Source organism: Amblyomma maculatum, chromosome 4 (genome assembly GCF_055883805.1).
Source record: "Amblyomma maculatum isolate TAMU_Amacu chromosome 4, ASM5588380v1, whole genome shotgun sequence".
In the NCBI taxonomy this organism is placed as follows: domain Eukaryota; kingdom Metazoa; phylum Arthropoda; class Arachnida; order Ixodida; family Ixodidae; genus Amblyomma; species Amblyomma maculatum.
Genome location: NC_139347.1, coordinates 144,703,578 through 144,837,248, shown reverse-complemented (window position 1 = coordinate 144,837,248; position 133,671 = coordinate 144,703,578). Strand labels below are relative to the sequence as shown.

At 47.0% G+C, this 133,671-nt stretch overlaps 1 protein-coding gene across 2 annotated transcripts; it reads right to left on the bottom strand.

Annotated features, from left to right (window-relative positions):
* Positions 1 to 48,527: 48,527 nt before the first annotated feature.
* Positions 48,528 to 133,053, bottom strand: LOC146193250 (uncharacterized). 2 transcript variants are annotated; one of them, XM_084602625.1, is made up of 9 exons: positions 132,877 to 133,053; positions 129,411 to 129,805; positions 120,322 to 120,618; positions 110,019 to 110,396; positions 97,637 to 97,887; positions 88,024 to 88,361; positions 60,737 to 60,948; positions 54,653 to 54,850; positions 48,528 to 49,972 (listed from the first exon to the last, which is right to left on the bottom strand). In XM_084602625.1, exons 2-9 carry the CDS (start codon positions 129,795 to 129,797, stop codon positions 49,706 to 49,708), a joined length of 2,328 nt encoding a protein of 775 aa, XP_084458751.1. In that variant the 5' UTR covers positions 129,798 to 129,805; positions 132,877 to 133,053; the 3' UTR covers positions 48,528 to 49,705. The 2 variants fall into 2 exon arrangements, with proteins under 2 accessions (XP_084458751.1, XP_084458752.1); XM_084602626.1 differs by having other exon boundaries at positions 129,411 to 129,800.
* Positions 133,054 to 133,671: the final 618 nt, after the last annotated feature.

Here is a 133,671-nt window from a genome sequence, read left to right as displayed (position 1 = left end):
ATAAACTACGGCCGTCACTCGAAGGTCCGCGTTGCAGCGGCAGGCTGACATGTTGGCGGTGGTTAGAACGTGCTCGCCCGCCACTACCGAGATCTTGACACAGCCTGCGCACCCCCACCCAAGCAGCTACGTCGCGACAGACGGATGGAGATAAAGTACCAGCAAATGAAGGTGCGAGCCCGAATCTGAGTCGAGTCATATGATGTAGTCTCTCCCCTTTACCTAAGCCTGTACGCTCAGGTTCAGTGGCTGATCCTTTATCGCTCATCGGCTTGTCGTGACGTTCGCTGATGGGAAAGAAGGTGATGCAAAGGCCTTGTTAAAATCTCGGTGGCGACGGCTCGCCGCGTTCGCTGCTCCTTGCACCGTCACCTGCGTTGGCTGTCTGACGCTGGCGAAGAAACTACCGCAACCATATCGTCCTGCCCCTGCAACGATTCCGAAAAGAGAGGGCCGCAGCTGACTTCGTTCAATCAAACCCCCACTGAGAGCACTACAGCCGCTGCATGCGAATGCGCTAGTCACGTGATTTTTTTTTGTATTTCGCGGGCTTTCTTTGGAGCTTGCACGCTTTTTTTATCACAGTTAATGGAATGGGGGTTTCTGAAGGTGCTCTTCAACTTTCCAATTCCCGTTTATGGCCTTAAGTCATTTATTATTGAATTAGAAAAATTAACATAATTACGTAATTAAGTAATTTCACAAGAAAATGCCCCGCCGGGGGGGGGCGCAGTGGTTGCGGCGCTCAACTACTGTTTCCAAGTACGCGCGAGGCCGGGATTCGATCCCGCGTCCTTGGGAACAGTAGTCGAGCGCCGTAACCACTGCGCCACCCCGAGGGGTGACTACCAGTTGTATGCAAATGGTTTGCCTGGCCCACCTCAAGTGTTTTATTTTTTAACCCTTAGTGAAAGTTAGCTGGGACACCTGGTGTGTGTGTGTGTGTGTGTGTGTGTGTGTGTGTGTGTGTGTGTGTGTGTGTGTGTGTGTGTGTGTGTGTGTGTGTGTGTGTGTGTGTGTGTGTGTGTGTGTGTGTGTGTGTGTGTGTGTGTGTGTGTGTGTGTGTGTGTGTGTGTGTGTGTGTGTGTGTGTGTGTGTGTGTGTGTGTGTGTGTGTGTGTGTGTGTGTGTGTGTGTGTGTGTGTGTGTGTGTGTGTGTGTGTGTGTGTGTGTGTGTGTGTGTGTGTGTGTGTGTGTGTGTGTGTGTGTGTGTGTGTGTGTGTGTGTGTGTGTGTGTGTGTGTGTGTGTGTGTGTGTGTGTGTGTGTGTGTGTGTGTGTGTGTGTGTGTGTGTGTGTGTGTGTGTGTGTGTGTGTGTGTGTGTGTGTGTGTGTGTGTGTGTGTGTGTGTGTGTGTGTGTGTGTGTGTGTGTGTGTGTGTGTGTGTGTGTGTGTGTGTGTGTGTGTGTGTGTGTGTGTGTGTGTGTGTGTGTGTGTGTGTGTGTGTGTGTGTGTGTTATATCATTCTTGCTGCGAAGGCCTTCGTTCTTCAGTGAGCGCTCGAGCTTCGTCAATGTTCACAGCCTTCCCAACTTCATCGTCTTCGACAACGTCTCCATTTTGCCCTTCTTGCAGGTTTTTCACTAGTAATGTATCTGTCTTTCAATACCCTCGCGTGCTAAAACGCCCTGCTGAAGCCACGATGCCGGGGTTATAGTATGGTTTCAGGCGGTCAGTGTGGAAAATTTCACGTCCTCGGCGACGGTTGTCCGTCGAAGGCGAGAGGGGCTCGATAAGATAATTAACCGAGTACGTTTGCTGAAGGACACCATAGAGGCCCTGGCATCGGCTCGGGACCTTGGTTGATTGGGCTGAGGAAGGACAGGGCATCCATAGCCACGTCATCAAGTCCAGATGATAAGCAGGCGGCAGACATGTGGAACCGGAGCGGTTGGTTTATTTTTTTATTTGTTTGTTTTTGGGTCTGCTGGTTTCGAGTTGTGACCTAACGTGCGATAGAAAGCACTCTTCAGTATAGGGAGTGGCTTCAGAAATAGGTGTCAATTGGGAGGCGTTGGGCTGTAGGGTAGGATTGTGTCCAATCTGCAAGAAGGTTCGCGGTCTTGCAGAAAGAAATAAGGGGAGACACCAATAGCCGCTCTCATGGTAGAATTATAGGCGCAGGTTATGAATCGGAACACACGGTCCCATTTGGAGTGGGTGGATAAGTGGTAGAAACATATATCATGTCTCCTATGGTTCGTTTAAATGGCTAGACGATTCCATTTCTCTGGTAATGGTAGGAATACGTCATATGGTGAACAGCATTCCACTCCTAAAGAAGGGCTACCCCGACATCTGACAAACACGCGACCACGAGCACAAAGCAAATCCTGGCGGACACCGTGAGCAGGATGAGGTTCCCAAAGATGAAACCAGCCACGACACGGGAAGTGGCAGCTGGTAAAGCAGCAGTGTCAGCATATCTGGTAAAGTGGCCGATGGCAACAGTTATCCACATATAGCGAGCGGAAAAGCAAGGAAGAGGCCCGTAAGCATCAATTCTAACTCGTGCGAATGGCCGAATGACACGGTAGAGGCTGCAGAGGATCTTGAGGGTATGGTGGGTTCTTGCGACGGTGGCAGTCGATGCAAGAGCAGACGTACTGGCGTAAAAAGCGATACATGCACGGTCAATAGTAGCCATGACGCAGGCAAGTAAATGTTTTCAAGAATCTGGCATGGGCGCACTGTGGATCATCGCGATAGCTAGCGCCAATGATGGAGCGGAGATGTGGGGAAATTACGAGCAACCATTTTCGGTAATCAGAGAGGTAGCTTCGGCGGTAAGGGACGTTATCACAGACAGCAAAGTGATGGACTTACCGTCGGAGAGCTCGAGAAGGGAGGCATGTTGATTAGTTGGCCAGAACGTTTATAATTGAACCAATCAAAAGATCATTGCGCTTCTCAAATGCTATAGCTATGGTTTCAAAGAAGGTAGAATTGATGCCGGCGACAGAGTGTGGTTCAGTATCAGAGATCACTGGGGAGAGGGAAAAAGCTTCTGTGTCGGATTGCTTACCATCAGAGCTCATAAAGGACTCGAATGTCATAATCTTGTAAACGAAGAGCCTAGCGGACGAGGCGGCTGAAAGAATATTTGAGGGATAAACGCTAGCACAGAGCATGAGGATCGGTGATAACATCGGGTGGGCATCCATATATGCAAGGGTGAAATTCAGCGATTGTGATTCTTTTCTGCTTCGCTCAGGACACGACTCGCGTAAGCAACGACACACTCAAGGAAATCAGGTTTGCGCTGAGCGGGATTGGCACATATACCGACGCCACGGACTCTGTAGTGCAAACGGGTAGAAATGACGCACTATCGTTGGCGACTTCAGACGTTGGCGGAGCATAGCGAAAGCTCCATCACATGCAGGTGACCAGTTAGACAAGTTGGGGCTCCCAACAAGAAGCTGGATCAGGGGGGCAATAATTTCGACAAACTTTCTGACGAAGTGGCGGAAATAGGAGCAATGCCTTATAAAGGTGTGCAGTTCTTTTTTTAGCTGGTCTGGGAAATTCTGCCACGGCAGAGAGCAGTAGTGATAGGAGATGGGAAGTATGTTTCCTGGGTAACTGTGCTGGACGTACAGTGCGGCAAAATGCGAGAAGATGCAGGTGCCTCCTCGACCAGCTAAGCTCTAGCAATGGCAGCATGCCTGCACACACTTCGCTTCAGCGAGGTGTGACCGCACACTTCCCAAGCCAGATGTATCTACCTATGTAGGAAGCTCGCATTGAAGACTGGCCGTGAACCACTGGTTTTACTCTTCAAGGAAAACTGGACAATGCCGAGTACTGCAGCATCATGCATTCAGAGATGGGCGATTACCCTTGGTGCGGACAAGTGCACCATAAATTGTAAGCCCAGGTCCAGACACCGAAATGCAGAGGCTATGAGTCGACTACCTGTGCCAGTCAGTGAGACAGAACTGCAGATGCAAGATCCTGACCAACAACAATGCACTAGAAGGCAGCATCTTGGACACAGCACCAGTGTCAAAGAAGCAGTTGGCAGATGTGGTCGGAAAGGATAAACTCATGCAGTGCATCCGTGAATATATGCAGCAGGGATGTCCCAAGGAACTTCCAATGTCCAACTATGATCAAGTACTGTCATTCTGGAGACAGACATTTTCTCACTACAGATGGACAGATCATCTTCATTAGAGGCCGGCTAGTTTTTCCTGAGGTAGCAACAGCATACCTGCTGGAATTGCATAACCGCATTATGGAATCAGTATCACAAATGTTTTGGCAAGGAAACGTGCGGTGTCCAGTAATTCATCAAGATATTGAACAGCTCCTGCTCAAATGCTGTCTGCCAACAGGCAGCACCAATTCCACCTTCCGAGAAGCCAGCTGCACAGCCAGCAACAACCCAACCCTGGACTCACGTTCACATAGACTATGCCGGTCCAATTGAAAAAATAAATGGTGTTGGTTGCTGTAGACAACTATTCAGGCTCGATTGATGCAGTTGCAATCAATAGTGCAACCAGTGCAGCAAACCATTGAGATCCTGATGTTTGCATGATCTGTTCTGCCCAATTGTCTGGTGTCTGGTAATGGTAATGCTTTCTTCACTGCAGAATTCAAAGAATGCATCACGAAGAATGCCATACGGCACATCCGTAAAGCACCCTTTCACCCCCAATCTAATGAGCTAGCCTAAAAAACGGGTAGGGCAGTCCACGAAGGTTTAAAAGGTTCTCAAGTGGAACAGTCAACTCGATTAAGCCTTCCATCTATGGTTGCACGATCACAGGCGCACACTATCCGGAGGTAGGGGCAGATCCTTTGCTGAAATTCTCCAGAGCTATCGGCCCAAAGGACGCCTGGACCTGCTTCTGCAGAAACCGCAAGAATAGAACATTGGAAGACACATGCTAACAAAAGGGGAATTCCTCCATGGACAGACAATCCTTTTCCGCAATTTTGACCTAGGTCAACATTGAATGAAGGGAACTTTTAAACAGGTCTTGGGAAACAGAATGCTCAAGATCACTATAGCCATAGGATCTGTCACCCAACACTTCGACCACGTTCGTCGTTAGAAAAATTATTGTCCCACTGAGGAGAGTACATGGTGGGACGCATATCAACTACAGTAAAGCTCAGCACCAACCCCTGAAGCGGTTGCTCAGTCTGGACGGCCCACTAGCACCTGGAGATCACCAAACCGACTGAACTTGTGATGTGCACAGTAGTGGCGTACTCAAACAAGTATGGGGAGTATTGGCCGCCGTAAGCAACGTGTGTTGCAACTGTGGTGGGTCCTGGGGGGAATAATGAAGCTATAATGGTGTCTTAATAAACATTTTCACTGTTGCTCATGTCAGGTGTACTGTTTACCATTTGTTGGGTGACTCTGGTACACCCCAAGTGGATTTTTATTATGAATAGAATATTGCGTTTGTTTGTTTTTTGTGTGAAAATGCGAATGTTTTCATGTATGTGCTCAATGCAGTTGAACAGACCAGTTGGATTAATTTTTAAGACCCATTATGCAATGGGTTTGACCAATGGGGCTAACCAGTTGACAGATTCGTCCAACTGAGTATTCATTTGGATTATGAAATGGTTAATACTATAGTTGTGTACAAATGGCACTATATAGAATTTGCACAAGTAGGTGCTGGATCTAGTTGACCTATCCAATTGGTACTCACTGGAATGAGAATTCCAAGTGGAACCAATGGGCTATCAATTTGGAACGTGACTTCCAAATGGAATTTCCATTGAGGTGTGCAATTGGACCGCCTATTGGGAAAGATAATTCAAACATGGAACCCAGTGAGTCCACTCGGTGCAGGTTGTGATTCCGTTTATTCAAATATTTTTGTGTTTTTTTAACGTAGATGTGATGGGACACAGTTGATGTCTGACCCAAAGATGGATGCTAGATATCAAAAGAAGCACGGATTCGATTCGGCAAGTCTAAAAGCATGGTGCGTTGGTCAGAGGAGAGGGCACTATTGACGGCTTTGTCGAAGGCAGCTGGAATCGATTATGGGGACAACGTATATGCTGCGTGGATTGACGCTGTTTGTATCGGCCCAGTCGGACAGAGGCGGTGGGACGGAAACAAAACGTTCGAAATGAAGAAGTTTGACATGCCCAATGCACTCGGCACATTACAGAGTGAGTGGGCAGAGAGAATCGTTACTAATGCCTTGTTCAGTGCGACCGCTTCGTACACTAAGGATTGGCGCAGGGCAGCGGAAGGCGCCTCCCAGTCGGAAAAAACTACAGAAAATTTTCTGATGTTACGACAGAATTTCTGTGCGGTTTTTGATGGGAAACCTGTTGGGAGTACAGAACATTCTGTAGTAACATCAGAAATTTCTGTAGTTACAACAGAAAAGTGCTACAGAAATACAGACAACAGAAATATACTACAGAAAAACTACAGAACTAATGAAAAGTACTACAGAACTACAGAAAAATCTGATGGTTACAACAGAACTACAGGATATTTTGTCGTATTTTTGACACAGTTCTGTAGTTTTTTTCGACTGGGCTTCGCTAGATGAAAAGGGAAGATGGGGTGAAGAGCACAGTACGGTCATTAAAAGAGGCGCACTTTGTTAGCTCAATCGCAGAAGATGGAGGAATATATCGATAGCATACGCAAGGTGACATCTGGCTTTCTCGAGAACGTTAGCGGCGGTCGGTTCCGTGCACAGCGGAGGGAGCTCGCCTTCGGCACGAGCGCAATGAATTATGTTACGCTTGCGGCACAAGAGATCCCACCCTAAAATAATGTCGTGAGAGCAGTCACGCAGGACAATAAAAAAATGACGTAGAGAACGTCCTGAATCATGACTCGGGCCATGCAAGTACCGAGCGGCTTGACTACTGTGAGTGTCGGTGCGCAGTGAAACCCCAGAAGGCGGCAGGACAGCTTTTTGTTGCAAGCGGCACAATCTAGCATCAATAACGGACACAGAAGTACCAGTACTTACAAGCGCAAGGGTGCAAACATTTTTGACAGTAAGTTCGATTAAATTGTTCGCTGACGAAGCAGGACTTTCAGTGGTCGACGGAAGCGCAGTTCTTGCTTGCGGAGCTGCGTCTAGTGACTTTCCGGCGATGGTGAGGTAGGACGGTGACGCATCGGCGACGGTGAGCGACAACACCGAGTGGTTTAGCTGTGCGCAAGCAAGAACTGCATGGTTATCAGATGTAGTGGCTCAAGGGCTGAGGTGGCGTATGGGGAGGAGACGGCGGCTGAGTATAAGTGGCCGGCTTTGATCGGAGCCATAGGTGGCCGAGCGACGGCGACACAGGCATGCAACAAAGCCAGGGAGGTGCTAAGCAAATAGGCCGGCGCGGAGTGAAAAAACTTTGACAGTGGCTTAGCTCAGCTATGCCAGGATATATGTAGTGGGCGGTACAGGTTTCACTCTGTCTAATCACATGATCGGTTACACGGCGGGCCTTCACGTCGTCCTCCATTGGCACGCTGCTCTGCGTCCCGATGCCGTATCTTGGCCAGGCGCTCCTCTCTGCTCCGGCGTCCCAGCCTTTCGTTTGGCCTTGCGCCGTTTGTTCTTCCAACTCTATGGTTCTTCCTGTGCTCTGCTGCCAGCCGCCAGGCCGAAACTTCGGGGTCGAACGAGTTGACATTCTACAGTCTCCGCGCCGCTCGACAGCGGACCGACTCTCCTCCATTGCAAGTGGCTATACTCCGCGGTATGGTGCTCCGTACCCGCCGCTGTTGCGACTGTAGGAAGAGGGAAAAAAATGCACGGGCCTGCTACTGGCTCCGTAGTTGAGCCGCCGCCGCTGCTTCGTGCGGACAAAAAAGAAAAAGAAGCGACGTACGTCGCAACAGCTAGTGCCCTACCAAAGCGGTGGAGGTGCACTGAGAGCCTACAACAGGTACAACCTCCGGTGCCAGGCTAGTCCCCGCCGCAAACGGCGATGACCTGCCTGAGGGCCAGGAGCAGCCAATCGCTTTAGAGCTGTACCTAAAGAGCCAATATGTGAAGATTGCCGTCCGCATCCTCTCCTTGTGGCAAATGAGGGCATGACAAACGGTTTTTACAATGCCATCAGCGAATCGAGGTGCGGTGCGGAGGAAGGTTTCGCGGCACCCAATCGGCCGGGCGGACTCTCAAAGCAGTGGTCGCGGCTCAGTGAGTTTAGTGAGCAATTACTCATCTGTAATCTAATATACAGCCAAAAACTATGTACGGATTCTTTCAGTTTTTCGCCTTGCCAAGTGCCGCATGCCCATACGTCATATTGTTTTACACTTTTTGCGTTAGACATCGAAGTAGAAAATAAAATCCTTGATTTTTAGCTACTCAGCCATGCTTTCTGAGGCGTTGACTTTTTTTTTATCGATATTTATTGCCTCAGGGCATCAGTAAGGTTTGAGACGAAGGATGAATAAATGATTAAACGAGAAAGGTTGGTTGATTTTATAAAGTCCAGAAGTGAGTGATGATCAGGACTCTGCTTCCAAGCGATATATTCGGCAGGATTGGTCGCTGAAAAGCCAGCTATCGTCAGGTGCGGATTCGTGTCGGTTTCAATGCTGGACAGTAACACAACAAGTGGTGAATGTCGGCTTCAATATTTTCATTTGTACATATCGAGCACCCTGGGCGGGGACATAACTGTCGGAAGTGAGACCACGTCCTAATGACAGCTGGTGTTGCTGTTTAGTACTTTGATGTATTCTTGGGGAGGGGATACCGGATGCGGGTTATGCCGGCTTAAGTCGTGGCTGCACTCTTGGCGTCCGGGGTATGGGGAGATGGGACGTGGGGAGGGGTGGCGGGGTAGTTTATATGGCCAGCACCAAGCGAACAGCTCGGAGAACACTGGCAGGGCGGGGAGTCCGGCGTGGTGGCACCGGTTCAGCAGCGCTCCAGGCCTGGTACTGCACCTCTGCGAGGTACAGCGAGGACTGCAGTTGTCAGCAGGACGCCACTACGGTTGATACAACCACGGCAGCAGGGAAGGACCGCAATTGACTGCTGCCAAGGCAACAGCGCGGCGGGGGGCGCTGAGAAGACCGCCCGTGCACGGCGCACCGAGGACCGCGAGCAGGGAGTCCACGGGATGCTGTCTCGCCGGAGAATCCGGGCGGCAGCATGAGGGACCGCTGAGATACCTCTGCCGTGGCAGAGGGGCTGTGGGTGACGGTAGAGGAGCCGCCGGAACGGCGGCGCGTCGAAGACTGCGAACGCAAGGCCCACTAGAGTGCTGGCGAAGTAGCGGGGGGTACTGCAGGAGCGGCAGGGGACGCGGGTGCATCAGTGCCCAAGAACAATGAAGTCCGCGGGAGACTGGAAGAGGCCACTAGGACTGCGCCTACAAAGGAGCTGCAGTAGGCCGCCGCAGTAGCCACGAGCCCGGTCCAACACTGGGGCGCGCCGCAAACGTGGAGGCGACGAGGGGTGTACCGCAGGAAGAACCAGGTCACCGGCAAAACACTGGATCAACGCCTCGAGTGCGGCTGGGGCGTACTGTGAGGGTCCGGAGATGCTGGTGTCCGTTTCAGCACTGGGGCGCACCTCGCACGCTGCAGCTACGAATGGCGAGAAGAAAGGCAGGGGTCCGGGCCCCGCAGTGGCAGGAGAGCTGGCAGAAGCCAGTGAGATGGGGCCGATGGCCCGGGGACTACGCACCAGGAGACTGGAGCACGAAGGACTGTGCCCTCGTAAGGGAGCAAGCAAGACGAGCGAACGTAGGATGGAGGAACCAGGCCGACAAGGGCTCGGTGAGAGCGGGAGTGCACGAGCTCGCCGGAGCGAGCGCTGCACACACCCGCTCCCGCCAAGTGCTGAGAGGCGACTGAAGCAGCACAACCTCCTCTGCGCGGGTGAGACCGCGGGGAAGGGAAACCGCACACAGAGGGATAAGTGCACGTGTGCGGCGCCCAAGGTGTTCCTTTCTTGATAAAAGGAGGATAGCGTTGCCTATTTCAAGGAGCAGTAATATCGATGCGTCTTGATTAACGAGGCGGGCCGCTAAATCTACTTGACTTTGGGAAGGCAGCAGGTCCCGTGGGACCCACTCAATGAGTACTGACTGCGGGATGCGCGCCCCAAGCTGGTGAATGTCTTGGCATATTTTAGGGAAACGGCTGACACGTCGGAGCAAACGTACTGCCTGAAGTGCGTCAGTGCGGATGACAACGTGGACTGCAGGGAGCATGGTTATGGAAGCCACTGAGCCGAGTGCCTTCTGAACTGCCACGAGCTGAGCGCAGAAAGATGTAAGTGGTTCCGAAAGCTGAAACGTAGATGTCTGATTTAGGCTAGGTCTCAATGGACAGTAGATTGCTGTTTTGGCTTCACAGCCTTGCATCCGCGTACACTACAATGGACCCTTGAGGCAGGTGAGTATCTTGCTCCTCAAATCTCTGGCGAAGCGACGATGCCGAGTTGGCAGACATTGGTCTGCGGGTATCAGTTGGCTTGTTGTCTCCTAACTGTACAAATTTCCAGGGAGGGGAACTGGCGTAAGTGGCTGAGCAATAATGTGTGACCTTGCATACGCCCTTAGTGCTTGCGTGAAATGTGACAAAGTGGCCTTGAATCTGCGAGCATCACGGCGGTGCTGCACCAGCCCATCGATAGTGTTGAGCTGCGCATTCTCTTGAAACGCTACGGCCGGTGTGAGTCGTGGAAGGCATGTTATGGTCCTCATAGCTTCTCGGTTTACGGCTTCAAGGCGATCCTATTAGGCTGTTTTAAGATGCTGGAACTAGGCTTGATACACGACACGTGGCTGAAGGACCGTCCTCACTCACTAGCGTGCGACAGACGAGCCAGCGCCACCCGTTTTAAGCGCAATTTTTTTTTATCAAACTCATAGTCTGAAGTGCTTGCTTTTTTGCCTGAGAAAGCCAAGTGGTCGCTGATCCTGATTGGTAAATCGTTAAGCCTATAATTTTCAAGCTAGGACTTGCTTGTAGTGGGGTGCCTGATAGAAAGACATGAATTGATTTTGAAGTAAGTTTACGCCGTCCCCAGCGATTGGCGACGGACGTGTATGTAGTCCTACACACAGAAAGTTGAAGGCCAATAGAGGCTGCGTAATCAGAGGTGATTGTCTAATGCTGATTCAAGGGCGGCCTCCAGAGTGAGCAGATCATGGTGAGTGCTCCATACGTGATATTATCTGTGTATTGCAAAAACTTCATTTCAGGGATATCATGTAAGTGCCATGCCAATGGGATGAAAGTAATATCAAACAACGTCGCAGACAATACTGATCCCTGGGGCACGCCATGTAGTGAAACGAATGAACCAACTGTGTCACCACTGAGGCGTATTGCAAATTTTCTTCCGTCCAAAAATGATGCGACAAAAGTGTGTACTCTCGGAGGGAGATGAAGCATATCAATGGCATTCAGGATTGCAGCATGACTAATGTTGTCATATGCGTTTTCAACGTGCATTGCTAATATGGTAGGTACATTGCGGCTGCGGGTAGATGATAGAACTGTTGATGCCAACACAGCCAACCCGTCCTCTGTACCTATGTATGGACGAAAACCAATTTGAGCAGGGTGATAAAAACCGTGCTGTTCAAGCCACCAAGAAAGCCGTGTGGCTAGCATTTTTTCTGCAAGCTTGCAAAGCGTTGATGTTAAGGAGATTGGTCGTAAGTTGGCGAGGTCTGTTGGAGGCTTTCCAGGTTTGGGAAGAGGGATCACGGCAGCGGTTTTGCAGCTCTAGAGTACGACACGATCCAACCATACTTCGTTTATGGTGTCTACTATTTGAGGGAGCGCATGAGTACTGAGGTTCTTGTAAACCTCATACTGAATTTTGTCCAGGCTGTGCGCTGTTTTTCGTATCGCATCGTCAATTGCAGCCAGCAGCTCAGGCATCGAAAAGGGACTCGCAATTCCATCAGCGTCGGCAGCAGATGGTAGTTTCCATGCGTCTGCAGGAATACCTGCCAAATTGAAATTTGCTGCTGAAAGAGGCATTATGCATCGTATTTTGGCGAAAATGTTCATGCAGCTTCTTTGGCAAAATCGCCCGGCGACAAATTAGCCTCAAAGCATGCTGTTGTTGCTGCGTCGGTAGAACGACGACCGTGTTCCATTACAAGACGCGTTCGCTAAAGTTCGAGGATTGAGCAGAAAATCGTTCATCATGCATTACAATGGCGTCGCGAGAGATCGCGTTGGTATCTCCGAGCATTCGCAGTAAGATAATGCAGTCGTGTACGAGCCTGCGCCGAAGTAGGGTCTCGCGCATAGCAGCCAGCTCAGCTTGACGGCAGAATTCTGGCTCCATGTGGCATGATGAGTTCCCGCACCCAACCACCACGTCAGGTCTGGAGCTTAGGCAGCACTGCGTATGTGACGCACAGGCCGTGTTGTTGTCCCAGGGTGATTAAGCAAAACAAACAGGGCATCAGTGAAGGCGTTCCGCACACGCCTACCACGAAGGCTTGCAGTGGGATACCCCCCATCCGGGTGAGGGGCGTTGCAGTCGCCTCCGACTAAAATTGGACACCCGGGGTATTGCCGACGGACACTTAATAACCAGCCAAGATTATTACGGGAAGGGGCGCCTCCAGCTGGTCTAACGTAATATGAAACAAGCACAACGGTTCCTTTCAGAAATTGGTCGTGAATATAAGCTAATCTGCATGTTTTGAGTGCGTCACCGCATTTAACAAACAGTGACAGCTCTTAGGCGACCGAATAGAGCCACATTTCGTGCTTTGCTTTCGTTTGGTGTGCAAGCTCTCGATTTCACACGTCACACATGCAAGCGTTGATAGATATGTAGCTGAAGTTGAAAACACATTGAAGACAACTGCTGCCACGCTTCTCAATTTACCGGCAGCTCGCAAGCCAGTCAAAACTGCAAAGAAATCCTACAAGACTGTTGCTAAATTGTTCCCGACTGCCGCCTAGTTACAATTTTTTTAAAGCATACCACTCAGTTTGCCCATGACGAACGACGCACGCACGGAGGTGAAGGCGAGTTGAACCGACGCGGAAATCGCGTACGTGTTGTGTAAGACACCGACAGCTAAAACCTTTTTGGCGGAAAATCCCTGTCAATAGTCTGTATTGATATTTCAGCAGCGACTAATATTTTAACGTGAACCCATTGCGACAAAATGCAAGCTGGAATGCTCTGGTGAGACCCGACGCCAGCGCCTTTGCGCCTGCTCCGGAGAGCGCGCACTAGCCGTACACCGCCTAGGTGAATGAAGCCATGGTCAAAACGCGAGAGGAGGAGCGGCGGCGCTGGAGGAGCGCGAAGCTGTACACGCTTAATACGTGCAGTAGCACGCGCCGTGCTGACGTCGCTCGGCTCCTCGCGTATGTGAACAGCTGGCGAAGCGAGGAGGTCGGAGCGGCGGCGAGGCTAGGCCCATCAGAGCGCTGTAACGTCACTCGGCTCCTCACGCATACGCAGAACTGCACCTGTTGGAGGTGCGTGAAACGGCGAAATTGACCAATGTAGCTGTCGCTACAAAATACCCGCTGGGGCAAACCGTACGATGGTTGTTGTGTCTGTAGAAACCAGGAAAAGAAAATGCATGGGCCTGCTACTGGCTCTGTAGCCTAGCCACCTCCGCTGCCTTGATGGCGAAACCTAGTTCAATGATAGCTGTATGACAGGGGAACTGCCGGTGTTCGGACCAAAAACGCAAAGTACTTCAACAACTTCTTCCTTGCACAACCGGCCCTGACGTCCTGGCTCTGTAGGAACCCATCAATCCTATAACCCTCCCAGGTTATGCCCCGTTACTTCCTCAATCAGCCATGCTATCCAAAGTTGCTGTTATAATTAGACGCTCACTCCCAACTATAACTAATACGTCAGCCATACTAGACCTCGACCATCTCCTCCTGGAATTGGTCCCTCAGCATACACAGGCCAAGAACCTTTTCATTCTCAATGCATATAGTCACCCAAAACATTTACATACCAACTTTGACCGTCTCTTCCCATTGGCCAAAAGAACTGCCAACAAGTGTCCTCATGTGACTGTGGGTGATTTTAACGCCTCGCATACAGCATGGGGATACTCACGTGATTTCCCAAAAGGCCGCAGAGTATGGCTCGCTTCGCAACAGGCACGGCTCTCTCTCATCACTGACCCCACTTACCCCTCACGTATCGGCAATAGCGTGTGTAAAGACACCACACCACATCTTACCTTCACTTACCGGCTCCCAGCAGCTACTTGGTGCAACACCAAAGAGTACTTAGGCAGTGATTACTGCATCCTTGAAATCCTTCTCAACACTTACCTTCCTCACCGTCCACCTAGGGGATCCACTCTTACCAAGTGGGATTCATTTTGGAAATGCACATCTACCAGGACAGCTACTCCAATAATCGACATCACTGCTTGGACTACACAATTACAGAAGGATGTCCAGGCAATCACACGAGTACTTCCGATTGACTGCCCCAGTCACACTGTTGATGCTCGCCTCCTACATCTCTGGGAAGCTAAAGCCAATCTTGAAAGACGCTGGCAATGTCAAAGATGGAACAGGACCCTCCGCCGCAGGCTCGGCCGACTAAATAAAGACATAGAAACACACGCAGCTACGCTTTCTAGGCAAAACTGGAATCCCTATGCAATCGTCTTGATGGTAACATGAGCCTGCCTCAAACATGGAACCTCTTCCGACATCTCATAGACCCCTCTCAGTCTATGAAACCCCAGAGACATAACCTCACAAAATTTATTCACACTTCCCCCACACCGCCATCACAGATACTTGGGGACCTGAAGGATGCATACTTTAGACCTTACCAACCAATGTTCCATCCGGAATATGAAAGGCTCCCTAATGACTTTCTAACTCTGCCTATCACTGAAGCATAAGTAATAGCAGAACATCAGAACCTAAATACCTCCTCAGCTCCCGGGTTAGATGGTATAACCAATAAAGGTCTGCGCAACTTAGACACCCCCTCCATAACCGCCTTAACCAATTACTTTAATGAATGCTGGCAACAAGGCACTTTGCCGGCCCAGTGGAAGGAGGCAAAAGTGGTATTTATACCAAAACCAGGCAAACTGCTTCTCCCCGCCAATCTTTGACCTATTTCCGCCACTTCTTGTGTCGGAACTTTATTGGAGCATGTCATTCATACACGGATAACAAGCTTTCTGGAGGAACGGGAGCTCCTACCTAACTACATGTTTGGTTTCTGTCCGGGTCTGGCCACTCAAGATGTTTTCCTTCAGCTGAAGCACCAAATCCTTGATTCAAAAACTCGCGATACACGTACTATTCTTGGAGTCGATTTCACTAAAGCATTTAATAGTGTAACACACTGTGCCTTTCTTAACATTCTGCAAATGCTACAAGTAGGCAGTCACATGTATAACTACATAAGGGCCTCCCTCAGTAACCAAACAGCAATTCTCACACTGGGCCCTCATACGCTTGCAAACATCAAACTCGGTGCTCGGGGAACACCTCAAGGAGCGGTTCTTTCATCGACACTCTTTAACATTGCCCTTATTCATCTCCCAAAACAACTTTCTCAGATTTTAGCCATACATTTCGCCCTTTATGCGGGTGACATTACTGTCTGGGCATGTCGAGGCAGTGACGCCACCATAGAGACACCTCCAAACAGCCCTCAACACTATTGACAACTATGTGAAGGAGAGAGGCCTATCATGCTCACCGTCTAAATCTCAACTTTTTCTTTACCGACCCAAACCACACATCTTGATAGCCCACCTATCACTCTGACACTCGGTACACAACCAATTCCCGTAGTAACTCAAATCAGAGTACTAAGAATGACTCTACTTCCCATGGAGCACATGGAGATGTAATCAAAGCAGTCCAGATTCATGCTCATCAAATTACTCTGCTCATCCCTCTTGTAGCACCTCGGAAAACAGGCCTTCATAGAAATACACTTCACCTCACACAAGCATACGTTACCAGCAGAGTCGCATACGCTCTTCCATACGTACCCCTCACTAGCAAGGAACGCGATCGAATGAACGCTTTACTCCGCAGTTGTACAAAAACAGCCCTGCGCCCTCCTGCCAGCACCTTAACACTCTGCTTACTCAAACTTGGGGCCCATAATATGTATGAAGAACTCCGTGAAGCCACGCTGACAGCCCAGCGTACACCAGCAGGTCGCGCACTGCTCTCTTCTCTACACATATTCCTAATAGGACTCCCATCTAAAGGCACCCCATTACCTCCAGCAATTTGCTCCAAAATTTTGATACCCCCCTTCCTAAAAACATGAACCCAGAGCGCGGGACGGGAAACGTAGAACAGCCAGAGCGCAAGCCTTACACAGACAATATGGAGAAGACCCCAGTGTAGCATATGTAAATGCGGCCACTTATGCCAACACCTATCGTAAGATACTAGCAGTTACTAACAATCATGCAAAACTTCTCTCTGCTTGCTCAATTCTCATCGATTCTGCCCCTAAGGCGGAGGAAGCAGCCATGGCGCTAGCTGTGATATCCACGCCCGCTGCGAAAATAATTTCGGATTCTAAAACAGCTAACCTAAACATTGCTAATGGTTTAGTGTCCCCCAACACCCACCGCCTTTTGCGTTTTTGGCAACCCCGACAATCTGTCACCCTTATTTGGACACGCGCGCATGCGGGCCTTCCCGGTAATAAGGAGGCTCACTCCATGGCCCGAGGTCTCACTTTCTAGGCTGAGGAGGAACAGTCTTCCCCAGATACCGGGGAGTGTCTGCTGTCCTTTCGTGACGTCCTTACCTACCACCGCGAAAATAGGACTTACGCACACCCTGCTCCGAATCTTACAATAACACAAGCTGCCCATTGGCGCAAGCTACAAACGCGCACCGCCCCATACCCCATCCTACTTCACGCCCGCTTTCCTGGCCAGTTTTCTTCTTCCTGCAAACTTTGTGGCAAACCTGGTGACTTTCTACACACACTACTCACCTGCTCCTCATTTCCTCATCCTCCTTCACCAGAGGTGGCCCTAGATTACAAGAAGCTACTCACCATGTACCTCCTATAAGGACCAGCGCAAGATCATTACATGCTCTTTCGCTCGGATAGCCCTTCGAGGGCTTCTTTTGCTGTGTAAGAGGGCCCTCCGTATATGGAGGAGGCTCTCAAGTGCCTTGTATGGGGCAACCCCTCCACCCTCTGTAGCATTGGCAGTAAATGTTCCTAACACCACCACCTCCGCTGCCTCGTGCGGAGAAAAGAGAAAATGTAAGGTGTGGTAGTTTGTCACGTGAGAAAAAGGGGGCGGAAGTGGTGAAGGGTGGCTGTTCCTGGCCCTACGGTGCTGGGACTGATAGGTCAACGCCGCTTGCGGCGGGGGCTAGCCTGCCACCTAATTTTTATGTTGTAGGCGTGCACCCGCCTCCGCTTAGGTGGTGGACGACGGCTGTTGCGGCGCGCGTCTTTCTCTCCCCCTTCGTTTTCTTTCTTCTCTACTTTCTCTCTTCTGTCCGCACGTGGCAGCGGAGGGCCCCGCCGGGGTGGTGCAGTGGTAAGACGCCCGACTACTGTGCCGGAGTTCCCGGGTTCGAACGCGACCTCGGCGGCTGCGTTTCGATGGAGGCGAAACGAAGAGCCGTCGTGTGCTGTGCGATGTCAGCGCACGTTAAAGATCCCCAGGTGGTCGAAATTACTCCGTAGCCCTCCAACTACGGCTCCTCTTTCTCTCTTTCCACTTTCACTCCCACCTTCCTCCCTTCCCTTACAGCGCAGTTGCGGTGTCCACAGAAAACAAGTGAGACAGTTACTGCGCCTTTCCCTTCCTACAATTAAATCAGTTTAAGTTTTTAAATCAGTGGCAGCGGAGGTGGCTCAGCTACAGAGCTAGTAGCAGGCCCGTGTATTTTCTTTTCCTTCTTCCTACAGCCACAACAACACAATAGAAAAATAGGGGTGAGTAAAATTCTGGACCTAAGGAAAGGCATGTTAATTGGCATGGCTCTTAAACGAAAGAAAATTAAGCTAGAGGGAAGAGTACAGTGGTATTTTTGGGGATGGAGAAGACGACGACGAAGCCGAAAATGAGACGGAAAGGAGGAAGTGGCGACGTGGACAAAAGAGGAACGTTCTGGGTGCACGTTGGTGCACGGCCATCAGCTGCTGCACGAGGTGTTCGTGAGGCCTACCGACCAGGGTGGTCCCTATGGGTTGATGCCCCGGTCTCGTGTATCACGAAGCTGACCCCGTCTTCGGAACGCGGGCCCCGTGTAAACGCCTCCGAAAGGCCAGTGCAGCCAGTGGCTGTTGCTACTTCCGAGCCCTCGTACCGAGGATGCTCCAAGCCGACATCCAGCTAAGGCGACGGGGCAGCACCGAGTCCCTCCACCTTGTCCTCCTCAACGCTCCTCTTGTGGAACAGCGGCGTCTCTTGAGAGAAGGTACCACCTGGGCTTTGGTCCGTACTTCTCGTTTGAAATAGTGTGCGAACCGTCCGTGTTTGTTAAAGGGACAGAACACTGGCCAAAATATGTCTAGATTATGATGGGGATGAAAAGACATTGCCTCATATATTACAGATCGAGCACTACAATATCAAAGAGGCTTTACAATTTTAATTTGCCATTGATAATCATATAAAAATAACTGAGGCGCTATCTAGCGGAGAAACTATTACTTTTGGTGTAGTACCCCACGTGACTATATGTCAGCAAATTATCGCTGATTTTCGCAAGTGCACGCAGTTCTTTTTTCTTCTAGGAGTGCTTGTCATAATTCATTATATTTTGCGGTATCTCCACTGTCACTCCACTCCACTAGATGACGCCAGTGTTTGGAATTCTGTGAATGAAGCGATAATAGTACCTAGTAAAAATTTCGTCGATGAGGCGTGCGTTATGTGCCGTAACAGCCTTGAGTGTGAAAATGAAAAGGTAGTTATTCTAAGCAAAAATTTTCGAATTACTGCCTCGCGAGTAAAATTTCTCTTTGTTTTCGACACGTCCTTTTGTAGACCACCAGTCGTCATCGCGGTTGCTGCTCATGGTGTCCAGCATCGGACTACATGAAAACGGGCGCATGCACTGATCGAAAAATTCTCGGTAAATTTTTTTCTACAGCGTTTCTAGCGTTTCTACCGAAACTGTTATGGAATCGAACATTTTATACATCAATCATCCCATTGCGCTGAAAAAAAGCTTCCCATTGCGCAGGCCTGTGCATTTTCTTTTCCTTCTTCCTTCGGTTATACTTCAGTCGCAACAACATGAGGACCATTAGTGTGATAGGACTGTGGTGTTTTATGTAGCGTTATTTTCGTACATGTGTAGTGCGCTGTTTTGTTCGTTGTTCAGTTAAAGTGCAGCGTCTTCAGTTCCCCTTCGAAGCCATTACTATACCCCGTAAGCAGATTTGTGCGACAGTCGTGCGGCAACTTCAGCATGTGACTGTGGAGTGGGTACTGGTGTCGGGACGGCGTCGGCAAGGAGCGGAGCGGCCGGCGTAGAGTTGGTTCTCGAGCGGGCGGAAGTGCTTCGGCAACTTGTTTCTGAAAAAAAAAACATTAGAGGCCTTGTTTCTGAAAAAAATTAAAAGCCTAATTTTTTTCAGGAACAAGTTGCCGAAGCACTTCCGCCGGCTCGACAACCAACTCTACGCCGGCCGCTCCGCTCCATGCCGACGCTGTCCCGGGTCTCATCTCTGAACGGAGTATAGACACCAATTTTTGAAGCGTCGGAAGGAATACGATTGATTTCCTGGTTATACAGAGATGCTTGCCAAGCAATCCCAACCTTGCACGTTGCCGCGAAGATGTTTTAATTTGATTTTAAAAACAAACCAGGCAAGTAGTCCGTTTTTCAAAATCCATTGCCAGCGACCTGTGACGAAAAAGTGTACATGGGTAAACAACATGACGTCATCAAACAACGGTGACGTGGAGTCTGTTAAGCAAAGAGCCGTGACGACATATGGCCGGACTCGAACAGCGGCGGCGACACCGCCGCCGGTTCCGGCAGTGCCCTGAGAAAGTACTACATTTCTCGCTTTACTCGATGGCTCCTTCGTTGGTGCACGTTACAATTACCTCACCGGTGTACGTATGGAGACTGCCTGCTGTACCAGGGCCCCAACAACATATGCCTGCACAAGTGCAAGGCTTTCGGCAACGGTGCCACTCGATGGCGCGCCGGGAACGAACTGCGCTGCTCCCCGCCTACCCTAGACGTCGCTAGCCCTAGCTGGTTTCACATTGAAGCGCCAGCGAACGGCGCATCGGAACGGGCTAACGCTGTAATAAACGTCGGACATCAGCGCCGCTTTACTGACAAGTCAATCTCGTAAAATATTTCCTTGCTTTGCACGACTCTTTCAACAGAGGAGCTAGCAGTCGTCAGGTGCGTCGCACCGGGCAGCAGCTGTAGGAAAAAAAAAGTTCGTTGTATCACTGTAATTACTCCTACCAGGACTTCAGTACTGGCCGAGCTGTCCTCGCAATTAATCGTGACTTATAGTCTTGTGTACAAATAGTTATGTAAGCTAATGAACAGCCATCCGCGATAGCTAGATTACCGATAGCAGATATGCTATGAGGCCGCTATGACTTGGGAGCCTATCGCGGCCGTCACGCCTTTACCACGGCCTCCAAGATCACCCTTGCGCGGAGGTAATCTCGGAGGCCATGCCTTTACGCACCCAGATTGCCTTGAGTGCGCCAGATGGCGCCACCTGCTTCGACGGCGGCACGCAGGCCCGCCGCGTCTGGACCAATCAGCACGTGAGCACGCTTGATGATAATGATAAGCTCTTTATTTACTCCCAAAGAAGGGGAACCAGCCGAAAGACTGGTTGCACTGCTTAGAGAAGGTCAGCAGGGATCCCTTTGGACTCTGCGGCCTCCAATGCGCGCAAAATGAGCTGGCGCTGTTGGGCGAGCTCGGTGGTACGCAGGAGGGACTCCCACGCATCCACTGTAGCTGTATTGTCTGCGTTGTGTCGTGTACATGTCCACACCATGTGAATGAATGTGGCCGGTTGTTAACAGTGTTTGCAACAAGGTGATTTGGGAAAATTTTACTATATAGCCATGGGGTTTGGAAAGGCTCCTGTTTGTATTTTGCGCCAATGGACGGCCTCGCGCCGGGATATAGTTCCCGGTGTGCAGGGGGGTAAGACACCGTTCGAGCCGGTGATGCTGGAGGATGTCCGTGTATGTAACAAGGCGTAAATGAGTGCCTTGGGGAGTGTCAGAGGAAGCGGCCGGCTGGGGAGGGGGCTCCGCCCGGTAGCATGAGTTCTCGGGCTAGAGCATGCGCCTGCGCGTTCCCGCTGAGCACCTTATGGGCTGGGGCCCATATGAGAAGACGAGGTGTAGGCGGTAAGGGGAGAGATCGGAGGATAGTGTGCGCCTGTCGGGATATACGACTTGCATCAAAGTTACGAATTGCCCGTTGGGAATCGCTAACGACTACTTTGGTGGAGGGGTCGGTCAGAGATAACGCGATGGCAACCTCTTCCGCGGTGGTAACAGTTGCGGCGTTGAGGACGCTGCAGGCGTTGTGCCAGTTTCGGTGCGGTGCCAATGCAATCGCAACCATAGCGGGGCGAAGGGGGTGGTGGAAGGCATCTGTGTATGTAACGTCGGGGCGACCGGTAAAACGTTTGTGGAGTTGCCGGGCTCGGTCGGCTCTGCGCTGTGTATGATACTCTGGATGCATACGTTTGGGAAGCGGAGGTATACGAAGACTGTCTCTACTTAGTTGTGAGGTCCATATACGTTGAAGTCGCCCTCAGAGGGGTGATTCCTACCTGGCTCAGTACGTACTGCACGGCCCGCATGTGTCAGCGAGAGGCGCTCATATTGGGAAGTTAGAGTCGCTTCGATCAGCTCGTCGACTGTGTTGGAGATCCCGAGGGTCATCAGTTTGGTGGTGGAAGTGGACATGGGTAGACCGAATGCTGTCTTGTAATGCCTTGCGCAGTGATGCATCCAGTCGCTCCCGATCTGTTCGCGTGAGGCGAAGATTGACACCGGATCCCATGCTCCTCTGCACCAGCGCCCCTATCTAGTGTCTGCCACCGAGCGCCGAGTTATTGAAGCCCAAATTCATACTATGCTTCAGAATGGCGTGAATGAGCCGTCTAACAGTCCGTGGTCCTCCCCTATTGTCCTGGTGAGGAAGAAAGATGGTTCTATACGCTTCTGCGTCGACTACCGTCGCCTAAACAAAATCACGAGAGCAGACGTCTACCCCCTTCCGCGTATAGATGATGCATTGGACTGCTTACAAGGTGCTGAACTCTTTTCTTCGCTCGATTTGCGACCCGGCTACTGGCAGGTGCCCATGGCGGTGGAAGATCGCCCTAAAACCGCATTTGCCCCCCCCCCCCCCCCCCGATGGCCTATTTGAATTTACTGTCATACCTTTCGGTCTCCGTAATTCCCCTGCTACATTCGAGCGTACGATGGATACTATACTGCGTGGCCTGAAGTGGAAGACGTGCCTCTGTTACTTTGATGACATCGTGGTGTTCTCGCCGGACTTTGCGACCCACCTCTCTCGCCTGAAACAGGTCTCGACATGTATTACGAACGCTGGCCTGCAGTTCAACTTGAAGAAATGTCATTTCGCTGCTCGTGAGCTGACCATTTTAGGCCACGTTGCGTCCAAGGCCGGTATACGTCCTGATCCCGCCAAACTTCGAGCTGTGACGGAGTTTCCGAAGCCTACTACCATCAAGCAATTAAGAAGTTTTTTGGGCCTGTGCTCATACTTTCGCCGTTTTATACCGAACTTTGCTTCCATTGTCGCCCCGCTGACTCAGCTCCTCGTCAATACCTCAGATATTTCGCTGTGGTCACCAGCATGCGACGACGCCTACGACACATTGCGCCGCCTCCTCACAGCCCCGCCCATATCCTGCGCCATTTTGACCCTCAGGCATGCACCGAAGTGCATGCAGACGCCAGTGGTGTCGGCATCGGCGCTGTGCTTGCTCAACGCCCCTCCGGCTTCGGTAAATACGTAGTTGCTTATGCCAGCCGTACTCTCACAAAAGCCGAAGCGAACTACTCTGTAACGGAAAAAGAGTGCTTGGCCATCGTGTGCGCCCTCACAAAGTTTCGCCCTTACCTTTACGGCCGTTCGTTTGATGTAGTCACGGACCATATAATGTCTTTTGCTGGCTTTCATCGATAAAGGACCCATCCGGCCGCTTGGCACGGTGGGCTCTTCGTCTACAAGAATATGACATCCGTGTCATTTACCGATCTGGTCGCAAGCATACAGACGCCGACGCTTTGTCTCGTTCACCGCTGCCAGCCGACCTTGCCAGCCTCTCCGTCTTTGACTCCGCGGCATCTTCGCTCGACATCAGAGACATGCCCTCCGAACAACGAAAGGATCCATGGATCGCATCCCTTATTGACTACCTTTCCAACAATTCAGCAATTACCCCTTCACGCGCCCTTCGTCGTCAAGCTTCCCACTATGAGATTCGGGATCACCTCCTAGGCTCCTTTACCGGCGCAACTACAACTCAAGTGGAAGGAAATGGCTCCTCGTTATTCCACGCCATCTACGGACTCAAATATGTACAGCTTTGCACGCCGATCCGCAGTGCGGTCACGCCGGAGTCTTTAAGACGTACACTCGTATCCGTCTTCGCTACTATTGGCGCGGTATGTACAACTCGGTACTAAGATACGTCCGATCGTGCTTGACTTGCCAACGCCGCAAACCTGCCTCTCACCGTTGGGCTGGTAAGTTACAGCCTCTAACATGCCCGCTTAGACCCTTCGACCGCATTGGAATTGACCTCTACGGCCATCTTCCGTACACAGCTGATGGCATATCGCTGGGTGATTGTTGCCGTCGACCATCTGACGCGATATGCCGAAACCGCCGCGCTCCCAGCTGCCCGAGATGTGGCCGGTTTCTTACTGAAGAACTTCATTCTCTGTCACGGTGCTCCTCATGAATTGCTCAGCGACAAAGGCCGTGCTTATCTGACGTCGTTCAAGCCCTGCTCGCTCAGTGCAAAATCATTCACCGCACTTGCACCGCCTAACACCCGCAAACAAACGGCCTTACTGAACGATTTAATCGCGCCCTGGGTGACATGCTCGCGAAGTACATCGGATCCAACCACACAAACTGAGACATTGTCCTTCCTTATATCACTTACGCGTAGAACACTGCTACGCAATCCAGCACGGGTTTCCCTCCGTTCTTTTTGCTTTACGTTCGGCATCCATCTGCTCCCCTTGATACTGTCCTCCCCTACAACCCTGACGCATCAGAATGTACCACAGTGACCGAAGCTGCACGGCACGCAGAAGAATGCCGCCAGATTGCACGAACATTCACAACCGACTCTCAGTGGCGCCAAAAATATCACCATGACACCAATCAGAAGAATGCGCCCCCCTTCGAGCCTGGCTGACTCGTATAGCTCTGGGTTCCATCCGGCAGCCCCGGCCTCTCAACAAAACTGATCTCCAAGTATCATGGGCCCTACCGCATCGCCGAACGCACTTCAGCAGTGAACTACACTGTTGAGCCGCTTACGTCAGCTTCCGATTTGCGACGCCGTGGGAAACTGTTCATGTGCAGCGCCTTAAGCCATTCTACGATCCCATAGTATCTTCGGGCCCTTAGGTCGCCAGGATGGCTCCTTGTTTTCCTGGAGGCATTGTGAAGAAGATGGGCCCATTCACTGGATGCTGACGAAGAGGAAGAAGTTGTGGAGTTGCGATCGCGCAGATTGTGTTGATCGATCGACCCGTTTCCCCGCCGTCCTTGACGCCGTCCTCGACGTACTTCTTCTGCAATGATAATGATAATTAGTTCACAGGAAATGAAGCCCCTTCCCAACAGTGAAGAAATACATGGTCTATCGTTTCTGGCTCTTTACAAATTAGGCAATGTGCACCCCACGGAAGAAATGATCCTTTTTCTTGAAAAAACACTTTTACTGTCAAAGTTCCAGTGTGCAACTTAAAAAAGAAAGTTTTAGCCACTGCCGGCACTTTCATTCTTTTTACCCTCTTCAGTACATTCCTGCCAGGGCCTCTGTATATGGCCCTATAGATGGGCTCTGGAAGAACAACGTCGCAGAAATCTTTGTGCAACTTTTTCTTCTTCACAGTTGATAAATATTCTTCTGAAAATCTCGCAGAAAGAAATCGCACACTTTGAAAAACTTCTCTAAAGTAACCAAAAATACCTCCCGTGTAACATTCGGTTGGCACAACAAAATCTGGCAGTGCACGTCCAAGCCTCATTTGGCAGAGAGTGAACAAAAATGGATCATGAACGTCACGCAGGAAAAGAAATCTGTTGACAATCTGCCGCAAAAAAGATGCCCTAAGCCCACGCCGCCATCCTTGACACTTCTGAATAAATTCGAGCGGCTGCATCTTTCTCATTTTGAAGCCCACACAACAACCGCGAATATCCAATGCAGCTTCTGCACACTCAGTCTTGCACAGTGTAAAACTTGCATCACATACCACAGCCTAGAAATGAAGAAGAGGTTGCACACTGTGGCTCTTGCAAAAATTGATAAACCAATATTCCTTTCCACTTATCTGCCCTTGCCCGCTGTGCATGCTCTCCAATATGTCTTGCTGTCACGATAGCATTCTAGTGGCACACCAAGGTACCTTGGCGGAGTCGTCACCCAGGACACGTTTGCAAAATTATCAGGCGCACTTTGCCATCTACCATGCCAGAGTCCCAGGGACTTGGACCAGTTTACCCTACTGCCTTAACTTCGCTAAAGGTTTTTACAGAATCGACCACTTCGGTTATACCCTCCAGGTTAACCGTAAAAACCGCAACATCATCGGCGTACGCCAGCAGCTTTACTTCCACGGCTTGCAAACGAAAACCAGTAATGTTCTCATTATCCAAGATATTTAAGCAATGTAAATTCAGAATAAAAGAGGGATGAGGGGACAGCCCTGCCGCACAGAACGCTGCACGCTAATGGGGGCCCCCAGATTTTTATTTACAACTAATCTCGTAGTGCAATTTCGGTACGCCAGGGACACGCCCTCACGAATAACAAAACCAACATTTATATGGTCCATTATACAAAGTAGAATTTCATGGGCAACACAGTCGAACGCCTTTTCAAAGTCAAGCTGCAGGATGGCCACATGGCCATTTATGACCCCCCCCTCCCCCCCATCCCAACATTCTAATACACTTCTTGTTTGTGTATATTTGTAACAATGGACCGTCCCTTTATCCCACACATTTGATGTGGCCCAACGATTTCCTGGATAACCGACTGCAGCCTTCGAGCTAACATCTTCATATAAATTTTGTAATCAACGTTCGTGAGCGCAATTGGCCGGTATGATGTTACTTATAGTAGCCTATCTGCTTCATCAGTTTTGGGTATGAGGACTGTGTGAGATTTGCCATAAGAAGGGGGCAGTTCGTTTACGTCATAAGCTTCGTTAAACACTACAGTCAGGACTGGCGCTATTTCGAGTATAAATTCTTTGTAAAATGCCGCACTTAAGCCGTCTGGACCGGGTGATTTTCCCAGGTTTAAATTGTTTATCGCCAGTCCGACCTCTGATTCAGTTATTGGCAGCTCTAATGTTTGTTTGGGCTTAAACTGAACATTAAAAAGACGAAGATCATGGCGTCTTGCCCTATCAAGTCCTGGAGCATCAATGGACAAGAAGTGGAAGCTGTGACAGATTTTCTGTTCTTGGGCGCCAAGATTACCTCGGAAGGAGACTGCAGCCATGAAATTAGGAGACGCCTGCTTCTCGGAAAGAGAGCAATGGTTAGCCTTGACCGCCTAGTAAAGAGCAGAGACATTAGTCTGCCAACCAAGATCCGTATAACCCGTGCTATGGTCTTTCCAGTTGTGATGTATGGATGCGAGAGTTGGACTGTGAAAAAGGCGGACCGCCGAAGAATTGATGCGTTTGAATTGTGGTGCTGGCGAAGACTCTTAAGAGTTCCTTGGACTGCCAGAAGATCAAATCAGTCGATATTGTCAACCATAAACCCTGACTGCTCACTGGAGGGTCAAATTCTAAAGTTAAAGCTCAGCTACTTTGGTCATCTGATGAGAAGAGAGGAGTCGCTGGAGAAAGATTTGATGTTGGGAAAGGTTGAGGGTCGCCGGAGAAGGGGTAGGCAGCGAACGCGATGGTTAGATGGCATTCTCGAGGCATTGCAGATGAAGCTATGTGATGTTAAGAAGATAGTGAGAGACCGGAAAGCGTGGCGTGACATGGTCCACAGGGTCACGAAGAGTCGGACACGACGGAACGCCTGAACTGAACTGAATGCTTGTTTCTTTATTTCGTATATTGAGGGGACCAGAGCTTCGGTGGAGGCGAAAAGAAAGGCGCCCGACTGCTGTGCGATGTCAGTGCACGTTAAAGAACCCCAGGTGGTCAAAATTTCCGGAGTCCTCCACTACGGCATCTCTCATAGCCTGAGTTGCTTTGGGACGTTAAACCCTACAAACCAACCAACCAATCTTTGTTTCTTTTCTTCATTTAGTCTTGGTAGTGCCCCGAGATACCTGTCCTTAAACGCTCTCATATCAAAGTCGTGCAATGTAAACAGTGTCTGGTAGTATTGGAAGAATGCTCGCTGAATATGCTCATTGTCGTGCGATAAGACGCCGCCCCATTCTATATTTCCGATGTGGTTTCTTTGTGCGTGCGCCCTTTCAATTCCTAGCGCTCGTCTCCGCTGCAGCTGTCTCTTCCGCTCTCGCACGCACAAGCGCATCGCGATAACGCTCTTGCTCTATCAGTTCTATTTGTTGTTTAATCTTCCTTATATCTTCTCTCCATTTGCCAGGCGCTGCACATTCATTTTCAAACATTTTTACAAGCAGGCACCTTAAGTTGCGTTTAATGTGTTTCTGTTCGTGGGCAAGGACACTAGATTTATTAATTGCTATTGTTAAAAGATGTTCCTTATAAAGCTCCCATTGCTGCCATGTTCGCAGTGTACTGTTACGGTCTATCTTGCCTATTTCTTCTGTTACTGCATCTCTGAAAATTTCGTCTTTAATCAACTTGTCAATTATTTTCCACTGGTCCCAATTAAAAGCACTGCCCCGTTTTTGTGATCCTATCACACATATTACTAAACACTGGTCAGAAAAAGAGACGGGAACGACATAGTAGATACTACATTTTGGAATCACATCAAGCGAAACATATATGCGGTCAAGACGAGCGTGGCTTGCACGCCGAAAATGCGTGCATTTTGCACCGCACGCACCGTCAAGACATTCCGCCACATCAAGGTTCCACTCCCTCACAATTTTGGACAGTACTGATCAGTACTTAATTACCTCTCTGAATCCGCGCACACTGGTCTTATCGCGGCTACTATAAGGACGCATTAGAGGTGCCCATAAAAATAAAGTGTTTTTGCAAACTGAGATGCTGTTTAATGCTTCAAAAAACGCTGCCCTTTCCTCTGATTTGGTGCATACAAACATATACAATGCGCCACTCAGCGTTGCCGAGAGTGAAATCAACAATAACACACCTACGTACCCGACAACATGAGAAATAGGCCTTCCCCGCAAGACCTGTCACCTTTTTAACAACAAGGACACATCCTGCAGAAGTGCCTATTGCGTGGCTCACTACAGCATGAAATCTAGACGTGAAACGCCGCACCACGCTCTCGGTCTCTTCTTCACCCTCAATTTTCTGCCAGCGGAGGGAAGGGCACCTCAAGTGGCACTACCTCTCCAGACAGACGGTGGAAAGACTAGCAAAGAAACCAGCTGTACGGACGTCAATGCTGACATTTCGTTTAGATGTGCAGCAGACTAATACCGGCGGCCAGTCCACCAGCGTGACGGCTCCGGCTAAGCGACCACACGCCCAGACCGACGCCGAGGTGAACACTGCATCAGCCTGCAGCGTTGGAGAGCCACCAGCAAAAACGCCTCAGGCCCGGCACTCAATGTTCAAGCCGCGGCGGTCGGAAAGGCGGAACGTCGATAAGGTCCTACGGCAGCAGGCTGAGGCCCTCCTACCGGTGACTCCGGTGTCATGGATGACGTCTAGCGGAACGCTAGACGCGAAGGGCAGATGCGCTCTCGGCCTCCTTACACTTGGCGAAAATGGCTCCTGCATCCCCGTTGAAGGTGACCACACTTAATGTCAGAGGTCTGGCAGGAAAGAAAAAGCAGAGCCAAGTGCACCAACTTTTAACGGAGGAGGGGATCGATCTCTTGGTTGTACAGGAATCTCCGCTACGCCAGCTAGATGGTTTGAAATGGACAAAGGCGCGTCTATTGATTGCGGTGCAGTCTCAGAAATGTCCCTTAGAAAAGTGTATTATGGCGTAAAATAATAATTGTGAGCATGTAAATTACAGAACACACAGTTAAGCGAGTGGCAAATTACTTTTCCGCTGTACTTCCTCTTCGCTTGGCGTGCACGCAGCGCCATCATGCGTGTGGCGCACGGAATAAGAAGGACAGGGCATGACCTCCGAGATCTTCATCGCGTCGGCTCGGATCGGCAAAGATGTTGCCGACGAACTACACCTGCAACTTGAGGCCCGCGCGTTTCGGCAATGTGGCTGGCAGCGCTTCCGGCCGTTTGCGGCGGAGGCTTGCCTGCCATCGAATTGAATTATCTGTTGTGGGCTGTCATTGCACCCGCCACCGCTTCGGTGGTGGACGACGGCTGTTGTTGCGGCGCGCGTCTTTCTCTCCCGCTTCCTTTTCTTTCTTCTATATTTTCTCTTATGTCTGCACGAGGCAGCGCAGGTGGCTCAGCTACAGAGATAGTAGCAGGCCCGTACATTTCATTTTCCTTCTTCCTACAGACACAAACATCATCATCATCATCTATGTCCCGGAAGAATTAATAAATAAAAATGAGTATAGCAAAAGCGCGACAAGCTAATGAGTAGGTGCGAACGGGGCGCGATAACGCTATCGCGTTCCATTCTTAAAGGCGAAGCTTGAGCGTCCTCCAATTTTTTGTTGCAACTGAAAGACGGACAAGAAAATGCACGGGCCTGCTACTGGCTCTGTAGCTGAGTCACCTCCGCTGCCTCGTGCGGACAGAAGAGAAAATAGAGAAGAAAAAGAAAACGGGGAGAAAGACGCGCGTCGCAGCAGCTGTCGTCCACTACGGAACGGTAGCGAGTGCAATGACGGCCTACAACAGAAAAAATTACAAAAACTTACAAGGGTTCAATGCTGCTGAACCAACTGTTGAATGAAAGCATAAGCTGCGTGTGACCGAGCGTTCTCTTTTTCCTCAGCCCACATATAAAGCCCCGCTTTAACTAAGCCGTATGAACGTGCCTTAGTGGCCTATAGGGGTAACGTGAATTTCAGGGTCCAGGCTGATTCTGACATAATTCTGTCCCATGTGAAAAAAGAGACCCAAGTTGGCAGCTCCTGCTGACCGCTTTATTTGGTAGTCCAGCTCTCACCCTAGTGTCATGTGGGGTGTGACGACACAGTGTCACGTGGGTAAGACGTGGCTACCGGCTGCGCTACGCTGAAGGCTTGAAACCTATAAGTAGTATTGCTTTCGCAATAAAAATGTGGTACACTAGCCCCCGCCGCAAGCGGCAGTGACCTACCAGTCCTAGCCCCACAAAGTCAGGAGCAACCACCAACCAAGGTCTTCTCCACGACCCCCTCAAGTGTGGGATTGCAGATGGCAGGAATGCGACAAGAGGAGGAGGAGGTAAACTTTATTTAAAGAAGAGATCGTAGGCGCGGAGTGGGTTGACGTTCCCGTCCCCGCGGTGGGCTCCTCTTCTAGGCCGGACGCCAGGTGGGCGACCGACGATGTCGTTCGGCGACCTCTTCAGCCCGCTCCGTGACTCGGAGTTGAACCTCCGGGTCGGAGCTGAGCAGCGCGGCCTCCCACTGAGATTGGGTAGAGAGCTGCAGACTCTGTGATGGCTTGTCTTGATTACATGAGTATAAGATGTGTGGTGTGTCTGCCTTTTGATGTCCACAGAGAGAACAGACAGGGCTGAACTGCTCTGGGAACCATATGGAATACATGTACGGATTAAAGAAAGTGTCTGTTTGAAGCTGCCGCCAGGTGACTTGTTGTGTTTTACTTAGAGATCGATGTCGTTCTGGGAAGATTTGCCTTTCTTTCTTGAAGTGGGTAGTAATTTCTGTGTAGGTTGTCATCAGCTCCCTGGCCGACCTGAGCTCAGGGCAGCGCACCTCCCGGTTAACTACGAATCCTCGGGCAAATTGGTGCGCTGCCTTGTTCCCAGGATGGTCCGAATGGGCAGGGACCCAGATCAATGTGATAAGGCGGGTACGGGAGATTTTTGTAAGATTTTGACGGCTGCGGAGTGGGCCCTTCCTTTTGCAAAATTTCGAATTGCGGTTTTAGAGTCTCTAAGGATGTATTTGGCAGTGGTGGAGGTAATGGCTAAAGCTATGGCAGCCTCTTCGGCCTCCTCCGGAAATTTTGTTTTATTGATTGTCGCCGATGCGAGGGGAGAACCTCGATGATCGACAACTGCCAGGGAGAAGGCATCTCTGTCCGCATGTTCTGCCACGTCCACGTGCGCCGTGTCTTTCTGTACTGAAAATGTTTCGTGTAATTTTTGTGCCCTAGCCCTTCTTCTGTCCGTATCGTATTCTGGATGCATGTTTTTATTTGAGGACGGACTATTAATTGCTCGCGCACATGTCTTGGAATCGGCAAAGTGTGGGCCCGGGTCCCTTCATATTGTATTCCTGCTTTTTGTAGGATGAAACGTCCCGTTTCAGTGCTTGATAATCGTTCGTATTGTGCGGTGAGGTGTGCTTGCATCATTTCCGCTAAGGTGTTATGAATTCCTAACTTTAGTAGTGTTTCATTTGGGGTATAGCGAGGGAAGTTAAGCGCAATTTTATAGGACTGCCTAATTAGTGAATCCAGGTCGTCTCTTTCTCTAACTGTGAGGGTGACGTATGGTGTAGAGTAGATAACTCTGCTAAGAACGAAGGCTTCTACTAGTTTCCTGGTCTCAGCTTCTTTAACTCCTCCACGCCTATTCGCGATTCGTCTGAGGAGAAGGGAAATTTGGTCGACGGTGTTTTTCAGTTTCTTAATTAGTGTGTCGTTTTTTTGTTTTGACTGTATGAGCATTCCAAAGATTCTTAGTGTTTCCACTTCTTGGATGGCTGCACCTTCCGCGTAGATTTTGATCGCAGGCGCTTTATTCTTTCTTTGACGCTTTGGGTGTAGAATGAGTAATTCAGATTTCTGGGGGGAACACGCGAGTCCCGCGGCTTGTGTCTCCTCTACGACTACGTCTACCGCTTGTTGTAGCGTATCTTGTATCGTGCCAATACTCCCCTTGGTGGTCCAAAGAGTGATATCGTCTGCGTACAAAGAGTGTCCTAGGTCTGGGATTCTTGCGAGTTCGTGTGCAATTTTGATTAGGGTTATATTGGATAAAAAGGGGGAGAGGACCGATCCTTGTGGAGTTCCTCTATCTCCTAAAGTGAATGTGTCGGATTTGATAGTGCCAATTTGAATTTTAGCCGTCCTATCGGAGAGGAAGTCCTTGATGTAGTTAAACGTTCTTGTGCCTACATTCAGCAGTGAAAGAGATTCTAGGATTGCTTTGTGTTTAACATTATCAAAGGCTTTGGTTAAATCTAGGGCTAGGATTGCCCTGGTACTCCTTTCTCGCTCATGAGATAGGACTTCGTTTGCTAGTCTTAGCATCGTATCTTGTGTTGATAAATGTGGTCTAAAGCCGACCATAGTGTTTGGATATAAATTCTCTTTTTGCCTGTGGGACTGGAGTCTGTCTAGTATGACGTGCTCTATCAGTTTTCCTATGCAAGAAGTAAGCGAAATAGAGTTGAGGTTTTGGAGCGCGAGCTTTTTGCCAGGTTTTGGGATGAATTTAACGATGGCATGTTTCCAAGACGCTGGGAGTTTTCCCTCCCTCCAACACTCGTTCGCAAAGACCGCGAGGGCAGTGATAGAAGCGTCGTCTAGATTTCTGAGTGTCTTATTGTTAATGCCGTCCTCTCCTGGGGCGGATGTTGTACGTACCTTAAAGAGGGCTGCTCTTATTTCCGCCATTGTTATGTCAGCATCCAGGATGGTGTTAGGCTCTCCGTTATAATCGGGCAGGCACTTCGTCTCACGGGTTGTGCAGAAGTATTTCTGCTGTAGCGTGTCTATAATATCTTGATCCGTGTCTGTGTCTATGTTTAAAATTTTGGTGATTTCCTTTTGAGTGGTAGCTTTATTGGATTCCGGATCAAGGAGATGCCGCAGAAGATTCCACGTCTCCCTCGTGCCTAGATTGCCATTCACATTTTCACAGATATGGTTCCACTGCTGTCTCGCTAGTTCTGCGGTGTGGTGTTGAATTTCTTTCGTGAGTGTGACGATCCTGTTTCTAAGCTTTTTGTTATATTTTTGCTTAAGCCATCTTTTTTCTAGGCTCTGCCTTGCCTCCCACATGCGCGTAAGTCGGCTGTCAACCGTATTTACGCCTAAGTCCTGTACTGGTTCCTTAGTGGCCTTTTCCACATCCGATAGGAGGGTCTGTGTCCAGTGTTCTAAGTCTATGATTGGTTCGTTATTTTGGTCGCGGATAGTCCTAAGTTTGTCCCAGTCGGTGATTTTGTTTTTTTGGGGGGGTTGGGGTTTGAGATTGGCAATGGTGATTTTAGACATTATGATATAATGGTCACTTCCCAGATTTTGTCTGGTGTTGCTCCAGCTTAAGTCTGGGAGATTTTTGCCCATCGTTAGGTCCGGGCACGTGTCCCTGGTCACGCTGTTGCCTATCCTAGTAGGTTGCATGGGGTCCGTGCATTGGGTGAGCCCTCTTTGCTGGATAAAATCCATTAGGGCCGTTCCTTTCCTGGATATGGTTGCGTGTCCCCATTGCACGTGTTGAACGTTGAAGTCGCCCACAATTAGGGTTGGGTTTTGGCCCGCGATTTGGAGGGTTTTGAGTATAGTGGCTTTCGCTGGTCCAGCCGGTGCCCTGGGGTGGCTGTATGCGTTTAGTACGAACAGAGAAGAGGAGTTTCTTCTGCTAGGCAGAATTTCAATTAATATACTATCGAGCTCTACGTTTTCAATCTCGTGGTTAACCACGGTAAGATTTCTATGTACCAACGTAGTGGTTAAAGGCTGTTCTTTGATGTGATATGGCAGAGCCGCCCGGTACCCTGGCAGTTTTAGTCGAGACATTCTGGGTTCTTGAATCGCTATAACGTCAGGTTTTTCGGATTACGATTGAACGTGTAACTGCAGATTTGTTTTTTTGTTGCGCATAGACCTGCAGTTCCACTGCCAAATTGTTACGGTTTTAGGATTGGCCATTTTGCTGGGGTAGATCGATTGGCGCCCCTTGAGCTGAAGGGGGAAGCCGGTGTAAAATTTCCTGTAAAACGGTGTCAATTACTCCGAACTTGTGATTTACATTCTGTATGTGTTGTTCGAGTCTTTGTGTTAAATTATCAACTCTTTGGGTTAGACTATCGAGTTTCTGGCTGTGCTCCTCCACTTTTTGTTCGAGTTTTGGGACTCTATCCTCCACTGAGGTATTTCTTACGTCAGCTGCTACTGCTCGTTTTTTGCGAGGTGTTTCTTCCTTGCTAACTACGCTTACTGGGGTTTCGACTGAGGCGGTCACAGTAGTTTCCATTTCTGTGACTTCCGGCAATGGGAGTGGTTTCGGAGGTGGGTCCATAGATATGGCGGGTGCTTTTAGTTTACTATTTTCCTCCTCCAAGTGTTTGATTCGATCCGTGAGAATTTGAATATGGTGAAGTGCCTGATCTAGTTTGGACTGTAATGTCTGCAGCTCCATCCCCTTCCCATGAGAGGCCACTCCTCCCCAGCTCACCTGTTTCGGCCCGGGGCTCTGAGTCCGGCTGCTAGTGCTGGCGCCTCCTCCATTGCTGCTGCTTCCGTTGCGTCCGCCGCTGCTGCTCCGTCCGCTACGGCTGCTGCTGCGTCCGCTGTCCAAGGACGGGAAGGAGCTCAAGCGGTCCTTCCTTTCGGTAGATGTTGGGGCGTCACATGTCCGTGATTTGGGTCTTGATTGGTGCTCCAACTTTTTCGTTTGGTGTCGTTGAAATCGCTTCTTGCAGCTGTTATCGCCTGTGCGGTGCCCTCCTCCGCAGATAATGCAGACCGGGTCGCAGACTTCTTCTTTCAGGTGTTGGTTGCCGCAGTACGGGCACCGTTGTTGCGGTGGCTCCGGACATACGTCTCTTCTGTGGCCGACTCTTCTGCAGTTTGTGCACGCCTCTACTTTGGGAATGAAGGGGTAAACTGGGTACAGGACTCCGAAGTAGACGATGCTATCTGCGAGTTCGTCCGCGTCGAAGTGAAGCAGGAGGGACTTTGATGTTCTTCCCATGGTGCGTGCTTGAACGATGTCAGGGTTTCTTTTTTGGAATTCGGTCATCATTTCTTGGTGCGTTTCGCCATCGTAAGCCCTATAGATAATGCCCTGCAGGGCCCTGTCCGGAGGGGCGATGTACGACGTCATAACAATGGCTTTGCCTTCTATTTTGATTTGCTTGACTGCGACGTAGCGTAGTGCGTTTGCCTGCACCGGCGTCGATATGGTGATCACATTTTTTGCAGAATTGGTTCTAGATTGGTCGTTTTCGGCCGCGGACGCGGTGACGCCGCTCGCTGTTGCGATCGCTTGTCTGATAGATTTTTCGGTGTAGCGCGTGATGTCTACGCCACCCGTTGGTCTGTAGATGATTTTATAGTCCTTCTCCGGGAGTCGGTGTAGCGGTTTCTTGGGATGTAGCGGAGGGAGAGGTTTCGCCTTCGGTTTCTCGGACTGCTCATTTTTCTTCTGAGGTGTTAATGACTCAGCTTTGGGGTTCTTGGTACGGTAAGAAACAATTGTCTTCCAATCTGGTGTATCGAATTCGGCTGGGGAAGCGTTCGTCCCAACTACGGCGTACTCCATGACTGCCGCCGTGGCGTTCGCGCCGCACTAAGCCTGGCGTTCGGGTAAGCAAGGTGCGACAAGATAGGACTTCTAGTTGGTCGCTTCGAATTTGGCAGCTGGTGACGTCACTTCTCTGTCGACCAATCAGGTGCGCCGCTAGCGCAGGCAGCTTTTGTCGACGACAGTATGAGCATAAAGGTTTGTCTTAATAACTTGACGTATCATCGGAGCCATGTGCACACGTCAGGTTGACTGCGGAATGATTGGGAGTAGTGACACTTGCCGACGAAGGTCATCGTAATTTTGGCACATAATTACATCAGTAATTGTTCGACTATGGTCAGAAGCACCTGGAATGCACCTTCATGGATGTCCTTCAAGATGTGGTGAACCTTAATTAGTCCCAGTAACAAATGAATAGATCCAATTGGGACGACCAGTGATCAAATTGGTTATGCCAATCCCAAATGATTTGTCTAATGGGCCCTGTCCAGCCCAACTGGTTTCTTCACTTCTAAGTGGGAGTCACAAAATCAAATGGGCTTCCAACTGGATTCCCAATTTTTTCAGATCCAAAGAGGACATTCCCAATTGAGGAAGTCCAAGCATACGTCAGTGATACCCTTGACCCAGAGAACGAATGGAGTACAAGTCTCTGCAGTGTCCTGTGGGAAGATTGTAACTAACACAGATTCAATGGCAAAAACCTTTAATGGCTCATAGATTGAATTTGTGTTAGTTAACCCCTTCATGGATCACTGCCTTGTCGTGGCGGTGGGGCTTGTGAAACTCAATGAAGTCGTAAGCTCTGCTGTGTAGGGCCACCCAAGATAGACAGGTCATGGCAGAGAGTTCTGACAAAATGTGATTCACTGGAGAAGGTAATGGCAACCCACTCCAGTATTTCCTGCCAAGAAAACCCTATGACCAGTCACAGTAGCATTAATGATATGGCGCCGGAAGATGAGCCCCCAGGTTGGAAGGCGTCCCACATGTTACTGGGGATGAACAAAGGGCGATTCCTAGTAGCTCCAGGACGAATGAAGCGGCTAGGCTAAAGCCAAAAGGACGCTCAGTTGTGGATGTGTCGGGAAGCGACCGGAAAGTTCGACGTTGCAAGGAGATATATCACATAGCAACATGGAATGTAGATTTATGACGCAAGGCAACCTGGATGTCGTCAAGCGAGAAATGGACAGATTGAACATTGATATCTTGAGTATCAGCGAGCTCAAGTGGACCAGAATGGGATAATTTAATTCCGGTGACCATTACATCTTTTATTAGTAACCAGAAGAATGGGCAAAGCAGTGCTGGGGTACAACCCCAAAAACGACCGAATGATTTCACTTCAGATCCAAGGTCACCCTTTCAACATAACAGTTATCCAAGTCTATGCACCAACCACTACTGCTGAAGAAGCTGACATTGAGAAATTTTATGCTGACCTGCAATGCCTTTTAGACCGCACTCCATCATCAGACGTCCTTTTTCTCATTGGAGACTGGAATGCTAAGGTGGGGAGTGAAGAAATATGCGGAATTACAGGCAAGTTCGGTCTCTGTGAGCCAAATGAAGCTGGGCAGAGGCTAGTAGAGTTTTGTCAAGAGAACCTGACCATAGCAAATACTCATTTTCAACAGCACAAGAGGCGCCTGTACACATGGACTTCACCGGACGGTCTGTACAAGAATCAGAGCGATTATATTCATTGGCGGCAGAGATGGAGAAGCGCTATACAAGCAGTAAAAACAAGTCCTGGGACCGATTGTGGCACCGATCATCAGATTCTTGTTGCAAATTTAAGCTTCGATTGAGGAAAACGCAGAAAATTAGAAGGCCTTTCAGGTATGATCTGGATCAAATTCCATCAGGATATGCTGTGGAAGTGAGGAATCGATTTCAAGAATTAGATCTAGAAGACAGAGAGCCTGAAGAGATGTGGACTGATGTTCGTGATATAATACAAGAAGTTGCTACTAAGGTAGTTCCAAAGCAAAAGAAATGCAAGAAAGCAAACTGGTTATCTGAAGAGGCTTTGCAAATAGCTGAGGAAAGGAGGATGGCAAAAGTTATGGGGGAAAGAGAAAGATACAAAGTTCTCAATACGGATTTTCAGAAAATAGCAAGAAGAAATAAGAATGCCTTCCTGAACATACAGTGCCAAGCAGTTGAGGACAACAGCCAATTGAGGAACACAAGAGCTCTGTATAAGACAATCAAAGATATTAAAAGAAGCTTGTGTGCTAAGCTGGACGTGGAGGCAAGGACCTCACTGAAGCTTCAGAGGTAAAGAAGAGGTGGCAGGAATACACAGAACTGTACAAGAAGGACCCCGATGTGGAAACCCAAAATAAGACGGTTGTGATTACTGATCTTGAGCCGGGCATCCTGAAGAGTGAAGTTGAATGGGCCTTAGCTAGCCTTGCTAAGGACAAAGCTAGCGGAATTGATAGCATTTCAGCCGAGTTGCTTCAAAACCTCAACCATGACGACGCTGTTAATGTTCTGTATACATTATGTCAGAAAATTTGGACAACCCTGCAGTGGCCACAGGGTTGGAGGAAGTCAGTTTACATCCCCATTCCAAAGAAACGCAGTGCCAAAGATTGTTCCAACTACCGCACAATCGTGCTTATTTCGCATTCTAGCAAGGTGATGTTGAAAATCCTCCAAGGTAGGCTGCAGCAGTATGTGGATCGGAAGCTTCCGGACGAGCAAGCTGGGTTTCGCAAGGGCAGAGGAACAAGAGACCAGATTGCCAACCTTCGCTGGATCATGGAAAAAGCAAGACAGTTTCAGAAACCCATCTACTTCTACTTTATTGATTATGCGAAAGCGTTTGACTGCGTAGATCCCAGCAGATTGTGGCAAGCTCTCCAAGAGTTGGGAGTTCCAATTCACCTCATCTGTCTCCTCAGGAACCTGTCTGAAGGGCAAGAGGCCACAGTCAGAACTGGGCATGGTCTTACTGATTAGTTTGCGATTGAGAAAGGAGTGAGACAAGGCTGCATACCCTATTTAACCTATATGCTGAGTGCATCATGAGGAAGGCCGGTCTGGACGAGTCATAAGCTGAAGTGAAGATTGCTGGGAAACGTATCAACAAACTAAAATATGCGGATGATGCCACTTTAATGGCAGAAAGTGAAGTGGAACTCAAGATACTTCTGTCGCACATAAAAGAAGAGAGTGAGAAGTTTGAGCTTAAACTGAACATTAAAAAGACAAAGATCATGGCGTCTTGCCCTATGAAGTCCTGGAGCATCAAGGGACAAGAAGTGGAAGCTGTGACAGATTTTCTCTTCTTGGGCTCCAAGATTTCCCAGGAAGGAGACTGCAGCCATGAAATTAGGAGATGCCTGCTTCTGGGAAAGAGGGCCATGGCTAGCCTTGACCGCCTAGTAAAGAGCAGAGACATTATTCTGCCAACCAAAATCCGTATAACTCGTGCTATGGTCTTTCAAGCTGTGATGTATGGATGCGAGAGTTGGACTGTGAAGGCTGACCGCCGGACAATTGACGCATTTGAATTGTGGTTCTGGTGGAGACTCTTGAGAGTTCCTTGGATGGCCAAAAGATCAAATCAGTCAATATTGTCGACCATAAAGCCTGACTGCTCATTGGAGGAGTGATGTTGAGTTCGTGTTCGGCAGGTAGAGAAGCAGAAGACGATGATCTGATGATGGTCAGGAGGAGATATATATTTACAGAAGCAAAATAGTTTACATTGGCAAACTGTGAGTTACAATAGCAAGAGTCACACAGACAACTGCAACTTAAAACAAAATAGACTCTCACACAGAGATCACTCTACAAGCCCTTACTTTTCTACCGAGCATTTCGGTTAAAGCCTAGGGACTGTAAATACGTGCTAAGCACGGAGCCTCAATCTTGACTGACGAACATATTCCGAGGACCGCTTTTTGATACCAGACATCAACAAAGACCCAAGGGCGGTCAGCTTAGGTGATCCGCCTAAGCAGCTTAGAGTGTTTTTCTCTCTTTCGTGTTGAAACGATGGTTGTCGGTTTTTTTTTAGGTATCTCGTACCGCTCGTATCTAGCACCTCTGTAACTGGCGGTGCCGCAGCAGCCATCGCAGAACCAAGTCGGCCTCAAGAAACAGATATATGCCATTAATGCCATCACCCGGCGCTTATAAAGGGAAAACACATACGTTAATCGTCCTATCCTCATACGCGATCCTGCTTCGGGAGCTCAAAACTGCGCATTCGCTAGAGGAGATAACTGAACTAGGGATTGCACAGCGTAGCTGTGGAATTAAGAAGACAAAGGTTTACTTGGAGAGATGTCCCCGCCTGCATGAAAAGTCGTCAGGCATTTCCTCGCTCTTCGTCTCACGGAGAGAGGAAACTGCCGAAAGAATGGCATGCCACGGCTTCTCGTCAGTGATCCAGGTCTTTAAGAAACCTCTCATCGTTAAAGTTAGATAAGTGATTGATTTCGGATGGCAGCGCCACAGCAGCGAACTCCCCCTGACCGCTGTCAGCAGGAACCAAAGGGTAAGGCGGCATGCTTTGTGCCTTTGTAGGGAACGCGTCCTAAACGCGCCGAAAGCAGGCACCACGGCGCCGGCAGCATCGCCTAAAACGTCTGTCCCCAAAGAGTTGAATAGGCACCTTTCAAGTGAGCAGTCACAAATGGAAAGGAAGCTCCCCAACCAGCGCCCGGAGCACTCGTCGCTGTGTACACGCGTATCAATTCTCAACGAGAAGGCTGGACCCTTCATTCTCTGAACAACATGGAAGAGACATCAAGAGGTGCCGCCTCAAGTCCTTCAAAATACCTGTCGCTTGCCTCTGCCTTCGAGTACCGAATTCGCGTACGTGTTTTTTTATCTGAGTCTGCCAACAAGCGCTCTTTGAAAACAATGTCCGCGGCGATCAATTAATCACAATTTCTCACTTTCGAAAGCGCCGATAAAAAGCGTGCCTCCAGCCAGCCTCTATGTCAGCCGGGGCACAGAAAAAAGCAAAAATAAGAAATACCACTGGCAAATAGCGCCGGCTTCGTGCGCACGGACGCACGACCATCCCCCCTCGTCCTCACTCTCCTTCTCCCGCTCCGCGTGCACGTGCGGCTGCCTGTAGCACGCGCTCCCGAGCGAGCGGGCTGCGCAGACTCCGCAGACAGCCGCGCGCAGCGCGGGCGCGGATGCGCGTAGGTTTTGTAGTTCCTCTCCGCTCCGCTGGAAACCGAGCGCTGGCGTCGCGGAGCAAACTCCAGCTTTGGTTCCCTATTACGTCAAATAAAAATACAACATTCAAAACACACTCTTTCCCCTCGCCGGTCCCCAAACCCTCTCACACGGCGCCTGTCTTTGCCTCCCCTCCTCAGCGTGTTTGCGACGCGACCTTGCAGCTGGTGCCTTTGTGAAAGAAACTCCGCGGGGTATCTCGAAACGAGGCCACTCAGCCGTCCCGTTCGAGGAAAAGGGGGGGGGGGGGGGGCACTGTCGGACCCAATGTCTCGCGGCACAGCGGGAGGCCGCTGGGCTGATTGCCTACTTGGGAGGGCCGAGGGTCGCGCCTATTGTCGCCCTCTGCAGGACATTTAGTGAGCGCTTGTGGCAGTGCAAAAAGCTTGATTAACGGCGTCGCCCTGCACCCATGCTTGGCACCACGGCGGGAGATCGCTAAGATTGCTGGACGAGCTGGCCGTAAAGTGGTTCGCAGAAGCGTGCCACTGTCGTTCCCGGCTGATAATTGGATGCGTCTGTCGTTCGCTTCTTGGCGACGCCTCGGGGCGAAAGGACGAAACAAACCAGGCCTCCCGCGCGCCCACGCCCGAGAAAAGGAGAAAAAAAAACAGCGCTCGCTCCTTGGCCTCGGCGCGTGGGGGGTTCGACCGCCAGCTCGACTCCACGTGCGAGTCGCTTTTCACTGCGGCCTTACACGTCCCTCCTAAGAGAGTAAATGAGCTTGGAATCCGCTTTACACAAAACAAAAACACAGGCTGCAACATTCCCCCTCAGGCGACCATTTCGCCAGGCTACAGCGCACCTAAATCCGTCCCCACTGAGGGAAACCGTACACTCGAAGTCGGGAAATAAAACCACTACCAACAACGGCACTGAAAACACGAAAGTTCTTCATGAGAGCCTGCCACATCCTGCATTGCGCACAGCAGTGTGCCCTATATCTGCTATACATGAGGCACATGTACACACACAAAAAAAATTGCGCTACAAGAGCGCGTGTAGGCTACACAGAGTCGCCACAGCCCGAGTGTCAGCACAAAAGCACTCCTCCGTGGCGCACGGTTGTAGCACGCGTCACACATCACAAAACACAGCGGGTGACGGGAACACCCACACCACTGCACAGTTCCCGCACCGTCATGCAACTGTCTTTACACCACTTTTTGGTGCCGCCAAACAGTTCCGTGCACGCCACCCGTTGGGTAAGCAGGAACCCTCACGCCTGGTGAGGCCAGCATGGCTATGCCAAACAACCAGATACAAAATTGGACAGTGAGGCTTTCTTCGTCCCTGTACTTTGCGCAAGATTTGTACGGGGGCTCCAATGACGAGGCTAGCCCATGCAGTTTCCTGCGCTGGCGAAGTGAGTTTGGCACGCGCCTGCTGCTATACGCCGGAACACTATAGATCTCGTGCGCACCTCGGCGCCCGCGTTGTCGTGTAGCAGTGGCCTTTAGCGCCTGCGGCACATTGTTGCCGCCTCTCGCGGCGCCAGCACTAGAGATCCTTGCACTGACCGTCGATGGGAGACTGCTTCCCAAAACAGAAACGTCGTTGCGCCTTACCTTCGGCGGCCTCGACTTTCTGAGGCCGCGTACTGCTGTCGTGCCTACACGAATTTTGAGAGGCCCACCTGCGTACTCCTTGCTACTACTGTGCTGTAGTTGAGCGCGTACGCTCACTTGACCAGAGATATCAAACTGGCCAGAATACGTTACTGCGCCCTCTGCATCAAATGGAGCGGGCGCCCTCACCGTAAGCTCAGCCTCGACACCTGTTGCGCGTAGATCCACACACGGGGCGCACTCCGTCTCCGTCGGCTGATCAGCTCGCACTTCGGAAGGGAAATTTCTTTGCGCGGGATCCGCGCCGCTGCTGTCGGGCTCCGACGGCTGATTGTCGCTATCCCGCACCGATCGACATGCTAAGCCTTCTTCAGATTGTAACTTCTGCTGGTCCCCGTTCATTTGGATTAGCTCCGTGTCGAGGTCTTTTCGGACGGACTCACCAGACTCAGCCATAGCTGATACTGCCAAGGGGTCGTCAGCTTCTTCGCGAATTTCTATCCGCGCCACGACACTGGTCGTGCAGTTCGTCTCGCCCCCTAACGCAAGCTCCTTTAGCTGCGCCTGTGGGGCTGCACTAGCAGTTTCCACCGCTCCCTGCCCTGAGCTAGCAACGCTTCGCTCGTCCAGGCTATCTGTATTCGTCGAATACCGGGAGGGGCAGCCCTCAACTGCACTAGTGCTTTCTGCCACGGGGCCAATGGTCTAACTGTCGCTGCTCTGTTGCTTCGGACGCAGTTTTAGCCTTTCCGCCGCCGGCATGCTCGCGCATGAGCGCTCTCACCAATCTCTCTTCCTCTCTTAGAATTTCCCGTTTTTTTTCGCTCAAAATCCAATTCAAGTTGTCGAATTACCAGACGCTCTTCCTCCGTCAGGGGATATGCGTAAGCCTTGCTTTCAATCCTATCTGGCGTCCTCACTGCCTAGTACCTCACTTTCCCTAGCACAAGCCAACCTCGACCAGACGCGAGAAATCCCACTCACCCGTCACCAGCGTCGCTGCGGGTAGTAGCACACAGCCCGGGAGTCACGCCTTGGCTGGTCGTCCTCGGCAGTTAGCTTGCACAGTCGTCCTTTGGCTGCCGCTGCTGCTGCCCGAGGCCTTGTTGCTTGCTTCTTTGTGGTAGCGTGCCGGAATCCTGTCGTACTGCGCCAGTAATGAATAGCTGTCTTCGGCAGGTAGTGAGGAAGCAGTAGACAGCGATCCAATGAAGTTCAACGAGGATGTATATTTACAGCAAGAGGAAATAGTTTACATTGGCAGACTGTAAGTTACAGTAACAAGAGTCACACAGACAACTGCAACTTACATCAGAATAGACTCTCACACAGAGAAGTCACTCTACAAGCCCTTACTTTTCTACCGAGCATTTCGGTTAAAGCCTAGGGACTGTAAATACGTGCTAAGCACGGAGCCTCAATCTTGACTGACGAACATATTCCGAGGACCGCTTTTTGATACCAGACATATCAACAAAAACCCAAGGGCGGTCACCTTAGGTGATCCGCCCCGAAAACGAAGCAGCCAATCAAATTATTTAAAAACATGCCACAACCCAAGTGGTTTGGGAATAATCTCGGACCCAGGTCCTAAATTACGTCAAATAAAAATACAACATTCAAAACACACACTCTTTCTACTCGCCGGTCCCCAAACCCTCTCACACGGCGCCTGTCTTTGCCTCCCCTCCTCAGCGTGTTTGCGACGCGACCTTGCGGCTGGTGCCTTTGTGAAAGAAACGCCGCGGGGGATCTCGAGACGAGGCCAGTCAGCCGTCGCGTTCGAGGAAAGGGGGGGGGGGGGGGCACTGTCCCAGAGCAGTGTATAGTCGCCGTCGCTCGGACCCAATGTCTCGCGGCACAGCGGGAGGCCGCTGGGCTGATTGCCTACTTGGGAGGGCCGAGGGTCGCGCCTATTGTCGCCTTCTGCAGGACATTTAGTGAGCGCTTGTGGCAGTGCAAAAAGCTTAACGGCGTCGCCCTGCACCCATACTTGGCGCCACGGCGGGTGATCGCTGAGATTGCTGGACGAGCTGGCCGTAAAGTGGCTCGCAGAAGCGTGCTACTGTCGTTCCCGGCTGATAATTGGATGCGTCTGTCGTTCGCTTCTTGGCGACGCCTCGGGGCGAAAGGACGAAACAAACCAGGCCTCCCACGCGCCCGCGCCCAAGAAAAGGGGAGAAAAGGAGAAAAAAAACAACAGCGCTCGCTCCTTGGCCTCGGCGCGTGGGGGGTTCGACCGCCAGCTCGACTCCACGTGCGAGTCGCTTTTCACTGCGGCCTTACAGGAGGGTCAAATTCTAAAGTTAAAGCTCAGCTACATTGGTCATTTGATGAGAAGAGAGGAGTCGCTGGAGAAAGATTTGATGTTGGGAAAGGTTGAGGGTCACCGGAGGAGTAGGCAGCGAACGCGATGGTTAGATGGCATCCTCGAGGTACTGCAGATGAAGTTATGTGATGTTAAGAAGATAGAGACCGGAAAGCGTGGCGCGATATGGTCCATGGCGTCACGAAGAGTCGGACACGACTGAACTAGTGTTAGTTACGAGTGTGTGTGTGTGATGGGGGGGAAGGGGGGTTATCTTGTCTCGTGATTTCTGTAGGAGCTTGTAATTTCAATTCACTTGTATAAAAGCTGGCACTCCTGCATCTCCTCCAGAAATATCAAAATTGAGTTTACATTTTTTTTTGCTATGTAAGTTCAAATCATGTAATTGGGTGCAATTGGTATGCAATATGATCAATTGATGAGTGATTATTTTCGAATGGAAGCACCAATTCACATCAAATGGTTGGGCCCAACGGCTGGCAAAAACACAACTGCTTTTTGACCAATTCATTTCAGTTGAAAAATTTCGAATTTGATATATTGATTTTTTTTACTGGGGTAGGTTTCAGCCATCGAGGTGTTTACACGATACGGCACAGATCTAAAACGTCTTGTTTAAATCTGTGCATATATTTCTCCTGTGTGCTGCGCCCTTTCGCACAAACAGTGCTCAGCTTCCGAACCGCAGGGCGACCGAAGACATCCACGAAGCGAGCTTTGAAAGAGACCCAAGTTGGGATGTCAGCCTCGTGACTGGCATACCATAAAATGTTTACCTGAGTAAGGTAGAGGATTACGTTGCTGAGTTTCAAGACATCATCCCACTTATTGTGGGTGCTTACACGTTTGACGTATGATGAAAGCCAGTCTTCCACGTCCTGATCGTTGGTTCCACTGAAGACCAGTAGGTCCCACTGGTGAAGTACCCTGGAGCATGGAACAGGAGGAGCCGAGGACATGGGGCCGGAGGTGTTGGTGCTGGAGTCAGTCGTTCAAGTCGAAATCTCGTGGCAGCGGAGCTCCACGGTGAGAAAATGGAATATAAAACCCACAATCCGCACCTCCACCAAGTGTTAGGTGGGAGTTCAGCAACTGGTAGTGGTCAGGACCGGAGTGGTGATGTGCTAGCTTGTAGACTCCTGGTCCACAAAGACATTTATTTCTCTTTCAACCATCTACCTATGTAATGTCATCACAGCACAACTCCTTCAAAGGCCCAAGGCACAAGTACTTCAAAGGCCCCACTCACAGGGGAGAGGCTTTTGCCCTCAAGTTGATATAGTCCAGCTGATGATGCCTTTCGCAGTGCTGAATGAATTCTACCATCAACCACGAGCTATGACCACTTCGTATCCTGAACACTTTCATAGCGTGAGAGACATCACATAGGTTAAAAGAAACTAGTACTTATTTTCAACTAGGTTTTTAGCTTTTCAAAACAAAGAATGACCCAAGTTTTATTTTTTAATCGCAAGCCGCGGCTACCATCTTATGTCTACATTGATAGCTGGGTGTTTCAATGCACGAGACATTTCTGAGAAATGAAGTAATGCTAATCATGTTGACCTAAAGTTCGCATATGGATTACAAGTCAATATCTTGTTCACCGTGATGCAGCTCTTTATGGGCAAGCAGTACTCACAATGTCTTACTCCTAATGAAGAGCGGTTAATGTCGTTATCAATGTGAATGAGATAGTTAATGCTGGAGAAGACTTTTAAGTATCTACACAGCATCAGAAGTAATTAGAATGACAATGAGAGCAGTGGTTAATGCTGGAGAAGACTTTTAAGTATCTACACAGCATCAGAAGTAATTAGAATGACAATGAGAGCAGTGGCAGAGCAACGTTATCTATGACAGGTTCCGAATTTCAAGACAGCGAAGTAAGCCCTAGAAATTTTGAAAAGAGGGAACCAGTAGGTGAAGAAAAGCTAACCCAAAATCTTATGACAAAATTTTCGATTTTGCTAACATAACTGGCTGTGCTTTATATGCAGTGCCTCATAACTTCCAGCATGCCAAAATCTACAGAGCCTTTTTTTTCTTCTAATCCTTACAGGTCCTTATTTTAAACCCTATGAAATATACATCAGTGCAGTCTGTACAGGTGGTTTGCACAGCAACTCTGACTTCGACACTCTAACTGACACTTCCACTCTCTCTGAAACTGACTCACATGCCAACCAGTGATGACTCAATTCCAAATGCCTGAATGTGCTTTGAGAAGCTGCCGCCTTGACTGCTGGTGTAGGGCAGTGTTCTATGTGTATGTGTGTGGCACTGTGGTGCCATCCCTGGGGAGGGCGTGGAAGATAGAGAGCGAACCATCTCCACGCTGCCCCAAGGCACAGGGCTCAGAAGTGGCAAGTTCCAAACTGTTTTCTTCTTGTTTTGCTGGCCCAGGCATGTGCTATGGCAATAGATACCACAGCATGCCATGGGGGCGATTCGCTTTCACTTTTGATGACTAGGCCTCAAGGTTATTGCAGAATGCATCCCTCTGAAATTGTTTTTCTTCAATGCAATTACATGGCAGGTTTGTTCTTGTGAAGTCAGTGATCAAAGGTAGCGACCAGCAAGCTGCCCACAAAAGAAAATATAGCACACCAAATAAACGCGTAGTTTAGGGAATTGTAATTTTTCATATGCAGAATAAATAAAATGAGCAGTTTAGGTTAAAAAATTTCTTTCCTGGACTTTTTAAGAGCTCCCTATATTTGTCTAATCTGCACATACACATTTCAAAGGCAAACTTCATATTGCTATGATAGGGGTGTGTGGACTCATAGATGCACAGATGCAAACACTAAATGCTGCATTAAGTGAGACTGTACCATAAGCGATGTGGCAGTCTATCATATACGCACTGCTACATATTGATACTATAAGAACAGCAGAGAGGCCACAGCAAAATTGCCTGCAATTTATTTAGTACCCTGTATGGCTAACAAAAAAATGCTGCTGCTTCATTACAGAAGGCAATGAGAATGTGCAAAATGAAATATTTACAGAATGTTACAACATAGCGAACCTGAGCATCAACATTTTGAAGGCACAGAAGTTGAATTAACGTCACCAGAGAACCTGCGTTTTAACAGCACTGCACCGGATTATCAAAAAGATATGAGAAATAGTACCAGCAAAGAACGCGTTCAAAGTAAACGCTTCATTCACCTGGTATATGGGTGTCTGTGCTCTTCACAAGAAATGGACTAGCAAACATGACAGCATGCTGTCATTGCAAGACGGGCTGAACACACGCACATTCAATGTGCATCATATCTAGAACCACTTCTCTCGCGCCTAACTAACAGACAGCTCGAGTATGAATTACTTATTCGCACACAATGCTCTAACATGAACAAACAGCAATAATCTCATTTTTTGGTTGGTTGGTTCATAGGAAGGGAAAGGCGCAGTATCTGTCACACTTGCTCTGTGGACACCTGAACCTCGCCATAAGGGAAGGGATGAAGGTGGGAGTGAAAGTGGATAGAGAGAAAGGGGGGTCGTAGTGGAGGGCTACGGAGTAATTTCGACCACCTGGGGATCTTTAACGTGCGCTGACATCGCACAGCACACGGACGCCACTTCGTTTCGCCTCCATCGAAACGCAGCCGCCGAGGCCGGGATTCGATCCCGGGAACTCCGGCACAGTAGTCGGGCGTCTTACCACTGCACCACCCCGGCGGGGTTAATCTCATTTTTTGAATGCTAATTTACAGTGAAAGTAAAGCACCACTGTGAATTTAAACAAGACGCTAGCTAGCTGCATGTGACCACTGCTTTTTGGACCTTCAGAGTGCAGAGCTAGTTCTAGCCGCAGTTCTGACTAGCTGGCTAAAGTGGATCAATTGTTGGCATTTCTCACAAGAGTGCATGGATGTGCGTGGTATTGAGCTCCTTTTGTTCACAGGAGTTGCACTTGGTGTGTACAATACAATGCGCACAAAGTCCGTACCCCAAGCTCCAGCATCTTAGGTGATTTTTATACTTTAACGAATACTATCACTATCTTAGATGCAACCAGTCATCCTAACCAAGTGCAGAAAAGCAGGGCAATGCAGAGTCTTAATATGGGAGGTATTATTCGTAGCAGTGGCACTTGTAAGTATACTACTAACAATAGGCACTTCACTGATGGTTCCCAAGGATGGTCATCCTTCGCAGTCCTGATGATAGAAGGCCAGTAGACAAAAGCAAAATATGCCATACCCTGAGTGTAATCACATATTAAAAGAACTAATTCACTCGGGATCAAAATAGCAATCTATGAAAACAAATGCTAAGAAGAGATAACAATGTGAAACAAGATGGTTTTCTGAATTTGCTTGTGATAAACAGCTGACTTGTGGTACTAGTAGAAAGTGAAATTATACAAATGAGATGCAATATGTTACATTGGAGGCACTTACTCCATGATTAAAAAAAAAAAGAACAGCTCTGTGATTAAGGCAATGTTTCACTTCTGAGCCAAAAGTACTAAACAACCCTTGTCATCTAGGATGCACCTCTAGAACGCCAACGCAACACTTCCAAATATATGACTGAGTACTAACAGGGAAAGATGTATGCAATAAACAAAATTACACTTTGCCTCATTCACACCTGCATTCATCTTCACTCAACGAATGTGAGGGTCACAGGCATTCTTAGCACTCTGACAAGAGGTGCAAGCTATGCTGAAGCCGGCATCCTTCATCCGGTTTTCTTGTTCCTGCGACCTTTCTCCTTCTTGGAGCTGCCCCGACCATGCTGCTTTTCAGTCCTCTCCAGTGCTTCTTCATTATCTTCATTCTGCTGCAGCACATCAGCAATCTTCAGGAAGGAGCTGATATGCAGCAGAACCCTGCTGCCGAGATCATCCAGCTGCACTTGGCGATGTGCAGGGCTGTCACCACTGGGGCCAAGTTGCTGCTTGTGACAGACCAGTTCCTCGCTAACTATGCCAGCAAGTTGCCAGAACTGCACACGAAAAAAAAAAATTTGTAGCGGCAAGCACATGACTGAATGATAGCAAGAGTGGAAAGGTAAGGCGTATTGAATTCTGCCTGTCATCTGTTCCTGTGTTCGAAGGGAAAGGAAAAGGATAAGTGGGGGAACGATCCATGGTGACCGAAATTTATGATGCAATGAAGCAAGGCACATACAGTCGAACCCGGACACATCGAACCCGGATATTTTGACTTTTGGTTACATCAAACTCACGGAATATCCCCTTGAAATTCCCATGTAAAAGTATAGGAAAGCTGCGCCGTATATTTAACTCAGCATCACGCATTGGTTGGTGCGCCTTCCCCAAAGAAGATCGCATCATCGGCCGTCTGCCGCGTGATGTTTTCAAGCCACGCGCGGAAGGAATGACAGGACACAATTTGGCAACAGCTGCTCTAGGGCAGCGCCGCGCCCTATCCCCAAAGGTGCCCGCATCTGCGGTGATTGCTGCCACGCACTAGCACGTGACGTTTGCAAGCCATGTGCGTGAAGGAACCAGAGGGAGCCAATGCAGCAGTGGTGTTACCGCTGTTACAAATGCCACATTCGAAAAGGGCCCTTTAACCCACCCAAAAACTTTCGGTGTATACAGTCGAACCCGGATATATCGAACTCGAAGGGGATCGCGAGATAGTTCAATATATCGATAATTCGAAATACAAAAATCAGCTTGTGACGGTATTACGATGCCAAGAAACGATACCGTATTTGTCGTGTAATCAAGCCACTCGCATAATGAACCCACCCACCCTCCACTTTTGCACCCAAGAATTTGATAAAAAAAAAAAAAAAGCGTTAAGGCCAGCTCGCTCACATGCAAGCGATTGAGCGATCTCAGCGACGAGCGAAAAATTTCAAACTTGTTGGAATTGCGTCCCTCTGGCTGTTCGAGCCACCGATGCAGCTCAAAACAAGGTTTCTGTGTCGCCGCGGCAGAAATCGCCAGCGTTATCGCTTGCATGTCGCACTCCGTTTTGGTCGTCTCATCCACAGCTCATTTCTTGGCAGCGTGCCAAGATGCTGCGCAGCGATAACGATATCGTCTGGGCGCGTTAATCTTTTGATAGCTCCTGCGGTGGCGGGGAGTGAACTTGGCAGAGTGCCCATGAAGGCTTGATTGTACAAGCCTGGTTCGATTTATCACGCCTCATGATCGCAGCAGCTGCCGCGTGCTTTCGTTGATTCATACATGCAAGGATAAACGACTCCCGCAAAAAAAAAAACTGCCGCTTCTTAACGTCGGACCAGCACAACAATGAGAAAGGATGACTCGCAAAAAGTAACCAAAAAAAAAACAGAGAGAGCTGCCACTTTTTAACGTCCGCAGGCGCCATAGCCATGTCAGCCGCCGTGCGCAGAGGGTTCGCAACAAACGCTGCAGAAAACATCCGACGCCTGTCTGAAAACGGAGTGAGCTGGCTTGGCGCATGCGTAGCGCGTGCTGAAGGAGAGAGATAGCTCGGCAAAAGGATGGGCACACCCACGCACATGGCTTGCACATGGCTTGCAAACGTCATGTGTTGGTGCGCGGAAAATGAAAACTGCGGATGCGCTTTTTGAGGAATGGGCGCGGCGCTGCCCAGACCAGCCGTCGCTGAACAGTCCCCTCTCATTTCTTCCGCGCGCGTGACTTGAAAACGTCACGCGGCAAACGGCCAAGGGTGATGCGATCGTCTTTGGGGAAGGCACATTTTCCAGTGCGTGGTGCGGAGTTCGATATATCGAACGACCGGTGAAATTAAGTTCGACATATGACGCGGCTTTCCTATACTTTTACATGGGATTTTCAAGGGGATATTCTGCGAGTTCGATATAACCAAAATTTGATACATCCGGGTTTGACTGTACTACCACACCCGTTGGTGAATTAACACAGTATTAAGGGTCCTACTGGGAATAATGTGGTTAGGCAGCGACAATCTGAAAAACATTTGGGCATGCATCCCGAATATTTTGAAGTCGAACTTCAGCCACAGCCAAAATTTGGAAGCCAACACCAAAATTTAGGTTTAGCCTGCGCTACCACATCAAAAAAAAAAAAAAAAGGGGGGGGTGGGGGCACTCAAGTTTATGGTAAGCCTTGGCCCGCTGCTGAAATTTTGGATTGGACTAAACATTCCTCCAATGGTTTTGCATTCACAGCACACAAACAGTTTTACCTAGGGGAGCGTGAATATTTAGATTTCCTAATATGAATATGGGAAAAAAAAATGCTTTTGAATATCGAATATTTGATCATAAAAAAACTATTAAAATATTTAAAAACAACAACAACCGTTGTTCATCTTTCAGAATGCACATAGTATTTGCAATTGCAAAAAAAAAAAAATATTATTCTAGAATGGCACATAAGTGCATAGCCCACTGAAAGATCCAGTATGCAGGTAATGCAGAATTCTGTATTTATTGTACAGGAAGAACCTCCATGAAATCGAGTGGAACTGTCGTACTGCTGCTGAATACAGCAAACTGTCGTTAATTCAGCTTTCAAGGAGCCAGTAAAATATCCCATTTAAGCGAAAGCTCGAATTATCGAATGGGCTTGAATGAACTGTCAAAAGCCTTTTGCATCGCAGTCAATTTATCTAGTGAACACCTGCGCCATGGTTGTCTGCGTCTGAGATGAAACCAAAGTGAGAAGGACGTTTTTTTCCCAGTCCATCAAGTGCTTCACTTTGCGCACACTGTAGGCAAGGCCCTCTCCACTGGAAAGCCTCATTGCATTTTGAGGATGCCCCACTGCCCAGCTCATGTGGTCAAACATTGCATTGAAGCTTGCAATGCGCTGTAAACACAGTGATTTTAAAAACTTTTCAGTGTACAGTAGAACCCCGCAATGGTAAACTCTGACATACTGGAATGAATCTAAAGTCCAGTTCGTCTTCCATAGAAGACTGTACACATTTCCCCTTCATAGTTCATATGAAAGTCAGGTAATGCGTTTGTTTGGTCCTGTAGCTAGGTATCTGATCTTGAAACATGCATGGAAGCATGAAGCCATTAGCACCCATTAGCACATCTTCGAACGTGTTTTTATGCTTCTTTATGTTCTCGGCATTTAGGGTGTTTTTAGGCAGATGGCTGTAGTTAGTGAGGAGAAAAGCCAGGACAGTGACAGTGTGGATGAGAGAGCAACCAGCAACAGAAGTGCATGTATGTGTGTGAGCGTGTGTGGTGCATACGAGTGTTCAGAAGCATGAGCAATATGTGCGTATCAGAGTGCATTTTTAGCTCTGTAAAAAAGTTTTCTTTATAAATATAGCCGCCTTTTACGCTGCTTTTAATCATCCTTTAATTTGTGAGTGTTTTCTAATACTACACTCAGAAAAGTCTCATTAATTTCATCCTCGCTAATTTGCAAATTCAGGCTAGGCGCGTGATCCCAACATGGCATTGGAAGCCTGTTAATTCGAACATGGACGGGCCTTGCTTCAGTTAGTCTGGACAAGCGATCACATTGAGGTACGACACGTGCAGCCAGCAGCCACTGAAATAGACCTCCCCGAGCCTCAATTGTACAGAACAAGGGTGGCCGTGCACTTCGTGTGTGCCATGGCAAGTACGACAACAAATGAAAGTTCCCCATTTCCAAAATATACCTGTCTCATAGTTTCAGTTTCGCTTTCCTTAGCTTCACAACACCCCACGCCTGCTTATTTTTATTTTGGAACACCGTCATGTTGTGGTAATGTCTATGCATACATCCCTGGCGTGCATCCACATGTGCGGTATGCTGCAAATTGCACACTTCACCATGACGTAATACAGTGAAGCATACTCGAAACGTAGCAGGGCTTTGTTGGGAAGAGGCCAATTTGATAATAAGTTTCAGTTCAAACATTTTTCCTGGTCCCTTGAGGGCTGAATAAAGGAGAGCTTAGAGATCAGGAACCTAGACGTTCATTTCACACAAAACCACTCCTGGTCAAAGCACATCAGCAGTCTGAGCCAGAGCAGCAAAAAATGTTATGCTATATACACCGAAACTTATATGAAATTTCAACAATTACATTTTATATAAGCTTATTTAACCTTTTTTATCTGCAACTGCAATGCACTTTAACCACAAGGAAATATCTAACTCTAAATACCTGTACAGATTATGACAAAAATCAAGAGCAGAGAGTCCTGCACAAGACAAATCAAATGTTATGTTCAAGAGGAATAGTTAAACACACATCAAGTGGTCACTCTTTTACCTCTGTTTCGTAGCTGTGAAGCTCAGTAAAGCGGATGCCACTTGGTGAGTCGCAAAAAGTATGAACGATGAGAAACGGAAAGAAAGACTTCTCGGCAGTGCACATTTGTAGGCAGACAGAGCATCAGAACAGATTGCGACGACTTTTGCCTCTGCTGTTACTGGACCAGGTATATTAGGAAATTATTTTTTTTGCATAACAGGCTCCATACATGCAGATGACTAGAAACGTTACACAAATATCTTCAGATTCCATGCTAAAAAGCACTTAAGAGACTTAAATAAAATTGTCAGTAAATGCCTTCGCACTCTATTCTTGATGCATCCTATTTGTGATAACCATGGATGATGAATGGATAAATGCCTTTTCTCGGAATCATTTTTTAAGGCTGCGTCAAATGAGGTTGTACTGTTCAGCCATTCAGGGAACAAGAGATGAATTTGGGGCCTACCTTGGCGTGCAGTCGGTCGGTGGCGTCGCGAATGTGCTTCTCAGCCTGGTCTCTATCCAAGGAGCCCATGTCCTGAACAGCTGCCAGCAGCTGTGGGTGCCACGGTGCAACCACTTCATAGGCTAGGATGGCACACTTCAGCTCTGAGCCCAGAACGAACCCGGCTGCACGTTGCACTAGACCATTGTTGCGTCGCACCTGCATTGCACAGGTGACCCCTACATTTCATTAATCCATTTCAGCCTCCAGAGGGGCCAACACAGGAATGATAAAAGAAACGCACACTAAGAGGGCAGGGTAAATAGCAAGGAATTAAGCAGTAAAACCTCATTTACACGTTTCTTAACCATTTGATGGTTTCTGCAGTCCTTCTACGGTGGTGCATTTCCCTACTGCATGGTTTTGGCCAACACAGGAATGGCACTGAAGTTTCGTTTCAAATTTTGCAGCCTACTGAAGGTAAATGTTCAATGGGAGGTGCTGCCATGTTCTAGAACTTACAAGAAGTCTTAAAAATATTGCGTGTGATATAGGCTTGCAGAGAGAAAGAACGAATTTCGATTTTGATCCTCAGTGCAAGGACATGGTTTCGGTTCCTCCACGTGTTCACAGTGGAAGCACGCAGTACTGACAATATCTTGCAGAGGCACAAAAATGCCGATTTCTATCTTTATTGGCATTCCTTCTAGTTTATTCCCAATGCTTAAAGAGCATTTTACTTAAAGAGCAAGTTTTTTTTAAAGAGCAAGTTTACTGAGCTTGAAAATGCTCATTTCTATCTTTATGGTGCTTATTACAGACACTCGTGGGATATTATTAATATCGGGCTTCAGTTGTGGTGCCTGGTAATGTAGCACTATGGCCGTGCGCGATGTCTCTTCTCTCGAGATTGCAGCAATGACTCTAGTACCCAGATTTGGCTCAGTACTCTGAGTCTGAATTGGATGACAGCTGATATTCGGACAAAGCTTATTTGCAGATAATTACTAACTACATTCTACTATCTCCACCATGACAATACTTCTAAAAATTATTACATATTTTGGAACTTTTATGTTATGCTGTAACCAAAAAACTGTACCTAACTTTTTTTTCCAGTCTGTACTCATTTTTATTCAAAATCAGCAATAATGAAATTGAACCATCCAGCAAAACATTTTTTTTTCTGCTGAGCAGCATGAAAATGCTAAAAAAAGAGAAGCAAGAAAATATGCATTATCTGGGAAAACTTACAATCCAAATCAAAGGATTCTGAAAACTTTAACTGCTCAATGAAGCAAGAGAAAATTTACAGACACCTTTACTTCATAAAAATGTTGATTAGCATATCCTGAAACAAAGTATGAACAACTCCCTCTTTGCTCACAGAATTCAGTCTGCATTTGCACTGCCCTTTGTGTGCAAGAGATTTCACAATACATCCGTCATCCATGACAAGCTGATACTAACTCTGTTTCTAGATGCTTCGCCACCTTGCATCATTGTAGTGTGAAGAAGCAGTTACATTAGCTGGCTGTCACCGCTTTCTTGTGATTCGTGCAGCCTTCCCCAGACCAGGCCCACTCATACGTATATCAGCGCTCAGCTATAGTTCGCAGATATTTTGCCCTCATGGCTCTAGGCACTGTGAAGATGGTTTAGGCTTGTGGGGTTTAAAGTCCTGAAGTGACTCAGGCTATGAGAGACGCCATAGTGGAGGGCTCTGGAAATTTCGAGCACCTAGGCTTCTTTAACATGCACTGACAACGCACAGCACACGGGTGCCTAGCTTTTCGCCTCCAGCAAACCCCGGACGTGGCGGCTGTTTCTAGTATCCCACATCCTTGGGTACAGTAGTCGAACATCTTAACCACTGCACCACTGCGGCAGCGCAGGCACAGTGAAGAAACCAGTGTCAAAATTTTGATAGCAGCAGTCAGCGAACTATGCTACACAGGAATGTATTCACTGAAATTAAAATAGTAAAAATAATATAACTCTATGAGACGTTTTTACTGCCTGCAATTTTGAGCGTACGAACAAGTAAACTGTATTGCCACACACCTGGCTCAAGTTATCTATGCACTAAGCCATGACGAAGACGAAGCGGTCGTGATCACGAGTAATGTTCTGCTCAAGCTGGCTCTGGGCAGGGCGATTAAGCCTCGCCGCTCTACGATATCCTGTAAGTCTGCGACAGTGCTTCGTCTTGTCCATGACAGCATGAAGCGGGAAAGTATCAACGGCGCTTTACTGTAACGCATCATCACATGTTCAATGCAATGATATTGCAGTATACTTAAACATACAAAAATGAGTATCAATATTAAGCTCCAGTGTGGACTTATCTATGGAAACAAACTGCATACAGGTATTAGTAGCCACAAGGTATAGCTTAGTACAGCCGAACCCGGATATATCAAACTCGAAGGGGATCGCAAAATAGTTTGATATATTGAATTCAATATATAGAAAGCTGCTTGAGATGGCGCTTGCGATCGTGAAAAATGATACTATATTTGTCACGTTAACAACCCACTCGCATAATGAGCCCACCCTCTATTTTTGTCGCTGAGAATGTGAAAAAAAAAAATGGTGGCGCGTCCCTCCGTTTCGGCCGTAGCATCCGCAGCTCATTTATTGGCAGCGTGCCAAAATGTAGCGCAGCGATAACTTCACGACATGTTTATCTTTTGATTATATTTTTGATGTTAGTGCCTGCGGCGGCAGACAGCGAACTGAGCAGAGTGCCTATGATGGCTTCATTGCGCAAGCTTGGTTCGATTTATCACGCCACGTTTTGGGGCGGGCGGTGTCAATTGTCACAAAATCATTGGAAAGCATGTTAGCTGCAAACGCCGTTGAAGCGAACAATGCTAAAAGCTGGTGTCATGATCACAGCTGATCGCGTGCTTTCGTCGATTCACAGATGTAAGGATGGACAACTCTCGAAAAAAAAAAAATCTGCCATTTCTTAACGCCTGCAGCTGCCATAGCTTACGCTACGTCTCATATTCAGCATGACGACAAAGATGCATGACTCTCGAAAAAAGAAAAACGCAAATTTGTCGCTTCTTATAGTCCGCAGCCGACATAGCTTATGCTACGCCGCAAGTTAAGCATGACAAAGACGGACAACTCTCGCAAAAAAAATGTAAACATCTGCCGCTTCTTAACGTCCACAGCCGCCACGCTACGTCGCACATTCAGCACGACACAAGATGGGCATCGCCCGCCCCTGCCGCCCACAGAGAGTTCACAACACACACTAGAGAAAGCATCCGACGTTCTGTCCGCCACAGGCCGAGCTGGCTTATTGGCGCATGCGTAGCGTGTGCTGCTACGAATGAAGGGAAAGAAAGAGGAAGGGGAGAAAGAAAAAATGAACACATGCTTGTGCTTTATTTTATCGTGTTGTTTCTCCTCTCTTGAACACCACAGCTGCATTGGCTGCGTCTGCTCTGGTTCCCACTCGTTCCTTCACGCACATGGCTTGCAATCGTCACATGCTGCTGCACAGCAAACAATCACCGCAGATGTGCGCACCTTTCGGGAAAGGGCGCGGCGCCGAACTGTTCTCCCCCTTTTTTTTTGCGTGTGACTTGAAACGTCACACGGCAAATGGCCAAGAATGACGCGATCGTCTTTGGGGAGGGCACACCTTCCAGTGCGTGGTGCGGAGTTTGATATATCGAACGACTGGTGAAATTGGAGTTCACTATACAATGCATCTTTCCTATACTTTTACATGGGATTTTCAAGGGGATATTTCATGAGTTCGACATAACCAAAATTTGAATTATCCGGGTTCAATATATCCGGGCTCGACATTAAGGTTTTGGTTACTTCTGCTTGAACGGTGAACACAACTGTAAATTTTGCTTTGCTGCCATCGCCACTCCTGCATAGCCTGTTCAGAAGCTTCAAACTTGCAGCCCACTGCACAGTTGTTTCTTCGCCAGAAATTATAGCCATCCTCTTCACCGCTGCAGTGAACGGGCGCCAAAGGCTTTTCGGACTAGTGAGCTCATGACGAAGTGTGTCGCCAGACATCAAGTCAAATGTGCAATCTCCAGGCAGCAGTATTTGTTTATTTATTTTTATTTTATTTATAAGATACTGCAGGTGAAAGGCCCAGGCAGGAGGGGCATACAAAACGTAGAGTATGATGAAATACAAGCACAAGATACATAAACTGGAGCAATGGTACGTAATCAGGGCACAAAAAAAAAAAAATGAATTGATGCGGTGCTACGAAAACAAAAAACATAAGGATAACATCAATCATTTGAAAGAACGAATGATTGGAGTCGGCTCTTCCATCAACCATTGACACTCCCTGGAGGTGTCACGTGTCCAAGCTCTTCTGTAAACTATCGACACTTCCATGGGTGCAAAAAAGTAAAAAAAAAAAAATTCTTCCTGAGAAGCACGCGGAGCAACTGAATGCTGTACTTCCTGCTGCCCTGGTATTGTTTATGCTGCTCTTATTGGTAGTGCTATGTTTTCATTTCGATTGTAAGTTGACCTCCCCCCCTCCCCAACTTCTGATTTTCGAATTTTAAAAAGTAGTTACGGCGCAGTTCAGGTGTCCACAGAAACAAGTGTGACAGATACTGAGCCTTTCACTTCCTTTGAACCAGTTATTTATTTAGGTCGGCTTACAATCATGTGAACATGGTAGCTGTGACATTGGTCAACTGTTTCAATTATTTTGGTTTCGCCATGCTGCTTGTGGTGCACATGCGACCGGAAGCAGGTCGAGCATGCCTCACACGATGTCAAGACGGCGAAGGCAGCTCTGTATTTTGCACGTCTCCCGTGGGCCTCTCTCCAGCTCTGCTGATCATGACCTACAGCCAAATTGTAAACCTTTTGCCAGCTTTTCCAAAAAGCATGTCAACCACACTTTCAAGATATGCAGGATACCGAACGCGATGAGAGGCATTGAAGTTTCTATGGAAAGATGCCTCTAGCAAGGGGTCATATGCAGGCGATACACCTAATGACGATCACAAAAACCCCAAGTCCGAGAACGCTTCCTGTGTGCACATGCCACTCACCTGTGCATGGTGCTAGACGCAAACAAGCGCGAGCGTGGTGCATGCTAGGCAACAGCTCTTGCGCTGCGGTCCCACATCCGAGCTGAAAGCAGCCCACTGGTTTACAATGCTCAGAGAACCATGAAGCTTCTGCGACTGCCGGGGCAAATGTGAGCAGTTCTTCTCACGGTGCATGAAATTCTCTGATCAAGTGTGTCGTTGCAAGAGGAGGAGCGAAGGAGCACCGGCACATGAAGGTGCATCGCGTTATTCGACACCTGCCATGGGGTGACCACGAACAATAGTTTGGAGTAAATAGTTTTGTTATCTTTCCTCATTCCTATTATGTGCAGGTGATTTTATTGTGAAAGCAATACTACGATGATTTTATTGTAAAAGCAATACTACGCCAGGTTGAACCGCTCATCGCTGTGGGCCATGTCCGTGGTCCCTCATAAAGAAATCTGCCTGCCATGACGTTTGAATTCATGTTACCCCTATGCCATGGGCAGGAGCTGCCAGCTCGGGTCGCTCTATTATACGGGAGGGTGATATCAGAATCAGCCTGCCAGGATCGTTTGCTTCTCGTTACCGCTACGACATGCAGGTACGTGGGAATTATGTAGCAGGCAAAAGAAGCTTCCGCCATTGCTTTCGCAATTCAACTAGGGTTAACCAGAGCTAAACAACAACTAAGTTTTTTTTTTTTCTGTTTTTACTATCCCAAAATTACACATCGTATTATATGCAGGTTTTTACAGTATGCCAGTAATTAAAATGTTGTGCGACATCTATGGAGTGCCGACTGGCAGCTTTTCCTGTACGCCCTCTGTGTCATGTTACTCCCGTGGCAACAGTCTACAAGTTGTGGTTTTCTTTACATCCAACAGATGACACTAAAGAGCTTTCAAGATATTGGCATCCAATTTCTTTTTTGTGTGTACTGGTCTACAGAGTGGGGCAAGACTTCTCTCACACCCACAAATGTATTCCACCAGCACCACAATCTGTACTGGCAATGTCATCGTGGGAAGAGGGGGGCGGGGTGGGCATGTCAACTGACCAGGTGCTTGACCCTCTGCCATGGTGCCTTGTTCTTCCAGCACTCGACCACTTTCACGTGAGTGAGGGTGTAGCTGTCCTCAAGCGCCCCAGCCAGGGTGTCCACCAGGAGCCCCGCAATGGCACTGCTAGACCACAACTCCAGGCTGTGCACACGTCGGCTGCCGGTCAACCAGTCGCACATGACGCTTACATCTGTCCTGGTGAAGGTGCCTGCACGGTGTGCAAAGGTTATAGAAGCAACGTAAAAGCAACCAGTCAAACTTGAGACATTTCGCACAGCATGAAAGTGTCTGCTCCATACAAAACAGAGCAACAAGCTGTTCAAATCAGGAATGCCCTGAAAGTTGACGGGACCAGTGCACAACCATGTGCTGTCGATAGTAGCACCTCGTTGAGACATTCCCAGTTCATACAATTTCCTGTTTCATATGCTCAAAATCGCGGGCAGTAAAGCATCTCTCACAGTTTCACTATTTTTCTCCCAAGTAATATGTTCTCAGGTAACATGATTTCCTGGTTACTATGTTCGAAAATTTCGACAAATTGTGGTCGCATAATACATTTTGTAATAAATTGGACATGTTCTAACAGCACTCACGACATAAAAAACTGATCAGCAGCACTCATCCATCAAAGCTGCTTTCCTACAGTGCCTAAGTGCAAATGGACAAAGCATAAAAAAAAACATACCAGTCGCCCATTTCCGCGGAAACATGACTTCACGAGGAGAAACATGGTAGCTCCTTTGTGATTCCTTACGGGTACAGGGGTGAAACATTTGATAACTTTTCCCCTGCATATGAGTGGGCTGGGTCTGGCAAAAGCAACACATGAGCAAAAACACGTCACTGGTGTAAGGGGGCAAAGCATCTGGAAGCAACCAAGGAGGTGATCCCAGATCGCCATTGCTTTCTACAAACCAGATTTGTTACTAAATCTTCCTCACTAAGGACAACGCAAATACGGACTGAAAAAAGGAGCTGTGAATACTGGATGTCTATAAATGCTATGCAGTGAAAGTCTGAATTCTATATGCCTCCGTAATTCATTCAACAGTTAAACTTTTTTTCAAAATCAACCTATTCAACCCATACGTTTTCCCAGATAATACGCTTTTTTCTGCATTTAAAGAAAAAAAACATACCAACAAGGTTTTGCTTAGAAGTGAATACATTCCGGATATGGGCCAGTTAAAGGACCAGAGTACTATTCATTCAAGCAAGTCTCCAGTACTAGATACAGTGAAAGCTCGTTAATTCACAACTCGTTAATTTGAAATTTTGGATAATTCGAAATAGTCATCGTGGTCCGGTCCGCAGTGCATAGAAGTCTATGCGCGTAACAGCTCGTTAATTCACTCAAAAATTGGCGCCGCCACCCATAATTCGAACTGCGCGCCGCCAAGCGGCGCTGTTAAAAACCATCATTGGAAGCTTTCACGGCAGAACGATAGATGGCACAACCATCGGGGCGCCGCTAGGGTGCTGGAACAAGTACTAAACAGTCTTTCCTGCCGCGACTCCTTCGAGGAACGACGTTTTAGTGTTATCGACCACGGTTTCGTGTTGCATTTCGTGAGCCCTCGTTTTGTACGCCGCTTGTTGTGAGCTTGTGTCCGCGAGATGTGTTCGCGTGGGAAATACTGTGCCAAGACGGTGAAGGAGAAAGTGGCTATTTTACGTGAGGTGGATGAACGGAAGGCCAGCAAAGTGGAAATCGCGAAAAAGCACGGGATTCCACCAAGCACGTTGTCGACGTACGTCCGAAATAGGAAGGCCATCGAGGATGCCTATGAAGCCGAAGATTTCGCCAGCAACAGAAAAAGGCTTCGGTTAGCCAAGTATCCGGAAATTGAGACCGCTGTGATCACGTGGGTGAAAGAAATGAGAAGCGCTGACATTCCACTGAGCGGCCCAATTATCATGGCGAAGGCGGCCGATTTCGCCCTGCGCTTGAATGTGGAAGATTTTGTCGCCTCCGAAGGATGGTTTCACCGCTTTAGAGACAGACATAATCTTGTCTTCCGGGTGTTGTCTGGAGAAGCCAAAGAAGTGGATGCAGAAACTTGTGCCACGTGGCGAAGCGGTGCTCTGCAGCAGTACTTAGAAAGCTACTCGGCACATGATATATTCAATGCTGATGAGACGGCTTTGTTTTATAAGCTCCAGCCCGACAGAACAGTAGCATTTAAAGGGGACAGCTGCGCTGGCGGCAAGCGAAGCAAAGAGCGGATTACTGTTCTGGTCGCCGCTAATATGACCGGGACGGAGAAGGTCCCTCTTTTTGTTGTCGGCAAGGCACATAAGCCTAGATGTTTCAAGAACATTAGGACGCTGCCGACGGAATACTCCGCCAACAGCAAGGCGTGGATGACGGGCGAATTGTTTAAAAAATGGCTCTTGAAATTCGATCGGAGGATGGAGCTAGGGAAGCGTCAAGTTCTCCTCATTGTGGATAACTGCTCGGCACACAATGTCGACGCCGAGCTGAAGGCCACAAGGCTCGTCTTTTTGCCTGCCAACACGACTGCGGCCTTGCAGCCGATGGATCAGGGGGTGATCAGAAACATCAAATGTTTCTATAGGCGCCACATGATCGAGCGCATGACTTTGTGCACTGGAAACCAGAAGACCAGCACCATCACATTGCTCACAGCAATGCACATGTTGGTGCGTGCATGGGAGCAGGTCACGCCGTCCCCAATTGCAAACTGCTTCCACCACTGTGGCTTTGCTGCCGGAAGTATGAAAGAAAGTGGCGACGATGGGAGTCCGGAGCCTCTGCCTGCGGCTGTGCTGCAGGACGTCAGTTTTGATGATTACGTTGGAGTAGACAGCGATGCAGCAGTGTGCGGTGCCCTAAGTGATGAGGACATTGTCGCTGAAATTGTTGGGGAGCAGTCTGTCCCAGAAGAGGCAGAAGACGAGGACGACGACGAGGAGCAAGAGCCCGTGCATCCATCCGCGGCAGAAGTTATGGGAGCGCTGAATGTCGCGCGCCTTTTCTTCAGCTTTGAAGAGGGGGAAGAAGACTCCCTGCGTCGCATTCGCATGCTAGAAGACCGAGTGAGTACGGTAGCCCTCAGAGAGAAGAAGCAGAAGATGATAACAGACTTTTTTGCTAAATAAATGTTTTTCGTGCCCTCCGGGCATCAGACGCCTTCAATTTTGCTCACTTTCATTAGTTCGAATTTTGGTTAATTCGAACTGGCCTGGCGGCCCCGTGGAATTTGAATTAACGAGCTTTTACTGTAGTAAGCACATGAAGTTCATAGCATAAATGCAGACTCCATAAGCTGCTACAATGTATCCAGAATACTTTTCCAAGCTAAAGAAAAATGGTTACCATTCTATTTAAAAGGTGCCCTATACGTTCATTGTTCATCACCCTAAAAGCACCTTGCATGAGGGAGAAGCGCGGTTCAACCCCCGGTACCTCTATATACACCCCAGTGGTCCAAGAATACCATCCTTTCTTAATGCACAAAGGAGTGGTGCCGTTTGCACAGAACTGCTATAAAAGAAGAAATTCGAACAGCTCATACAGTGCACATTTCATATGAATTAACTGAGGCACAATGAAATTAAAAAGATAAAATAAAAGGACGACTGATTCAGCATTAAGCTCTCGAATTCACTCATTGCATTTGAGGGCACCACAGTCTGCTTCCATTTTTATTTTGCTTCTCTAGATACTTTAACACCATCTGTGGTTCTGAGTCCACAGAAGCCCTGCATTTTCCTCGAGTATTACTTGCTGGCATTGATGGTTCCCGCATTACTGTACTCCATCAATGCACATGTTGCAGAACACATGGCATGGAACAATGAGCACAGTAGATATTTTAACTCAATAGGTGTCAGCTGTGGATGTGTCAGGGACCCATTTTGGACCAGCGCAGTGGAAGTGGTTGAGGATCCCTTGAGAATAGGGAAGAGTGGGGAGGTGTGCAGCGGAGCAATTCTGTGGACTGCTGCCACAGTTCTTGGAGCAGGTCATAGAATTGGGAACAAGACAAGGTTGAATTGGCCTCTAAAAAATGCACACTTGAAAAGCCTGCGCACCACAGCCCGCAGAGGATGTGGGGAAGAGGTTGGAGTTGAAGTTTATTTCTTTCTTTCTAAAAGAAAGGAGAAGCCAAGGCAAAAGACGGCAAGCCTGACTGGGCCTTGGCTCCTGAATACAAACAGCAGACAACAGCACACACCTAGGTGATGCATCGACACCATTGTGCATGCTAGAAGGAATTCGACCCCTCCCAGCATTGTGCCGCAGGCTCCACTGCTCCCCATATTTCGTTTATAAGTCGACAATATAGAGTTGTAGCATAGCGCAAACTGCTCCCATGTTCTGGTTCCACACTGTGCACTGCCTATGTGTGCTAGCTTGTGCTAGGCCGGCACAGGCGTACCCGCATACAGGAAGCTAGAAAGAACCCCAGTCCCTTCAAGCGGTGGTCACACACTTCCTGCCTAGAGGGCATTTTAAGAACCTTAGCTCTTACTACTTTTGTTAGTAAATTTCGAGTCCATCACAGATTCAAGATGGCAGCCAAGTATGTGACAGACTATTATAGCGTTGCTGTCTAGTGTTACATAATTGCAACCACGTGACCACCCTCGTGTGAGCAAAGGTGGTGGCAACGGTGTGTCCACCATGGCAGTCAAGGTGACATCATTCACAAGTGACCACCAGGTCAACTGAACGCGGTGATGTCATCACCACATTGGTACTCTAATTTAAGACTTGATTCAAATATAAAGAATTAAGTCCAAGGCAGTTGCCAAAATGAGCTATTAATGAAGCCGTATGAATGTGCCTTAGTGGCCTATAGACAAGCGTCAGCCCGTGACCTCAGCGGAGATGCAGCGGCGCTAGCGACAGCAGTGACTTTCGTGGTGTAGGCAAAAGCTCGGATCGTCTGCATTGGATGTGCGGCGCTTGCTGTGTTTTCGGGCATAATTCCCAATATTCCTGCAAGCTGTGGTGTGGTTGGTTGCGCCACGAGGCACACAAAGGAAAATAGCACCTCTTTTCACGTTTCTTGCGGTCGGACAAATATGAGAGCGATGGGCAGCAGCGTTGAACGCGACAAGTAGATCCTTCGGCGACGGATTGCCTTCAGAAACCTCATCAGTTCGTTTGAAACTCGTAATTGTCGTGACTGCTTTTCGGCCGCATGATAAATAGCGCAATAGCAAATGCATGCAGCTCGTGCACGTTTTGCTGTATATAATATATCAAGTTAAGACGCCACCCTGTGAGTTCCATTCAGTTGTGCCCATACATATATTCGTGCAGAAAAGGACACAAAAGCTGCTGCAAAGGTAACTGCTGTTAGTTTGACCGGTCACTCCAGCGCTATATTGCCGAAACAGAGCTGAACTTGTGAAGTAGCTTTTCTCTGATATCACTTTCGTGAGTTTCAACGAGTGACTCTTCATCATCAGCCCTATAGAAGGCAAGCAAATATTGTTAAGATCCGGGCAAAGCCACGCAGCTTGATTTCTCAAAACTTTCTTTTTGAAGGTCATTAAGATTTTGACGAACAAAATAAATATCCACGTACAACATAGCTCTGATCAAGCAGGATATATTTAAGTATGGTATATATGGTACATGCAATTTAATGTCCTAAAGAGTAATCGGCTATGAAGAGTGCAAAATAAGCAGATAAGATGATGCATTTTTGAATGAACAGTTTCAGAGTATATTAAAAAAGTTTAACACATCGTGCAAATTTCGCTGCAAGCGATCGTGGAGAATGTTGCATTTCCGTTCATGCACCTCTCCTAAAAACGAAAAACAAAAACAAAAAGAGAACATTCTAACTGGCCTTCATGTATCTATTAACCTATGAATGACCTTGGCTACGTCTGTACGATGAAATAGACGTGAAACGACTTTTTATCGAGCAGGATAAAACATTGGCAGCGCACACTATAGGCGAATATGTTACAAAGAACTAAAAGATTGAGTTCTTATTCAGTGAAATTCTGACTTAAGTTGCCGGCACACTGAACTAGAAATATAATTTCTAATTTGCTATACAGTCGAACCCAGTTATATCTAACCCGGATATATCGAATTTTGGTTATATCGAACTCACGAAATATCCCCTTGAAAATCCCATGTAAAAGTATAGGAAAGCCGCGTCATCTATCGAACTCAATTTCACTGGTCGTTTGATATATCGAACTCTACACCACGTACTGGAAAGTGTGCCTTCCCCAAAGGCGATCGCATCCCCCTTGGCCGTTTGCCGCGTGACGTTTTCAAGCCACGCGCGGAAGGAATTGAAGGCGACAGCTGGTCTTTGCAGCGCCACGCCCATTCCCCAAAGGCGCGCGCATCTGCAGTTGTCGTTTCCCGCGCGCCAACACATGACGTTTGCAAGCCATGTGCGTGCGTGTGCCCATTCTTTTGCCAAGCTATCTCTCTCCTTCAGCACGCGCAACGCATGCGCCAAGCCAGCTTAGCCCGTTTTCAGACAGACGTCGGACGTTTTCTCCAGCGTGTGTTGCGAACCCTCTGCGTGCGGCGGCGCGGCGGCTGATGTGGCTATGGCGCCTGCAAATGTTAAAAAACGGCAGCTGTCTTTTTTTTTTTTGCGAGAGTCATTTTTTTTTATCGTTTAGCTGTACACGCGGCGTAGCGTAAGATATGGCGGCTGCGGATGTTAAGAAGCGGCAGTTCTGTTTTTTTTTTTGCGGGGTTGTTTATTTTTTTTTTATCATTTATCCTTGCATGTATGAATCAGTGAAAGCACGCGGTCAGCTGCTGCGATCATGACGCCCGCCCCAAGCGCGGCGTGATAAATCGAACCAGGCTTGTGCAATCAAGCCATCACAGGCACTCTGCCAAGTTCGCTCCCCACCACCACAGGAGCTATCAAAAGATAAACGCGCCCTGACGTTATCGCTGCGCAGCATCTTGGCACGCTGCCAATGAACTGTGGATGAGAGGACCGAAACGGACTGACGCGCGCCATCGACATGCAAGCGAAAATGGCGACACAGAAACCTTGTTTTGAGCTGCCGCGGTGGCTCGAGCAGCGAGAGGGACGCAGTTCCAACGAGTTTGAAAATTTTCACTCTGTCGCTGCCGCTCGTCGCTGAGATCGCCTAGTCGCTTGCATGTGAGCGAGCTGGCCTTAACGCATTTTTTTTTTTTTTTTTCAAATTCTCAGGTGCAAAAGTGGAGGGTGGGTTCATTATGCGAGTGGGTTGATTGCGCGACAAATACGGTATCGTTTTTTCGCATCATAAGTGCCGTCACAAGCCGATTTTTGTATATCGAATTATCGATATATTGAACTATTTCGCGATCCCCTTCGAGTTCGATATATCCGGGTTCGACTGTAGTTGTCGGTAATATATTGTTCTTTAGAGTGAAGGTGCTTGGAGTATCAGAAAGCCCATTAAGAGTAGTCATGAAAAACACACTTCCAGTCATTCATTCGTCGTCCTTGCATGCGCTAGCAGTAGGCACGGGAGTTGAACAATGTTGGCTGTTATTTTTTCATATACAATGCGTTTTCTAGTTTTCATTTAACTCAGTCACTACAGTCGCCCATCGTAGTCGCGCGTTGCTGAGGCCACGGAGAAGGAAGCCAATTCAGCGCTCAACGCCAGGTAATTCCAAAAGTAATCGGCTGATAAAGTGCTGAACTACTCTCCAGGCATAAACAAAACTATTTCTATGCACAAACGAAGCTTACGCTTCAGAATATTCGCACGTGCAAACTGGTTTTGAAAGCAGCGTCGCTTGGCGCTGAGCAGGCACGCTGCGTTTTTGCCTACACTCCATGTCGCTGCCGATCTCACCGCCACCTTTGTTTACAAACATGAGGCTTGTCTATAGGGGTAACCTGAATGCCAGGATCCTAGCAGGCTGATTCTGACATAACCGTCCCATGTGAAATGAGAGACCCAAGTTGGCAGCCCACGTGGGGTGTGATGTCACAGCGTCATGTGGGTAAGACGTGGCTACCGGCCGCGCTACGCTGAAGGCTCTAAACCTGGAGTAGTATTGCTTTCGCAATAAAAATGAAAATATGGGTTGTGCAATAAAATGACAACGAAATGGCCACTTGGACTATATTTCATTTTCTCCCTTCGCTCTTTAGAAAGACAGAGTTTTCCACACTGGTTACAACAGCTGGTGACAAGCAGGATTGCATCCCGATAAAAAGCAAGTTCACATGGAATCTTATGCGAGATAACACCAAATACTCTTGATCTTTGAATTAATCCGTCAGCACATATTCGTACTGGAGCTGGTTCATATGTTGTGCAAACTGTGGGCTAATGGAAAACAGAGGGGCTTTCTGGGAATCGATACCAAGATACCTCCTGTTACTGTATTTTCTGGTGTATAAGCCGCACCTTTTTATTAGTAGCATACTCCTCCAAGCGGCAGTTTTTCCCTCAAAGAAACACAGATAAGTAGCATCCGTGTATAAGATGCACCTGTTCACTCTGTAGAAAACTCATTGAAGATCACACTGTGAGAATGTGCAATAAAAATATGTTCTTGCAGTGGCTGCCACATATTCACTTGTCTCGTTATAGGCAGTGCTCACACAGATGTACTGTATTTGCACAATTCTAACGCACCCTTTATTATAATGTTAATGTGCAGTAATATTTACCACCTGAAAACCACGAAAATAACTTGGTGCCAATTCTACTGCGAACAAGAAATAATGCACTGAACAAGCGTCTGAAAATTGCTTAAAACATTTATTGGAACAAAACTGCCACACACAAACACAACCACGAGACATGAACGTCATAGGCTGTTCACCACGAGACATGAACGTCTCTGTTCACCGACCACAAAAGGTCATCTTGTGCATGCATGACCATTACTAGCGGGAGAGCCTCCCACGAGCCGCGAATCCATCTCGCAATGTTCCCGAGCATCGCTCTCTTGAGATCGCCAGGGCTTGCTCACGGAGTCAATGAGTGAAGTCAACCGCTGGGTGTTATGCACACGACATGCACGCGATCCTTTATGGGCTTTTTTAAGCCATGATACCATTATTTTGAGCACACATCAGCAGTTCGACAAACACAACTCAACCAACAAACAGAGGCGCATTACCAGAAGCGTTCATGCCGGAAGTTCACCGGCTTGCTGATACCGATGGCAATGTGGCTTGCTATGGTTTATAGAGCTGCTTCGTCGGGTTTCGAGAATTCGGTTTTGAGATTTTTCAGTTTTAAGTCCAACTGTAGTGCACGTGTATTTTTAAATGCTTATTTTCGGGAAAAATGGTGCACATTAGAATCGCGCAAATACAGTATGTAGCGTCCAATATCTGAACAGTACTTTTCAAAAATGTTTTACTTTGATATACAGATGGATGCACTTAAACACAGCATTTAGACTAAACCATCACAGAAAAAAATAAGGGGGAAGGAAAGGAGGAAAAAGGAAGAGAAGTAGGGGCTGAAGCAGTGAGGGGAAATATGCAACTTTTTTTCATGTTGGACCTCATTGTCCGGAGCACACTGGTGGTTTTGCACAAGTCCCCAGATTCTTATTTCGCTAACCTCGCACTGCCCTCATGCAGTCCGGTACCCCTGCTCCTCGGCAAATTGAAAGCAGCTTGAATTTCATGTCTTAACTTTTCCTCCTCGTAGCCGGCATCATGGTTAGCGAGCAATAAGACACGATGTGACAGATATGAAGCACGCATGAAGCACGCTACTACGGTCATCATAATCATAACATTACAGCAATCAGTGCAACGAAGGTGCCATGGCAGATGGAAATAACGCAAATGGAAGTGGCTCGAAAATTAAAATTTGTTATTGGCAAGCTACAATCTTAAAATGAACAACACATTTTCCTGCTCTTTTAAATGCAGTGCATGGCAGAAGATGGCGTGCATTTGTGTCGAATCACCTTCCAGCTTGGGTGCAAGCCTGCGCCACCCACCCAATACTTTGCCATGTAGAAATTGTAAATTGTTGGGTTTAATGTCCCGAAGTGGTATGTGGGCTATGAGCGATGTCCCAGTTGTGTGGGCTCTGGATTAATTTTGACCATCTGGGTCTCTTAGCCTGCACCGCTGACATCGCGCAGCGCACAGGAGCCTTTTCGGGCGCAGACCATAGGTCGCAATGATAAATATAACACATGGATGAAATTTTCAGAAAAAAAGAAACGAGACTTACATGTAGGAAAATATGGGAATAAGAAAACGCCCCCTGGCTCTTGAAACGACAGGAATCCAGACTCAGTGGTTGCCCTTTACAATGTGCGAATATTCAATCACGAATCGAATGTTTATTATTTGAAGAAACTGATACAGTAGAGCCCTGCTGTTACGTTCCTCACTGCTAAGTTTATCCATCTGTTATGTCGTTTTCATCTGGTCCCGGCATAGCTCCCATAGGATGCAATGTATTGGGAACCCCACAGTTACATTGTAACAGTGAAAATATTCTCGCATTATATGTCGCAACCTGGCTCCCCGAATCAGCCCGAGCAATGCATGCCAGCGGCTATTTTGGCTTTTGACGAGTCTTCGCCAGGCTTGGCTATGGAACTAGTGGCAAGAAGCCGCACGCGAGTTGGAGAGGCTGGCTCTAGGTGGCTATACCATCAAATTGTTAAGCCACCATAGCCTCGAACTCATTTATTTTTTTTCTCCATCGCCGAACCAGTCGATCCGTCAAAGTAACGTCTTTGTCGTGCTTCGATGGCGTCAATGACGTCGTGCAAGTGGAAGGTGCTTCCCCTTGAGGAAAAGCTAGCCATAATACTGAACACAGTCGACAGGCAACCAGCGCGGAAGAAAGTGGATATTACAAAAGAACTTGGTCTGCCACCTTCTATGCTTAACCGCATCATCCTGAACCATGCCCAAATAGATGGGAATGCCGTGCTTTTCAGCCCGAAGGCTAAGCAGGCTTGTGGCAGCAAGTTTGCAAACTTCGACAAAGTTCTCACTTGGTTTAAGCAAGCTAGCGCTGCCAGTGTCAACTTCGACGGGAGCATTCTGAATGAGAAGGCAATGGACATAGCCAACAGATCGGGCATCACACACTTCACGGCGTTGAACGGCGGGATAGACCGTTTTCGAAAGAGGCATGGCATCGCTCATAAGACGGTAAGCGGAGAAGCAGCAAGTGTCAACTTGGAAACAGTTGACGATTGGAAGGCCACACTATCAGCTACAAATGGGGTACAAGCCTCACGACATTTATAACGCTGACGAAACAGGCCTTTTCTTCCTGGTGCAGCCATCAAAGTCATTAAGCATGAAAAGCGAAGCATGCCATGGAGGCAAATGCAGCAAAGACCGATTGACAATACTCCTTCATTGTAACATGGATGGCTTGGACAAGCTAAAGCCATGGGTAAATGTAAAATATCAGAGCCCATGGTTCTTGAAGAATGTTCACTTGCTGCCCTGTCACTACAAAAGCAACAGTCATGCATGTATGACGTGTTCTTTGTTCGAAGAATTTCTTTGGTACTTTGACAACAAGGTGGGTTCTCAGAGCAGAAATGTTCTCCATTTTGTGGACAACTGTGCGGCCCACCCGAGGGAACTGTCATTTCTCCGGAACGTGAAGCTTGTGTTTTTTTACACCTAACACTACAAGCCATTTGCAGCCGTTAGATGCCAGCATCATACAGAACCTAAAGCGTGCCTACAGGAAGTGCATTGTGAAGCACACTCTAGTGCATATTGATCGCGGACAGCAACCTACATCTATTTCAGTACTTGAAGCTATGCACTATGTTGCTTCAATGTGGACTGCAGTGAGTACGTCAACTGCATAGCCCTGCTTTGATCTGTGTGGCTTCTGCATTGACGGGGAAATGGAAACTGCCACAGAGGCTGAAGTCGGAAGTATCTTGTGATCAAGAGCTAGATGAGGCTATGAATGTGTTTGGTGCCTCCGGAGTCACATATTACGACGTCGCCGTGGATGCTGCCGTCGTGTCGTTAAAGTGCCAGAACATTGCCGAGATCGTTGCGAATTCGGTCACAAGTGAAGGCACTGACTGCGATGACGAGGAGCATGAGCTGCACGATTCCGAGGAGTTGACACAACCAAGCTTTGGAGAAGCCATCGTGGCTCTGGGCCTCCTCCGCAGGTACATCGCATCACAAAGCAACACTGACAGCAATGTGGCCTTCCAGGCTCTTGAGAAACGCGTGGTGCTTTCTAGCAGGTGAAAGAAATGACAATCAATATTTCTCAATTTTTTTAAGGAAGATTTTTTTTTTTTCCTTTTTAAGCTGAATAAATAGTTTCAAGTCAAAGCTGCACTGTTTTCATTCATTTTCGGAACTTTCCTCACTGTTGCATTTTCCCGGCTGTTACGCTTTTCTTCCCAGTCTCGTGAAAAACTTATGAACGATGTTAAATTGTATTTGAAATTTCCAACTACAGTTAAACCTGGTCATAACGAAATTATAGAATGTCCATGATTTTTCGTTGCATCCAGGTTTTCGTTACATGCAGTTTGCGCGTAAAGACCCAAAATGACTATGTAGAACAACCAGATTGAGAATCGGTGCAAAATAAACCACTTTATAGATGTCTAAACTAATCAGAATTATTTGAAGTCATAGAAGCGGATGATTCGCGACCGCGCTGATAGCACGGCACGACTGCGGCGACAGCCTCCACCTCCTCTGCGGCACGCGCGACGCGTCTACTAGGAAGCGGGGAAAGGGGATGGAGGATTCCTTCCTCCATGAAGGAATCAGTCTGTGGGAGAGCGTGTGCGTTGGCGCTGCCGCTGCCGGCCCACTAGACCCGTGCGTCATGTCGCACAAGCGCTCTGCTGTTCCCACTACCAATGCGTGGGAGCTCGCGAGCAACTGCGTGGCAGCGCCGCTGCTCGCCCCGTGTCTTTTTTTAAACTTCTTTTGCAGCTTTTCAGCATGGACTATTGTAGTGCCATGTTCCGACAGCGAAAGCAGCCGAGACTGCTGCGTCTGCCACGGAGATGCGGCGTTGACGCTGAAACACAGCACGTTATATCAACTGTGGTCACTCGTTGCTATAGTAAGTATTCCTCTCACTTCATTTTGTGTTTTATCACTCTGAAACTTGTGGGGTTATTCCAAATTTCCACTAACTCAGCACTAGTTAAGAAACAGATGACGCCACGAGTTTGTTATATCAAGGTCAAGCGCTGCGACCTGTTCATTACATGGAGTTTTCAGATACATTTACTTCAATGGGGGCAGCGTTGGGGAATTGAAAAACTTCGTAATATTGAGGAATTTGCTACATGGAGGTTCGTTACACAGAGGTTTAACTGTATTACAAAATTATCAAATATTGTAGTTTCCCCCCGCACTGCGTGCTTCGAAGCAATTGCAAATTGCATTGGTTGTGCAGTGAAGCATACTCAAAATGCAATGGGGCTGTTTCGTGAAGAGGGACCGCCTTCCCTTTTGTTAAGAGACCAAGCACTTAACGAAACCGGCGAAGATCGTCTTTCTCACTACAGTTCCATCTCAAGTGCAGACATCCATTGTACAGGTGTTCATCAGATAAGAACTACTGTAATAGTTTCTGGCAATTTTCTAGCCCATTTGACAATTCGAGCTTTCAGTTAATTCAGACATTTTTCAGGTCCCTTCAAGACTGAATTAACGGGTTTACTGTGTTCAGCAGCAATGTGACAGCTGCACCAGGTTCCATGAGTCCTTCCTGTGTCAAAACAAAGCTGGCATACAGAATCCTGCGTAAACATTTATACTGGATTTTTCAGTAGGGTACACACTTGTATGCACTTATGCTTTAGTCTGTTTGCAAATACCATGTTAATTTTGAAATAAACATATGCACTTCTGCTTTAGTCTGTTTGCAAATACAATGTTAATTTCGAGATTAACCTTTTTTGTCCCATTAATCAGATATTTGATATTCATGTTCAAAAATTTTGATATTCGCACACCCCTACCCTTTACCCTCCAAACCTTCTTGAAAGGAAAGTCATCAGTCTGTTGGTGCAATAAAATTTAGGCATTTAATCGCGTGCCTAGTCTTGTAACGTGAATATTGTCGGCTTTGTTTCTGGAACTCCACTTTCGAGCCTTGTACAGTCAATTATTACTCTAAAGCTTGATTAATGTTGCCTGAAAAGGGGCTGCGTAAGTGGTTCAATGGCCCACTGCAAGAAACTGTAGAGTCAGGTTTTCGTGGCAGCATTTAGATTTATCGTTCCTTTAAAGATGTGCGCTCCCGCACACGCTTCAAAGAAGAGCTACAAGAAAGAAGATGATATTGCGTGCTTCAACTTGATTAGAAGTAACAGAAACGTCTTCAACGAACAACTTGCCCACAGCCCTTCTCAAGGGAGGCAGCACTCTTAACACTAATTTAACCTAAAAGAACAATAAAATGCTAAACCTAGCTGCTGTAAAGTTATGAAATTTGTTTCTGTCCTCACAGAGTGAACTGCGTCCTTCAAAGTCAAGCTGTTTGTTAAGGGCTACAACTTTCATCCCCTGCTGAGCAGCCTTCCTTACGAATGAGATCTGGAGGAGCCACGTCCATCAACCAGACTGGAAACGAAGGTAAAGTCACTGCAGTGGAGTGCACACCCAGCTTCTGCCTGCGTAGACACGTAAAGAAAATGAATTAGGCCAAGGTAACTAATCAAAATCAGGGCTGAAGCTTGAACCCATGCCCAAGCCAGCATACACAACATTACTTTTCTTACATCTACAAACTCACGGTCAGGTCCTGATAGAGCACCTTGACTGACGGAAGAGGCCATAGGGCTGCTGCCGTTGCTGCTCGAACTACAGCATTTCGCATTCTTCATGGCTGCGTGAGCCTGTCTCACTGCATCCCCCGATCTTGCCTCCACTTTTTCCTAGAGCAATAAAAATGGCTTTGAGCATAATGAAAAAAAAAAAAAAAAATAGAGCTATAGCAGCATTAATTTTTTCAAGGAGCTTTTCGATAATTATTGGTTCCTAAAGTATGGTAGAGACTGCACATAAAAACATAATAATAGTACCAAATTTAGTAACTGCAAGCTCAACACCAGGTGACTTTACTCTATCCCAACATACGCCTAGAGAGGTACCCTACTAAATGTTAGAAATAGGCCTTTTCGATGTTTAAAGATGGCTTCTGTGGTGCCGTACCAAATTTACTAATGTATAATGCACACAGTTTTGAGGGAAAAAAATTATCTGGTATTCCTTGTGCTGCAATGTTCTAGCAGGCTTTGTAGTGACAAGAATGAAGCAGGTTTCAGGTGCTGAAACAAAAAAAGCAGTCAGCCGTGCCAACGAATACTGGAGGAGCAAAGCTAGAAATCTGCAGCTGCTTTCAGTAAATATGAGCACTGCCTTTGGAACAATGGCTTATGGCTGTTTAAGGGAAGTCGGGTTAAGAAAAGGAAAAGCAAGTAAGCAGGTGCCTTGGGAGACACAAAAATGCAACAAAACGCAGAGTGAACACCTTGCACGTGCGGTACCTACTCCACACACAGCTGATCACGAACACATATCTTGAATGAGACATCTAGGAGATGAATTGCTAGCAAAAGGAACACAGAGCGAGAAATCACCCAGGAAATGAAATAAAAAACATGAATAATTATGAATTCTTAAATAGTTTTCTTATGAATTACTATGAATTCACTCAGCTAGAGCGACAAGCGGTGGTAAACAAAACAGAAAAATATGGAAGAGGAAAAGATAACAATAAAGAAGCGGAAAAAACAAGCCAAAGAAAGCACAAAATACTCATACAATAAACCAAACTTTGTCAGGACAAGGTAGAAAAAAAGAAATAAGATTATGGGAAATGATAAACAGCCTAAAGACTGCACAGCATATTTCCTCCAGAGGTACTTGAAAGAGTAACCCAGGCCTTCTTTTTCAACTTCTCCGATTTTACTGAAACTTTCGCCGAATGTTCTCCACAGTTTTTTGGTCATTTATACCAAATTTCGCAGCGCTGCAATGTTTTGTTGCAGTGCAAATAAATTTTAAAATTTTCCATCTGAAGGCATCAATCGGGCACATTTCTATGAGCAACCTTTGGCACGTGATGTAACCGGATGCACGACCACTGCATATTCGCTCTGCATTTGCTGCAAGAGAAAGCTTTGAGCTTGCTCTTAGTCACTTCAAACAAGTAATGGCCCAATTGCCACTTTAGCTAATTACCATGCACACAATCCTTTTTTTCCTGGCTGTGCCCGTGATAGCTTGGTATGTCGTGACGTCATAGGTTGGCCGAAACATACTTTGTTTTGGTTTCATCGTTTCTGCTTTCTTAAAGGGACAGAACACTGGCCAAAATATGTCATGAGATTATGGTAGAGATGAAAAGATCTTGCCTCATATAGTACAGATCGAGCACTACAATATCAAAGAAAAGAGGCTTTACAATTTTAATTTGCATTTGAAAATCGCATAAAAACAACCAAGGCGCTATCTAGCGGAGAACCCCGAGTACTTTCAGTGTAGACGCCCACGTGACTACATGTCACCAAAATATCACTGTTTTTCCTAACTGCACATTGTTCGTTTTTTTTTTCGAGGAGTGCTTGCCATGATTTATTATATTTTGCGCTCTCTCTAGTGCGTCCTTAATTAAAAACCACCCCTGCTTTCGCACCGAGAGAGATATGATTTCAGGTTCTGCCACTAGATGGCACTACAGTGTTTGCAATTTCGTGAATTAGGCAATGACAGTGCCCACTGAAACTTTCGTCGACGAGGGCGTGCATTATTTTGCCGTAACAGCATTGAGTGCGAAACTGAAAAGGACGTTACTCTACGCAAAAAATGTCTGATTACTGTCTGGCGAGTGAAAGTTATATTTGTTTTCGGTACGTCTTTTTTGTCGACCACCAGTCGTCATCGCGGTCGCTGTTCATGGTTTCCAGCATCGGACTACATAAAAACGGGCGCATGCATTAATTGAAAAATTCCCGGTAAAAATTTTCTACAGCGTTTCTAACAAAACCGTTATAGAATCGAACATTTTAGACATCAATCTTTCCACCACGGCGAAAAAAAATCGAGACCTAAATTCCAGTGTTCTCTCCCTTTAAACAAGCTGTACTTGTTATTTCAAAAAATAGGTTTTTTTGTACTGCAGAGAATGGATTTTGAAGAGTGTGATAGGATTACAAACTCGAAATCTTAAAAAAAAGGAACCACTGAGATGCCCTTTAGGGAACAAAAAATTTGTTGTTTTTATCAGATGCTCATCTATAACAGAAAAACATTAAAAGTATATATGAGCAGTTTAGGGTATTTAAACGTATATGTCACATTAAACAATTGATAAACTAGACTTCCAAAGAGAGAATAAGAGAATATTCTCTCTCATTCAGAGAGATAATATAAGTGAATTTGTTGCACTATGCATGAAGTGAGAAGAAGACTGAGAGCTCTAAACCAGGTCACAATACTTGAAAACGGCAGCGGCCTAGTTTTATTTTTAAACTGCCACATCTTTTTCATTGTACCCCACAGTGGCTATTTTTGTTTCTCTTTCCTGGTGTTTTCTTTCCGTGCTGATTTGAATACTGCAGGGGTGGCCAGAAGTATACTAATGTGCGACTCCCTGACCTCTATTCGCAGCATAGCTGTTACCCACTCCGTGACGAGCCACATCATTCACATTTCCGTGTGTCGCAGGCATTACACACAGCATCGATGTCCGGCAACCTTCGCAACGCGGTAACACGTCTTGTCAAGGCAACGAGTGGGCGTACTTTGCCCATATATGCCTTTTAGTCTGTACAAGGCAAGACGCAGCACATGACGCATGCGTGATGCCGAAATATGAACATGTCCAACCTCTGTTAATGCAGTTGCGATGGTGTCCTGCCTTTCCTGCACTGGCAAGAAAGCAAGCTCCCGTAAGACAGCGCTTCCTGGCAGTCCTTTGCAGTGATGCACGAAAGCTATCTTGTGGACGCTTTTTTTTTTTTTTTTTTTTTTTGCTTTCCCATGACAGTGCCACGCATACACCCTGTAAGTGGCATTGTGCGGGGTCACTGAAAAAGTTCACCTTAACCGAAGTGCACACAAAACAGTGGATATTTTTTTATACTGAGCACTATGGGAAACGAACCAGTGGTCTTTCATTGTTCACCTTATCCGAGAGTTTATCTTAACAGGAGACACTGTACAACAGTACAGCACACTCATTAATTTGGCCTTCAAGGAACCAGAGAAAATGTTTGAATTAAAAGAAAGTTACAATTATCGAATAGCCTTGTAACAACATCCAAAAGCCCTTTTCATAAGTTATTTCATCTGAAAATAGCTGCATGACTGTCTGCACTTGAGATGAAGTCCAAATAAGAACAAGTTTTTCCCGGCTTCTTCAAGTGCTTTGCTTCGCACACACTGTCAGGAACTGAAGAAGTGCTCCAAAATCATTAAGGCTTCCGCTACCCATTTTGTAGTGCGATGCAGTAGAAGTCTTGCCCCTTCATAAAACCGCTTCATTCAGGATACTTCACTACAAAGACAAGTTGCAAAGCACTGTGGTGAAGCAAACAGTGTGGTAAAACTGCACAGCACCATCTAGAAGAAGGGGGCATTGGACTAGCGCGGAGTTTCAGCGCACTGGGAAAAGTGTGACATCATTGAAAAAAGAACATATAAAGAATGGCGTGACAAGCTGATGCAGACACCTGATCACAGCCGCAGGATGTAAAGTTAAACGTGAAACGGAAAGTAAGCGACTGAGTTTTATTTCGCAAATGGAGGACTTCCGATCATTGTCGTGCTCGCTTTATCGCGCATGAAGCGCATGGGCACCACTATTCTAACTAATTCTGGTTCAGAGAGGTCCATTTCAGTAATCTCTGGCTGTGCGGGCCACACCCCGATAGGATCCCTCGTCCAAATTAACCAGAGCGAGCACATCCTTACTTTTAATCAATCAGCATCGGATGCCATAGACTTACATGGGCGTCAGCTGGGACCACGCACCTAGTTCAAATTTTTAGAATTCCCGAATTAGCATTTTACTTTATACACAACAATCACCCAAGGCTTGCAGAAAGAAACATTTCTCTCTCTGTGAAATCATAGAGGCACCACAGACGCAACTGTCTCTGGCAAAAGTAATCTCGAAGGTTTCAGTATACAGTCGCCAACCGATTTTTGGACAAGGGAAAACCCACACAATGGTCAGAATAATCGAACAGTCCGAAAAATCCATGAACTTGAAACAAACCACTTTTCAGAGAAGAATCAGCTTCACAGATCACGAACTTTGCCACTCCCCATGTCTCGTTTGCATGTCAATAATAGGGGGTTGCAGCATAGCGCAAACTGCTACTGTGACCTGCTTCCACGTGGCGCCCATTCAAATAGAATTTGTAGCAATTTTTGAAGCAGAAAAATCTTAGTTTTGGAACAGTAAAATCCATATTTCGAGCATCTCAGAGGAAAAGAAAATACTGCACTTTGCAGCATGGATTCAAGTCTTGAAGCTGTTAGAAATGGAAGAAACCTTACTTTCAGCACAAATAATGAAAAGATGTGAATATCGGACCACCATATGAATGTGATAAAAACAAAAATCTAGCATGGGCCACCTATCACCGGCGCTGCGTGTACCTATTTTTGTAAATAGCGGTTTGTACTGCAAAGCATGCTATTACGCACAAAAAAAGAAAATATGTGAGCCATAAAAACGAAGAGGTTAATTTTTCAAACTTCAGGGACCGAAAACAAAAAATGAAAAAAGCTAGAAAATATGCTTTTCTTTTTTTGCATCTAGTACGGTTTGACAATCTTAATCACGGGATCTTATCTTGCTCGCAAGATTCATAATATAATGTTTTACTCTGCGAAATCCACAGCTTGTGTCATGCGAGGGCAGCTCTAGAAGAGCTCAATTTGAAGCCGTGACTGTGGTCAGCCTGTGCCCAAAAGCGAGCCGAGTAGAAAAACAAAACAAACAAAATGTTGATTCAAAAGCAGACACAAAAAAAAGACAAAAAGAAAAGACAAGCAGCAACCAAAAGGTGCAAGGGCAATGCCGAAGCAGATAAGAAAAAAAGTCGTAAGCAAAGAAAACTGGCAAGCGGGCTTGTCTTCATCCTGTGATTTACACTTTTTATGGGCTGGCGATGACTCTGAGGTTTTAAACAAATATTTTGACTTTTGATTAAGGGGAGGTAGGTGATGGCTGGGCATATTAGGTTATATATTTTATGCACAGAGCAGACGTTAGAGTATTTTGACATTCCAGCATCCATAAATATTGTTACGACAGGGGTTTGACGTCGAAGCACTGCACAGGTCGAGGAGGCAGAGAACTCAGCTGACCAACGACTGTAAGTCTGGCACGGGCTTGAGAGTCTCCACATCTTTTTCAACGTCCTTTTCCCTGTCTTCTTTTATGTGTTTTCTCTTCTTCGGGATTGCTACAATATTAATTCTGGTAGTCTTGGGCTCCACTGCCGCATTATGGAATTCAATGCAGCTGCGCGTTTCTCAACTTGCTGGCGCCCGAAATGAATTTCAATGTACCATCTTAGCACTAACACAGAAGCCGTAACTGATGCATCTCTTACACTATCTGACGATGGGAAAGTGAGCCTATCGATGAGACAGAATAACCTTGCTGTACACGAATGGCTCAGCAAAAGAACGAAAACTTCCAAGAGCCGCATAAAAACTAGAGCTACACCCATTAACTCTGGCTATAGACAACCAGGCACAAGTATTCCCCAAAAATGAGATTACGCCGACACTGTACAGGAAACCTCGCCGCAAAGGAAAGCTGACTGGTCATGTGTAGAGCGTTGAGTGGATTGAGTTTGCCGAGCTCACAACAAGGCTTCTTGCAGCAGCTAATCTGGTGTTGCACTGTGAAATGACTCTAAATGATTTCCTGAAACCTAGGGAAGTATAAGGAATTTCTGATGTGTATGATGTTTATAAATGGAAAATTAGTAGTGTAACTTGTTTTTTTTAATGGCAATGAATTTCGTCATGCGACAGAAGTTTTACACACTTAACAAAATTTAGGACAATTAGTGATTAATTTTCAGCAACATTAAAGTGAAAGCTACGAATCAGTAGCTGCGAAGACATCCTAAAAACTGCGCTTGGTCACTGTCATGTTCTGGCAAAGAATTTTGAAGGCTGAAGATTTCTTATTCATCGTAATTGCTGAGCAGTGACTTGTGGCGGTTCTGTCGTTTACTTCCAAAACAGGTGACGGATATAAAACTATCCTGAAAGAAAAGGAGTTCATCTTATCACGTGACCATAAATATGTATTTATTCCTGAACTAAACACAGATGGTTGAGCCCGTATGAAGCTATTTCACACCCCTTGTCAGAAACAACCAGTTTGCTCGAAAGACAGCACAAACGAGAAGGGGTTCTAATGATTCTAATGGGCTACCAGTGTACATTGATCTATGTGTATTTAATGTAATATTTAGTGTAATGTTTAGCGACGAGAAATAACTCAAGCCACTGATATTCTAGTGGAAATTAAGAAGGAGAAATGGGCATGGGCAGGACATGTAGTGGGAAGAGAGGATAACCGTTGGTCGCTTAGGGTAACAAACTGGATTCCAAGGGAAGGAAAGCATAGCAGGGGGTGGCAGAAAGTGAGGTGGGCGAATGAGCTTAAGAAAATTGCAGGGGTCAAGTGAATGCAGCTAGCACAGGACCGGGTTAATTGGAAAAGCATGGGAGAAGCCTTCGCCCTCCAGCTGGTATAGTCAGGCTGATGATGATGATGATGAATGTAACAGGTGCTGGGAAAATTTGTTTCTCAAACGTTCGAGCATTTCTTTAAAGCGAAATGTGCTCATTACCACTGTTACGGATGCGCAGAAGCCTTCAACAGACAGAAAAAGAAAGAAAAAAAATGCATGTACAGGTTCAACGCGCCATGCGACATTAACCATATATAACGGATGATGTAGGGGCAGGCCTCGGTATTGTTGACCGCATGGGACTGTTTAATGTGCAATCAAATCCTACAGCCGAGGAGTGCCTTTCTAAACAGCCGGGATCGAACCCCCATTCTCGAAATCAGCAGTCAAGCACCCTGCCACTGAGACACCGCGATAAAGGTTTAACAGCAAAAAAAAAAAAAAAATAAAAAAAAATAAAAAAACTTACTCAGACAACTCTATCGTGGATACAGAGGCACAGATGGGCTTGTTCAAACTGGATTTCGCTATGCAGCAGTCTGTGGTCGCATGTTTCAGCAGTTGCGGTATTCCAAACAGAAACAGCAGTATACAATGTTTCAGCGTTTGCATTAAGTTGCACTGACGGTAGCAACCTGTTTTTCTTAGACACGGCGCCTAACGACAGCAGCGCTTCATTTGAGACACGGATAGTCAAGAATCTCAAGCGCCGAAGACCGCAACTGATGATGTCCTTTCCAGCGTGACATACTCGATATAGACAGGTATTTTTTTTTAAAGGGCCACTGTCCAGGGAAGGCCCTTTTAAGCAAAGGAGCCCAGTGTTTCGATCAGGTACCGGAGATAGTCTGTGCAAAATGCTACAGTGAAACACGCGCCGCAAAGCATCGAAAATACAATTCAAAGCTCTCTCATGCTCTCCTTTGGGAAGCCAGCTTCCCCGTTTCCTGCGCTGGCCCGACGGGCCACAGTAATGACGTACGTACCGCAAACGACGTCCATTGGTCCGTCTCGCTGACTGACGGGAGAAGGATGGGTGTCTACCTCTCGCTGCGCGCTTTTCCCGCGCCACGGCCAGACTAGACCCAGCTGCGCGCGCTCCCTCGGCCGTTTTTTCTTTTTTTAGCGCTCGCGGAGTGCCACGCCCCACCTCCCGCCAAACGCGGAGGAGGAAGGGGAATTTGTCTTGCGGAGGCTAGACGACCTCGGGCAGGAGAGTGAAAAACCTTTGCGAGGGAACGGAAGGAGAGAAGCATGACAGAATCGGGTGATTGCGGTGGCTGTAAATGCATTATTAGTTACTCTTCTCAAAAACATTTTGCGGCCTTGCGTTCTAGGGGCGAAGTCTCACAGTCACCAGGGAAGAAAATATTTTCGACCGGAGGGTGGACAGTGGGCCTTTAATGAAGCGTGGGGTTATAGCCTGTTCATATTTATTTTGCCGGGGGCAGATAGGTAAGCAAGAGCGCACAGGAACCGCAAAACAAACAAAAAGCACTCCTGTACACACCGCAAGCACACATGTAAATCACTAGGGGCTGGCATGGGATGCGAACACGCATCCATACTGGGTAGGGTTCGCCGCTACGCCGCTAGGTGGTGACTCTGCTCGATCTCGAGGCCAGTACCTTATGCTCCCATCCATGATCTTCGTGCTCGGGATCGCTTTACACTACCAAAACCACACACTAGCCATAGCAAGCACTTTCAGAAGTACTATGTGCCACAAGTCCACCAAACAACTAAAGAAATCTTTCCCTTAACACTCGTAATAAATTGAAATCGTTCTTGGTTAAATTATGTCACTAATCACTGTTCACTTGTCGATGGCATGTTGTATTTTTCTTTCCTTGCCTTCATGAATTGACACTGTTTTCTCGTTTCTGTTGTGTGTGTCTTTGCAACAGTGTATACCTGGTGCGTAAGCTGCTACCGGGCACTACCGCGTAAGGCTTCTATGGCTTCAGCAGGCCCATATTTGTATTAACTATTTGAAATAAACATATTATTATTATTAACTACAACGAGCGTTAGCTGCTCAAGCACAGAGCACTTCACTTACGACGCTTTCAGGCCTGCAAGCTGACAAAGTCGCGAAACAGGTGAAGAACTTCTGCATCATACAAGCAAAAAATCCGTGCTCGGCACTCTGAACGCGTCCACGTGTAGCAAATTGCAAGTCAAGAAAGCGAAGATGCAAGATTCAAAAGCGTTACAGTTGCTTAGAGAGCAGCCATGAAGCTCCTTTCAAGGTTTTATACACAATATCGTGCTCAGGAACACTAAGTCACAATGCACAAGGAGTTTAACTCGGTACGGCCGCACAGGACACTACTTTCTCTGGAGCTATACTGTGAAGCAAGATTTCTGTACTGCCCAAGCAAGAAAAATCAAATGCAGGACTCGAGCTAGCAAGTAGTCGGGGAATGTCCGAGATAGAATGTGCCCAGAGAATGTTTTAAGGCACTCTGTGCTTGATCTTGATTAAAAACTGTGTGAAAAGATGCTATTTCGATTCTAAAGCAAGCAAGCATGCGCCGAGAGGTTAAAATTCAGGCTTTAGCGTCATTCACTTCACTGTCACCTTGGAGTAATTACAATTACAGTAAAATCTTGGTGATACAAATCCGGTTGATATGAATTTCGGGATGATATAAATTCGCGAAATTCCCCGGCCAGAGTGCATTGTGTACAGTGTGGAAAATTTCGGATGGTCCGAACACTCTCCCGCGTCAAAACGAATGATACGAACGCGCAAACTGCGACCGTAACCTTGAGCAAACCTAGCGCCTGCACATCGTTCACTCCACGATCGCCAGCCACGCTGTATCTATGCATCACGAGCAGTTTGAGATGATGCGTGGTCCGCACCTCGCCGACATCGCAACTGTCGGGCTCACACTGCGAAAAGCTTTCAGCGGCGAGTGTCCCACAAACCGCACACATCGCAACTGCCATAGCTGGTGGCAGCGTACGCGGCGGGTGCACACGGACCGGACATCGCTGGCTCTGCGATCGCGATCTGCGAGCAATTTGCAGTGCCACGCGGCTCAGATGTCGCTATTTTCAGTCATGCTGTATGCATCGCGAGAAGTACGCGGAGGCGGGCGGACCGCACATCGCCGGCATAGTGATCGTTTTTCACATAGCGAAAGGTTTGCAGCGACCCGTGGCCGTGAGTAGTAGTTGGCTGCGCATGAGGCGGCGCATGCGGTGGGTGCGCACGGGCCACAAATGATAGACTTCGGGGCCACTACTCGCGCTGTACGCATCACGAGCAGTCTACGGCATATCTATGGCACAGCGTGGCTGGCATGTCGCCATCTTGTGCTGCATGCGCCGTGAGAAGTCCGCGGAGGCACACGTCGTCGACGTCATGATCACCTGTCGCACTTTGTGCGCCACGAGTGGCGAGCTGTGACCGCGCGACCATAATAAACTTTCTCGAACATAAATGGATCTGCGCGACTGCCTTTCCCATGTTTCTGCATGCTTATTTCCTTTCATTTTGATGATACGAATGTTTGAATGATACGATTTTTTTCGAGACCCCGTGAGATTCATATCACCGACGTTCTACTGTACAATAAAAGTTGGTTGTTCCAGAGAAAGCTGGTTTCTTGAAATCTGGAGTATGTTGCACCTAAAGGCACTGCACTCATTTTTCTCGCTCCGAAAAATGGGCATGTGTTAGAATCAAGTAAACGGATAATACCAGCGTTGCTGGATATCACAAAACTGGTCAATCATATTAACCTGTGTATACGAACAGGATGAGCAACAACAACAGCCAGCACTGGGACTAATTAATCAGCTAATGAACTAATCTCTAAAACTTGAATGTTTATAACGTTTAAAGAGAGGAGCTTGCCTGAAAGATTTGTAGCTGCCAACTATTTTTTTGCCATATTTTGTCATAGTGTTAACTGGCATCCCATGCTGGAATTCAGCAAGTGAAAAACGAAGTCTCTTGGTCGGCCTGACAAAGACGACCCTGAGTGTGTAGGGTTAAGCGGTGCCTACCAAGCCTGGACAACCGTAACAATATTTTAAAGCATGACTATCGTCCATGCTCAAAATACTTTGGCTGTCTTCCGCATCTTCCAAAACCGTGCCCTTGGAGCATGCAGGGCAACGTCCACTAGTGCACGTCAGCCTAGTGCATATGCGAAATGACCTACACAGCTCCTCCCATGACACGAAAGGTCACATGACACGTACACTGCAGAGTGGCGTGTACCAAAAACGGACGAGTCTTGAAAGCAGCACAAAATGGCAAGTTATTTTCAACCCCAGTGAAGGAAAAACACTTTTTTTTTGAAGTTCTAAAAACCGATATGGCGATCATTGACGGCGAGAAACAAATCTCCAATTGTAACCATATTCAAAAACGAAAAGTAAACACTTTGCTACATGTCACATGCCCGTTTCCTTATGTCTGCCAGCCTGGAATCACTATGCCACAGAAGCCACCTTTAAGTCTCGAAATGCCTGTTTTACAAAATTAGTGACAGACTTTATCAAAACACCTGGTACTTCATGCCACAAAAAAAAGAATCCTGGTGCAAAATTTATAAATAAATCTAATCGTGAAAGAATGCTGCACGCTAGTGTTTGATAGAACATTGGTGCAACTCACTTTCTCCATCCGACGATCCAGAGTTCCCGTCACTCGGTGTCACAGGGCCTGCTGGGAAAGCTGAAACCCTTTGTCCCTGGTGAGTTCACATATGTGACACTGAAACGCAGCACTTGATGTTTGACTGCAGCATGACTTCGGCACGAAAAAAACTAATGAAGAATGCAACAAGTGCCTGGACAGCTCTGTAGCATCTGTGGGATGCACACGTGCATAGCATTCCACGCAGTCTACCATTCCCATCGCAAGGAGTGCCCGGATTGGTGCCTGTTACTCCGGCACGAAGCCCACAGCAACTGCCTCAAAGCACTAAACACAGAGTATTCACACCACATGTTTCCTATTGCCATGCAAAACTTGCATCTAGTGCAGGATGGGCTAGCACCCATAGCAGCAATGATCGGGATAAAAATATTTGCAGGTTACAAAGCAAGCCGATGATCTGAATTCTTCCAGCTGTAACAAAATGGAGAGGGCAGAGACAGACATGGGTGCCACAAACCAGTTTGGAAACACCTCCTCACATCATCATCATCATCAACAGCAGCAGCAGCAGACTATACCCACTGCCGGACGAAGCATCTCCGATATTTCTCCAGTTGGCCCGGTCCTGTGCTAGCTGCACCCACTTGACCGCTGCGACCTTCTTAACCTCAACCGCCCACCTGATTTTCTGTCGCCCCCTGCTATGCTTTCCTTTCCTTGGAATCCAGTTTGTTACCCTAAGCGACCAACGGTTGTCATCTCTTCGAAGTACATGTCCTGCCCATGCCCATTTCTTCTTCTTGATTTCCACTAGCATGTCAGTAACTTGCGTTATTTCTCTGATCCACTCTGCAAGCTTCCTGCCTCTTAACATTACCCTACCATTTTTCGTCCCATGGCCCTCTGTGCTGTCCTCAACTTAAGTAGAACCCTTTTCGTTAGCCTCCACGTTTCAGCCCCATAGGTGATACAGGTAAGATGGCGCCTCCTCTGACCTTTAATGGTGAGCTTTTCAATGCTGTTGTTCTGGGCCAGGCCAGTGACAACAGTGCGAGGCCAGCGGGATGACCTGGGCAGCTCCATGTGCAGCTCCTTCAAGCCAACTGCCGAGATCAGGTAGGTGGCCAGGGCCTCAGCAGCCTCCAGGTCGACGAAGCACTGGCCGCTGCACAGCTGCAAGGCGGTCAGGTAGCGGCCGCAGTCTGAGGCCAGGGCTAGGCACGTTTCCCGCAGGCTCTGGGCATCCAGGCAGCTGAGGCAGTGTTGGCCCAGGGAGAGCAGTGCCCTCTGCGTGCTCACCACCTGGGACATGTACAGGGCGGACGAGGTGCAGCTGCACCCCCACACCACCCACACAAAAGTTTGGGCTCAGCAGTCGCAAAAAAAGAAAGCAAACCGATGGGCTGCTAAAACGTAAGTGAAAACATTCCGACGAATTAGATACTATACACGAGGAGGGGTATCCAAAAAGTAATGACCCTCCTTTTGTTTCTCGAACACCGCTTTCATAATTTGTAGCTTTTGCAAATGTCGCAGCCAAACCACCCCCCACTTATATATCGCTTTTCATTACATTGTCAAACTGTATGGCTTTGTACCAATGATAAACAAGAAGAAGCGTGGCTTATTTGTACAAGCACTTTTCTATTTGGTGAAGCCATTTCCTCTTGGCATGAAGGACACTTTTGTCAATCCGAGATCTGGATCCACAAAGCACGAAGATGAAAAACGGACAAGCCAAAACTGTAAGACAGATGGGAAAGCACAGTCCAGCTAATTTTGGCAATCTCTTCCTTTGTTTTCAAGGCTGATTTTGAGGGAGGATGTTGTTGCCTACATTAGCACCACGACTGTTGTTCTGTCGGGTTTTTTGGCACATGAGCAACTAAGGCTATCATGTGCCAAGAAAAAGCTTGTTTTTACCGGCCTTTGCAATTCTTGTCACTTGTCTTTCAAAACTCTTGCCCATGCTTATTAAATGCGTTGAAGAAATCTTGTTACCACGGCATGAGCAAGAGTTTTGAAAGACAAGTGACAAGAATTGCAAAGGCCGGTTATCGGGAGTCGGTTATTATTGAGGCCAGTTGCCGGGTACTGAAGAGCCTTAAAATAACGCACAGACTGAAATTCCTGCCCAGCATGGATGAGAGGAAGAGGAAGGTTGCAGTGGTACCGTATGTGCACAGAATTTCGCATGGCCTCAAAAATGTAGGCAAGAGGTATGGTGTTGACGTCGCATTGATCGCCCCGCTCAAGATGAAGAGGATCTGCCCGGCTATTCAAAGGGAAAGAGAAGCGAAGGAGCAAGACTGTGGGGTGAAACATAGAAACCCATATGTTGGATGCAAGACAGGTGTTGTGTACAGGCTTCCACTCTCTTGTGGAGCCAGTTATATAGGACAAACAGGACGATGTATTAATAAGAGACTACAGGAACACTGGAACAACTTGGAAAGTGGGAAGGACAAAACGTTTCTGGTATCACATTGCCATTCATGTGAAATAATGAAGAAGGAGAAGAAGAAGTGCACTCCTAAGTTTGACAAGGTTAGGATTTTGTATCGCCACAAAGAGAAGATGACGATAGAGATAATGGAATCATATTTTATTTCAACGGACAATAAGTGTGTCAGCAAGACTTCTCTTGCTCTTTCAAGCAAAGAGGTGTCTTATTTAAGTGATTTTTTGTGCAGCAGGTGAACCCAGGGGTTGTTTCACGTGACTGTTACGTTTTCTTCATGTTTGTTTTTTCTGGGCCTTGGAGTAAAGGGCTTAGGCACAGTTGTGAGACAGCGCTTGTACTGTGGCTTTCTTTTATCTTGTCCTTTGTCTTCATGTTCGCGCTGTTTATATTAATAACAACAGTGGTTGCTTCATTTGTAGGACAGGCACTGTTGCTGATATGAGTGGGAGATGCTTTGATGTCAGCAGCTCCACTATTACACTTCCTTCGCCACGGCCGGGCAGAAGACGGGGGAAGAGGGCATGCAGTGTCCACTGCCTGCAGTCCGGCCGTGCCTTGAAGCGCTGTCATATGCACAGCTGCGTTGCAGTGAAGCACTTCTCCACCTTTGCAAGGGTGTGCATCGCCGGTCGGCAAGCTCTACCACGGAGTGTTTTTCTCTGCAGGAAGTTGTTGTAGGGTTGGACGCTACGGCATATCGCAAGCATAAGCATTGCTTAGTGGTGCCACTTCGCGGCTCCAAGGTGCTATCGCTTTATTGATATTTTGCGAAACTAGGTCAAGGATTCCAGCAAAGCACCAAAAACCTTCATACAGTAAAACCTCGTTAAGCCGTAGTTGGGCGGACATTGGAAAAAGTGCATACTACACAGTATTACGGCTTAACAGGAGTAGCGTAAAATTACCCACTTACCTGCCAAAAAACAAGCAGAAACGGGCAGTAGGTTGAAAAAAAAAAATGTAGCCTTTATATCTTAGCCTGACGCCGCAGTGCTCTAGCAGCGACAACAGCAGCTTCAGACTCATTCAGGCCGCGAGCCAGCTTTTCGGCCAGTCCCCTTTTTTCGGCGAACAGCCGCATAGCACTCACAGCGCGCACGGCATCTGCCACTGTCGGGCCCGGGTCTTACACACTTTCTGTGTCGTCACCATCGTCATTGTCAGTTGGAGCCACTTCCGCCACCACTGAGGCAACGATGGCTTCATCCGACATGTCTGGCGAAGCCATCGGAATCTGGCTAGCCAGGCATTGCTGCACACAAAGTTGTCATGGTTGAGTTGCGAGGCGAAAACCAGGGCTTTCTCAACGAGGAGAGGTCTGCTAACTGGTAGGTTTTTCGACCGAGCTGTTTTCAGCCATCGCACCAGCACCTCCTCCACATCTGGAAATGTTGATCCTCGTACTCGACATCTCTTCGCAGTCGCAGCAGCACTGCCGAGTAGCTTTTCTCTGGCATTCCAAATGCCACACACAGTAGTTAGTGGCAAGTCTCTCTCACGTGCCAGCACAAATTTTTTTGCCCCTCTCTCGATGACACAGACAATCTCCACCTTGTCATTTATACTAAGCACCCGATGTTTCTGTCCAAGCTTCGGCATGATGCAGACGGATGAAGAACTCGCGACGCACAGCGCTCAAAGTCACCTCGTTACAAGTGCGAAAGAAAGTGAACCAAGGCCTAGGCGTGCAAGGGGCACGGAGCAAGAAGGGTTGGCCGCTCGGACTGGTCCAAAAAAGGGCCTGCTAGGAAAACGAAGTATGTGAATGACTCCGTGACCGGCTCCGCCGGCACGGTGCTCGGAGGCCACAGTTAGTACAGTGAAAGCTCGTTAATTAAACAACTCGTTAATTCGAAATTTTGGATAATTCGAAATAGTCATCGTGGTCCGGTCCGCAGTGCATAGAAGTCTATGCGCGTAACAGCTCGTTAATTCACTCAAAAATTGGCGCCGCCACCCATAATTCAAACTGCGCGCCGCCAAGCGGCGCTGTTAAAAACCATCGTTGGAAGCTTTCACGGCAGAACGATAGATGGCACAACCATCGGGGCGCCGCTAGGGTGCTGGAACAAGTACTAAACAGTCTTTCCTGCCGCGACTCCTTCGAGGAACGACGTTTTAGTGTTATCGACCACGGTTTCGTGTTGCATTTCGTGAGCCCTCGTTTTGCACGCCGCTTGTTGTGAGCTTGTGTCCGCGAGATGTGTTCGCGTGGGAAATACTGTGCCAAGACGGTGAAGGAGAAAGTGGCTATTTTACGCGAGGTGGATGAACGGAAGGCCAGCAAAGTGGAAATCGCGAAAAAGCACGGGATTCCACCAAGCACGTTGTCGACGTACGTCCGAAATAGGAAGGCCATCGAGGATGCCTATGAAGCCGAAGATTTCGCCAGCAACAGAAAAAGGCTTCGGTTAGCCAAGTATCCGGAAATTGAGACCGCTGTGATCACGTGGGTGAAAGAAATGAGAAGCACTGACATTCCACTGAGCGGCCCAATTATCATGGCGAAGGAGGCCGATTTCGCCCTGCGCTTGAATGTGGAAGATTTTGTCGCCTCCGAAGGATGGTTTCACCGCTTTAGAGACAGACATAATCTTGTCTTCCGGGTGTTGTCTGGAGAAGCCAAAGAAGTGGATGCAGAAACTTGTGCCACGTGGCGAAGCGGTGCTCTGCAGCAGTACTTAGAAAGCTACTCGGCACATGATATATTCAATGCTGATGAGACGGCTTTGTTTTATAAGCTCCAGCCCGACAGAACAGTAACATTTAAAGGGGACAGCTGCGCTGGCGGCAAGCGAAGCAAAGAGCGGATTACTGTTCTGGTCGCCGCTAATATGACCGGGACGGAGAAGGTCCCTCTTTTTGTTGTCGGCAAGGCACATAAGCCTAGATGTTTCAAGAACATTAGGACGCTGCCGACGGAATACTCCGCCAACAGCAAGGCGTGGATGACGGGCGAATTGTTTAAAAAATGGCTCTTGAAATTCGATCGGAGGATGGAGCTAGGGAAGCGTCAAGTTCTCCTCATTGTGGATAACTGCTCGGCACACAAAGTCGACGCCGAGCTGAAAGCAGCAAGGCTCGTCTTTTTGCCCGCCAACACGACTGCGGCCTTGCAGCCGATGGATCAGGAGGTGATCAGAAACATCAAATGTTTCTATAGGCGCCACATGATCGAGCGCATGACTTTGTGCACTGGAAACCAGAGGACCAGCACCATCACATTGCTCACAGCAATGCACATGTTGGTGCGTGCATGGGAGCAGGTCACGCCGTCCACAATTGCAAACTGCTTCCACCACTGTGGCTTTGCTGCCGGAAGTATGAAAGAAAGTGGCGACGATGGGAGTCTGGAGCCTCTGCCTGCGGCTGTGCGTGCTGTGCTGCAGGACGTCAGTTTTGATGATTACGTTGGAGTAGACAGCGATGCAGCAGTGTGCGGTGCCCCAAGTGATGAGGACATTGTCGCTGAAATTGTTGGGGAGCAGTCTGTCCCAGAAGAGGCAGAAGACGAGGACGACGACGAGGAGCAAGAGCCCGTGCGTCTATCCGCGGCAGAAGTTATGGGAGCACTGAATGTCGCGCGCTTTTTCTTCAGCTTTGAAGAGGGGGAAGAAGACTCCCTGCGTCGCATTCGCATGCTAGAAGACCGAGTGAGTACGGTAGCCCTCAGAGAGAAGAAGCAGAAGATGATAACAGACTTTTTTGCTAAATAAATGTTTTTCGTGCCCTCCGGGCATCAAACGCCTTAATTTTTGCTCACTTTCATTAGTTCGAATTTTGGTTAATTCGAACTGGCCTGGCGGCCCCGTGGAATTTGAATTAACGAGCTTTTACTGTATAAGGCTTGGATTGGCGCGCTCGCCGCAAAACGGTGCTAGTTGTATTATCATCATCATCGCAGATCGCAGCTGCATTTGGTAAACTTGGCTCCAATTTGTCATTGGCTATGTAGCTTGCTATCGCATCGGTCGCGTTTATAGAGGTTTGTCACAACGCTAGTCAGTCTTTTGTGAGGCGGTACTACTGTGAGGCAACTGAATGCGCAAACAGTACAACCGCTAGCGTATGGAAAGGCCTGCCTCGCTCCGCGCCCCTGGCACGGCCGCTCAATAGAACAGCCAGGAAACGAAACGACGAAACTTCGAAGACTATGCCGGCGGCCGGCGCCGTGGAGACAGGCGAAGACGAGGGAATGGCAAGAGGAGAGGGGAGCGGAGTTGCGAGGAGGGGCGGCAGCGTGGCCTTGGAGGCCACACCACGTGCCGACACTCGTAGGCAGCGCGCGTCGGCAAGCAAAGGGTAGCTCGCTTGCGAGGAGGATTGCGAAAACAGACCAAAAGGGATGGGAGCCCATCGTTATCTCGTATCAGGGCGCCGGGTTTACGCCGTCCGTTCGCTGTAACCGATCGGCAGCGCTCATGGACGTTCGTTATACGTGCGATCTTGTGCCATTGAAGTATTGTATATTTTGGCAGTCGCTCCGGTCTCGTTCGTTATAAGCGAAAGTTCGTCTTAAGAGGGGCCATTATAAGTGGGCTCGACTATACTGAGGTAGTCTCCATCTACCCTTATCCCTAACTGCTCCCATTCCAAGTCTCTGAATACTTCCTCTAAGCAAGCTGTGAATAGTACTGGGGAGATTGTGTCTCCTTGCCTAACACCTTTCTTTATGGGAATTTTGTTACTTTCTTTATGCAGAACTATGGTTGCTGTGCAGCCACTATATATGTCTTCCGGCACTTTCCCGTACGGCTCGTCTGCCCTCTGATTTCACAATAGTACCTGCATCACCACCAATGTTTCAACTGGTTTCAAATGCGTTTTCGTAATCAATGAATGCTATGTATAAGGGCTGGTTATAATCTTAGCATTTTTCTATCACCTGATTGATGGTATGGATATGATCGATAATAGAGTATCGTTTCCGAAAACCTGCTTGATCCTTTGCTTGATTCCAGTCTAAGGTTTTCCTGATTCTATTAGCGATTACCTTAGTAAATACCTTGTACGTAACAGACAGTAGGCTGATTGGCCTGTAATTTCTAAGAGCCTTAGAGTACCCTTTCTTATGAATGAAGATAATGTTTGCATTCTTTCATGGTTCTGGAACCGATGATGACACCAGGCACTGCGTATACAGGGTGGCCAGTTTTTCTAGCACGATATCCCCCCCGTCCTTTAGCAAATATGTAGTTATCTGATCCTCTCCAGCCGATTTCCCCCTTTTCATAGTTTCTAACGCTTTCTTGACCTCGTCCTTCGTCACTGGTGGAACGTCTGACTGTTTTTCCCTGCCGCTAATCTTGTTACGATCCTGACTACTTTGGCTACTGTAGAGACCTGTATAGAACTCCTTGGCTACTTTGACTATCTAGTCCATATTCGTGATGACGTTGCCCGCCTTGTCCCTTATCGCATACATCTGGTTTTTGCCTATGCCCAATTTCTTCTTTACCGCTTTAAGGCTTCCCCCATTCTTTACAGCATGCTCAATTTTCTCCATGTTATACTTTCTTATATTGGCCACCTTGCGCTTATTGATTAGCTTTGATATCTCGGCCAATTCAATCTGGTCTGTTGGATTAGAAGCTTTCATACTCTGGCGTTTCTTAATCAAATCTTTCGTCTCCTTAGACAGTTTACCGGTATCCTCTCTAACTATCCTACCGCCTACTTCTACCACACACTCAGTAATAATATCTCTGAAATTATTGTTCATTGCTTCTAGGGTAATGCTGCCATCCTTGGTTAGAGTGAGATCCTGAATTCTACTGCCCTCCCCCTCACCACTAATTCGTTGATGGGTTTCTTTCTTACTAATCTGTTGCGTTCCTTTTTCAGATTTAGACTAATTCAGGACCTCACCATCCTGTAGTCACTGCATCGCACTTTCCCGATTACCTCTACATCTTGCACAATGGCGGGGGTTGAACACATTATGAAGTCAATTTCATTTTTAGTCTCCCCGTTAGGACTTTGCCATGTTCATTTCCGGTTCTTCCTTTTACTGAAGAAGGTATTCATGATTCTTAAGCTATTGCGTTCTGCAAACTCAACTAGTAACTCCCCCCTGCTATTCCTAGAACCAATGCCATAGTCACCTACTGCCTGGTCTCCTGTCTGCTTTTTCCCTACCTTGGCATTGAAGTCGCCCATTAGTACAGTATACTGCGTCTTTACTTTTCGCATTGCCGATTCGACATCTTCGTAGAAGCTTTCAACTGCCGGGTCATCATAACTACATGTAGGTGCATAGGCCTGTACAACCTTCAGTTTATGACGCTTATTAGGCCTAATTAAGATGACTGCCACCCTCTCATTATTACTATAGAATTCATCTGTATTACCAACTATATACTTATTGACAAGGAAACCTACTCCTAGTTGTTGCCTCTCTGGTAAGCCTCAATAACACAGTACATGCCCATCCTTCAGTACAGTATATGCCTCAATCAGCCTCCTAACCTCACTAAGCCCTATGACATCTCATTTCATACCCTCTAGTTCCTCTAACAGCACTGCTAAACTAGCTTCACTAGCTAGGGTTCTAACGTTAAACGTTGCCAGGGTCAGTTTCCAATGGCGGCCTGTCCAGCGGAGCCAGAATTCTTAGCCCCTCCTGCTGCGCCACAGGTCTGACCGCCGCCGTGGTCAGTTGTTCCGCAGCCGCTGTTGACTGGGGGCTGGGGTTTTATGGAGCTTATCATGAGAGGTTGCGGCCAATTACTGCACCAGGGTGGCCAACTCGTGTTCTGGTGCGGGAGTGCATTGCCGGAGGTGTCACCATCAGGTCGCACCCTAAACCTGTTTATGCAATTCCATCGACACGCAGATTTATTTTTTCTTTCTTTTTTTTTTTTTAAGTCCGGTGAGGAATTGCGCGGCACTGGGATTTGAGCCTTGGTCCTCTTGCATGCGAGGCAGATGTTCTACCGCTACGCCACTGCTGCACCTCACAAAAAAGCTAAATTTACTAATTATGGCTGGAACCAGCGGAGACATAGCCGCTTCATAGCGAGCAACAGGGCGACCTGGCTATTCTACAGTGGTCTACAGTCTTCTTCGGTCAAGTGCAAGGAGATGTGTGTGCATATTGATGCGCATCTGTTCGTGATGTGCTGATAGGACAGTTGGGCAGAGCCAAGGAAGCTGGGCGGAGCCAGAAGAAGCGGCTCAGCGCCCATTGGACGATTGAGAAGCTGTGCATTCCACAGCTATAGGGATCGTGGACTGAAAAGGGGATTTAAGCAGCATACGAGGGCTGCTTTGAATGCAACTCACCTGTGCTCGTAGTTGATTAAGAGCTATCTCGCTCCCTTCAACGTGCTTGTACACTTGCACATATGTCGTAAATATGTAAAATAAATCTCCAGTTTACTCTTACCCTGAATAACTCCTGTCATCATCTGCTTTCCTGAATGCCCTGTGGTGAAATCTTAGGCCCCGGTCTCCCAATCATGGCTGCTTCAACTCCTCAGGGACACGGTCATGCTGGCTACCAGAAACTTACTGCTGGCCACAAGTTACAGAGTTGCTCCAAATTAATAAAGATCTGGTGGTCCTTGTTGGCGGCTTTCACAACAACCCACAAAGTCCTTCAAATTCATCTCTAAAGGCTGCCTTCAAAATGGAAAATGTGAAATGTCTGAAGTTGTTGTGCCATGTGCGTTGTAGAAAAAAAGTGTTGTCTATATGTAATAAAAAGGAGTGACAAGGTCTAATGGTGGCATATTTCTGACTGATCAATGTAACGGTCGAGCAAACCTTTTTTTGTTTCATTTTTGCCCCTGCAATTTTTTCTATATGCCCCTTCTATATTGTGATAGATTCCTTGCGAAGATAAGTGCATTCATTGTGGCCGCAAATATGGCATGTAAAAAAATGAAAGCTTCGCACCAAAAGTGTGCAGATATGAAGGAGAAGCTTGGAAAGAGCACCCCATGAATTTATCAATTCATACAAAGGAACTCTTTATAGAATGCAATAGTACTACGATTATGACAAGCTCGGAGCACTGTCTTAACCGTGGCATGCAATCCTTTGACCGATGTAGGCTATGCACCAAATTTTTGTTTCACACGCCTCTGAAGCATGAACGACAGACAGGAAGCTGAAACCATATAAAAACGAAGCATGCATACCTCCCAATGGTCACCCGCTGGGCCATGGCAGTCTCCTCCACTGCCACGTAGAATGGCAGCAGGCCGACCAACTGGATGGTGGAGAAGTGCAGCTCCTCAAGCGGTGCACAGTCTCGAGCAGCAGCCAGGAGGCGGCGAAGCTGGCCAAGTGAGAGACTGCAGTCGATGCCCAGGCGATGCAGGGACCTGGTCCTGTGCAGTACCTCCACCAAGGCATCCACATGCCACTTCTTCTGCACAGCCTCCCCAAGCTGCACAGAGAGACACATGCTCAGCTGCTGGACTGCACAGCACAATGAGAAATTGGAGAAGAAGACAAGGCTAGACTTGCTCATCTCAATACAGCAGTAGCAGCCACACACTGAACAGTAGCAGTAAGGACAGATATGTACGAGATATGTTCTGTCAACCTTGTTCTGTAAATGCACTTGTATTCATTTTTTTTTTTTTTTACCAGTGGTTGTTTTTGCCTTGTGCTTACTGCTGACTTGCAGGGGTGGTGAGGCCCGTCAAGCGGTGCATAATTCACTGCTTTTTTCTCACCATCCCCAGTTTGCATGTACAAACTGAAATAAAGATTGATTGATTGATGACTTTAAGTAATATTAAGGCAAAAGCCTTTTATGGCTCGTGACTCGTCAGCATGTCCATGCCTGTGTCTGTGCGTCCACAGCAGCTGTCAATCATCTTCAGAAAGGTTAGGATAGTTTCCGTACTGATAGTTAATCAATCTATGATGTAGTAGTAGGTGTATAAACATTGGTTAATAATAATCAGTTAATTAGTCAATGATAATTAGTTATCTAGCCAAGGCTATGTAGTTACTGATCAACTATAATTACATAATTGGTTATAGCTAGTTAGTTAATGATAATTAGTTATTTAGTAATCTTTGAGACATCTTAAACACACACACTATGCATGCGCACTGTCCCCGTACACAAACCTCAACAAACCAACACATAGTTGCCACCACAACTGCGCACGCAATGGGTTTTCGCCTCTGTAAACTTAGATCGCAAAAGTGGTCCCTGAATTTTCAAAGTACTTAGAAGTTTGAGAATTATGAAGAAAAAAAAAAGCTGCTCAAAGAAGTTGTTAGTCTTGCACATGCGTTGATACTGCCATACAATTGCACCATGCTGCACTGCGATGCAATCGCATTGCGCTATGATGCATATTGTGCCCATAGCACGGCGACCACCACAAACAACAACCTTGGTCTTCAATGACAGCACCATTTGGTACAACGCTGATAAAAGCAAATGTGAGAAAAGCCCAGATGCAAAAGTGAATACAGTGCAGCATATATCATGACGCACTTGATGAGCAGAAGGCCTGATAGATGAAGATGATGGATCATGCACAAATGCAGAACTATCAAATTGCCAGAGGCAAACACTCCAATGGTGTCGGTTTTATTAGTAGTGGCGTCACTAGAAACTAGCTGCGAAGCTGATAGCACCATACTTTGTACACCCTTCGCTGACTGATATTAGATGAAACTAGATTAGAATAGTGAAATGCCCCTTGTCGTCCTCGTGAAGCATTTCACCGCAGTTGCACAGCACTTGCACCACACACTACCATTTTCTTGAGGCCACTATAGTAGGGGTACGCTTCCTTCACATTTAACTCTTTTTGAGGTGTGCAATTCGCCTTTTGCGCAAATTCTATGCGCATGCGTGAAGTCCCAGAGACGACTGATGGAAACATATTGGACGGCATCAACAACGTTTCTCGCCGCTGCCAGTGCACGGGAGCTGCCGGCACGGTGAGCGTCGCAGGTTTGGCAAAGCGATGCCAACCATATCTGCCACGTACAGTCGCCCCTCTCGAGGCGTGCCGGGGTGCAAGACGCGGTTTTTCAGGTTCGCTTCGGCGAGCCGCGACCAACGACGACGTGAAGCTTGAATTAGGGCTACCAAGCGTCAAGATGTGAATAGGCGACCTCAGCACTGACTGCATACTCTCGACTGTGCGAAAACACTTCGTTACAGGTATGTATACATCCAAAGGAAATGTGCACGATGAAAACTACCTACTGAAGTTAGCACCAGGCCTGTAACACAACAGTGACAGCCGCAATGAGGATTTGTTAGGTGCGTGTTTGGTTTATGAGCGACAGGGCCTGATGGCGATGTATTTTGTCGTTAGTTTTTTTTATGTGCAAAGGGGCCGGGTAGCGCAAGGCGGCTATGTGTGCAAGACCGTAATATTTAGCATGTTTTATCGCGACTGCCGCCTGACAAACAAGAAAAAAAATGATACGGCGTTTGTTATGATGCGCCGCCATTTGCGAGCCGATGTGGTTGAGCTGGTCATGAGGCTCGTGAATGGCGGTACATCACAACAAGCACCGTATTTTTTTTCTTGTTAGTGAGGCGGCAGTCACGATAAAACATGCTAAATATTACAGTCTAGCGCCCGCAGCCACCTGTGATATCTGCGCTATCTGGCGCTTTCGCACAAAAGAAAACGAACGGCAAAATACATCGCCATCAGGCCCCGTCGCACATAAAGCAAACATGCACCGAACAAATCCTCATTGCAGCTATCACTGGTGCGTTACAGGCTGGGCGCGAACTCCAGAAGGTACTTTTCATCATGCATATTAGATGCATACATACCTGTAGTATCTGTGTTTTTGCTGCTTGGAACATATATGACGCACTTGACATTCTTATTGCCAGAAAAATGCCGCGCGTTTCCTGCAGGTGTGCATTCCGGCCGGGACAATGCCCTGTTCAGGGGGTGTGGATAAGGGCCTCTCTGCCGAGCTTCGTAGATAAAATCCTATAGCTGCACGCTTGTAGATGACGCGAGGAGGAAGCGACGCCAATTGCACCATGCCGGCGCCGCGGTGACCGCATTGTGCTCGGTAGCTCAAGACACCCCGCACATACGCGCCGTTCGGAAGTCACAGGAAACGATTCCACCTAGCTCTGCAGCATCAACAAACCCCTGGCTGCTTTGCCCTTTGAAATCCCTCTCTCTCTGTCTGCCTCCGTGCTCTCCTTTCGATTTTGTTTTTGTACAATAAATTTAAGTCTGTCGTGAATCTGCAAGCTGAGAGTCTCATTCTGTCACATCGAAGCAGCACGCACTACTTACTCTTTCAATATGAAGAAAGTATATGAATGCGTTATGAGTGGATTATGTAAACGCTGAAACATTCCCCCATACTGCGTGAACATGAAACTGCAATCACTGTTACCACTTTCCACCCCGAAGGCAGAAAAAAAGGGGGAGCTTTCGCTTTCTACCTGCGTTGGCGTGGCCATTTCGCATGATGCATTTTCATGTCGTCTGCTACACTGCCGTCCAATGTGTTTCCCACCGCTTCCCGCATGATGGCGCCACATCCTCCCGCAAAAGGCGGATTCCTTCCGTTTAAAGCTGCTCTATGCGAAATGATGTACCCTGTGCCTTTTGTGCCCTGACGCTTTTGGTGGTGCAAGAAGACACACTCGCATCTCATGCTCCATGCAGACACACTTCCAGTTGCAGCAACATATCTACGCAAACCCTCAAGGGAAAGGTATGTTAAAGCTGCATCACACCATAGCTAGCAAAAATATATAGCTGCTGCACCTTATCAGTATCAAGCTTTAGAGCAGAAACACGGAGGCTAATGAGAGAGTTCAACTTAAACTAAGGACAATGCAGAGTTCTGTGGGAAGAGAAATGACAGGTGCAACTTTAAGAACAGGTGGCGAGCAGAGTGTGTCAGGGAACAAATGTGAGTTAATGATTTGGTCGAATATTCAGGAGAATGCCCCAGGGTGGAGTGGATCTGTAATAAAGAAGTAATGCTACTTGATGCCCCCGAAGTACAGGCATATAGCCACAAAGGAAAGGCTACAAAGAAAGAAAGCTTTACTTTGTGGTCGTGTGGCTGTGCTTGGATGGATGTCAATGAGTAATTACTCCCTTATTATATGAGTTAGTGGTCTGTTTTATATACACAAACTATGGTCGCAATGAGGTCAAGCAGGCGGGTATGGTCATACAAACAGTTACATACTGAACAGACGGAGAGAGAACACAGATATCAAGGGTGGAAGCAGGCTCAAGCACCAGCAATAAGGCCATTTTGGAACAGCTTTGGAACAATAATACAAGAGTTTTAGATTGGTGTGTGCAAATATTGAAATTCTTGAATAAGAATCATTGAAGAAGATTGAATATCTGATGAGTAAAAAAAATACAAAATTAAAAATTAGGAAACATTATTCGTCTTCTTTATTTCAGAATTCACGTGGTATTTGCAAATAAATTTAACTAGAAGTTTATAAAAGTGTGTACTCTACTGACAAATCCAAATAAAATTTATACATAGTTCCATAAACTGGTTTTCTGTACAGGAAGGACCTGTATGAAACTGGGTAAAGCTGTTATATCACTGCTGGATACAACAGAATACGCTAAACTCTTGTTAATTCAGCCTTCAAAAGACGAAAAAAATATCTCCACTGAACGGGCCCAAAATAAAAACTAGCTGAGATTTAGCTTTAGTTGAACCCGGTAGGTTGCGTCAGTAAAGCCGATGCAGCTTCTCTTTCTTCTTCTTCTTCTGCGGTGCAGCGTGGCTACCGACAGTGTTTACCCTATTGCTTGAAGAGGGGCCCCATCTGCGGTCGCTCTAAAGGTCAAATGTGGCTACAGCTGGGTTTACGCGCCGGGCTGAAACCTGGCGTAGTAATGCTTACGCAATAAAAACTGCCAAAAAACATTTGCATCTCAGTAATTTAATCTGATTAGCACCTGCATGATGGTTGTCTGCATTATAGATGAAACCGAAGTGAGAACGATGTTTTTGGCCCGGTTTCCCCTAATGCTTTGCTTTGTGCACACTGACGAGAAGGCCCTTTTAAAAAAAACAGGGCCGCGTCGCGTCTTGGGGATGCTTCAATGCACACGTGTGGGCAGGCATTGCAGTGAAGCGTGCAGTGCGGTGAAACTGCAGTGCTTTCGAACATTATCATTGTATTCGCAATTTTGGTATAAGTGTTAAAAAATTCCGAACATCAGTTCTTTTAATACAAATCGAATAACAAACATATCTCATTTTTGTTTGAAATTTTTAATATTCACTTACCCTAATATTGAAGCCTTCTAATTATGTTTGCAGCATGTTTGTAGGATTGAACGCCTTTAATAGTTGCAATTTTTTATTTCTGACGCACAAAAATATACAGCTCGATTCTGATTAATGTTTGAAATTTTTAATATTCACGTACCCTTGAGGCCTTCTAATTATGTTTGCAGCATGTTTGTAGGATTGAACGCATTTCAATTACACGTTTCGGTTTTCCTTTGGTAGATGGCAGTTCCTTTGCATAAGGTCCATATAGTGGTGTGCCGCGTGCCACTTCCAGTGCATGCGTGGGACCTTTGTAGACATTCTTCAACTTCTGCGTAGCAAAATGCTCGAGACATTGCCTCCTCCAGCATAGGTATGAACGTGCAATCATGCATGTACAGCGGGGTCAGTTAACTATTTCCCACATTATTGAGGTTGGGAGACATTGCACTATGGGTATAAAGTGAAAGCTCGTTAGTTCGAACCTCAATAATTCAAATTTTCGGATAATTCAAACTACACTACTTGGTCCGGCCAAGCTCCATAGAGATACGCGTATAAAAAGCCCGTTAATTTGAACTCGAGTCGGTTTCGCTACGGATAATTTAAACTATGCGCTGCCGCCTGGGCGGCTTGGCGCACATCACGCGGCAAACAAAAAAAAATGTGAAGAAACACTTCTGCAATAGGAAGGCATGATTAGAGGCTGCAAATGTTCAAAACGGGGACAGAAGATGGAACCAGGTAAAACCATGGAAGGTACTCTTGTTACAGGGGCTGTTCAGTTGGCGGTCAGTTGAACTGAATGGCAGTTAGCGATGTTACACGGCAGCGCCAACTGCAGTTGAAATCTTAACTGCACTTCAGTTCAACTGAGGTCGGCAGTCACAGTTGAACCAGTCAACTGACAACACGGCTGTTAGCGGACACACCGTATCAGCCGAATCGGCGGCATTTCCAACCGCTGTGTTCTAAAATCACATGGAAGGTTGTTGCCCTAGCTAGCGCAAGTCCGAGCCTACAAATTTAACTACTCAAACGGGTGTAAAGACACAAGCGCGGGAAGCAGCACCAAAAAAACTACGATTAAGCAGCGAAGCCAGACGTGCCTCAAATGAATTGACTTGGCTCTGTGTCGAGTTCAGTTGTCGCGTACTCGAAAAAATAATGTGCGAAAAATGCGCAATTAAATAATATAAAGCGGGCATATGTTATACAAAGTAATTTATAATGAAAAATAAAACAATTTTTTTGCGAAAATTGATTGCATGTGGCAGGATCACATGATTCTGAGGGACAACTGAGTTTTGCGATATGTTCCGTGTAACTGCAGTTGACTGCCATTCAGTTCAACGTCAGTTCAAAAGCAAAACTGCCATTTAACTGAAAGGTAGTTGAAACTGCCCGTGTAACACGGGTATAAATCCTAAACCGCGCCATGAACGGTGCGGTGGCTGGCAGCGTTGGAGGGAAGGGATGGTGGCCGCGACAGGGTCAATACATGGCCACGGCAGCGGCTGCCTGCTCTCTTCTGCGCAACCTCCGTAGCTCGCAACTAAATACTCGTTAATTCCAGCCCTGTTAATTTGGAAATATAGATAAGTACTGTCCGCACGGTCTCAGCCAACGCCCATGAAAGGCTATGATCTCGGACAGACACTACAGGTTAAAATGTTTTTTTTTTTGCGACAGCCATTCATCCTCCCACCCATCAGTCTTCAACGGAAGCACGCGAGTCAACCGCGATCATGACGCTGACTTTTAGCATCATTCGCTTCAAAAGCCGCTTGCTGCTATCATGTTGCTGCTACTCCAATTATTGGAGTAGCAGTAGACGGCACCCACCCCAGTTGCTCATAGCATGATAAAGCGAACATACTGAAAAAGAGGCTTGCACAACCAGACAAGCGCTGACACTTTGCCAAGTTCGCTTCCCCCCCTCCCTTCCCCCTGCTGGAGCTAAAGTCAAAAGGTAAACACCATTATTGCTGCACAGCATCTTGCCGCACTGCCAAGAAATGTGTTGTGGACCGTGACATGACGGCGCGAAACAGAGGGACGCGCTAATGACTGACACCATTTTTTTTTCCAGATTCGTAGGCACAGATCAGGGCTGGGTGGGTTCATTACGCGAGTGAGTTCGTTAGGCGACTAAATATGGTATATTTACCGTAATACAAATGGTTCTTGTCAGTTTTTTCGAGGCCATTCGATAATTCGAACTTTTTTCTCGGTGCTGTGAAGTTCGAATTAAAGAGCTTTTACGTGTCACCAGTTTTGGCACTGCCAAAACTTAAGCACAGTTCTACAATGACTGTCTGATGTACGAATGTGTGCAGCATAGCGGGGAGTATGAATTATGCACGAAATTTCAGTGTATGCAAAATAAGTCTGCAAGTCTATAACTAAGTCACCAGAATATGAAGAATCGCATGGCTTGATACTGTCATGCTTAGTGCACTCTGGCTTACTGCTGAGTGAAAAATGACAAACGCAAGTCTGAGAGTATTTACGTTTCTTTTGGTTCCTTTTTATGTTGGGATGACAAACTCCGTGACCCATGTTATCATGCGTACGCTACTGAGTTGCAACGAATACTCTTTTCTCACAAACTATCGCAATCACTTCGATTCAAGATTATTGCTTTTTTATTCAACATTTTTCAAACAAAATAAGTACTGTAGCCAGCCGACCTTTCAGACTCAAATACTTTGGACTTGCGCAATATTTCCCATCTCGCTGAGGTACCGTCAAGCATCTTATAGGAATAACAAAATTTGATGACCGATTTAAGTCCACCCTCCTTATAACGAACTTGATCGTCACGCGGCATTTGTTCGTCGTAGTAAGTGGACCAAAGTTCGTAGTAAGTGGACCACCTATAATACGGGCAAAAAGAGCAAACGAGACGAAAGTTTATTTTTGAAAAAAGTCCAAAAGGAAGGCGAAGTCTTTAGCCTTGGAGAGCATCAGCGGTCCACTGATCGGAACGTTGCGAGATCGGGCGTCAGCGAACCACTTCAGCAGTGCGTCCTCAACGTCCGCGTAGGTCGCCTTCCGAAGGCGCTATCTAGTCGTCGGGTCGGCATTCATGGTAGCACCAAGAATCTTTTCCTTGCCCTTAGCAATAGTTGAAATGGTCGATTTCGACAGTCCGTACTTCTTGACCATTTCACAGTTTTTTGCACCTTGAGCAAGTTAATTAACAATGGCCATCTTCGTTGCGATGTCGACAGCTTTCCTTTTAGCACCTGAAGAGGTCGGCGTACAGTCCTCCATCGCACCAGGCGCAAGTTAAGCCCTTGGGCTCGTGCGTTGAGGCAGCCTTCAACTCCCCGATCTGGGAAAGGCACGGATGCAGCAACGATGTCAACGCAGTGCCATCACACAGAAAGAATCAACGGCGGAATGCCCTCAGCGCGGGGTGGCAATGGAGCAACAAATGAAGAACCGGTTTGAGCCGGTAGAGCAGGCGCCTGATTTTCCGGATTGGCCGACGCAGATCACGTGGATGCATCACAGCGACGCGAGCGGCGCCACTTTCTCTTTCGTCACCGCACGCGCGCGCTTTTTCGTTTTCATTTTTCAATACACGCTTTTTCTTTTTTTTACTCTATTTTACCCACAAAGGAGCGCTGGGGGACGCTTTGTGCACTCTGTGTTCGCGTCGTGTCAGAGAAACACAAAGTGCGCGAAATTCACCTGCCGCGGGTTCGCAGTCGAGCGAAACCGCGCCAAACACCGCCGGCTCAGTCAACTACGGGGGCCCGACAGCTTCGCGTTCGCTCTAACCGAGTGTTGAGACAACAACAGTTCGTTCTATGTGCGACACTGTGCCATTGCCCCAATATATAGTAAAAACCCGCGTATAGTATGAGGTTTTTTTCAAAATTTTAGGATGTAAAATTTCCGCCTCGTACTATATTCGGGTCCCAAAATTTTCAGCCCAAAGTTCGTAGTTCTTGTTTCGTTACAGCCCGGAAATATCATCATCAAGGTTCGCAACGAAGGATGCGCCGTCTAGTGGTGGCGTCAGCTACCTTTCTTTCTCTGTTTACAGTGTTCTAGAACACTTGATGCGTCGCCATTGTCGCCGTTTTGGACATCGACTAGGCTACTAGGTGAAGCGCGCATGTCAGTGACAATGTCGGGTCCACGGAAGCAATATTCAGCTGCTTTCAAAAGAAAAGTGATAGTAGCAGCTGAGACCATCGGAAATTCTGCGGCAGGGCGACAGTTCGGCGTCACCGAGGGCAGCATTCGTGGATGGAGAAAACAGAAAGAGGCCCTCTTTGCGTGCTCTGGCCTAAGACGAAGTTTCCGGGGGCCAAAAAACGGAGCATATCCGGAGATTGAGCAAGGCCTGACCTCCTTCGTACAGGAACAGCGTGGACGACATCTGCCTGTGAACATCGAGTTGCTCCAAGCAAAGGCAAGAGAGATCGCAGCGGAAAAAAACATCCCACGGAGCGATTTCAAAGCCAGTAGGCACTGGGTGTCTCCGTATATGCACCGCGCTGGGTTTTCGTTGCGTCGAAGGACGTCAATATCCCAGAAGCTACCCGCAAGCTATGAGGAGCAGCTTGTGGCGTTTCAGCGGCACGTTATATCGCTGCGAAAAAATGTGAACTTTCCGCTGGGCCAGATCGGCAACGCCGATCAGACTCCGGTGTACCTAGACATGCCCTCTGCACTCACAGTGCATGAAAAAGGCAGCAGGCAAGTTTGTGTTCGTACGAGCGGAAACGAAAAAACACGGGTGACCGTAATGTTGGCGTGCACTGCGGATGGCCGCAAGCTACCACCCTACGTAGTGTTCAAGCGGAAAACTTTGCCAAAAGGTGAGCAGATTCCCAAGAATGTTGTCATCCGATGCCAGGACAAAGGTTGGATGGACGAGACTTTAGTCCTGGATTGGATAAAGTCCGTATGGTGTCGGCGGCCTGGAGCACTGCTCGGTTTACCGTCAATCCTTGTGTTGGACGCCTTCCGCTGCCACCTAGCAGACTCTGTCAAGAGACTGCTACGCGAATCTCGCACCGAGCTCGTCGTCATCCCAGGAGGGATGACATCGCAATTGCAACCGCTCGACGTATGCATAAACAAGCCTTTTAAAGACGCCGTGAAACGCTGCTACGCTGAGTGGATGAGGTCGGGAGACCCCGAAGTGACTCCATCGGGGCGACTGAAGAGGGCTTCTCCAGCAGTCCTCTGCAAGTGGATCGCGGACGCATGGGCTACCATCCCTGAGGAGCTCATCGTTCGGGCATTTAAAAAGTGTGCAATTTCTCATGCACTGGACGGCACAGAGGACGAGTTCTTGTGGGAAGAGCTGTCCGACAAACTGTCAGACGTTTCACTGTCTTCTGACACTGAAACGGACGACGAGTGAAAACGAGATGCTGTGAAAATAAAGGCCTTCTTCCCTCGTATTATTTGCGGGTGAAAACTTTTTTTTCCCATTTTCGCTACCTCATATTGCACCTCGTACTATACGCGGGTTCGTACTATACGCGGGTTTTTACGGTATTTTGACGGTAGCACCGCCCTCGTTTGTACTAAGCGAGCGTTCGTTATATCTGTGGCTGTTATAAGTGGGCTGGACTGTATTCCTTCGAGCACAAAAAGTTTTGGAGCTGGAACCAACAATAATGACGAGCACCATTTCTTGTCCGAAAGTTTATTTCTTTTTCAACCCAACTTCAGCACGAATGGGCTCAACTGTCACCACCGACTGGCCCTTCGGTACCGTGAGAGGTGCCACTCTGAATATGAACCGCCAACTGAAAAAACTGGTTGGCTTAGGTTTGGCTTGGTTTGTGGGGTTTAACATCCCAAAGCGACTCAAGCTATGAGAGAAGCCACAGTGGAAGACTGCCAATATTTCGACCACCTGGGGTTCTTTAGCATGCACTGACATCGCATAGCACATGGGTGCTTTGCTTTTTGCCACCATCGAAAAAAAACTGCCACGGATGGGATTCTTCCCGCACCCTTAGGCACAGAAGTCGAGTGCCCTAACGACTGCGCCACCATGGCGGAGCTAAGCAAATTGGCTTGGATAGGTTCGGCTACTAGCTCCGCATTGTTGCCATTTTAGTTATTGCGCACAATTCATTTAAATGAAGCTTTTTGCCAGGAGTGTGCGAATACTGGAACTTTTAAACATGAACCAAATACGAATATGGGAAAAATATGCCCAGAAAATCGAATATATCTGGTAAGTGAAAAACAGAATTACAGATTAAGAAGTGCCAACATTTTTCATTTTGTTTATTTCACAATTTAAGTGGCACCTGCAAATAAAATTACGACACAATTGGACAGAAGTGTATACCCTACTAAAAATTCCTGTCGAAATTTTATGCAGATTACCAATACTGGTTCTTAGAACAGAAAGGACCTGCATGAAGCCGGGTAGAGCTGTCATAGCACTGCTCTGTTTTCAAGGAACCAGAAGAATGTCCGATTTAACCAAAATCTCCAATTATCGGATGGGCTTGAAAAAAAAATCAAAGAACGACTTTTTTTTTTTTTGAGTACTTCGGCTTGCACACAGTTGAGAAGGCCCTCTACACAAAATGACCCCATCGACTTTTGAGGATGCTTCACTATACAGTCTACAGTGCACAAATTGCAGTGAAGCGTGCAATTTAGTGAAACTGCAGTGAATTTGAAAAATGTTTGGTGTATTCGGAAATTTCTGAACATCTGAAAATTCTGAACATCAGTTCTTCAAATATGATTGCATATAGAATAACAAACATTTCATTCGTATTCAAAATTTCAAATATTTGCGCGGCCCTAGCGTTTACAACAAAGAGAGCGCGACCTATGCACGGCGGGCGGTCACATTGAAAATGAACCAATAGAAGCATCTGTCATGGCTTAGACAACATCGCTCGGGGCACGCAGACAGAACTGAGAAGTGCTTGGTTTCTGCAGTGTTTTCTTATCGGTCTCCAGTCTCAGTCTTTAAAGCCGCCCTTTCCCCATGCAGCACTGCTTTCACTTCGCACAGTGTGAAACATAGATTACGATGCGTTTGGCTCTCACACAAATACATACGAATATTGTTAGTTGCAAATGGAATTCGAGAAGCAGAGAAGTTCGAAACATTGAAGTGGGTGAGGGCTGTTATTTTAAACAAAAAGATTTTTTTGAGTTTACTCATCTTTTCACACTGTTCCATTATTCAGTCAATGCACCTGCAGAATTTCGAAGTGCCCTTGAGGAGTTCTGCATATCTCCCATTGACCAACACTAATGTTTCTGCCCTGCGGAATGGAAACGCACCTGATCATCATGCTCCCAGGTGTCCCAGGTACAACCGGTAAAGAAAATCTCCTGCAGCGTCCTGTTGCGAGTGAACAGCTTGATGAATGCCTGCATGTCACCCGGTGTGATGAGAAACCCCTGCAGGTTGAGCCGAAGGACACTCCGGTTGGCAAGCAGGGCCCTGAACACCGCGCCCATGTCGTGGCACCGCCTGCCGCTGGAAACGCTCAGATCAGCCACACACGACGCGGTGCCCACCAGCAGCCGCCTGAGGCTGACCGCATTGTCCAGCGTGGCTGACCAGCTATCCAGGGCCAGCCGGGTGATGCTCCTGTTGTAGGTTAGGGCATCTAGGATGATACCAGCAACACCGCCAGAACCTAGGGCAGCTGCCCCCTGCGGGAGTCGTTAACGTTACAGTGTTTCAGGAAGAGAAAGACCTGCAGTAGCAATGAAACGACGCCTACTGCCGTGAAAAATTATCACCCCTAGTAGCAACGCCACCACTGTCGATATTACAATAATATCTAGTAATGTTGCAAAACCTATGTGATAAACTGTAACCCCTGAATGAAAGTATACCTTGAGCATATGGCAAAACTCTCTCAATAATTTGATTCAAAATCCCGAATGATTAAGAGCACTGCTATTGTCATATAAACTATAATGTGTACAGTCAAACCTCGATACTATAACAAATCCCGCAGGACCACAAGAAATTGTTCATTATTTTGAAATATCGTTGTAATGAAAAATCTGCGATTATAAGCCAACGGTCAAACCTAGGTATGAAAATGACATACCTTGGCAGTAAGCACGTGTGTAGACAAGCAAAGCCTCAAATGAAGCCGTTGCACTGATTTATATTTGAAGAAATAAATTATTTTCTTCTGCCACGTGCAGAAAACACAACCACGCACTACATTACACCCCTACAGTACATGCACCTTCCACTTTGCGCAACACCTCATCGGTGCACGATTGCATCAAGCAATGAAAGTACGGATTTTGTCCATGTGCAAAAAAAAGATGTCAGAGTTCGATACAACCTCATCTTTAGTGCTCTCTGAAATTTCAAAATCTTGTCTCGGTCTTTCAAAGTGATTACGGCAGTCTATGGGGTAATGCTAGCTGTCTGCAGAGGCCGATTCGCTTTTTACCTGCGTCGATTTCTTGCGGTGAAAGCGGCGTTCCTATCTTATTGACACTTTGCTGGCTGCAGTCATCGTCAGATCTTGCACACACTTTGCAATAGGATAATCCACGACAAAAAAAAAAAAAAAAGAAAAAAAGAAAAAATATTGTACTGCACGCGCGAATGGCGCGAATGATCGATTAGAGAACGACAAACACGGGAAGAAGAAGGGTAGGCGGCTAGGCCTGCTGGCTACTGCGTAATAAACTATAGCTTTGTGGTGCTGCTAGGAGCTGGCACTAGATATGCTGATGATGACAGCTACAGCCCACGGACCGTACATACAGAAACGGTGGTTTCTGTCTCACGCGTGAGTTGCGAGCTACGGCGCTGCTACTTTTAGCTGAATTCGTAATATTGATGTTCCTAGATCACAGAAGAAAAAATAAAATATGTATGTTATTCTGAAATATACATTATTTTAAAATTCGTAATTCTGAAATATTTTTATATTGAAAATATAAAAAATTTGTCTGGGATTTTTAAAAAGATCATTAATTTGAAAAATTTCTTAATGTGGTGTTCATAGTAACTGAATTTCACTATATTTTCAGAGGTGATTCGAGCTGGCAGTTTGCACACTAGCCTGGCAATTAGGAGACCTGGGAGGCACTACCAATGAACCGACACCACGCGGAGCAAGCGATCCACAAACACTGGAGTTGGCCTTTGAACCACAACACTGTTGGTCGCAACATCAGAGTCTGTAAAGAACCTCAGGCGGTCAAACGTTTTATACTTTCAGAGCAAGGCCCAGTTTTTGTATAAAGCCTGCAGGCTAATGCAGCATCGCCATTTGGGTCCCTGTCGGTCGTTTGCATGACATCACAACACCGCATGTCGTAGCAGAGTAAATAAACCCAAGAATGATGGGGATTTAACACGGTCAAACCAAACTGTTGAGCAAAAGCACCCATCAGCAACCGGCGTCACATAACGCATGTATGACGTCAATCAATATCTGTCAACCAAAGGTCAAAGAGCAAGACAAGCTAGTGCAAACTGGCCCACGCAGTGGACACCCAAACCCACGAGAAAGAAAACGAACTGCACAGATGCCCACGAGATACTACCATGTGGCACAATAAAGAGGACGATGACAGTGTCTGAACAACTTGTGCCTGCTTTCTTGAGTCGAGTCTGAATGAGTCGAGCTCATTCAGACTGTCTAACACAGAGCCTCACCATGCTTGATGACGAAAACAGCTGCGAGAGCAAGACAATGGCGACAGTGGGAGTCAACAGATCGCAAGATATTGGCTCTGCAGGCCAATGCAATGCAAAATCAGGGCAAGCTACTACACAATATTCAGCGCTTAGCTGTGCTATCACAAGTATATGTTTTAGTGCAAAGGGACAGGACAACAAAAAGACAATACGAACAGCTGTGCTAATCCATCTTTTAATTTCTTCTTCCTGTTCACCTTCTGTTTCCAATAATTTGAAAGCTTGAAGTGCTTCAGTGGCTTCGAATTAACGAGGTATGCTGAAGGCTTCCTCTCCTTTCCTTCACACATAACACCTAAATGGTGCTATACAGAAGATGTCTAACCAGAATTTATATCCTGAAGCCTGAGGCTCTGAAGGCACCTCACTCAGCCATCTGTTAGATATCAGGGTCTGCTGCGCCTTCATAGACTAATTAGTAGTATTTATTTTCTTGACCGAAAGCCAAAGAATTGCTATGGCTTACTTGTAACTGACTGAATAATGAGACATGAAAAATTTCTTTGGGGGAGGGCTCTTCAGGGACCGAAAATTGCGAAAAATATCTACTTTTTTTCGAAACGCCATTTTGGAAATCTACAGGCCAATCTCCTACACATCTACGAATTTATTCACTCCCTGATTCTTTCATTCAATTTAATATGCTGCAGGCAAGCTGAATAAACCTTACCTGCTTGCTTTCTCTTGTTTCCTCAAAACATGACTTTTTTTTATTGTTTGCCAGTTTACAAGGAGGATATGTTTGCATCTAGAGCAGATAAAGAAATCATTTTTATTGCAACACGCTCCCATCTAATTACAGTGTATACAACGATTGGAACAAATTTCACGATTTGTGCTAGCAAATAATTTTCTTGCAGACTCAAATTTAAACTGCTCCTCAAATAGTTCCAACACTGAACTTCAACATGATGTAAAATAAACTACTATAGTCTTAATTAATCAAAGAAGCACTTCCTACAATGCATTGCTTGTACTCCGTACTCTCTAGGCACATGTTAATAATTAGTGTCAGATTTTTGTTTTGTTTTGTTTTTTTCAACTGCTTCTGCAAACGAAAAAGTGAAAATGTCGAATATATTGAAAACTGATTACAGGGGTGGAAGCAGGCTAAAGCATTTTGGAGCAGCTCAGGGAGTAGTATTAAAGCCATTCTGGAGCACCTTTGGAGCAATAAAAGGAGTTTTGAAGCATGCAAATTATGTTTTGGAGCATGTTTCTAACGTCAAATTCATTTACAAATACAACTTTCTGTTCCTGTCATGCAAAGATATCCAGTTTGATTCCTTTCTATTTAATGTGGAACATATTAGCAACAAATGCAACATTTGCTTCTACAATTCACACCAGAACAATAAATTTGACTAAAGTATTGTCACTATTTTGACTTGCAAAAATTCAAAGGTGGAGTCTGTCACTTTCACGCGCTCAAGCACCACCACTAATTTGGCATCAATGAGCAACACATTTCTGCTTTCTATCTTGTGCATATCTTTTCTGATCTTATGCCTGTGCTAATAAATTCCTGATGCTTCCTTAATTTAACTATGTTGGCAATAAGCCCTATGGCTTTTCAAAACTCTTAAGAACACTTCTACTGACTGGCACCTTTGTCACGTCACCCCCTTATGCTTCAAGTATGGTTTTGTTGGATGGCTTAACACACTTGTTCCTAACAGATGCTCGATAGTGAAGTATGTGCTTGTTTTCACAGCTGAACCATTAGAAGTCAAGTAGCTCTTTGCAGTCGGACCAGTTTCCTAACCGCTGTTACATTTGGGGTTCGCGTGGCTCATCCAACTGCTGACGCCAGTTGTTAAATGCTTCTTGCGGTCCCTCGGTAGCGTTGGCCTGGCGGCTCTGTGGCTCGGCGGACGGAATCAACTGTCCCAGCAAAGACAAGGCGTCTTCTAACAAAACCACGTTTAATACAACATCATGAAGGAACGGGCTGAGAAGCTGACCTGGAGAGAATACCGACACGCTCATACAGCTGGTGTCTGGCGTCGTCCCAGTGACGTCTTTCCAATAGGCTCTCTCGCAGCGGAGTCTGCCGCTGCTTTTTATAGGCTTGCCAGTTCAGAGGGAAAGGGAGAGCCCTACAAGCTCGAACAAAACGAGATGACTCAATCACAGGTGGCGCGACCACATTTCCTCCACCTCCTGTAGACGGGCAAGGGCGACGCACTCTCCCTCGAGCGCCGGGCTTGGCCAGCGTTTGCACATACACGCACGCACACACACTCGACGCGTGGCACGGACACGCCCGTGGGAGGAAGCGTTGGGCGACCGACCGGACGGCGCCGAAATGGCCGAAACGCTAGCTGCTTTGCCTGTTACTATGCGGTGGCCATGTCAGCTGCCACACTTGTCGGTGGTGAAACGTAACACCGCTCAAAGTAGCCCACAGTGACTATTTCGCTCACTGCTCTCACTTCTCTCACCACCGCGATTCAAAAAGCTGGGAGAGGGTGCTACATAAAGTACACAAATATATTTTATTTTTTTCGCAATTATTTCCTTCAAATGCTTATGGCTTGTTTTAAATTTACTTGCAAATTTATTCTGCTCTATGCCTTTTCTAGTTTATAAAAATTTTATGCATACTAAACTCAGTGCGAGGTGCACTGTAACTCTGCCACCAGTGAGCTCCCGTTGTTTTGACCAAAGCGGCCCATCGAATCGCATTTTTTATGGGAAATATCATTAACTGCCCACTGTGCAGTGAAACCGCGCTCTACTAAATTTGATGGCAAAACACTGAGGCAGCCGATTTGGAGCAGTTTTGGAGCAATATTGCATTTCGGAGCAGGATGGAGCAGGGAAAGCAGACTGGAGCAGAATGGAGCAAAGGAGCGGCACTTCCACCCTTGTGATTAGGACTGTGCATTTTCATTGCATTCAGTTCTAAAATAAAAACAATATTCTAACAGCCCTGTGCCACCTGTGCAGGTCACCAAGAGAAGACAAAATACCAACCATTAACTCTTTCTCTACCGCATCCATTGAGCATCGTTAGCCCGCTAACAATGACTTCGCACGCTGATTTTGAACCCTTCTGCGTCGCTCACGGACACGCTATACTATCTAGTCTCTAGTCGGATAACTGAATTTTCGATTTTGATGCTGCTTATATTTTTCCCACGAAGTGGCTATTTTTGAGCGTGCTCCAAACTCTCGGCAGCGTCTCAGTCGCATTTGATAATGGCGGCATCCACATCGACGATGCACGCTTGGAAACGTCGCAAATCTCACGATTCCGCACTGTGTACGACCGATTTTATTTATGACCCAAGCAACAGTGACTCTAAAGATGCTGCCTTATCGTCAGAATTCAGTTCCGACCCCAATGACGATGGAAACCAACCCGGAACATTGGCGGCCACACTTTATTGGCCTGTTTTGCATGCGTCTGGGACCGCTCTGGATGTTTTTTTTTTTTATTTTGTGTTATTCGTGTCATTCATCTCATTCCCAGGATGTCAACATCATTTGGGCGTCATATCTTGCCTCCCGCAAAACAGAGAGTGGCATTCTGCCCAAGAAGGGAACCGCGCATCCGTTTCGTCATGGCGCTCTGCAGCAGACCTAGTTGATTGCTCATTATGCATAAAGAACACTATTCAATACTGAACATTTATTTTTTTCACAGAGAGTGGCCAATATAATTTTCTGCATTTTGTATATCTTGAAAAATTATTTCATTTTTTGTTGTTTTATTTACAAGCGCATTTCGTCAAGTTTTGTTAAATTTTTTTCTAAAATATGATTTTTGAGAAATTATAGTGTGTTACAACCCACAACTTCATATTCAAACTTGCATGCCTAAAAAGCGGATCTATTTAGCTTTCTATTCGTGTATTGCATGAAATGTTAGACATGATAGTTTTTACAAAAAAAATAATCTACTGAAACCTACAGAAAACGGCCATTTTGCCCACAGTAGGGAAAGAGTTAGAAACCTTCCTCACTTCTCGCTCCCCACGTGAAAGTCTCATTCGAACCGGGTTAGTGAAGGGCAAGCTATATGCTATAAAATTGTGTCTTCGGAAGGGCCCCATGATTACATACTTGGTAGTCCAGATGCGTCCGAGATCCGTGTGAGCACTGCCATCATCAAAGAGCCCAGAAGCAGAGTTTGCGAGCTATGTGCGAAGCGGGTGCATGCAAGCAGCCATACTTTTTGAATGCTACAACAATTGAAAAATTACAGATCAATCAGATGTCAGGTAATCGCTAATAGAATCAGGACAGCCTTAGTCTTTAAACAGCCAAGGGATCAAGCAGGACCTATTCTTGGCAGTGTCCATGTTTGTAGAGTGCCCACGATGGCTGATTTACTGTGCCAGGCATGGAGAGTATGCAGTGCATGCAGTCCCCACGTAGCCAAATATTTTTCCCAGAAGTACCAATATGATTCCAAGTCCGCAACAAATTTTTCAATCGCTGAGGCCAGAAAAGAACAGTGTGAAGACACATGACCGCATAGACAGGTTTTTAAGTGTTCAGTAAAACTGTTTCTTGGGCTAGTTGGTAGATTTTGCACATTATTGGCGAAGCCTGAAGTGCAAAAAAGAAGACAGGGACGTGAGAGACATACAGGACACAGCGCTAATTAACTGTTAGTGCTAGCCAATGTTAATTAGGAAAGTGAAAAATTCGCAGATGGCTACTACATCTGGAGTAAAGTTCGAGCAACAGCTGACACGTACTATGTGATAGCATGGCAAGGTCATCAGTCTAGCACAAATGGCCACAGGCGGAATATGCTATGCGAAATAAGTTTTCTCTAAATTGACGGGTGAAGACCTTTTGCTTGCCTTTGGTTTTGCTTTCCCCAGCAGCTTCTGCTGCTAAAATGGTTGGGGCACTGCTTTCAACAGCGACAACATTCAGGTGTCGGACACTTCAGGCACAAAGCTTGTGCTTCAGCAGCTCAAACGGCAAGGTTCTGACATCACCAATGTTGTGCTTCAACTACTGCGACTTCAATGGCAGACCACAGTCTTCATGTTGTTGACTGCATTTTGCGTCAGCCTTGACTGCTCACACAATGGGATCTCGTCAGCATCGATGCTGCATCTTGGCTTCGGCACCTCTTCTGCAAATTCTACTCGAGGATTCGAACGGCCAGGCATGCCCACAACATGCAAGCAGAAGAACTGATGGATCAGAACCGGGAAGCAGTTCGTATACAGTCAAACCCGAATATAACGAACTCGGATAGAGCGAATTATGTTTTATATCGAACACTCGAATTTCCGCTAGCATTATGCATATAAAATGTATTTTTTATAACGAACTACACATCGGATATAGCGAACTCAGCGCGCGCGATCGGTCGCCAAACGCCCGCCAACGGGCGGGCCTTTGTGCCGGCTCCGAGTTCTCTCCGGGCAGCCCACGCTGCCGGGCCGCAATACTTCTAGCGCATGCCGTTGTCAGATGGGAGGGGGATTGGCGACGGCTCCGTTCCCCAAGGTCTCACACAGCGCATACGTCATCACGCGCCCGCTAGGGTGCTTCTGCTGCTTCTGCGCCGATGCCACGCTTCCGTAAAACGCAGGAGGGGCTCTCTACAGCAGCTTCCACGAGGGACCCTCCTGTACGCATGCGCGGCCATCGCCCGGAGTAGCGTGAGTAGCCTTTAAAATCTGCGCCATCGGCCAGCCTCTCTTTGCAGCGCTCCTATTCGGCAGCTGCCTACCATGTGATCAAAGACGTTCGAGCAGCTCCGGACCTATTGCGCTTCGAGAAAGAAGCAACACCGGCCAGAACTGGTTTCAAGTTTGGGCGAAGGGAAGGCAGCCTCCGAACAACGAACGCGTCAGTGGCGAACTTTCCCGCATCCTCGGAGCTTTCTTTGTTCGCGTTTGCAAGTCGTGCTGCTGCTATCCTCACGATTCCAGACATGCCTACATTGCTGCTGGCTTGCATTCCGGCGGTACATCCTGCAAGATGACGACGAAGCAGCGGCGTGCCCTACCGCTTTCCGACAAGCTGGAGATAATTCGCCGCGTTGGCTGCGGCGAAAAAAAGTCTGACGTTGCCGCGCATTTCAAGATTCCGCGGAGCACGTTAAGCACCATTTTGAAAAACCAGTCAGCCATCAGAGGCAATGCACAGGAACGACCAAATGGTGACGGCTTTCGCCACCGCAAGCCGGCTTACGACCAAGTAGAGAAAGCACTGTACCAATGGTTCTTGGACGTTCGCGCGCGAAATCTGCCGGTCTCTGGCCCCATGCTACAACAGAAGGCAAAAGATTTTGCCTTCGTCCTGGACGTCGAGGGGTTTACAGCGGGCAGTGGTTGGCTCCAACGATTTAAAGACTGCTACTCCATCACCAGGAAGGTGGTTGCAGGTGAAAGCCAAGCAGTGGACGCTGAGAGTGCTGAAAAGTGGGTGCACGACGTGTGGCGTGCTGCCACGGAGAGATACGAACCGTGCAATATTTTTAACACCAACGAGACTGCCTTGTTTTGGCAACTGCTGCCGAGCAGAACCTTGGCGCTAAAGAATGAGAAGTGCCATGGCGGCAAATTGAATAAGGCCCGAGTCACCGTTCTTCTCACGACAAACATGGACGGTTCATCAAAGCTGCGGCCACTTGTCATAGGCAAGTTCAAGTCTCCTATGTGCCTGCGAGGATGCACTTCACTCCCAGTCACATACAACTCAAATTCTAAGGCCTGGATGACCAGAATGTTGTTCGAAGCGTGGCTGCGTGGCTGGGACGAGGAACTTGCAACGAGCGGGCGAAAGATTTGCCTTCTCCTCGATAACTGTTCTGCGCACCACTGCGGCGTCACGCTCAAGACCATCGAGCTTTGTTTCCTGCCACCGAAAGCAACAGCGGTTTTGCAGCCCCTCGATCAGGGGATCATCCGCGCTTTCAAGCTGGGCTACAGGAAACGCGTCGTTGAGCGGCTGTTGGTGAAATTGCGGGTTAACGACGAGCTCAAGATTAATTTGCTGGCCGCAATAGAAATGATTAACCGTGCCTGGCACGACGTGACGCAATCCACAATCCGCAACTGCTTCCACCATGCTGGACTATGTCGAGAGGATGCAGAAGCTGCTAGTGAAGTGCGCACTGTGCAAGATGACAGCTATGTTGCCACGCTGTGGGAAGAACTCGCTGATGTTCCGGACGCTGTGCCCGAAGAAGTTGCCCTGGAGGATTTTCTCACTGTTGACGACAACGTAGCCGTGACAGCGAGCCCGTTGGACTCGGAAATTGTTGCCGACATGCTGGCATCTGGTGCGAACGAGGAGACCGAGGAGCCGCCGCCGGAGGACGATCGCCCTCGCCCGACGTTGCACGAAGCCCTCGCTGCTACCAATCTGCTGCGCCGATACTGCTCCGGAATACAGGGAAGCGGACTGGAGTTTGTGGAAATGATGTCGCGTGTGGAAAGTGCGATTCTCGCTGATGGAGTTAAATGCAGTGTTCAGGCGAAGATCACTGCCTACTGCAAATAAGTGAGCATTTATCTGCAATAAATTTCTTTTGTAGATTCATGGTGAGCGGCACGGTTTTTCTTTAGTTAGTGCGTTTCCGCTGCGCTGTCTGGACATCGTGTATAACGAATTTGGTACTGAAGTTCGTTATAAACGGGTTTGGTTATAGCGAAATACTTTATATAGCGAACAAATTGCGTTGAATTACGCAGTTCGTTATAACCGGGTTTGACTGTAGCACGTTTCACATACGCGTAAGCGTACCACAAGATTCTGCTGATCTATCCACGCTTTGCTTCGTAGCTGTTTCTTGCAGAAAATGCCCTAGTTTCAGACAATGAACGACCCCACCCACATTTCCTTCCTTTTTTTCTTTTTTTTTTTTAATCTCTAACACATAACACATCACTCTGCACAGTGTCAATCGTGCCTTACCGTCCCTGTGACATGGAGATCCTTGAGTGTGAGTGTCCTGAGGGTTCGGGTCACGGCTAGTCCGTCCCCAAGGGCCTCCAGCGCTGGCCCCACGTCGCCAACAAGACGCAGGGAGTCCAGCGAAAGCTCGCGGAGTTGTCCTTCCAGGAGGCGGCAGATGGTGACCACCACGGAGCCCATGGTCCGTGCACCCAGGTCACACTGGCTCAGCCGCAGGCAGCTGAGCGATTCAGTCGTGCGAAGGGCATCGCAGAACAGCAGCATGAAGGTACTCTGGCGTGCCGTGGGCAGAACGAGCTGAAAGGGCACGCCCCGCATTACAATCAGATCTCCTCCAAATTCAGAGAGAGGCTCCAAATATTAGGAACTGCGACAATTGCTTTTTCATCAATTGAAGCAGTTAGTTGGTGGGAAAGAAGTTGACTTGACAGGTAACATGTGACCTCTAAAGGTTTGGTTTTTTGGGTGCATAATTGTGCAAGAATTTCCGACCACCACTTCATTGGCACTGCTTAATCACAGGTGCTTTTCCATGCAAGAATCGGTTTTCAACACAAAAAAATGAGGGGAAAGGCCTTGATGATTTTTTTATGCTAATCAACATGAATTCAGAAAGGGTCATTCTTACAAAACACAGTTATTTGAACTAACAACCGACTTGCAATTCAATATGAACAAAAACCTTCAAACTGATTGAGTATTCCTTGACTTCACCAAAGCTTTCGACAGTGTAGCTCACTGCCGCATAATTTCAAAATTATCATCACTCCGTCTAGACTCGTTATATTTATCATGGCTCGTAACATCCTCTCGCATTGGCAACAGTTTGCATGTATTTGTTAATAATCTATGCCCTAGCCTTTCCCTTGTGATCTCCGGTGTGCCACAGGGTAGCGTGCTCGGACCCTTACTAGTTATTTATATAAATGATTTACCTAATAAATATATCCTCTTGTATGCGAATTTTTACAAATGATTGCATCATCTATCACCCTATTAAATATCCTAATGACCACCTGGCGCTCCAATCAGATCTTCTTATTAATTATTGGTGCAATACGTGGTTTATGGCCCTTAACGGATCGAAATGCAAAGTAATGCAATTTATCTGCAAATGGAATGATTCTAGCTTTCCATATCGCATTCAAGATGATTTACTGACTCAGGTATCCCATTACAAATAGCTCGGCGTTAATCTTTCCTCTGATCTTGCATGGACCTTCCAAATATGCGCTGCCGCCTCAAAGTCATTAGGGTGCCTACGATGCAATCTCAGGAATTCTCCTCCTAATATTCGTAAACTAGCTTACCTTACTCTTGCTTGTCCACAACTTCAGTTTGCTTCATCCATTTGGTCTCTTGATCATAATAATATGATCACCGCAATAGAATCCATCCATAATAGGGCAGCACGATTGATACCCCGAAACTATAACTACCATTCAAGCGTTACTCAGATTAAAACTAATCTTTCGTTACAATCTTTAGGCACACGCCATGACATCGCTCTCCCAAGATTATTTCACAAGTATGTACCCCTCGACAGATCAAGTTCGCTTCAGCTCGATTTTCCCCTCCGCACGTCTAAAGGATTGCACAATTCAGCACTTCCACGAGCCATGAGATTATAAAATAACCCACCAGACAGATGCATTCCTTCATTTAGCCTCCATTTTCTTATATACTTTATTAACTTTTTGCAGCTGTTAAATGCCTTTTAATGGGTTTTATTTACTTGTGTTTGCCCGAGTACCCTCTTCATTTTTGTTTTCCTTACCTGTTTGTTTCACACAAGCTATACCGGGCACTGTGTGCCACTTGCTTTTTATTTTATTTTTCCTACTGTTGTGCTTTCCTCTGTTTCATGTAGTTCCTTTTGTTAGTATTAAAATTATTTCTGCATCGTTTCATCTGGTCTTCTGTAGTGTTTTGCTTGTCCATGTATTGATTACCATGCTTTGTATTTTTTCCTGTTTTCTTACAATTTTGTATATTATATAGCACTGTATAGAATTTTCTGCCCCCCTTACACAATGCCTAATGGGCCTGTAAAGTATTTCAAATGCATATATAAATAAATACAGTCCCCAGCCAATTTTTCAGACGCCCAATTTTCCAGACCTGCCTGAATAATTAAACTATGGCACCATCATGTGCTCCATAGAGTCAATGTATAGCACTAACCAAAATTTTGATCGTTTGAAACTTTTCTCCTTCAATTTTCTAGACTAAATCTCAAAACTACACGCCAAAAGCAACGAAAAACAGCCACAACATTACTGCTGTTTTGTTTTTCGACAACCTCAAACCTGTGTTGCAGGCATCCCACATGCCTGCTATACTCTCGATAGCAGGCACCACTAGCTGTGAGAAGATAATAGACCCATTACTCCCCAAAACCGAGCAGCCTGCGCCATGTCCATGTACCCCTCTTCCACGGTTCCATCAAGCGGCACCGACGAAGATCCACCCAACAGAGGACAGGCCAGTAAGCGTGAGCACGCTTCTATCATGTGACAATATGTCACAGCTCGCGTGTAGCTGCAAGCGAGAGAGCCAGCGGCATGGGTCGCCGTGGCAGCTGCAAGCAAAGTCACAGTGCCAAGAGTTCACTTACTGACAGCGATGCACGAGCAAGAAAAAAAAAACTCATGCCGTTCTAATATCCTGAAAAGTGCTCTTTGCCAAATGACAAGAGATGCTGATTTTAATTTATTTTGCATAACACTAGGCGTAGTGGAAATTAAGAAGAAATGGGCATGAGCAGGACATGTAGTGTGAAGAGAGGATAACCGATGGTCGCTTAGGGTAACAAACTGGATTCCAAGGGAAGGAAAGCGTAGCAGGGGGCGGCAGAAAATTAGGTGAGCAGATGAGGTTAAGAAGTTTGCAGGGATGGAGTGGATGCAGCTAGCACAGAGCCGGGTTAATTGGAGGAATATGAGAGAGGCCTTCGCCCTGCAGTGGGTATAGTCAGGCTGGTGGTGGTGATGATGAGGCGTCCCAACTAAGCACTACCTCCGAGGGAACTTTGCGTGAAATATATACAAAGCTTTGAGCGAAACATGTTCTAACTCTAGACAGTTGCTGAAGCTTGCGAGATAGCATCGCATTTTTCCTTTTTCATTTTTTTTTTTTTTTACCATGAAATGAACACACATCGCAGATGACTTCCACCGCTCCCAAGGAGATAATAAAGGGGTTTTGTTGTGAATTCAATTTTTTCAGACTGGCTGATTTTCTGGACGCTTTTTCGGCAGTCGGCAACTGTCGCTAACAGTACTTTTCCATGGGTGAGGAACGCAGCCCAGGTTTGTCGGTACTTTAATGTAAGCACCTCATAAACTAACTAGCTTTGTCCTATGCGCTTCATGAGGGTGCAGCCGTCAGCAGTGTGAAAAGTTCTGTCACCGCTTTGCCTGTAAATTTGCCCCATTCACAGTTGGTTAGTTTGTGGGGTTTAACGTCCCAAAGAAACTCAGGCTATGAAAGACGCCGTAGTGAAGGACTCCGGAAATTTCGACCACCTGGGGTTCTTTAGCGTGCACTGACATCGCACAGCACACGGACGCCTTGCTTTTCGCCTCCACCGAAAAGCTGCCGCTGAGGCCGGGATTCGATCCCGCGTCCTTGGGAACAGTAGTCGAGCGCCGTAACCACTGCGCCACCCCGGCGGGGTAACCCCATTCACAGTTAAACCACACACTGGATTGTAGAAAAATAGGGCTAGTCAATACAGGCTCTGAACTGCATGTCAAACAACATGTTGGGGGCATTAACGTTTTTGGGCCTTATGGTGCCAATTGGCCCCGCAGCACAAATATTCCACTAACGCCAGGAACAGCGGAAAAACTGCTGATAATTACTGTGATATTTCCTTCAGGATACCCATTTTTAACGGTGTTATTATTGTGTTTGTGTGAACCTGTCCAGTGTGAGGAGGAAGAAGAAGCGACAGGGTGAACCATTAATAACGAAGCATCAGTATGTCTAACTGTTACTTTTTTTATCTCATTAGCCATTACTTATTTAACAATAATATCTTAAAATCTATTGCTAAATACCTTTCTAAGCTTGTATACAGATTTTAAATATGATTGAATATGTATTGGCCTCATTAGACCATGTTTTGGACCTGCGCGATTTTGACACCATCAGGGCTCAACAGTTGTCAGTGGGGGCCATTGAGTGACGTTCGGGATTATTTCTAGAGGGGCTTCCTCTGGTTTTTGGCCTATATATCTATATTAAGCAGGCTGTTTAAATCATAACATCAATTATTAAGTGCGGCAATCAGACTAAGTTGTATAGTTGCTTTTCAAAAAAATGAGAAATTATAATTGTTGCTATCACAGAGCACAAATATTGGAATCGAGCCATGCACTGCCAATGGTAATAGTATATTAGTAAACAGTAACAGGGGAAATAACGGTGAGAAAATATTTTTGCCCTTTTCTTCTTCCTGCGAACACCCCTAGGGAGCGTCGGGAAGCTAGTGTGGCATCTGGACAATAGCTAGTGCATCACCGCACGTGCAGAACATGCGTGTGCCCCTCTGTGCTGGTAACAATACAGTACAACGTGTTTTGCTATTTTGCTTAACAACACGAATACAATCCGCTCACAAATATGTTTCTTCTTTTTCGGCGACCAAGAGAGGTGCTGCCTGGTGCTATGGAAAAAACTGGATTTTTTGTAGCCTGTGTAAAACTGCAAATTTGTTCAAAACAGCAAAATACAGAATACAAAAGTAGATAAATTACTTTACGACTGCTCCGAACTTTGGAACTGAACGTAACTTCATCCTCTTTGTTTTCCCTCGCGGTACCCAAAGCAACTCCTTTTACATTTTGCGCCCATTATGCCCTGATGTCCGATTTTTACACCATGTCTCTAAGTCCATAAATACTTGCACCCTCAGCAATAAATTTTTACCGCATGGTTATTAGACCATATGGGTAAAACTACCACCCTGGAAAAAAATCTAACGTCAAAATAAAGAATCCAGGACCAGAAAGATTAAAATATAGTGACACAAACAACCCAAAGTCATGCACCCTACTAACCAAATTGTGCCTAACATAAATGCGAACTTAAGTTGCACTGACTTAACTACAACTGCATGACATGCCATGGTCCTAAGGGGTCAGTCAGCCTTTTTGCAGTAATTGAGATCCTCAGCCTGATGATACAAGTTTGATTAGATAAAATTAATAGACACTGTTAACTAGTCAATTAGCTTTCTTGTTGCCTGTGGGTCCTGCTCAAACACCTAGCCAAAAGAAAAAACAGGCATAGTTCTCAACTTGACCTAATGGTCAAGCATGCGAGAATTCAGTATACCGTCACAGCACATGGCACCACAGGACCACAAACACCGACATCTTGAATTTAAATGACTGTTTTTCATGGAAGAGTGGAAAGATAAAACTGCTGGTCCCAACAAATTACAAATGTGATATCAGCCCTTCACACACAAGCAATGTTCTGTCCACAAACTGCTTCCACCATTTAAATCTCTTTCACTACCCATGGTTGCTTCTACTCTTAAGCTTTTACATTTCGTTGTTCCACTGGCTACGCAACATTTGGCAATTTTATAGTTCTTAAGCATTTTACAGCCATGGATGTCAGAGGCATGTTTCTCTGTTGTAGCTGCAAGTAAAGCAATATACAGGTCACATCTGATGCCTCAGCTCGGTCCAACCCCAAACCCGGCCCTCCAAGCTCAACATGAGATTTGGCCCAGCCCGGGATCAGGATTGTTCCCACAGCCGCCCAAGAAGTCAATTGCTTACTGAGCTGCAAGTGGTCTCCTGCTACACAAGTGAACAAATCGCCAGCGAAGGCAATTAAATTGCAATAAACAGCTGAAACATTGGTTTGGAAAAAATAAAAAGAACAGATGATAAGGGGGGTTCACCAGCCCGGCTCTTTTGTGAAGAGCTTGTCTGTGGATGATTATTAGACAGAAAAAGAAATACGTGGTGGTGCATTACGTTCACCGCGTAACGCACAACCTAAAGAGAATAGCGGGAAAGTTTGATGTAGACGTTCTTCTCACGGCACCCCGAAAACTGTCTAGTCTTTGCGCTCTGACAAGCCAAAGCCACGAGAAACCGGCATGTAGTGTAAAGCATGTACCTAAGTTCATTGCCTGTAAAGTAGGTGTTGTGTATGAAGTCCCTCTTAGCTGTGGCCGCGTCTATATAGGCCAGACTGGCCGACGTCTTAATGAGCGCTTAAGGGAACATGCTGCATCGTTTAAATCGTCCCAATCTAACAACCCGCCTAGACATTGTCTAAGCTGCAAATGCCATCCACTTTTCAGGCAAACAAAAGTTCTTGGTCGGTCTAAGGTGCAATTAGCAAGAGAGCTTCCTGAGGCGTCATTTATCCATAGATTAGGAACCGATAAGTGCGTAAGTGAAATGTCGGTTGTTCTGTTGAAAAAGGAAGCTTCATTTTTAAATTCTGTGTAAGTTTTTTTTGTATATTTCCAGTATTTCTTCTTTATTTTTTTTTGTTTTACCTGCCTTTGGGTGGCCCTAGATTATCTTGGTTCAGTTTGAATTATCTTTCCAGTCATGCAAATTCAGTGCTTTATAGAGCGTGCGCACATATTTTTCCTAGAGTTCATACATTATTCCCTTCCAATTTCAGTATAGCTCGACCTGTGTGCCTCTCTTGTCCTTGTCTGTTACGCGCTAAGCCTCCCAGTAATAGTGTCTTACCAACTAGCCCAGAACTCTACTCTGCTCAAGTTCATTGTCTGTGGATAGCTCCGTGATTCCGAGAGGCAAATGAAATGAGTGTACATGCATGCAATAAGCTTAGAGCAACCTTCAGATTTTTAATCTGTCATATTTAAGGCTCTCAATGTTAACATAATCCAATGTCCTCAAAACAATAGCAATGACGCTTTTTTGCTTGGGAGGAGCAAAATCTGTGCACTGAATCGATGGCTATACTACCTGTGTCCTTATGCAACCGACGAAAAGGCAAAAGCACATTGCCTGTCACATGGTACGTGTTTGAAGACCTGAAGTTTCATAGACCAATACACTTTTGTCCACTGATGGTTTTCGCAGCGTAAAGGTATGTTTTTGGGAAGTCACATGCGAACAAACAATAAACGGTCATTTTGAAACAGACAGCTGCTCATTGAGAAAACAAACTAAGCTCCTCCTCCTGTGGTTCTCACGAGACTTCAGGCATCCAGTCTTGAGCAGTGATAAAGAGCATAAGGAACTGAGCAGAATCAGAGTGCATTTTTTAGATCCGACAGCAAGTGCTTGCTGATCAATGAAGCAACCCAAGCCAGCAGTGTAGCGCACTTTTAGGAGTTATAATGCTCCACTAAGAGCGCCTCTTTAGTTCAGCCCACTGCAAGATTTTGCACTTTTAGATTGCTGCTTTCTGGAGTGCGAGTCGCTGGCGTTGAAGCTATTGGCATAACTGACCACCTGACAGACGTGGCAGGTGGTCAGTTATGCCAGGTTACATACAGATGGTGAGTGAAGCACCACCTGTATGTAACCTCTCATTATTAGCAGGTGGCAAAAGTGGCGAGACTGAAAACCTTTGCTCACGTTTACGGTGTTAGGTAACAGGTGGCTTGATGACCTTAGAAGTATGGTGAGGGCAGACGAATGCAGAGCTGGAAGCTGGCTGCCACTAGAAGAACAGGTTGCGTTAGCTATAGAATAAAGTGCAACCTGAGGGTGGCGGTACTACGAGGAAATGACAAAGCGTGGCTACCGCCAAAGCAGAAGGCTGTAGCAAGAGCAGAGCGATGAGCAACATGAGGGTAAGAATGAAGGGTGGATTAAGGAGGATACGTCTGGAGAGTGACAGCTTGGTTTAGAGGATTTCAAGTCCCCAAACAACTCAGGCTATGAGAGACTCCGCAGTGGAAGGCTCCGGAAATTAACTGTACTGTGAATTTATTTGAAATACTGTTCCATTTATAGTGGATCAGTAACTGAATTAGAGGTCTTATTATAGGAGCCGCCTTTTCCCAAGCATCGTGTGCTGCAGCTGTGATGCAAGCCACAACTCCAGCTGCGTTGTGCCACATGGCACTAGACACAAGAAGAGGCACTCCAATTGGTCCCTGCCACATACGCATTTGGTTTGGAACATGACCGCATTGAAATGAATTTTTTCCTGAACATGCGTATTCCGTATGTTTTTGTGCCGTTGGGGTACTTTTATGCGCCTTACGGTAGCATTATGTTAATAAATAAAGCCTCACCGATTTGTGATTTATAATGCAGTGCAGATGCTCCATCAAAAAAGGCTATTAAATAAATCTGGCTGCAGCTTTCTTGTCCAAGGCTCAAAAATATGAGAATAGGCAAACTCAACCCATAAAAGCAGCCGCACTGCAACATTTCTAACGTGGATAGTTGGAGATGTAGGGATATATTGACAGCAGCATTTAAAAAAGAATAGACACCAAAGTTTGGTTGCATTTTTTCGTCTTGTAAATGAAACATGAAGCAAGACATTAATGCACATGGATCATCACGTGGTTTTTGCCTATGATCGCTAAATAATTTGAAATCGAATTTTTTTTTCTCCCCTGTTTCGGTTTTAACAGCCGGGCTACAATATCAATGTTAAGTTTATGTCACGTGATGGTTGAAAAACTATTATATAATTCCTGTTTCCTCACTTGCTGTGACTTCTGTTCTTGAAGGTGCAGTAGTGAATAAAATTGATGGAGTGAATATACCACAATATGTTTTTATCCCTCACGTGGCCTAACTTAACTCTGAGCCATAACCATTGCTCAGCAGTTGAAGCCAAAACCAAAATGGATAAGGAGACAAACTCAATTCTAAAGTTGTAAGCAAACAGCACATGGTGATCCAAGAAAAGCAATGTCTTAAGCAGCATCAGAAACAATAAAGAACGCAACAAAAAATTAAGTGTATGCACTCCTTTAAGAGCAGAACTAGCGACATCTGAGTCCCTTCCTCATGACCTTGTTTTCGGTGCAATGCCATGCAGCTAGGCATCAAGACATGGAGCAGACTTCCAGGTGTGAAACAGTATGAGCAAAGGCAGGGCTCTGCCACTACCTCAGCACTCCTGACGCAGCGGTGCTTGGCCAGGAGACAATGCAGGACGATGGCCGCATACTCAAGGGGGTCCTTGCCAAAGTTTCTGCTGGTGACGGTGACATCATCAAGATGGACAATGGCCAGTCTTCCAGGCGAAACTTCTGTCACTTCCACTCCAATGAACCAAAGAAGCTCATTCAGGGCAGGCAGACATTCAAGCAGGCAGCAGGCTGTCGTTGGCGTCTCAGTGCACATCACAGGGAGCTGGAGCCGGGATCTCGTGAAAGCAGTGCGCAGCGACATCAACTCCCTGGCCAATGCCAAGGGTTCCGGCAGACTCGGCTCCATGCGCTTGACACGAAGGGCATACTCATGCATGGTGTTTTCAGCATGAGGGGAGGCCATATTCTGCACTGCGAGAAAACACGTGGTGAAAAAGAGCGAAAGCATTTACACGCCCTGCTCTTCTCCAGGGTGGTTATTGCTGTGAAGTAGATTGCACTGCACAACGAAGAAAAGGTGCGATGTTCTACCATATGGATAACCAAAAATGTGGACACCTCCAGAGCATTGCTGCTTCACTAAGTTTGCAAAAAATGATCACCACTTCCCTGACTGCTCCAATTCAGGCACAGAGGCTAAATGCCCCCCCCCCCCTCATTTATTTATTTACATGTAAACAACCTCAGGGCCAACGGCCTTGAGAACAAAGTGCGCTTCACATGTACGTAGCATACATGATGGACATGTTCATTTACATGCAAGATGATTTGCTGTACTTAAGCTACTAAAATAACATGGCTTGAGCAGTGAGCACGGAGTGAAATAAGTTGGTACTTTTATGGTTACAGTCAAAGCCAAACATGTTCCGCAGCAAAGACAACATATGAGAAAGGCAAGAATGTCTTGTGGAGAGGGAAAGGAGAAGGCATATTGTATCACATCACACGTTAGAAAAGACAGGGATTACGGATAAATGATACGAACCACAAAAGTTATGTCAATACAAACACAAGACGTGATACAGCAACCAAGTAAAAGGTGCGCTGTGCTCGCATGTGACATGTGTACTTGTCGCTACAAAAAGTGTTTGGTCCTAATGCCAGCGGCACATGAAACCAGCATAGAACACAGAAATGTACATTCCTTATTCAGCAAGTGGTCAGTAGAGACATGAAACAAGATAGACTGCAGGCACCATCTCACAATGCATTATTACCTCTCAAAGCCAGATGCCTACTTTAATTTCCTACCAGCACTTTACCTGTAGCTCCATTATACCAGACTTCACTTGAAAGGTTAAACTTAAAATACCATAAAAACTATCATAATTACAGTCACAAAGCTACCATTCTAATTTTTCCGAAGATATTTTTTATTTTTTAAGAAGGCACTGGAAGTAACTCTATAAAATTGTTACTGTCAGTGAAATTTGTCCTCTCTTTATAGCTATGCTGATGTAATTGTCTGGAAATCAAAGACTTATTTATGACAGTGACTGATTTAAATACCTTTCCACCAGTGAATTCAAATTTGTGGCATAATTACCATAACACGATGTGTTGCACTGTTCTGAAGTGAATGGTGGTGTAGCGCAGCTTCTAGGATCCCTGCCCAGAAAATCAGTGCCAGCACATGCATCTTACTTGCAAACAAGGTGGTGTTGCCAACACTTATAATTAGTTCTTTATCCTCTAGTTCATAAAAGAAGTACTGTTCTGATGGGGGCCAACTTCTATTTCTTCCTGATGTCCTCCTAAGAGCCTTACTTTTTTTTTTTTTTACAATCTTGATTTCTGGATTCTTGCTGTAAGATACAAAATGGCCACTCTATGCAACATGTTAGAAACACCAGCATGTTCGACTGGCAATATCAGGAAGCAGACATCAGATGGAATGGAAGGCGGTACAGAAGATTTCGCTACCAAGTTCTGTTGCATTCCTTGTCTGCGCGCTCACATTTCCACAAGAAGGCAGCGGGCTTCATGTATAGTTTCAGCATCAGTGCCTGAGCCCGACAGCCCAGCCGTTTGTTACAAACACAGGAATGTACTTCAAAATGGCATGCTACCTGCTCACTAGTTTGCAAAACTGTCTTTTAAATGTACCATCTTTTAAATTTACCAAGGCATGTCATTTGAGACACATACAGCACTTTGTCATATCAGCTGTGTATCACATGAGCCAGCTTTCCTCTGCAGGTTACAAAGTTTTAATAAATGGGGGGACACTTAAGCTCTACCTTTAAAGGCATGATGCAACAGCGTTAGTGGTACACGTCTGTACTTTTCCTTGCAGATCACTGGCTTCATACATGCACTTCTCTACTTGCTAAATCACTCATGTCTTAATTTTTGAGGCTATTACCTCTCGCATACTCCTTAGCACAGTCATATACTGCTACATTACGTAAAGAACCCACCAACGCATAGCACCACTATAACAAAGCTGTACAAATGTACCTAAGTGGCCTAAGGGCGGTATAAGTCTCAGGGTCCCAGGTTCACTTCCCATCTCACTAGAGCAACCTGAGTTGGCAGCTGCTAACGCTGCCATGTCATGCACTCTCGTGATGCATGCTCGTTATTTTTTGCTCACAACAGTGACACCAGATTTTCTGCTGAATGGGGCCCTCAACATTGTCTCATTAATGCATTCCCTGCTGTGCATTACCAGTGTGGTTGGTACCAGGCAAGTCAATGTTGGTCAACCACAGATTTTGCTAGCAAAGTATGTATTTCAGCAGGGCTCCTTCATTTTGATTTCATAAATAAATTCGGAGGTCATTTTGTGTTTGAACAGTTTTTCGCAGTCGTGCCGCAGCACTAAGGCTGATATCTAAAAATAGCATCTGTTACGTACATACAGTGAAACAGCGCTAGCTTAACACAAAGGAAACAAAGACGGGCACGGCGGGCGCTTTCTGTGTCGCTTGTGTTGAATTAGCGATGCTTTACATTACGTTCGACTAAGCTTCACCAACCAACTCATCAAAATGTACTCTTAACTGTTACGTACACCTCGAAGCAACTCTGCGCGTCTTCTGCTCCACAAAAACAGCTGACATTACCCGCGCTCATCGTACTGACCCGACAGCCCGACAGCGAAGCGTTTTAAATGTCACTTCTTGCGTTCCTGTTTTCATTAAGTTCCTCGATAAGTAAAACACGAGCGGAGCACATGGAAACAAAATAAAGAACAAGAGGCGAGGTTGTTGCGTCCGCTGAACGACACTGGACAATAAGCTATCAAATCTGAAAGTATGCAATGACATAAAGGCCGCGCTTTTTTTAAGCACACATAATTAACATCTAGAATAGAAACAGCGGTTAAACAGGGCGCATTCTGCCAGCCTACTTCATATAAGTAGCATTACTGCCAAAAGAAATCGTACTGCTGCAAAGCCAGGAACCACAGTCACAACACGAGCGAGCACTTGACAGCGCAGAAATGTCATGTCAGGAATAGCACAAGTGAACTTTACCGCTTGGACTGCAGATGAGTTCCAGATATGACAGTGCGGTGGCACTAAACCACTCGCACCTAATGCACTCACACTTCAGCGACGCGAAAAGAGAAGCACAATCACTGCCGCGCTGTTAAACAGTAAAACAAAAGCGCGCCTCAAACAAGCGCGGCTTATCGACACGCTGGACTAGACTCGGATTAGGTCGGATCGAAACGCAGCCATACGCAGCGAAAGATAGTGAGTAAGCAACATTGCGCCGGAGTATGTAGTGTACTTCGCTGATTCTGTCAATCAGTGTAGTTGCTGATATTAGGCTAGACTTCTTTTACTTGAAAAAAATATATATATATATAATAGTGTGGGTGATCAAGGATAATTGTGCTACCACGCGACATGGAAATACGCGCGCGATTTGAACGGCGCTGGAAACTGCCTGCGAGAGCGAAGCATCGAAGTGGTGATGGGGTTTAGTGTCCGAAAGCGACTACGGCTAGGCTCCGAAAATTTCGACTAACGGGGTTTTTTAACATGCAGTTGCATCGCGCTGCACACAGGCGCCTTGCTTATCGCCTTCATCGAAAAGCGAACATGTATACGTACTAAGTACGTAACAAGGTGTTCATTTTCAGTTGGAGGGACCGAGAATAAGGCTCACCAGCTTCCGCTTCTTCCTTTTTTCCACCTCTTTCTCGTAACTTGGATGACCCGTTTGTCAATGCGGTCACGGACCTCTTCAACCAATGCTGGCGCACGGGAACCCTTCCGGCCCGGTGGACACACGCCCGTATCACATTTATTCCTAGACCCGGG

What these genes read in the sequence shown, in the direction of transcription:
- LOC146193250 (XM_084602625.1), bottom strand. Translation starts at nt 129,797, where the DNA reads ATGGCCTCCCCTCATGCTGAAAACACCATGCATGAGTATGCCCTTCGT. An exon ending in GCTGCGTCAGGAGTGCTGAG is followed by an intron (nt 120,619 to 129,410) that starts GTAGTGGCAGAG and finishes GTGCCCTTTCAG; the next exon opens with CTCGTTCTGCCCACGGCACG. An exon ending in TGAAAAGCTCACCATTAAAG is followed by an intron (nt 60,949 to 88,023) that starts GTCAGAGGAGGC and finishes CACACCGTGCAG; the next exon opens with GCACCTTCACCAGGACAGAT.